At 41.6% G+C, this 144179-nt stretch overlaps 2 protein-coding genes and 1 long non-coding RNA gene across 15 annotated transcripts in view; 1 reads left to right on the top strand and 2 right to left on the bottom strand.

The window, feature by feature from the left end:
* The window catches only part of MYOC (myocilin), a 14544-nt gene extending 10970 nt beyond the window's left edge, over window positions 1-3574 (top strand). The window contains exons 2-3 of the mRNA XM_058700604.1: window positions 143-268; window positions 2243-3574. Of these exons, the coding sequence (XP_058556587.1) occupies window positions 143-268; window positions 2243-3027 (911 nt within the window). The 3' untranslated portion in view covers window positions 3028-3574. The remainder of the gene's footprint in view (window positions 1-142; window positions 269-2242) is intronic.
* A 28065-nt stretch (window positions 3575-31639) lies between these two features.
* Window positions 31640-126646, bottom strand: PRRC2C (proline rich coiled-coil 2C). Of its 13 annotated transcripts, none has more exons than XM_058701464.1 (36): window positions 126420-126645; window positions 101330-101491; window positions 99800-99977; window positions 97952-98061; window positions 96746-96871; window positions 94794-95017; window positions 91422-91504; window positions 90626-90759; window positions 90458-90545; window positions 89034-89178; window positions 87227-87280; window positions 81993-82614; window positions 76411-76580; window positions 75701-75953; window positions 74507-74717; window positions 70280-72529; window positions 68026-68234; window positions 63857-64011; window positions 62262-62539; window positions 61789-62231; window positions 61296-61381; window positions 56406-56594; window positions 56026-56277; window positions 54482-54574; window positions 50653-50754; window positions 47725-47926; window positions 44702-44905; window positions 42905-43017; window positions 42403-42539; window positions 39926-40157; window positions 39583-39705; window positions 38338-38556; window positions 37593-37696; window positions 36848-36974; window positions 35711-35947; window positions 31640-33614 (listed from the first exon to the last, which is right to left on the bottom strand). In XM_058701464.1, exons 2-36 carry the CDS (start codon window positions 101439-101441, stop codon window positions 33357-33359), a joined length of 8523 nt encoding a protein of 2840 aa, XP_058557447.1. In that variant the 5' UTR covers window positions 101442-101491; window positions 126420-126645; the 3' UTR covers window positions 31640-33356. The 13 variants fall into 13 exon arrangements, with proteins under 13 accessions (XP_058557447.1, XP_058557441.1, XP_058557444.1 ...); XM_058701465.1 differs by adding an exon at window positions 34074-34126 and having other exon boundaries at window positions 33399-33614; window positions 61789-62539; XM_058701458.1 differs by having other exon boundaries at window positions 61789-62539.
* Window positions 98066-99800, bottom strand: LOC131496168 (uncharacterized). Its single transcript, XR_009254357.1, has 2 exons — window positions 99715-99800; window positions 98066-99679 (listed from the first exon to the last, which is right to left on the bottom strand). It is a non-coding gene; the product is annotated as an uncharacterized LOC131496168 (long non-coding RNA).
* Window positions 126647-144179: the final 17533 nt, after the last annotated feature.

Raw genomic sequence — 144179 nt, 5'->3', positions numbered from 1 at the left:
CCCAGGCGCCCCTGTATCTATTATCTTAAAACAAATCTCAAACATCATCTTATCTCTGGAAGCCTATTTAAATACCATCCTCAACATAGTCATTGGGCCATTCTTCCTCATAGTACGAGTTTGTCTCTTTCTTTTAATATAGTTTCTAAATGGAACGTGGAGACCATCAACTTCCAGGAACTGAAGTCAGAGTTAACTGAGGTTCCTGCTTCCCGAATCCTGAAGGAGAGTCCATCTGGCCATCCCAGGAGTGAAGAGGGAGACCCTGGTATAAAATTAAATTTCTTCCCTTTTGTACACACGTGGTCTTGATCCGTGACTAGCTCTGTGCTCAGAGTTGGTCAGCCCACTTTGGGGGGAGGGCAGGTCATCAGTGAGCCCTGGCAGAGAGGAGGGAGGGGGGAGAGGAAGAGCCCCTCTCTGCCAGCTTTCCAGGGCATGCTGGCAGGCGTCTGCCTTTCCCTAGCAAAGCCTTACATCTCATCACCCACGTGGGGGGTGGTGGGCTCAGCTGGGCTGCAGAGGGTGGAGGCTTAGGGAGGGGTGAGGGGTGGTGGGAAGAGGAGAGATAGGTTTATTTCACCCACTTGATTGCCACATAGAATTATTTTATTTAAAAAGAATTTTTTTTAATGTTTATTTTTGAGAGAGAGACAGACAGAACATGAGCGGGGGAGGAGCAGAGAGAGATAGGGAGACACAGAATCCCAAGCAGGCTCCAGGCTCCGAGCTGTCAGCACAGAGCCCGCTGCGGGGCTCGAACTCGTGAGCCATGAGATCATGACCTGAGCTGAAGCTGGATGCTTAACCGCTTAACCGACTGGCTCTGTTACTAAAGGTATCTTTTCTGAACTTTGGGTCCTGAGGTATTGCCCCTCTCCCAAGTGTTCCCTGAAAGCCTGACTTTAAGGCGAACACTGTGGTTTTCAGAAACTGTGACTATCCGTGTCATGGACAATTATTCCAGGCAGAAGAGCATGTATGGTGGTGGGAAGTTTTGAAATACCCAGAGTAGGGTTCCCTGAGACATGAGCAGCAGAGACTTCCCATTTTCTAGAAGGACACTGAGAAAAGCACAGAGATCCGTTGCATTTATTTCCACTGAATCTAAGTTTTCAACCATTTCTTCACTACATTTAAAAAATTATGTTCAGGTTTTATTGTATTTAAATGGTGCCTAAACTATGTGGTCCATTGGTTAGGGCTTGAAGAACTTCATTTTATAGAGTTTATGATAAGGACTTGATTTTTTTTTTTTAATTAAAAAAATTTGGGGGGGGGGATGTTTGTTTATTTTTGAAGGAGAGAGAGAAAGCGTGAGCAGGGGAGGAGCAGAGAGAAAGGGAGATACAGAATCCGAAGCAGGATCCAGGATCTGAGCTGTCAGCACAGAGCCTGATGCGGGGTCGAACTCACGAACTGTGAGATCATGACCTGGACTGAAGTCAGACGCTTAACCGACTGAGCCACCCAGGAACCCCTTGTTTCATTTTTCAAAATGAAGCAAATTAGACAGGAAAGTCATAAACAGTAGTATGATGAATACCCGTGAGTTCCCACCCGGGTTTAATCAAATATTAGAAACACAGTTTGAAGCCCTCGGTACAGCCTTCATCTTTACAACTGACAGCGAGTAGAAGTTCAATCCATACGACATACTGAGCACATAATATTTACTGGGCATTTACTCTATACCAAGCACCTAACACGTATAATTGCATTTAAAGTTTACAACGTCTCTACTACCCAAAACACTATACCCCTTTACAAATGAGAAAGCCGAGGTTGAGGGGGCTGAGGGACTTGAAAGTCACACAGCCAGCGGATAGCAGAGCCTGACTTTAAAGTTTTTAATTTATTATTTATTTCTGAGAAAGAGAGAGTGCGAGCCGGAGAGAGGCAGAGAGAGAGAGAGAGAGAGAGAGAGAGAGAGGAGAGAGAGAGAGAGAGAGAGAGAGAGAGAGAGAGAGAGAGAGAGAGAGAGAGAGAGAATATCCCAAGCAGGCTCCATGATGTCAGCGCAGATCCCGACCTGGGGCTCGAACTCACAAAACCGTGAGATCATGACCTGAGGCGAAATCGAAAGTCGGATGCCTACCTGGCAGAGCCACCCAGGTGCCCTGGCAGAGCCTGAGTTCAAACCCAGATGCTCTGTCTCCGGCCTTCTGGCTTTTACCACTTCCACGTGGTGGAAAGGTGGTGGAAAGGCGTTTTACGCGTCGGTTTGCCTTTCATTCACCAGGATGCGGAGAACTGGTTTGGGTAGGGGAGCCGCTCACCCTGAGAAGAGCTGAGACAATCACGGGCAAGTACGGCGTGTGGATGAGAGACCCGAAGCCCGCCTACCCCTACACCCAGGAGACCACGTGGCGAATCGACACCGTGGGCACGGACATCCGCCAGGTGTTCGAGTACGACCTCAGCAGCCAGTTCCTGCAGGGCTACCCTTCCAAGGTTCACGTGCTGCCCAGGCCGCTGGAAAGCACGGGGGCCGTGGTGTACCGGGGGAGCCTCTACTTCCAGGAGGCCGAGTCCAGAACCGTGATCAGATATGAGCTCAACACCGAGACAGTGAAGGCTGAGAAGGAAATCCCCGGGGCGGGCTACCACGGGCAGTTCCCCTATTCTTGGGGCGGCTACACGGACATTGACCTGGCTGTGGACGAGACGGGCCTCTGGGTCATCTACAGCACCCAGGAGGCCAAAGGCGCCATCGTCCTCTCCAAACTGAACCCGGAGAGTCTGGAACTTGAACAAACCTGGGAGACTAACATCCGAAAGCAGTCAGTGGCCAATGCCTTCATCATCTGCGGCCACTTGTACACCGTCAGCAGCTACTCGTCACCCGATGCCACCATCAACTTTGCGTACGACACGGGCACAGGGCGCAGCAGGGCCCTGACCGTCCCCTTCAAGAACCGCTACAAGTACAGCAGCATGGTGGACTACAATCCCCTGGAGAAGAAGCTCTTTGCCTGGGACAACTTCAACATGGTCACCTACGACCTCAGGCTCTCCAAGATGTGAAAAGCCCCTCCTACCGGGAGGTGATGCGGAGGGCTCCTGAGGGGAGAGCCAGCCAGCCGAAGCCCACGCGGCTCTTCTCTGCTTTCTGAGCTTTCGTTACTAATCCAGAAGAATGCGCTTCGTCGCCACGACTGTGTGGAAATAGCCACCGGGGGGTTTAGACGGTTTCACGATACATATACTTTTCTTCTGCCAGGTTTCACAGGGCTGTTGACCCAAAACGGTTCAAGTTTGGTGGTGATTTGGGGCCAAAGCTCTAACGCATAGTCGTCTCATCGTGAAAACTACAAGGCTTTCTGTAAAAGGCCCTCCCTGGCTAAAAGAGGAGAGTTTGGGCAGAACAGCTCACCCCGTTGTGGCGTCCAGGGTCATTCCCCGCACGTCGCACAGTTACCATTAGCCACGACACAAAGCGGCACTTCTAGAGGAGGGACAGCTCCTGCAACCTGTGCTGAACATATGCATAGTCGGCTTCTAATGCTTCACGCGGGGTCCAGTGGGTGTCACATAACCTTTGCCCTGGGAAATAAAGTGATCTTACACACCATCCACCTTGAACTTTGTGGGATACTTTGCTTAGGAGGAGAGTACAGATTGCAACCATCAGATAATTCCTTTGGGTTGGGAGCTGTGATTGCCGGATGCTAAGGGTGTAGGTGCGCGTGCCTGTGTGACTGAGGGGCCTGCACCTGGTTTTGAGGTGCCACCCAGGATGACACCAGGCAAACAGTGGAATTCACCCCTCCCCCACCATCCCATCTCCTGGTGCTCGTGGTCTTTCCCAAACTGTCTTTTCGTCTTTCCCCAGCTCACCCTGTCTTCACCCTGGCTCTTGTTTGCTGTCATGGGCATGGATTTCATAAACCACAGCCCCAGGGGAGCAAATCTTCTGCCACTAATTTTCAGTAACCGAACTTCATTGCCCTCTCGCGGTGCCATCGTACCTAATGGTAGAATACCCTGTCTTGCCAATTCAGCTTGGACTCTGTCCCACTAGCAAGTCTTTAGTCAACTCGGGTTTTCCCTCTTCCTCCTCCGGCTGGCACCTGTGCTCGAGAGAGCCAGGGTGTGGGCACGGGGGCACGGAGGGAGAGGAATCCAGCCAGGGTTTCCTATCACAGCTGTTTTTAGTCATCAGCGCAGGGTCCAGAATTTGCTGCCCACACGCATATCTCCGTATCCAGTTCCAGTCTCCTCCACATTCTGACGGCCAGCCCCATCACATGGCCTGCTTCTAGCCTGTTCTTGTCCCATCAGGAGCTCTCCTGCACCCCCGGAAACCCAGGGTGCTCAGGCCCTTTCTCCTAGATCGACCTCAGTTTCCCTTTTGCTCTTCTGTGGGTGCAGGGCCACTTCTCTTGGACCTTTGCCACCTACACAGGATTTACCTGGACGCAAGAACAAGTCGCTCTGCCTTCTCATGCCCCAAATCGTGTGCCCCAAAGCCCTGACAGAAACGCTCTAGAATCTAAGCTCTCTTTTGCTCCCCTTTCCCCTTGCTTCCCCCAGGCTTTATGCAGCCGGCAGGGATGCGACGGTCGAGCCCTTTATTTATCTTCTCAAATACTGTTCATGAGACCAGGGCTCAGCCTTTGGATTTCCAAGAGTGCCAGCTCTTAAAAGTCAAAATCTTGACTTTATTTTTTTTTAATTAAAAAAAAAAAAATGTTTGTATAGGGGCACCTGGGTGGCTCAGTTGATTAAATGTCCAACTTTGGCTCAGATCATGGTCTCATAGTTTGTGAGTTCGAGCCCCGTGTTGGGCTCTGTGCTGACAAACCTGGAGCCTGCTTCAGATTCTGTGTCTCCCTCTCTCTCTCTCTTTCTCGCTCTTTCTCAAAAATAAATAAACATTAAAATTTTTTAATGTTCATTTTTGAGAGAGAGAGAGAGAGAGCGAGCACACACACAAACGGGGGGGGAGGGGTACAAAGAGTGTGCTTTGGAAAGTAAAATCAAGAATTTAACTTTTTTTCCCCTCTGAGAGTCGATCCTCATCGAGGCTATGCATGCCACGCCTGTGGAGGAACGGGTGTGATGTCTCTCCAAAGGTGTATTCGTCAGCTCAGTCCACCATAACTAAGGGCCACGGATGGAGGGGCTAAAACAAGATTTTTTCTCTCACGGTTTCGGAGGCCAGAAGTCTGAGATCAGCGTGTCAGTGGACCTTGTAGATGCTGCCTTCTCCCTGTATCTAAACACCGTCTTCCTTCTCCTCTGTATGTGTGTGTCCTAATCTCCCCTTTTATAAGAACAGTCAAATTGGATAGGGTGCACCCCCAATGACCCAACTTTAACGCAGTTACCTCTGTAAAGGCCCTATCTATCTCCAAAGGTGGTCACATTCTGAGGTCCCAGTGGTTAGAGCTTTGACATATGAATTTGGTGTGGGGCACACAATTCAGACCGTGACAACTAGATATCAGCCCTGCACCCCACTGACAGCAGCCTCTTAATGAAGAGAAAGCCCAGAAGTAGGAATGCATGAACTCATTCACCCCTCTGAGCACCTGCGAATGCCGGGTTTTTGAGTGAAAAGCGGAATGTGAGGAGACACCTTTGGGTGGGGAGACAGGTGAGGCAAATCCTGCTTGCACAGACCTGCCCAAGACTCCTGTTCTTTCCTTCTCTCAACTCCTGCCTCTGGGATAGAAGAAGGGGATGAACGAAGGAGGAACAGAGGGAAGAAGGAAACTCTTTCTTCGCTTAGCTTCCAGGACATTAGACCTCCCCCTACATCACTGATTGCTCCTTCTTGACCTTTTTTGCTAGTTCCTCCCTTTGCCCTGTATTAGTCAGGAAACAGAACCAGCAGGAGGTACAGACACTGGTAGGAAAAGAGATTTAGAATGAGAAATTGGCTCATGCCAATTGTAGAAGCTGAGAAGTTCCACGATCTGCCCACGAGCTGGAGATCCAGGACAGCTGGTGGTGTCGTTTGGTCCGGGTCAAAGGCCTGAGAGTTGGGGGCGGGGGGGTTGATGGCATAAATCCCAGTGCAGCAGGAGGGAAGACAGATATCCACACTCAAGCAGGCAAGCAGGAAGCAAAAGGGGTGAATTCCTCCTACCTCCAGCTTTTTGCTCTATTCAGGCCCTAAATGGATTGGATGACGCCCACACACACCGGGGAGGGCAGCCCACTTTACTGAGTCCGCTGAGCCAAAGGCTAATCTCGTCTGAAGATCCCCTCACATCACACCCATAAATAATGTTTAATCTGGGGACTCTTGGGTCCAGTCAAGTTGACACATAAAATTAACCAGATAGCCTTGATCTCTTAAGATTGAAGTGTGTCTGGGCTCAATTTATGGTCTCCTCATGACCTACTCATTCTTCTGGTCTCAGCTAGCGTCATGGCTCTAAATGCCGCATCTATGCTGATAACTGCCCCCCACCCCCGATTTATACCTTCAGCCCAAACCTTACCCCTAAACTCCAGATTCATATATTTATTTGCACACGTGATCTCTCCACTTAAATGTCTATTAGGCAGGGGCACCTGGCTGGCTCAGTTGGTGAAGCATGCAACTATTGACCTTGGGGTTATGAGTTCAAGCCTCGCCTTGGGTGTAGAGATTACTTAAAACCTCTTGGGTGTAGAGATTAAAAATAAAATCTTAAAAAAATTATCTATTAGGCATATCGAATTAGCAAAATTTGAATTTCTAAGTTCCCCTACCCCACCTCTCTCAGTCCTGCCGAATCTGTTCTTCTAGGAGCCAGTGGAAATTCCATTCCTCCAAAATTGCTCAGGCCAAAACTCTTGGAGTCATCCTTCACTCGTCGCTCCCAAAACCCCACATCAAATCCATCAGAAACTTTTGTCAGTTCCATCTTCAAATATGTAACTGTAGAATCTGACCGCATTTCTCACCACACCAACTGCTAATTGTCCAGATTCCCATTGCTTTTTTCCTGAATGGCTACACAGCCTCTGAGGTGATTCTGTTCCTTCCTCCCAGACAGCCTTCTCACAAAGCAGCCAGAATGACCCCATTAAACTATTAGGCAGATCGTGCCTCCTTCCATGGCCTCCAGACCTCCATGGCCGTCAAACCTTCCATGGCCTCCCAGCTCAAAGTCAAAGTCAGAGTCCTTACAAAGTCCCCCATGATCTCTCCCACCACTGTGACTTCACCTTTTACGAATGTCCCCACTTCACTCTACTCCAGCCAGGCTGCCCTGGCCTGATTGCCCTCCCCCAAATACTCTAGGCACACACTCTGACTTTGAGGCCCCTGCATTCCCTCTGCCTAGATGTCTGCACACCTAACTTCCTCATAGGCTTCAAGTCTCTACTCAACTGAACCTTCCTACGGAGGCCAAACCAGATCTCCTATTTAAAACTACAACTTACCAGCTGTTTCCTCTGCTATTTCCAATCCTCCTGACCCTGATTATTTACAATTTTTCCTTTCCATTACATTTATCATCTCCTGACATGATATAATCCATTGATTTTCAAGATTGTTTTAAACTTTATTTTCATTTTCTTCTAAGAGAAAGAGAGAACAAGTGAGAGAGCATTGAGAGGGAAAGAGAGCAAGAGAAAATCTTAAGAAGGCCCCAAGCTCAGTGTGGAGCCCAATGCGGGGCTCAGTCCCATGACCCTAAGATCATGATCTGAGCCGAAATCAAGAGTTGGACGCTTAAGTGACTAAGCCACCCAGGTGCCCCAACCACAGCCATTTTAAAGTCTTTTGTCATTTGCAGACAGTTGCTGTTTTACTCTGATGCTTTGGTGGGGGGAAATTATTCCTGTCAAAGTGCTTCGTCTTCAAGGAAATGCAATAAAAAAATACTCTGACAGGTTTCTGATAACTAAGATCAGTTTGCCTCATGTGGGAGGGATAATAATAAACCTTAAAAATTTTTTTTAACTTTTTATTCATTTTTGAGAGACAGAAAGAGACAGAGTACGAGCAGGGGAGGGGCAGAGAGAGAGAGAGAGAGGGAGACACAGAAGCTGAAGCAGGCTCCAGGCTCTGAGCTGTCAGCACAGAGCCCAATACGGGGCTCGAACTCATGAGCTGTGAGATCATGACCTGAGCAGAAGTCTGACACTTAACTGACTGAGCCACCCAGGCAACCCAATAATAAACCTTTTAAGTGCTCTCCCAAGGCCACCTGCACAGCCTGAGACCTGTCCCTATTCTCCTTCCCCACCAGTAAAGTGAGCCCATTACATGGATGATGTAAAGACATGTGAGGATTTGCCTCAGCTGTGGGACACCTAGCAGGCTTTGCTGGAGCATTCGTTTTGTGCTGTTGTTTCTTAGTAATCTCTACACCCGACATGGGGTTCAAGGTCACAACCCCAAGATCAAGAGTCAAATGCTCATCTGACTGAGCCAGCCAGGGGCCCCTGTTGGAGCATCTGTGAGAAAAAAAAAGATGAAGAGTGAAACCACGGAAAATTCAAGGCCCAGGCACTGCCATAACATTCTGGGAGTTGTCTGGTCAGGTGAGACTTGGGTTGTTCCACAAGCTGTGATCGGTAAGGTACAAGCGTATTCAATCCCTAAGAATGTGATAGAGGTGCATGTCTTTGTAGGGATTTTGGAATTTGGAGGACTTTTGATCCCCACTTGGCACAGCGCCTCTGATCCTTATGCTCCCTGGGAAAGAGAGGGCATGTATGGGACGGGGCATCAGAGCAACAAGCCATCTTTGAGAAAGCAAAAATACCAGCGAAGTGGATCAAAGCTCTGGGCATCTCCCAAGCAGGGCTGTCGCTGAGTTACATGGGTCTGTGACTCCAGAAGGTATGGGCTGGCCACTGGGGCAGAGAAAAACATAGAAGGAGAAAGTACCCCTAGGATATTGGTCTCAGCTCTGAAAGGGGACAGAGCCCCATGTACCCCCATAGAGGACCAGCTCCTGGCAGTGCACACAGCACTCCTCTGGGTAGAGCCTCTCCCACAGCAGCCAGTAGGCTGGGCTCAGAGCAGCCTGGCTGGTGATTATCATGAGCCCTGGCCGTCCACTCTTTGCACTGATGGCTCTGACAGTGCACAGGATGGATGACCGTGAATGAGCCTATGGGGTCAGGCTACGTAGAAAGACATCTGGGGGCATCTGCAAGAGCCTGAGGCAGTCCTCACTGTTCCCCATGTCTCAGCTCACGAGGCGTTGACATCCCCTGGCAATTAGGAAGCTGATGCCCTAACTCGGTAAGAACCCCATCTGCTGACTCTTCAGTAGATGCAGCAGACTGGGTGCACAGAAGGAGTGGCCACCACATGGCCCGGTAAGGTGGCATGTTGGCAAGGATGTCAGGTTGCCCTTGAAGTTCTGTGACGTGGTTAATGCAGTAGAAGCACGTCCTGCCTGTTTTCAATAATGCCCAAGGCAACTACCAAAATAATCTGGGGCCATCCAGTAGAGTTCCCAGCTGATGAGGGATCGACAAACTGGTTATATGGGCCCCCTCCTTCTGCGGGAGGGCTCCGAAGATGCCTTGGCTTGTGTGGACACTGCGTGTGGCCTAAGCCAAGCTTTCCCCTGGAGCCACGCCAACCAAGCTGCCACCCTTAGGGGAGCAGAAAAACTAACGACCATGGGTAGATACCCTCATCAACTAGACAGCCATTGGGGGTCACATTTCAAAAGTCGTGACTTGGAACACTGGGCAATAGAACATGACATTGAATAGCGGTTCCGTCTCCCCTATGACACACAGGTGGCAGGGTTGGTAGAGAGAAACAATGGAATATTAAAAGAAGATCACATTACTAACGATGGTCAGGTGGATTAAAGTTCTGTCCCAGTCTTAATACACTCGAATGGTCAACCAGTAGGGCCTTTTGTCCCATATGCCGGACCAGAGACCCCATGGAGGCACACAACACTGTAAAGGTATGGAAGCCACTATGCAACACTTACCATGTATGAATGTGCTATGCTGCCGAGAACACCAAGCCCCCTCACACCTGCGGAAGGAGTTATCTAGTGGAATGGGATGTCCCACCAGGATGGACGAATTACTTGGGACTGCTGGGTGATGGGGAAGTACTCAGTCTCCAATGGGATCTGCTCTCAAGATCTATTGAAACATACCCTCTCTGATGGAACATGCACCATCAAAAGAAGAGAGAAGGGAGGGGTCCTGGACTGGACTATCTCACCCCAAGTTCATCTCCTCCCCTCTGGCAGTGCTGCCTTCCCTGGCCAGCACTTATGGTAGGTACAACCAGGTTACGTTTCTAAAGTTGCCAACCTCCCTCTCCTCAAGGCCAGGTGGGAATGTTCTGTCTTTGCTTGATATGATCACTTGGCCACCATCTTTGATCCCTCCATAGTCCTGTTGGGAACACATAGAGAAGCCCTTATTATGGTGACCTATCAAGTCTTAAATAATAGCCAACAAAGCCCGTCCTTACCGAACACTGAAATGACTACATTATCCAGACAGAATGTTGTGTGTTCATACCTGATGAGTCTGCTAAGGTGTCATCTTTTTTTAAATGTTTATTTTTGAGAGAGAGAGAGAGTAGGAGCAGGGGTGGAGCAGAGAGAGAGGGAGACACAGAATCCGAATCAGGCTTCAGGCTCCGAGCTATCAGCACAGAGCCCGACACGGGGATTAAACTCACGAACTGCAAGATCATGACCCAAGCTGAACAAAGTTGGATGCTTAACTGACTGACCACGTAGGCGCCCCAAAGGTGTCATCTTTACTAAATCATATGACACAAGTGAACACCCTGAATGATCCGACTTCCAGCTTAGGGGACTTGGTAAATCAGGGATTCAGCTTATAGACTCCTGTAGAAAAATTTGTCACTGATTTGGGGGAGTCATCGTGTACATCTGTGATTTCCCTTGCATGTACCTGTATTGTTGCTGTGTCATCCACCTCCAGTGCACCAGATAACTGCCACAGGAGCCACCCCACGCTAGTGAGATCCCTTGCTGACCACTTGGCGTCCATTGCAAAAGAGTGGGGCTTGCGAGATTGTAAGAACTCGTCACAAGGAGTGGAGTGTTGGGGAAAGTCATCAACGAGATGTGACTGCTGTTGCCCGTGAGCTGGCCCCGGCACAATCAGAGGCTCCTCACCTCCTTCCCTCGTGCTTGGAATGTGGGTTCTGTTTGCCTTCCCACTCCCAGAGGCTGCTGCGAGGACACAGCCTTGAGACGGTGTTGTGGTTTTGAAAAGACCCACATGGCAGACGTGACCAAGCCCAGGTAAGGCCCCTTATAAACTTTTCTTTTTTTTTTTTTTTTTCTTTTTTTTTTTTTTTTTTTTTTTTTTTTTTTAAATTTTTTTTTCAACGTTTTTTATTTATTTTTGGGACAGAGAGAGACAGAGCATGAACAGGGGAGGGGCAGAGAGAGAGGGAGACACAGAATCGGAAACAGGCTCCAGGCTCCGAGCCATCAGCCCAGAGCCTGACGCGGGGCTCGAACTCACGGACCGCGAGATCGTGACCTGGCTGAAGTCGGACGCTTAACCGACTGCGCCACCCAGGCGCCCCCCTTATAAACTTTTCAAGACGTGGCAAGTAGTTGCAAGGATCCGTTCGTCTTGCTGCCACCCAAGACGAGCCTTGTGTGCAAGTTCCCTTTCCCCACTAAACCTGCCACCTACCAGCCCAGGGTGGCTGGCCTCTCTTCCCGTCTTTCCCTGCCTTCTGAACGCACGGGCTGGTTTCCGATTTCACCTGGGAAGCTCCCTCGGCGACTGCAAACCAACAAATACATTCCATGGAGTTAGGAATTGATGGCTTTGTTCAGTGATATGCCCTTAGAGCAGTGCTTGGCTCACAGAGTAGAGAGTCTTTTTAATTTTCATTTTTTGGTCAGTATTTAAAAAATAGGGAACCGAAGAAAAACCATCCTGGAGTTGGCTCAGGAATAACTGGAAATAAAATACCACAAGGGTTAGTCTTTCTCACTCTTTGCCCTCCTACATTCTACTCTTCCCCCCCCCCCCTTTTTTTTTTTTTTTTTTTTTTTTGAGAGAGAGCAAGAGTGAGGGAGGGGCAGAGGGAGAGAGAGAAAAGCAGGCACAGCACTGCCAGGGCAGAGCCCACCATAGGGCTCAATCTCATGAACCTCGAGATCAGGAGCTGAGCTGAAATCAAGAGTTGGATGCTTCACCAAATGAGCCACCCAGGCGCCCCTCCTGGATCCTATTCTTCATCGGCTGTTTGACCTTAAACAAGTAAGTCACTTAACCTCTGTTCCAGCACTAATAGAACTTTATATAATGATAGGCACATTCTATGTCTGCCTCATCCAACATGGTGGCCACGAGCCCCACACAGCTACTGAGTATTTGAAACGTGGCTAGTGCAACTGAGTAAGTGAATTTTATTTAATTTTAATGAATTAAAATTTAAGTAGCCACAGGACGTCTAGGTGGCTCGGTCAGTTAAGCGTCTGACTCTTGATTTTCGGCTCAGGCCACGATCTCATGGTTTGTGAGATCGAGCCCCCTGTAGGGCTCTGTGCTGACAGTGTGGAGCCTGCTTGGGATTCTCTCTCTCCCTCTCTGCCCCTCCCCTGGCCCATCCTCCCTCCCTCTCTCTCTTTCTCTCTCTCTCAAAATAAACAAACATGTACAAAATAAACTTATGTAGGCACAGGTGGCTAGTGGTTACACCATTGGACAGTGTAGGTTTGTTTTCTCATCTGAGGATGAGGTCATGTGTATGTGGAGCACCCAGCTGGCAGGGACAGGCACCCCGTGCATGCTGCCCCCAGCCCCTGCCCCACGCTGCCGTGATAGACCGCAGGTAAGGAACCTGACCGGACCAAAGGCACAGCCCACAGACTATGTGGGTAGGGGGACCAGAGCACGTGTTTAAGGGCAGGCTTGGAGAGACGACACCCACAAGGACCCTATGAAGTGGAAGAACTCAAAGATGGCCCCTCAGTACATTTCCCATACGTGGATTCGAATGATCGCATCGCTGATGCTTTCAAACTGCTCAGAAAAGCCTTGGAAGTCCTCAGCGGTGCTTTGGGGTTGGTGGAGAGCCTTGAACATGGGGTCTAAGCGATAGACTTCTTTCCTACTCTGCACTGGTCTGTGAAAAGCAGTCAGGTTAGGTTTCTTCTGTTAGAGCTTGAAATTCACTGAGATCCCCTGGAGGCACACTTTGAAAATAGTGTCCATAAATGTGAAACATAAGCATCCTGCACAGGAGACGGGACGCGGCACAGTTAAATCAGTGCAAAAGGCCATAAAACTGTAGCGTCCCAGGCCGAGTTCTGAAAACCCAAATATCTCATGGTTCTCTGGAGCTCAAATCTTTTTTTTTTTTTTAATTTTTTTTTTCAACATTTTTTTATTTATTTTTGGGACAGAGAGAGACAGAGCATGAACGGGGGAGGGGCAGAGAGAGAGGGAGACACAGAATCGGAAACAGGCTCCAGGCTCCGAGCCATCGGCCCAGAGCCTGACGCGGGGCTCGAACTCACGGACCGCGAGATCGTGACCTGGCTGAAGTCGGACGCTTAACCGACTGCGCCACCCAGGCGCCCCATGGAGCTCAAATCTTTTTAAAGTCACAGAGTCCTGGACTTTTCATTCATCCAGATTTAATAACAAATATCGAAGCCTGATTTTTAAATTTTTTTTTTTTCAACCTTTTTTATTTATTTTTGGGACAGAGAGAGACAAAGCATGAACGGGGCAGGGGCAGAGAGAGAGGGAGACACAGAATCGGAAACAGGCTCCAGGCTCCGAGCCATCAGCCCAGAGCCTGACGCGGGGCTCGAACTCACGGACCGCGAGATCGTATGTCGAAGCCTGATTTTTAAAAAAATTCTGATACACTTGACTACCATAAATGCTCTGCAGAATGGCACGAATTAAAGATCAAACGTGTACATATATCAGAGACCTGACTTGAAAAACCAGAAATTGCTCTAATTACATTAGTGAGGATAGCCAACACTCAACGGTGGTTGTGAGAAAAGAAAAACAGGAAAGAAAGAGCAGAGATGTTCCAAGACAGTCTTCAAAGACCAAACCCAAGTACTTGATGGGAACCTTCCTGGAGTGATGTAAAAGCCCCCTTAGCCCTTGTGGTCCTCCACTGGAGGAGAGGGAGGGGCTGGGGGTACCGTAGGGCCTGCCCTGCTAGAATGGACTTGTTCCAAATCCAGATTGGAAAGGATCTCCCTGGCTTCATCACTTTTCTTGGTAAATCGCTCTTCTCTGGGAGGAAAGGCACACTGAATGTTATTTAAACACATAGGATTTTTTAAGAGAAGAGAAAAGAAAAAAGAAAAGAAAAAAGAAAAAGAAAAAGAAACCTCCAGATCCCAGCACCTAAAGAGAACCACTCCACATTCTGAAGGACATCCTTCCTGACTCCTTTACCCAGGCTGATGGAACTATCTATCCTGGCAAGAGGGAGATGCACTCTACGCTTTCATTGTGAGTCAGCTCTTCTCAGAGTGCAGTGGTGCCCGCTTCTCCCCCCGCCCCCCCAGCTTTCTGTCATCACGGCCGAGGGCTCTGCATCCCAGCTATTCTCTGGCCAGCCCAGACAATTTCACTTCGCCTCTCCTAACTTTCCCCCTGCACTCCCCCAAGCCTGCCTTCTGCTAGGGTATACACCAGGGTGTTCCCATTCTTCCCCGGGCTGGGCAAACCCTGCCCTCAAGAGAGTAGGACTAGGCTTGTTGAGGGCTTAAAGATTCAGAGTCAACTGTTCCCTGAACACCTGCTCTGTTCCAGGAACTTCGGGCTAGAAACTAATGACCTGCAGATTCTCGGCCACACCACCCAGTAAGCTCGTCCACTGAAAAGCCTGAGACACAAAAGGATGGACCTGGGTCACACAGCTAGGAAAAGGCAGAACTGGAATCCGGACTCAGATCTCCCGACCACACGTCCCCTGCCGCATCCCCCAGTCAGACCTGATCCCTAATGTTGCTGATGGAGGAAGTAAACGGGAAGGGGGGCTAAGAGAGGCTTCAGAGGTGTGGAATCTCTTCCTTTCTCAGTAGGTGCGAGAGCACAGTGACCGCAGCCCCTGGGAACCAAGGCCCACGCTCGCGGATTAAACCAGTGGGGTCAAATTTGCCACATACCCTTGTCAGTATAGGTTTCTGACACCCCATATATGTGAAGAAATTATATAGACTATTTTTAATCAATATCTTACATCCCCCAAAACTCTAAGGTCAAGAGGCACTGTGAATAATATTGGACGGAGGTCCGTATTTCCAATCAGCAAGCTTTGCCAATTTTCGCTGTTTATGCACATTTGCATGATTAGAAATGACTTCAATCAGGTTTCTTGGCAGAAATGCCGTTAGGCTGCTTGTCCCTTTGGAGGGTTACATTCATTAAGAGCAGATAACACACCGTGTAAATCCACTTAACCCACACACGTTGTTTGCAACATACTGGCATTTGCTGCAAGTGAGCGAAGAAGCGCCAGGACTTCCCCCAGCGTGTGGCTCCCACCCCTCCCCCGGGAAGGTCTCGTGATGGACCCATGACCACTGCGCATTCAGCAGAGGGTGCGGTCCATCCCCCAAACATCAGTTTCAATAGAGCTTCGCTTTCATGTACATGGGAGTCCTAATAGTTCTTTATACACCTTCATAGAGCAGCTGTCTTGGGCCAGAGACCAGACCAGAGACAGGACGGGACACCCCACAGAGGCTGTCACGGGCTCATTAGAGTTTGCAAAGGAAAATGCAAGTTGCCCAGTTAAGTTTTAATTTTTGGATAAACAACGACCGCTAAACACCATCAGGGGAAGGGGTCAGACAGTGGGTCCAGAATTCCCACAGCCCCACAGGGTCTGGCTGCCCCGTGGTGTCAGCGCCTCTTCTAAGGGCTGGCCAGCACAGTCCCGGGCACCAGGCGCACGGTGGTGGAGGGGAGAAGAAGGACCTGCCTGCAGGGAGCTTATGGCCTGGATGGGAATGCGGACAAGTTTTGGAGGCCGGGGGGGGGGGGGGGGGGGGGGGGGGGCGGGGTCCGTGAAAGACCAGGTTAGTCTGTTTCCCACGGTGGGTGACAAAGCGGTGTCTCAGCCACAACACCTGCCCCGAAGCAGCGGATGAAGGCAGTTGAATGCCCCAAAAGCAATGTTTCCTGCAGTTTCAGGGGTCCCCGTGGGGATCAGCATTTATGCTCCGCCCCCCCCCCCAACCGAGCCAGAGCGCTCTCAAGTACCTGGGGGCCACGGTGACCCTGCGCCTCTCACCTCGGAGCCTAGGTCTCCTCCGTAAAGTAGGTTATTGTCGTGGTCTGTCGTGCTTTTCCGAGCCATGGCCTTGCACTCAGAGGACTCCAGGAATTTAGATTCACCGCCCCGACGAACCTAAGATACAAGCGCCAGTAAATGTACTGCACGGGTCACACGTGGGTCCAGCACGTTTGCTGCCGCCCCACCCCCACCCCCCTCCCCCAGCCCCGCCTGTCGTGAGGCAGATACCGCTTCAAAATCCAGAGCAGTCGCGCTGACCCCTAGGTGAAAGCTGAGGTGAAAGAGAGGTGGACGGTGTATCCCCAGGTAGCGCAGCTGGGCCCTGTCCCGTTCTGCCTCCCCTGTAACAGGTGCAACGCCCACGGAGCCCCTGCCCCCCCAGCGCTGTTTGGCATCACTGACCCACGCGGAGCTTCCTTCCCAGAGTGCTTACCTTCTAGAGAACAGGAAAGGGACAGGGACAAAGCGGGGGGCGGACCAGGTACTTAGATATGCACGTGGCATAGACCCTGGGGGCTTGAGAGTGAGGACAAAGGTAACAGCGGCCGCCCACTTAGTGCCGGCCCCCCCCTTAGTGCCGGCCCCCCCCCTTGGATGTCCTTTTATGTTATCTTATTTGCTAACCAAAGTAACTGTGCCAAGTGCTGTGATCCCCGCGGAATGAATGGGGAAACTGAGCAGTGGAGAAATTCGGTAGCTTCCCCAGGGGCACAGAGCCAGAATCTGAGCCTCGGCCCGGCCGGCTTCAAGGACTCCGCTGCAGAGCCAAGGAACCCCCAAATTCTGCCTCAGGAACAGGAGAGGAGTCTCCATTGCTGGAGCTCACTCTCGAGGTGACACTCTGGTTCCTCCAGGGTGAATTGCGATGACCTGAGCTCAGCGGCCCCATCTGGCTGGAGAAGTTCGTTCCTAGGAGGCGGCCAACTGAGTTACCTTCTGATCACACATCAGCTCAGCGTGTGACCCCGTCCGCACTTCAGCTCATGGTCCTTGAAGAAATGCCCTTGTTACAGACTCTGTACCCACACGTCTGCTACACCCCACTCCCTCAGAGAAGGAAAAGACCAAAACGCCACTGCCGTCGGCTCGCTTCTTCCGGTCTTTTATCCCCCGGTAGTCAGGCTCTCTCGGGAACTGGGCTTAATGGGGTTGATTTGCCCTTAGAAGGTAGCAGCTGACCCAAATTTTCCCTGCAGAAGTGTCCTTGATGAGGAATCCTCACAGATGTTGCAGGAGGAGGTGAGTCTTGAGTGCAGAGCAGGGAAGGGCAGTCTGCCGCCTGGGCCACCAGGAAGCGCTGCCCCAGACACCCCGTAAATGTGACATCTGACGTGTGATCTAATGACTCCATTTTCAAAAGCTAATTCCCGTGCACCCCCCTCCCAGCAGTCACTGCGCCCACCCTTCCTGAGGATCCTGGCACTTCCACTGACGTGGCAGGTGCTCCGGCTTTGGAACGGACGTTGATTTCACGGACTCCCACTTTTTTTTTTTTTTTTTAAATGTTTATTTTTTTTATTTTTGAGAGAGAGAGAGAGAGAAGGTGGGGGTGGGCAGCAGAGAGAGGGAGACACAGAATCGGAAACAGGCTCCAGGCTCCGAGCCATCAGCCCAGAGCCCGACGCGGGGCTCGAACTCACGGACCGGACCGCGAGATCGTGACCTGGCTGAAGTCGGACGCTTAACCGACTGCGCCACCCAGGCGCCCCCACGGACTCCCACTTTTGAGCTGAGTGATCTTGGGCAAGTGATTTCACCTCCATGAGCCCAGGTTTTCTTACCTGTAAAAGGGGAGGGACACACTCTCCTAGAGCAGGAGTGAGGGTTGAGAAAATATTTGCAAAAATGCCTCGTTTTTACCTGTTCTTTTTAATTTAAAATTATTTATAGATAGGGGTGCCTGGGTGGCTCAGTCGGTTAAGCCTCTGACTTCGTTTTGGCTCAGGCCATGATCTCACAGTTCATAAGATCGAGCCCCACCTCGGGCTCTGTGCTGAGAGTGCAGAGCCTGCTTGGGATTCTCTGTCTCCCTCTCTCTGCCCCTCCCCTGCTCGCACTCTCTAAATAAATAAACTTTAAAAAAATATTTAAATAGATGCATTTAGCCCCAGGATGAATATATGTGTATACATATATTCCCCCTCATATAATGCCATGAATGTAAGGCTTTTCCTCACAAATATGCGTTTTGAAAGTGGGAGCTCTTTTTTCCCTTCCCTCCCATCCCAGGGCTTGGCAGAGTGCTGAGATCCTCGTGGGAGCCCGACAAGGACTTAAATTGAGTCAGAATCTGTGATAGCATTGTGTTCCGGTTTTCTGGAGCCATAGGATCACCAAAGTCTCTCGAGTGTGAGGGGTGTGCAAAATGTAAACTATCTTCATCGTGTTCGAATATGTCAGAAGCAATCATTGCATGTCGACTTCAGAAGGGACACAGGGACGGTATGGATTTCTTAAAAGGGTCTGTTTTGTGTTGCTTTGCTGCTGTTTTGACACAATGGCTTTGGAGAACAACATCTGAGCTTTAGGTAGGGACCCTTGGGAAGTGTGATGTCATTCAGATACATCTAAAGCGATGAGCTGCGACACAATACCAGTCCCTACCTCCCTACGCTAGGCATCCTTTAGGATGGTCTGTACTTATCTAAGACATGTTTCTGAATCGAGACATCTGAACACGAAGTTTACAGTCCAGATAGGTAAGAAGAAGGCTAGTAATATTAAAGCAAGAGGGTTTTTTCTCTACACTGACCAAAATAGGAGGAAGCCGCGGCTCGTAAAGCTGGTGTTCAAAACACCATCAGCCTGGCATCAAAGTTTATAAACGTAACAACTATGTTTTTCCACTCACAAAACACATACATGGGTAAAATAAAATGAAAACATGTATTCTGTAGAAAAACCAGACGACTTTACAACTGCCAACATGATTCTTCTTTTAAATGTTTATTTATTTATTTAGAGAGGCATGGGAATGAGCGGGGGAGGCGCAGAGAGAGAGGGAGACAGAGAATCCCAAGCAGGCTCCAGGCTCTGAGCTGTCAGCACAGAGCCCTACGTGGGGCTCGAACCCACGAACCGTCAGATCATGACCTGAGCCGAAGTCGGACGTGTAACTGACTGAGCCACCTGGTGCCCTCGGACTAGTCTTGCTTTAAATTCATGACTGCAAACTTCAAGTGGGTGCTTATCCCAAGCCTAGAAACCTCTCATCTCTCCTCAAACCTTCAACACTTCCTCCCAACTCTCAGCGTGGAAAACTGAAGCAATGGTAAGACCTCGCGGAGCACGTCTACCCATATTCTTGTCTGCTTTCCCCCTGACCACAGGAGAACCACTGGCGCCCTGAGTCACCTTGCACTCGGCACCGGATCCCGTCCTCTCGCACCCACTCCAGCCTCTGCTCGGCAGTCCTTCCCTCCAGAACACCAGCTCATCCCTCCCTGTTGGCTCGTTCCCATCAGCGTACAGACATGTTGTTTCTGTTGAAACCCCCTCTTGCACCCACTGTTTCCCACCACAACGCAAATAGGCAAACATTTCTTGGAAGAGAGTTGTCTGTATTCATTGCCTCCAGTTCCTTTCCTTCTGTTCTCCATCAAATCCACGCCAGTGGCATTTGAAACCCTAGATGACTCCCTCCTTCCTGAGACGCTTCCTTCCTTGACTTCCAGGACATCACACTTCCCCTGCTCTGACCTCCTCGTTGCTTCCTCAGTTCCTTTTGCTTGTTTCTTGTCATCTCCCTAAACTCTTTTAACATTAGCACATCCTAGGCTCAGTCCTCAAATTCCTTCGCTTCTCTATGCCCACTTCCCTGTTGATCTCATTTAGTTGCATCATTTAAATACCATCCGATGGTATTTAAATACCATGGACGATGACATCCATCTTTCTGTCTCTCAGGTTCCGCTCTGTACCCTGGACTCGAGACTAATACATCTACTGCTTACTTGACATCTCCATTTAACTAATAAACATTTAAGCGCAACACGTCCAAGAACCGAACTCTAAATTCCTTCAAAAGTGTTCCACCACCTCCCCCATTTCTCTGAAGGGCAGCCCCATCCTTTCAGCTGCTTGAGCCTCAAATCTAGTAGTCATCTTTGCCTTCTCTCTCTCTCTCTCTCTCTCTCTAATTCACATTTAATCCATCAGCAGATGGACAGCTATGCTCTTTAAGCTGTACCCAGAATCCAGGCCCTTCTCACCACCTTCACTGTGACCCCCCTGGCCCACAGCTCATCATCATCTTTGGCAGGAGAATTGCATTCCTTCCTAACTGGTCTGCCTGTTGGATCCTTGTCCCTCCGTCAGTCTGTCCCCAACCCACAGCCAGAGCGATCCTTTTAAAATATGTCATGCTACTCCTCTGCTTCAAACTCTCCAGTGGCTTTCTATTTCACTGGGAATAAAAGCCGAAACCCCTTACAGTGGCATTCAAAGCCCAATACGGTCTGGCCCCTTCCCCCATCCCCAATTTTTCTGATCTCAACAATTATTGCTCTCCTTTTTTCTGACTCTGCTTCAATTATCTGGCCTCCTCACTGTTCCTTGAATACCCAGGGACACTGTCTAAGCCAGGCTTTGCTCTTGGCTGTTGCCTCTACCTGGAAAACTCTTGCCCCAATATCTGCAGTTTGTCTCCTTCCTTCCTCCACATCTCTGTTCAGCACAGTGATGCCTTGCCTGAGTATTCCATCTAAAACGTAGAAAAGAGGGGAGTCCCATCGGCTCAGCGACCGACTCTTGGTTTCGGCTCAGGTCATGATCTCACGGTTTCGTGAGTTCGAGCCCTGCATCGGACTCTGCACTGGCAGCACGGAGCTTCCTTGGGATTCTCTTTCTCTCTGCCCCTCCCCCACTCATCTCTCTCTGTCTCAAATAAAGACACTTTAAAAAAATAAAACGGAGTAAAGAACATGGCTTTTGTCTGCTGTATCTGAATACCTAGAACAGCACTCAGCGTGTTGTAGCAGATGCTGTGGTTGGGCCATCCGGATCCCTTTCAGACCCAGGCACTTGTTTCCCTAGTGGCTGCGAATGTCGGTGGCTGATGGCTTTCAGCTGAGTCCCTCTCCAAGCATTGCTTTCAGCTGCAGACAGGTGCCTTGGCCAAGTTCACGGCCTTCGCCTAGAGACAAAGGAGAGCACTCGTCCAATGACTGACCAATGTGGGGGTGTGAATGCCCAGCCCCCTTGCTTCACTTTGACCGTAGCTCCCGAGGCCAGTGTGTAACTGTACTGCAGCTCCACTCCTCCTACCCACTTCGCTCTCCAGCAGGTGCATATGCAGAGGGCATTCCACCAACGAACTTCCTGCACATAAATCTTACTTGTGTTTCCCAGGAAACTCAACCTAACACTGTGCATACCAGCGGTGGTTTGAGGAAGCAGACTCTAAAAGCAGATTTGGGTGGTGGCTTATCCGACAGGGGCAACCCTGTCACCGGTGGCAAGTGGAGGACAAATAGCCCAGCAGGTTGCAATGGCCACGTGGCGAAATTTTCATTGGTGGTGTCTTGGGATGGGACTCTGTTGAAAAGGAATGAACTGGCAGGTTCAATATCTCACGCTTTTGAGAGGTTCGTGGGAAAAGCACTAATTCGTAAGGATAGTGCTTCTTGCTCACGGCTACTGATGTTTTTGAGAAAGACCGTGAAAAATCGGGGTTAGAGATCTGCAGTCGAAGGTGAAGGGAGGAAGAGGCCACCTTGGCTGCACATAAAGGGACTCTCATTTCTCCCCAGCCAAAGGGCAGTGAAAGCTGAGGATACGGTGGTGTAAGACCTAATTATGAGATAAATAGCATCTCAGAGAAGGCAGACTTCTCAGTCCCAGCAAGGCTGGAAAACAGCAGGATCCTAAGATCTGGGATGAAGACTTTGGGGTGATACACTTGGAGACCTTGAAACCCCAGATGCACCCGATCCCCAGGGCCTGCAGGAATGACCCAGCCCTCCCTACTGGGGACCAGCACTCCTTTTGGTTGAAGATGTTATAGAGGGCTCTGTCTTGTAAGGCAACACGCATCCCTTCAGGACCTCCCTTCTGGCTATGAGACCAATATCGAGTCACCATCAGCAACTCACCAGAAAAGTGCTGGGTTAAGGGGGGTTTGGGAGGCCACTGTCCTGAGATACATAATTCCCCAGCAAGGACCCTAGGAGATAGTGCTCATCTACTCCCATGATGGTTCTTAGAAGTTTGGAGTAAGGGATGGCCCACATTAAATGAAGTAGAAATTCTAGAACAGATGGTGGAAAAAGGGAGCCAAAGGATCAGAGAAATGGGCATTCTCTGAAATGCCCATAAATGGCATGGATAATGCCATGGATAATGGCATGGAAATGGATATACTGTAAAAGGACACAGAACTCGCCAGTTGAGTATGCTCTGTGGGTGAGCCAGGAGAACACTCATTTTACCAAAGGGACCAGGTAAGTACTGCACAGAAGGGCCCCAGCATCATCGGGAAGCTCTGTCCTCTGTAGGAGGCTGACAGCACAAGATCCAGTTATTGGAATTGGCCTCACATAGAGCAGTGAAGAAACTAGGTGATAAGACAAGAGGTCAGCTGGTGGTACTCAGTGATCAGGAACATGTGGATAAAATTACCATAACGAGCAGCAAAATCAGAGTGGCAGCTGGGAGGTTTGACCCCCCCACAGAACCATAGAGGCGGTTAATAGAACACAGCATTCACAGGAATAGTCAATGGTCAACAAATATCGCTCAGTTTCTACGAGCAAATCCATATGGTGGATGACAAGGAGGTTGAGGGCAGCCACCTCAATAAAAAGCCACCATCTATTATTCTGGTTCTAGACCTGGAACCCACTAAGAGGGAAATCAGATGGATGAAGGAGCCTGTAATACCACAGCAAGCGTATATGGTAATGACGGCCAATAGGGACCTAGGGCCATTTATTCAAGTCACCATACACTGGGGACAGAATATCCACACACTTTGAAGATTTTTGGACACAAGATTCAACCTGATGCTGATATTCAAAGTGTCAACATGGTCCTTCTGTTAGAGTTGGGGGCGCAGAGAGGCCAGGAATAGAGAGTCCTGGTCCAGGTCTAACTCAGTGAGTCCACCGGGTCCATGACTTGCCCAGTGGTCATTTCCGTATGTTCTGAGTATACCATTGGAATGGACCAGCTTGCAGGTTGGCGGTATTCTAATAGAGGCCTTGGCCTGAGGTACCAGCTATCGCAGAGGGAACTACTTAAATCACGCCCCTGCCCCCCAGACACTAGAGGAAATACCTTGTGGCAGGTGGGAATAGTGCTGATTGATGTTATCCTTACAAACCTGAAGGGTGCAGGGGTGGTGGTTCCTAGAACATCCGCATTGACCTTGCTCCTCTGGCCTCTACAAAACCACACTGAAGATTACAGCAAACTCTACAGAGTCGCAGCCCCATCTAAGAGCAGCTGCCACGTCCAAAGCCACGTGCGTGTTAGAGCAGATCGATGCGGACCTACCCCGTCAGTGAAGTTCGCGGGGATCCAAGGGTCCAGGACACGCCGTTCCATTACCTCCAGATTAAAGGACACAGTATTGCACCTCCCGTCTCTCACCACACTTCTAAGTGGAGCACATGACTGGCGGGCCTCTCTGGATTCTGAAGCAGCATGCTCCACGCCTAGGAATCCTGCTCCAACCTCAACCTACGTCCTGGGCGACACGGAAGTACGCCAGCTCTGAGCAGGCTCTGGAGCGAGAAGGGCCCCCGCGGGTGCAGGCAGTGGGGCGGGTGGGCTCCCAGCCACTTGGTCAGCACTAACTAGACGACCTCACGGTATTAAAGGTATTGGTGATGGAAAAGCTGTTGTGTGCCAAGCCCCAGGAAGAGGATTACGATGCAAGGCCTGCAACGGTGTTGTATTCAAGGCTCCTGAGAGAAACCGAGCCCCTGACCTTGGGATACGAAGCCACTAAATGGCCAGAACCGCCCGTCTTGAACGGTTTGAGCAGGCCCTGTGGCAATCCATCCTAAGATGGTAACGACACAGCTAGAACCTGAGGGACGAACAGGGGGCCCAGAGCCCCAGATCTTTCACACCAGAACCTCTCCCTAAGCTCCCCCGTATGTGTGCGTGAAGGGTCCCTGATGGTCACCTTAGAAGGAAAAAACTGAAGTGTGGTTCTGTCGGTTCACCATGTGGGTACAAGCTCAAATTGGATAGCTGCTGCTCTATGGCAGGCGGCGGGCGGGGGCGGGGGGGTGCAAACGACAGTGATGAGGGAAAATCGTCACAACACACAGTTTAGGGCAATGCATCTGGACATTTACTGTGTGGGAAGAGAAGTGGTCCAAAGCAAGAATAAATACAATGGTATAGGGCTTGGCTGTTGGTCAGGAGCTTGGAAATAAAATGGCTGCAAAATCGCCCAGCACTTGGGTGACTAGAATCGACACATTCTGTACATGGGTTTGCTTTTTCTGCCTGCAGGACCTCGGCCAGCATCATCAGTGTTTATTCTACCCTGATGGGACCCTCCACCTCCTCGGACCAAAGAATCTGCACTAACAGCCAAAGAGATGTGCAGTGGGCACGGAGCCCGCAGTCCGCCGTTTCTATGACATACGGTATCCTCTGGAAGCTGCCAGCCTGATTGACTGGAATGGCCTTTTGAAGATGCAACGGCAGAGCAAGCTCGGAGACAATACCGCTCAAAGATGGTGTGGCAGGAAGCTTCTAAGAATCCTTGATGAGCCCTGCCTCCTGCCATTCACAACCCTGTGTGACTGTGCCCCTTGAGTGTGGACTTAATTGACTGGCTTCTGATAAACACAATATGGCAGAAGTGACAGGATGTCACTTCCAGACAAAGTTACAAAAAGACTGTGATCTGTCTTGTTTTCTCACTGCCTCTTGGACTGATTGTTTTGAAGCCAGCTGCCATAATGTGAGGCAGCCCCGGGGACAGGCCCAGTGATGAGGGGACAGAAGCCTACCAATGACCATGAGTGATCTTGGAAGAGGGCTGACTCCCTCTGAGCCTTAAAACGGGCTGCATCTTTTGTCAATGGCCCTACGCACTCATGCAAGACCCGGAGCCAGAGGGACCTAGCTAAACTGCACCTGTGTTCCTGACCCACAGAAACTGAGATCATGTTTGTCATTTGAGCCACTAAGTTCTGGGGTAATTTGTAACATAGCGTTAGGTAACTAACATGGAGGACTGCCCTTTTAGAAACCAGAGGTGGAGTTGAATAGTTTAGCGTCACTCCCAGTGACCCACTTAGAGGAGCTGGGTTTCTCATCCCCGCAACTCTGGGCCCCGTGGGTTGTTTTTAATTTTAGGGAGCGCGCGCACGCTAGCAGGGGAGAAAGGCGCGGGGAGAGAGAAAATCTCAAGCAGGCTCTGCGCTGAGTGTGGAGGCCCCATCCCAGGACCCTGGGATCATGACCTGAGCTGACACTGAACCAACTGGGCCACCCAGGTGCCCCCGGTTTAGAGGTTCTTGCTCTGAGAAGAGGAATGCATCTACTAGTGACACAGGGACATACCCATTAAGCTTTATAGCTTAGAGTTACTTCGGGGTCATTTTGCTAAAGAAAAACAGGCAAGGAAAGAAGTTACCATTTGGCAGAGGTGCAGGAGACTCTAGTCCTCAGGAATTGGGCCCAGGAAGAATATGTCTGACTCTCAAGTGATCTAAGGGGGCAGATAAACATGGCCGCCTGTGGTAGAAAGACCCGGTGAACAAGGGCTCAGACTCCCTCGGAGATTAGGAGCGGGTCAAGCCATCCTGACCAGCAGAGGTGCGAATTGATAGAGCGCTCTAGGAGGAGGAGAGGGGAGAAGGTCACTTGTGGCCGGGACACCAGCTTCGGTGGCAGGGTCTGTGTTTTGCCCACTAACCTTCTTCGAAGCAGGAAGAAATGCGGCGGACTCTGAAGCTATTCCCAGAGCTGCTTCTCTGAAGCCGGCGCATCCGAGTGGTGAAAGGATGGCCCACACTGGATGCAATAAGCAGACTACGCCGAAGGTATAAAAGTCTGACCCTCTGGCCTGATGGATACCGCAGGAATATCGTGTTTCCAGAGCATCTCACAGGATCTCTGCACAGCCTTTGTTGCAACAGCATCTCAGTTCAATTCTTCCTCCTGCTCAGTCCTCCTTTTTACTCCCTCACAAATGTTCACCCCACGGTCAGGCCCCAAGAAACTCCCCGTACGCATCTTTTGCAGTTTCCTCTGGAACCCAACACAACAGCTGAACAAATGAATACACGGTTACCTATTTGGTGCTGTGCCATCCTTAACCCATTTGCACAACCCAAGAACTAGGAGAAATGTGGTTTTAGAATGGCAGAGACCATCCAGAGTGGAGCTCAGGCCTATGCAGCGCCTTCTAATGGGAAGAATTCGAACCACTGAGTTGGAAAAGATGTCAATGGTCTTCCAACGGTTTCTTTTTCATAGAGAACCGCGTTTTTTGAGGTGCAGTCTTACGTGGGACCTTACGTGGAGAGGGAGTTCAAAGTTACCTCCACCAACATGGCTTCTCTTGCCGTGAGACACCTCTGAGGAACGAGATTCCCTCCGTATCATCTGGAATGGGCAAGAGAAACCCTGACCTGCTGCCATGTTTACAGAAGCTATTTAACTCCAGAGAATTCCTGGAGTCTGAAGAGCAGACACCAGATTAAGCGATTTAGATTTAGTAAGACAATGACCTGCTCGTTTTTTTGCAACCTACCAGACACCAGGCATTCTATTTATACGTATCTTATTTCATTTAAGCATCAGAACCCTGTGAGGAAGAATCGTTTCTGTGTTACGGCTGGAAAAACCGAGAGCTGTGATCTTTCTTAGTAACTTCAAGTCCAGCGCTGCCCATAGCTCAGCGGTCAAGAGCTTGTGCTGGGCACTCAGACTGCCGGGACCAACTCCCGCAACTACTGCGTAGCTTTGGGCAAGTGACCTGTGCCTCGTTCTTCTAACGCCTAAGGGAGACTGGAAAGTCACCTACCTCGGGAGGACGTTGGGAGGAATCAGCTGATACGTGTCAATTAGAACAGAGCCTGGCGCACAGGCAACTTCTAAATTTGGCTATTTCTCTCCAGACACGGCAGGCCTGGGAAGAAGCCAGTTTCGGACATGCGAGGCCGGAGTATTACCCTTTGTCACCACTTTTCCCCTGTGACTTCTGGTCAGAACACACTTGGGGAGAGCCTTTGTACCAGAGGTATGGATGGGCACCCGAGGGTCGGAGCGCAGTCTGTCCCATGGGTAACCTTCACCACCAGGGAAGAAGTTCCACCTGTGTCTTTTTCCCTCTGTGCTCCTTGGGAGGGTGGAATCATGCCTCTCTGGGATTCAGGACCTCGCAAGGGTGATGCCTGCCACATGTCCGGTGCTACACAAATCCTTCTGGAATAAAAAGCACTCATGCGGGAGAATGGGATGGCTTCACGTGGGAGGCCTACTCCACCATTCTGTGCTTCCTGCTTGTGTCTCAAAGTACCTTCAGGATGAAGGTTAAAAATCTCAAGTACCTGAACCATGCCCTGATCCTGGGCTGCAGGGAAGGGGCGAGTAACATTTATTATGAGTAACTCCATTTTTCCCTGTGTGGCTTTAAGCTGATAGAAAATCTGCTAACAGCCATTTAAGAGGAAAATTTGTAACATCCTTTTCAATGACCAGGTTATAGAAATCCAATACCCAATCAATCCCCCGCCACTGTGGGTATCACTAGCAGCTTCCGTGGGGGAGTATGGCTTTATATTTGGTATTTTCAGCTTCTCATACTGAAGAGTTGGAGAGCAGCTCCTCCCTGGCACCAATTACCCTTAATTTACGTTAGTACTCATATTCTGTGCAAGCCATGGAATCCCTTAGCCAAACAAATACTAAAAACCACCTCAGGTGAACACTATGCATACTTCCAGCCCTAAGTCAGTAAACCAGGGATCATTCCCCACAGAACAAGTGGGCTAGTCAACATGGGAGATCAGAAATTATGGATACCTTAATTCCTCGACCTTACGTGTGCACTGATTTTCCAAGCAATCTTTTGGTGAAGTCCTATGCCATTTCTTTGAGATGCCTGCTGGAGTCTTTTACACAGGGTAAAAGAATTGAAATCGAAATCGGGAAGGGCCGGAATACAGCTGTCCCTCCTGGTTTAGCTCCTCTGCACTATTGCCCTTCAACCTGAGGCCCACGCATCTGGCAGCACAGGCCTGCTTAAGGGAATCTCCCCGCTCCGATTCCCCATGGAGCACCAATGTGTTTGCGGGCTCCCTTTTCATTTCAGGTGAGGAAACTGTCGACTCCTGCTTTTGCTCAGAAACCAGTTAAGACCAAAATTTACAATCTCACGTATTAGCTGATGTGTCAGGAAATGGTGAGAAATGAGGCCAAGTAAGTACTGCCTAAGTACCTTTAGAAGATCTTAGTCATATTTAGGAAGTTAAGCAGTATAGATAGATAGAAAGAGAGATAGAAAGGAGAAGGCCTCGATGGGCAGCAGATGGCCTAAGGCATCCAGAAAACAGGTCAGGTTATTAGTGGTAGAAATCTGAACGACCTCAAGCCACCACCTGTAGCTCTACCTCCTCCATCAGACTACGTTGAGGTAAGAAACGCGACTTCTGCAGTCCCAGCGACTGATACAGAAGTTGATACTTGACCCCTTGCCTCATTTTACCAGTCTCACCTTTTGCTTAAACTCTCTAGTTCAGGTGAAATTTTCTTCTCCTCTGGTACCTCATTCCCCTGTTGAGGGAAATGTGTTTTTAAAAACAATTCAGGGGCACGTGGGTGGTGCAGTCGGTTGAGTGTCCAGCTCTTGATCTCAGTTTAGGTCATGATCTGTTTGTGAGATCGAGCCCCGTGTCGGGCTGTGTGCTGACACCGTGGAGCCTGCTTGGGATTCTCTTTCTCTCCCTCTCTGCCTCTCCCCCCGATCCCGATTGCCCTCTCAAAATAAACTTAAAAAAAAAAAAAAAAAAAAAAAAGCTTACATTGGAAGATGGAGTACATTAGCCAGTCTTAAGCACATTCTGACCACTCGTAGATACCAAACTGACCGATGCCCACAGCTACTAGGCTGTTAAGTCCAGATTAGTTGAATTCTACCAATTTCACTCTGAAAAATTCTTGTCAAATTAGGTGTAGGGAAAACCAGAAAACTGAGGGAAAGTGTCTGTAAAAACTCAAAGGAATTCTGTACTTACCCTGTGTAAAAGACTCCAGCAGGCATATCAAAGAAATGGCATAGGACTTCACCAAAAGATTGCTTGGAAAATCAGTGCACACGTAAGGTCGAGGAATTAAGGAGGTATCCATAATTTCTGATCTCCCATGTTGACTAGCCCATCAGTCCAGCTTTCTGGATTTTTTTTTTTTTTTTAAGTAATCTCTACACCCAACACGGGGCTTCAACTCACAACCCTGAGACTGAGTCGCATGCTCTACTGACTGAGCCAGCCAGGTACCCCAGATCTGAAGGCTTCTACTTAAGAACCCAAGTGACACCAGGTCATGCTCCCCCACCACAGAAATAAGCTTCATTTCTGTCGTAGTAGGAACATGACCTGCCAGCCCACTGTACCCCAAGAAAGGCTGAAAATCAATAGCACTCTTGCTTGGCCTGGAGCCTGTTGCCACTGTCTTCTGAATTACTTCAGGAAAACAAAAACAGAGCCGCTACTTTGAGTGCCAACAGCAGACTCGGCCCTACGCCTGAGGGTGTGAGTGAAGACCAGCACACAAAAGGAGGAAAAGGGACCAGCAAATGATCCCCTCTGGCAATGTGCGAATGCCTGGACGGCCAGTTTAACAGGAAGGCATCACTGTCCAGCTCTTTTCTAGTTCATTTCACAAGCAGATTGTTTTATGGCTGAAATTTCTTAATCACTTAAAATATAATCCAATTAAGATGCTTTCCACAAACAGGTCAACTGTGGCTCGCTGTAGCTGCAGGTTACGGGTAGAAGAGACTGGAAAGGGCATGTGGAGATACTAAAGATGCCAACAAGCTGTGGCAGCAGAGGAAGCCCTGTTACAGGATGAACCTGACGCACTCAGTCCTGACAGTCCTCTCAGCTTTGTTTAACCCAAGGTATATGTGGATTCGGATCCCATCTTCCAGCCAAGAGTAGGCTGGAACTTCACTTTCCGTAATTTGTATTGTGAAAATAAGTAGATTTAACGCCTTTTCAAACTATACCCTCCTCTTGGTCCCCAACCCGCCTCCCCCACTTACTCTTTCATCATAATGCACAATTTATGACTAAGGACAAAAACGCCCTGTTCCTCCTTACCAGAACAGTTCAAAGGGCAGAGAATGTTCAAAGGGTTACGTGACCAAAGCCACTACCGATGACTGACTGTAACATCTTCTGGGTAATCTAGTCACACGTCAGAAGAGCCAGAAACAAGAACTGTATGGCCAAACTGTGGAGATCATTTACGTAAATACCTTACTTTCACTGGACACCCTTTTGTTCCCATTTTTAACACTGTATGATCCTACCCGGCAAAGGGCCCAAGGTGTTCGTGGTTTCAAATTCGCACAACCAGCTGAGCAGAACGTACCTGGTTGCTTACAAATGCAGAGTACAAACTACATAGTTCAGTCACTCTGAAGTTCTACCATTTACGAGGACCGAACTGAAGGGTCAGAATATGAAAAACAAAGGCCATCGAGGTGACTTGGTAAGAAGGCAAACAGATGAAGTGGTGACTCCAGCTCTCTTGGTACCAGTCTGTGATCCTAGCCTGACCCGTCGCACCAATTCAGAACATACTTTGAGAAAGAAAACCTTACACAGAAAGCTTGGCTTCACAGTACTTGGGTGTTCTAAGTGATTAAGAATCACAGTAGCCACGAGTAAAGACGGCACACAGGTCATCAGTGACTGGATTACTAGTTTTCCGAAAGCTGGGTCTGGAAGCCATGTGTTCTGGATAAGGGATTGTAGACAATTAAAATCCCTCAGCACTTCACATTACAAAAGGAGTAAATGATAAAACAAATCTCTTACAGGCTGCTTGTGTGGGTGACGACGACTATCAGTGTGCTAGGAAAAATATGAAAAATGCAAACGTTTTAAGTACCGAGATCTATTTTGGGTCGTTCAATTTCTGCCCAGAAGAACAGTGAAACTATTTTGCTACGTTCAGCACTTCACACCATGCACAAAGACCTCTCTCCCCCTGGGCAGACTTGTTTTCAAAAGGAGTATGGCTACCCTGGGAACAGAGGCCACGGCTAATATCTTCCATGACAACATCTACTTTGACTGAATAAGCTTTATAGTTCTTAAGCCAAATCAAGTCTTTGGATGAGAATCTCTTCCTAGAGTGCAATGTACCCTTGATCACTATTTTTGGTACATGACAGACCTTCTTGCTCCAAATTTGGGGAATGGATCAGAAGTTCCAAGATTCATTATTTAGAGAATACTTTATTAGTTTCTGTAATCAAACCCATGTAGATAAGACCTTACACATTTAATACAGTGCGTTACCCCTGTACAAATGGAAAAAATTGTGTTTAACATTTCTAGACCAATATGGCTGTTAATTTCTGTACAATGCCAACCCAACACGGTACGACTGGGGTAGTTTTTCCAAAGTTGACAGCACAGCTAAGGTTTCCAAAAATTCAAATTATTTATATATATATATGTATATGTATGTATATATATATATATATTTATTTATTTATTTATTTATATAAAAAGACCAATAGCAGTATGTTATGCATCAATAGCAGCAACAGCCTTTCCAGGTTCTGCGGTCATCTGCACAAGATTATAGACACATCCAGCACGCTCCATTAATAAAAAAGAAAAAAAAAAACAGGTAAAAAAACAAACCCCCAGAAAACAGCAAAGTTCTGTTACTGTTGTGGTACCTGGCACCATTTTTTTTTTTTTTTATTAGCTTCTCAATCATCATCTGGAAAGAAAACATTCTAGAATAACGTCATTAAAAACAGCTCTGAGAAAGCACGGTCACTGTTACGTATCATAAAGCAGGTACAAGGTATTTTACATTCACAGAGGTATGATACAGTACTGTCCTACATCTAGAATACTAGAGGATACAATTTAAAAAGGCATTATTTGAGACTTGATTCTACTTTTCCAGCAGAGGGCCCAAAGGGTGGTACAACACAGCTCTGGTAAAGAAATGCACCTTCTCAGACAGGATTTCCTGTCATTAAGGGCACGGTTCTAGGTATTCACTGCTCTTGATGAACATGAGCTAAAAAACCGTTAAAAAAAAAAAAAACAAAAACACACCAAAACCCAACAAACCCCATTGGATTCATACAAAGATGATGGAGTGGAGGCAAGCCAGACTCAATCTAACTAGTATTTTACCCAATCTGTCGTGTTTGAACGCTAAGAACTCCGTGGGAGAAAGGAGACGCCAAGTAGCACTTCAAAGCTTCGGGCCACAACCAAAACAGCATCATTTCAAACAGAAGCGGTTAGCCAAACCCTGCCCTCTTGGGGACGTCCAAGGGTGTGGACGTCAACATTTCATCATCTACTCACTCATCCAGGAAGAAGGGGAGATCAGTTACTGTACTTTGATTGTGTTCAACTCAATCACAAGGTTACAAAAATAGCAAGCTGCCATAATAAAAAATAAGGCTCCTCTATCCAGCACCAGTTACCTTCAGTTCTCGACCACCAAGCCCACAAATGCTACAACCATACCCAAAGCACACAGGGAGCAAAGAGACCACACCTGACACATTAGCTGGAATCACTGCTGTTCGGCATCAGCTGTTCCTCTGCAGGGTTATTTTCCTCTACTTCTGGTGTTTCATCTAACCGTAAGGATTGCAGTTCTAAATTCTGTGCACTCACGGGATGCGTATGCATATCTGTACATAGATTCTGACCGAAGATGCACGGCCGTCAACCGAGTGTGCATCACATAGCAGGTGCGAGCTGGCAAAGCCTCACTTTACTGGTGCAGCAGCTGTGTGTCAGTGTAAATTGCTCCTGTGTCCCCTGTGCACCTGCAAGCTCTGGACAGGATAATGTCACAGACCATTTTACCCCTTTGGCTGCTGGCATTATCCGACTCAGTTCTCCCTCTTTCCCCGCTCCCCTCCCCAGGCCCCGGCAATAAACCACAGCCTTTAAGATTTTGTTTCTTCTGTTTTGATCGCCTGAGGCTTGATTGGTCCAGTTCTAACAGGTTTGGTGGCTATGGTGGGTGCAGGGGGTGGCTTTTCTTCTACTTTTTCCTGACAGACACCAGGTGGGTCGGCCAGTGTTTCAGGAGGTTTACTGGAATCACTGTCCACTTTCTGGGCTTTGCCTCCTATCTGTTTGCTCTGTTGTTGTTCAGAGAAGAACCGTTGCGTGGACTGAAGAACCTCTGCTCTCTGCTTTGCCTTAAAAAATAAGAAACAACAACTGAAAATGCTGCAGCGCCACCAAAGCCCATCCATCAGTCTCAGTTCACACTCTCGTACCGACCACAAATCAGTCTTCCCCTCGCTGGTCTGGCCCAAAACCAAAAGCACCTCAATGATCTTTCAGCTTTTAACTGATAGATTTCTTCCTATCTTTGCAATCATTCCATGTGATTTTTTTTTTTTTTTTTTTTTTTAAGCATTTGGAAACAGGACCACCTCCCACCACCTTTTCAAAGTTTGCCCTCTTATAAGATAAGAAGATAGAAATTGCTGTTGCTCTGTATCTTTTCCGGAACAAAACTTATTGATATCAAATTCTGTTTAGGGAAGCTGCTTGCAAATTTGAAAACATATATATGTAACACTTAAAACTTCTAGTTATCAATATGTGGTCTACAATAAAACGAAAAGGAAGCACTTATATTGTGGCATTACCAACACCTAGGACCAAATGTCTTGTGGCTGAGTCCTCTTCCCACAGCTCTCTTCTGCAGGGGAAGAGCGTCAGAAATTAGTAACTACAACTTCACTTGATCACTAAGTTCTGATAGCTCCTACCACATCCTGAGCTGGTAAAATAATCTCCTACTTTTAATGGCTACGTGCCCCGGAGAATATACTTACGTCAGTCACTCTGTAAATTATACCACTGTAATGTACACAAATAAAATTTAAGTTCCTGTATCTCTTGCATACAACAAAAAAGCCCTTCGTGTTCTATAGGAAACTTGTACTATCCAAAGATCTAAAGCAGTTCAAGAAATTTTTACCCCCCCCCTCCCCGTTATAAGCTCTACTGTCATTTCCAACATGGGCATTATATGAAAATCAAGTGCCAAGGAGACAGAAGCACAAGTGGAAACCATGGCCAAATAGTTTCCAAAGATTTCTACACTTGTATTAAATATACAAGTATATTTAATAGTTATGAACAGATGGAAATCCCTAGGCACACAGCCGTAATACAAGTAGATAATATTTAACAAGAGTTTCACTGCAGAGTAGTCTTTAAATTTGATTACTCAGGATGAGAAATGAGGGATATTAATGCAGAAAGAAACCAGCCAGTCAACCAAATTCCTAAGCGACTGATCATGAACATGTTTCTAATTCAGAGTAGAGCATTACTTTGGACACTGCCCTATTTGAAAGCAATAAACGTTTCTTTGTTCTAGTCTGACATGATAAACACACACACACACACGTAGTGACAAAATAGGCAGAATTACTAAGACCTCTAAAGTCAAGTCTAAGTAAATATAGAAATCAATGGACTCCGCTGGCTGTACAGGCAGACAGGTACAGTTTACGCTAGAAAAACTGTCCCCACACAGACTCCTAGAGGCACTCTTCTGCATCAGCAAACATCACGTTATCAGTGCCTTTTATCGTGAAGGATCCCAAAGTGCTTCTCCCAGTCCTTCATCTACAGCTGCACCATCTGCTGTGGGACGTGCCAACTCAGGTGGCGGGCAAAAAAACGGGCATGGAAACAGCTTGAGAAGAAAACTGTACATGGATGATTCGTGAAGGAAGAAAAATCAAGATAGGTAAAAATCTCTTACCCACTCCAGAGTTTTCACATAACCATGATTTATATCTTAAGTTTGGGGAGGGGGAAAGGATAAAAAAGAAAACCAAACGGGGGGGGGGGGGGGGGGGAAAGAAAACGGGGAAGCCTATAATAATCCGTATCACTTTTTTGCTCTTCCAAAAAATGGTAGCAACTAAACTCAGATCTCCCTCAAATATGTATTTTTAAAGTAATTCATTTTGCCAGAGTTTAAAATGTCAACTTGTTTGCTAACTAAAGTTGCAAAAAAAAAAAAAAAAAAAAAAAATAATAATAATAATAAAAAAATTAAAAAACAAAAAACAAAAACGAAAAAGTGGGAGGAATAGGGAGGGAAAAAAAGGAAAAAAAAAAAAAACCAGGAGTGAATAAAAGCAGTTAGCTCGGTTAAGTCTGCTAAGACAATGAATGCCTGGGTATGTGGTTATGGTCCAGAGGCATCTTAAGACATGGTTCAGAGACAGATTCTTGCTCTGTTGGCTGTTAACACTGTACTAACCTTCATGTCTTGTTCAGCCTTCAACGCAGCCTGGGCCTGATTACCTCTGACTCCAGATAGTGATCCACAAGGACCCCTGGCTACATGTGGCAAACGAGCATGGCTCATGAGGCCTGTGGTCAGCGGAGGAGGCATCTGACTGGCCAGTGCCATTGGTGGCCTCTGAACAGGCGCTGGGAAGGTGTTAGTATGTGGGGCTCTTACCAATGGAGGGACCAGGTTAGGCTGAGAGAGAATCTGAGTGAAAAAAACAAAACATACAACATTGAACTGTTAAAAAAAAAAATTCTGCCAACTAGACCAAGGTTGGCTTATCTCAGAGTAAATCTGTGCCCATTCTGCCAGTGAAAGGAAGTGTATGGATTTGTGCCATTCTATTACAGGACCAAGAACAAACAGGCCATGCTTGGAGAATCTACAGAAAAATTAGGCAAAGCATGCTATGGCACTTCAGTGGACTCTAGCATTTTATTCAGCTACAAATTCTGAAGGGGAGATAGAAAAGCTATTAATTAGGATATTTTTTTAAAAAGATATAATTGCAGAAAAGGCACACACTTATACCAAACATAATCTGAAGATAAATAAAAATGACACCAATTCAACAAATAAAGTGTTTTTTCAGGAACAAACGCTAGTTTGTGAGAGTTACTATTAATTTTAGTCTTTCCATACGATCAGCAAAGGGAAGAGAAGCCAACGTTTTTACACATATATTAGAACATCTTTTGGAAATTTTACCTCAACTACACATAGTTATCTTAAAAAACAACAACAACACAACAACAAAAAATCTTTAAACCTAGAAAACTTTAAGCACTGGGACCCTTCTCTGAAAAGTCAACTTCTTCAAAAAAAGATAAAAGAAACAGGACTAAAATAAGTGATCAGAGCTGTGTGGGGAATCTTTTGACTACTTCTCTTGTCTGCTTTAGAACTCTACGGATACTACCTGTATCTAGCTAAAAATTGCAGAGAACACAGGTCACAAATTTACTGTTAAATAAGAAGCTGTTTCTCATTAAAAACTGTTTCTAAACTAGTTACAATATGGCAAGATTATGAAATCAGAGAATTAGCCAGATTAGCACTCATTTGCAAGGAAATAATACTCATTTCTCACTCGTATCTGCCCACCTGGGGTGCAAACTGTGTAGGAAATGGTTGTGTCATTCTCACAGTGGCAGGGGCTGACTGGAACTGCTTCTGATAGACAATGCTGTTCATTTTGCCGGACTGGCTGTTCGGACTTGTGGAAGTAGCCCTTGGAAAAAAGCCATCACTGGTCAGTACAGTAGTGCCAAATAAACAATGCTGTCAGACTTTTAGAGACGTTGCTCTTGGTAGATTCTTCCTGTGTGGTAGCTGATGAAAATTTACCACGGTGAGTTACCAAATATTATGGCAGTGGAGAGACACTGGAGGGGGCAGAGGTGAGAAAGAAAACTAGCTAGATATGCCCTGTATTTAAAAAAAAAAAAACTTAAAAATACAGTATAGCAAACACATTCTTCTTTTTAATTTTTTTTTTTTAACATTTATTTTATTTTTGAGACAGAAAGAGACAGCATGAATGGGGGAGGGTCAGAGAGAGGGAGACACAGAATCCGAAACAGGCTCCAGGCCCTGGGCTGTCAGCACAGAGCCCGACGCGGGGCTCGAACTCACGGACCGCAAGATCATGACCTGAGCTGAAGTCGGCCGCTTAACCAACTGAGCCACCCAGGCGCCCCGGAAACACATTCTTAAGAATTTAATAGCTTAACATCTCAGATACAACTATCGGAATGTCTTGTGCTTACCACAGACCTGGTGACATAGTAAGTAAGATCTAACAAACAAATCGTGCTTAAGTATCTGAAAATCCAAATGCCCATTTTACCGGAAGGGACTAGATGTTGGTGTGGTGCTTCTACCGCTGATCGGAGGTGTGCCTGGTTTTATATCAATGCCACTTCCAAAGGCTTTCAGTTCCATTTCAGACATCTGAAAAAAAAAGCATACGATAAACTCAGCATTTCTGGAATCCCATAAGCTGAATGCTGTGTTTAGTGTTCTATATACGAAGACTTAATCCAGGAATGGTCAAAAACCTTTAGTACACAAATCCTATAATTAAGTTGCAAATACCATGGAATGATCCAGGCCAAATTTATGGATGGAAAGTCTTAAGAGATTGTGTAAACCCAATTCTTCCACAAAATTTGTGAATTGTTATTAGGCAAAAACCAGAGGAAGCCAAACACATTGAAAGTAAATAGATCTTTAAAAGTATATTGGGGTTTGAGGGGCACCTGGGTGGCTCAGTCGGTTAAGCATCCGACCTCAGCTCAGGTCACGATCTCAGTTTGTGGGATTGAGCCTCGTGTTGGGCTCTGCACTGACAGCAAAGAGCCTGCTTGGGATTCTTTCCTTTTTCCTCTCCCCCTGCACCTCCCCTGCTCATGCTCTCTCCTGATCTCTCAAAATAAATAAATAAACGTTAAAAAAGTATCCTGGGGTTCGAGACTTCCTGGAAGGTGGTAAAAACCGATGCATTTTATTTATTTTTATAAACTACACAGATGCATACATCTAAACACATGGCCTTAAATTCTTAAAGAAACGGTCGGTTTCTCTTCACTTACTTTTCCCGTGGTTGCGATCATGCTATGCTGTGTTCCAGCAGGGATTAGTCCTCTAAAAGGCTGGCTTACTTGTGCAGGACGACTCAGGCTCTGGGCCTGGGCTTGCGGGGTGGTATGCTGTAATGGGGGCTGAAGAGTCTGAGGCAGAGCAATTAAAGGCTGCCCCGTAGATCCAAAATTAGGCAACGAAAGCTGAGATGCTGGTAAAGGTACTGTAACCTAGAAAATAAGCAAACAGTAACTGCAGCAATTTACTTATACCTACTGTATGTACATCCCTACAACTACATATACAACCCTTCATAAACTTTTGAATAACATTTTAAACAGACTACGTCAATCTGTTAATGTGTCTCACATATAATCTTTTGCTTAGTGCTATCTCCATTCTTTTATTAAAGGAGCAACACTAAGACAGATTAGTAGTACAGACGATATAACCAAAATAATTAGGACTATCTTTGAATTAATCCATGGTACATGTCTAACAACGACATAATACAATAAAATCATGGGGTATAACCTAAGAAAGCAGCGTTATTACCACTTCCCAAATAGACATTTCTATATTGTTTTCAGGTCTGGTCAAAATGACCTTTGACAATAAGAAACATAACCTTTCAGTTTTCATATAAACGGTATTTAATTTGAATGTCAATAAGGTAATAAATATATTTATGAATTTCTACCCTCCAAAGAGCCACCAAAATTAGTAATAAGAAAATGACTAATGGTCTGCCTCTCTCCTTCAGTCCTCTGCGAACTTTTAAAGATTAGATTTGTGACACTGCTAAGAGACAGTACATGTCTGTCATTTACACTGTCATACTCTGCCACACTGTTCTAAGTATGACATTAACCAGGGTGATGTTCTTTAGAGCCTTCCTTCGCCTCTAGCATAAATGGTTAAAGCACCTCTCACGCTTTTATGTAACTGTATATCCTGAAAATGGTTTTCGAACTTTTATATTCACGGTATCCTTTGTTACAATAAATGAGTACACGGAAACTCTTTTAAAACAAACAGGCAAACAGCGGAACTGACTTTCATGTGGCCAAGGAAAGGGTGTTGTGGGACCGAGCAGGGTCTACTTCCAGTGACCCCCATGGAATTCTAGGAAACCTCAGAGAAAAGTCTGACAACTATCGTACCATCTCCCCCATTCTGGTTCTATTTAAAAACTGCCAAGCAACAACAAAAGCAGTAAAAGTAATAAAATAATGAAGAAAATTGAGGAAATTTACCATGCCATAGTTTACCTGCTGGAGAGCACTTGGTGACTGGGCAGTGTTATAAAAATTTGTCTGACCAGGCGGTTGTACTTGTCCAGAATAAAGATTTGAAGCCTGGGTAAGATTTGCTCTAGCCTAGGAGAAATTTTGTAGGAAAACAGCAGTAAGATTGAAAAATTTCCAATTCAGACATCAAGTGTGTAACTTGAAAGCGATTTCTAAGAATTTTAGTATTAGGTAAAAAGAGCTTTCCCCTGCCATTAAGTCTTTTAACCTTTTTTCTTTAAAAACAGTTTCTTTAAGTAACCTGTTGCACAGGAATACAATGACAATGTAGGATCCTAGTTCATCTTACCTGGAGAAGATGTGTATCAATCAGCTGGGAACCTCCTAGTCCTGATGCCTGACCCAGCTGATGTTCATACAAGATAGGAATAGGTTGCGTATTTGAGGTCTGTTGAAAGGCAAGACCTGATTGTGCCTTTGCAAGTTCCTGGTGTTGCACAGCTGGAAAGTTATGGATGGCAGTACCAGAAAGGACCACAGATGGTTGTGACAGACTGCTTTGCATAAAGGCTGGCTGAGACCTACATAGGTATTGAAGAGAAAAGACTTGTGTTAGCGAGTGAATTCTATTTTGGAATCTGGGGATCTTAAGAATGGGTATCCCAAATGACCAAGCACTCTCATTAGCACAATTAAGAAAAGAGAGAATGCAGATTGTGCCTAAGGCACTTGTGTCATGATTTAGAGCCCTGAACACAACAAAGTTCTAGGAAAAGGCTTGCTCTTCCTGAGAAACTAGTAAGATTTTTCTCCTCTTGAACAATGAGAATGATTCTCTTGTCACGTGTTCAATAGCAAGCTCATAACCAGATCTGGTTTTCTCTTTGGTATGGACATCCTTTTCAGATTGATAGCACTAATAGCTGACTTTTATTATTTATATTTCACTACTTCCTCTTATGTATATATTTCTTATAAAAGATCTCAACACTTCTATGGGATGAAGCAGAGTAGTTGTTCAGGATTAGCCACAAAGTTTTGGTTTATTTTTATTGCGGTATAGTGGTCATATAACATTGTATTAGTTTCAGGTGTATTACATTATGATTCAGTATCTGGATTATGAAATGATCACCACAACAAGTCTATTTAACATCTGTCACCATACATGCACATAGTTACAAAAACACTTCTTTCTTCTGACGAGAACTTTTAAGATCTACTGTCTCAGCAGCTTTAGTGTTTAATGTTTGAGAAAGCATGTGTGTGCATGAGCAGGGCAAGGGCAAGAGAGACAGGGAAGGAGAATCCCAAGCAGGCTCCGTGCTCAGCACAGAGCCCAACTCGGGGCTTGATCCCACAAACCGTGAGATCAAGACCTGAGCTGACATCAAGAGTCGGGCGCTTAACCGACTGAGCCACTCAGGCACCCCTCTCAGCAACTTTAAAATGCCCAACACAGTATTATGGCCAAAGGCTGCAAACTGCTACTTGTAAAGTAAGTCATGGCAGGAGAGGGGTGTGTCTGGGCGGCTCAGTCAGACATCCCATTTTGGTTCAGGTCATGATCTTGTGGTTTCTGAGTTCGAGTCCTGCACTGGACTCTGTGTTGATGGTTCAGGGCCTGGAGCCTGCTTCTAATTTTGTGTAACTATAGTTAATAATACTGTATTGTATATTCGAATGGTTAAAAAAAAAAAAATACAATGCTGAAATCTAACTTCAGACTACCCTCTTACCTCTGGGATAGGGGCCTTCAAGCTATATTTTTAAAAATGCTAAGATAAAAAGTAACCAGATCAAAGTAGCGGGTTAAAGACAATATTACCCGTAAATAATATTACGCTTTGTTAAAGCTGACATATGTGGCAGAAACAAAAGCCATTAAGCAGGAATGCTAGCCTGGAGTCACGACCAATCTTTAGAAGGTCTATGTTTCAAATACAAAATGGGAAAACATAAGCATACTGTTATAAACTGCCCTGTCATGGCAGAAGTTAATTCAGGGATTCTGTATTAATAAACATTATGCTGATTAGGTTGAGAGCAAGAAGTAGCAGAATGATGTAGGAATACAAACAGCTGCTTTCAAAGGCTAACCTGTGCCTTCTAATATGGCTGTCATTAGCCACAATCACATACACAGCATACATCATATTTCTATTGAACAGTCCTGGTCTTAAGAAGTACATCTTCCAAGACAGTCGTTAAGATGGGGATCAAGACACAGACCGTCAGTGCACAGCTACTCCAACTCCCACGGCTAAGGACGACATCGCTCATCACCGAACTCTTTTTTGCACAGCTGGAAAGTAGCCGCAAACTTTTCAACAATGTTTCGAGCAACTCATACCAATCAAAAGATTTCCTTGATCAAAAAAACAGTTTCTTCTATATTTGTCACCATTCTCACCACCGCTTCTGTTCTTTGACACTCTGCTCTTCTCTTTAATCACACCCCATCCTAAACCCTGACCCCTTACATACTCCTGTCACCTGCCAGGTCTCGGCTCACACCCCACAGCAGGCGTTGATTTCTAGTTGTTGCAGCAAGATGTAAGGGAGCCTTTTTAGGTCCGTTAGCAGCTATTTTCTGTGATTTCTAATTGTTCTGGGATTGTTGTTATCCTCATCTTCAAGAAGGTTTGAGGTCTCATTTTGTTAGGTAAAGTCTTGCCTGAAATTACCAGAGGCTGACTCTCATGACATATAATCATTTAACGTACTTTTATAACAGGGTCATCCTAGCTTGGGCGGGGGGAGAAGCGGGGAGGAAGGAGCAGTAGGGATATGGCAAGAAGGCCCAGCGGTCACAAAAGCAGGTACCTGTACGGCTGAAGTGAGGAAGTGAACAGCTCCTGAGTCTGGGAAACGGCAGGTCCAGCACCGAGACCCAGCTGGGCCTGATGCTGCCCTTGCAGTGGCGCGTAAATAGGGATCGGAATCTGCTGAACTGAGGCTGGCTGCAATGCAATAAAAAACAATACGTGAGCACCATATACACAAATCACAACACTTGGGAAAATAAAAATTTGAGATATGAAAAGAATAAAAGAACAATGCCATGCATATCAGCTCCCTTTTCAAAGGGAACCAAATGTAAACATCTAAATTTTCCTTTCAATACATTACTTTTTCTACACTGCTAATCACTAAGGTTTGGCAAATTTGGGAAAAGTGTGAAAATTTGGCCAGTACGTATCAAAGTAATCGTGGATTGTCCCATGTTGTCAACAGAAGATTTTAACTTCAAAGAGGCTGTTATTTGTAGCCCAAGGTAACCATTACACCATTAGCATGCCAAGAAACAAACGTCTGTGGTATTTACCTGAGAAAGACCTGGCTGGAAGCCTTGTTGCTGAGCCAAGGATGGTGGGGCCAAGCGTGCATGTTGGGTGTTGAATAAATGACTCGTGTCCATATAGAAAGCAGGGATTTGAGCTACAGACCATCAGGAAAAACAAGCAGTAGTCAGTGTCTGAACTTCAGAATTTTCCAAATAGTAACTAAAAACCAAATCTTGAAGCAGATTTCAAATTAAATGCGCCTTCTGAAAATTACTACAGCCAAGGAAAAACTAGATATGTGGAAAGATGCAAAACTTCTGGCAGACAGGTATATGCAAATTAAAACAAAACTCTAGTACGGTTGACCCTTGAAAAACATGGGTTTGAACCATGCAGATTTTTTTCGAATAATTCCATATAGTACTGTAAATGCATTTTTCCTCTCCGTACAATTTTCTTAGTAACGCTTTTTCTCTAGTTTACTTTATTGTAAGAATACAGCATATAATACATATGACATACAAAAATATGTGTTAATCAACTGTTTATCAGTAAGGCTTCTGATCAATAGTAGGCTCTTTGTAGTTACATGTGGGGCGGGGAGGGGCTAAAACTTGTATGTGGATTTCTGACTGTGTAGGGCGTCAGCATCCCAACCCTTGCATCGTTCAAGGGGTCAACTGTACCTGTGATGATACAGGAAAACAGATATTCATATACTGCCAATGGGGTATAAACTAGTAAAATTTGACCTGATCTACTAACAGTGAAAATGAACCTACCTGCTTACTGGCAAACCTACTCTAATTTTATATCTAATTAAGGAATTTAATAGTTCAAAGAAAGTGATGTTTAATAACTGAAAGAATTTGGTATAGATTCTTAACAAATTTCTATATATTATATAAACTATTTTGTGATTTGCTGTTTTTATAGAATAGTATGTTTTGGAGAAGTTCCCATATTGTTTTTAATTTGTCATCATTATAAACAATATTACAATCAATAAAAACTCTCATACATGTATCTCTTATTAATAGAGCAATTTATTTATATAAGATTCCTAAGTGTGAAAACTCTCACTACAGTTAAGTACATACACGTAGAATATTCTGAGATACTTTTCTAAAAGAATTAGGTTCAATTTATACACTCACCAGCAATGAATTAAGAAACTATTAATAATACCTGTGACCTTTAAAGAAATCAATCTTTATATCTTCCACATAGAAAATGCCTTTCTTTGAATAGAAAGAGAAGAAATAGACTGTGTTCATTTATTTTTTTCTTCTTTACTAATCTTAGTTTACTCTTCCCCAGAAATTTCATTATCAATTTGTCAAGTTTCAGATAACAAACTTTTATAACTTGACTGGAATAACATCTAATGCAGAAGTTATTTTGCCAATTATTAGACACTAATTTGTCTAATAGATTTGTAACATATGTATAAGGAACTGCTAAGAGTCCCAGAATACTTACCAAGGAGAGATAACATTAAATTCAACGAGGAAACAAATTTGCAAAGCAGATCAAAAAAAATATTTAAACTTGAGGGGTGCCTCGGTGGCTCAGCTGGCTAAGAGTTCGACTCTTGATTTCAGCTCAGGTCATGATCTCGTGTTTTGTGAGACTGAGCTCTGTGTCGGGCACTGACAGCGTGGAGCCTGCCTGGGATTCTGTCTCTCCCTCCCTTTCTGCCCCTCCCCACCGTGCTGACGTTCTCTCAAAATAAATAAAGCTCAAAAAATTTTTTTTAATTTGAAAAAGAGAAAATATAAGCATTTTAAAAAGTCTTCATTTTCTAAATTCCCTATACCCAAGCCCAAAAATCTTACCTGCTGCAGACTGAGACACATAGACTTGTGGACTCTGTTGTTGCTGGGCAATAAGGGAAGGCATACAGCTTAACTGTGAAAAATGACTTGCAGAAGGTAGGCTGCTTGTCTGTAACTGCTGGGGTTTCACTTTACAAATATTAGGAGGGTCTGATGTGGTTGTAGATTTTGTACTCAAAGAAGAGGTAGTGTATGTACCAGCTCCTATACATGGGAGAGGGGGGAAAGTAGCATATTTTCAAGTGTCACTGTTGTTCACTGTAAAATAACTCAAGCACCAGCTGGAAACTGGCAAATTCATGTTTATGTTCCCCACATACTTAAGTAACAATCACCAAATGTAAACAAGACTATAAAATTTGGGGAAATATATACAATAAAAAAATACAAAGAGAAGACAATTTCAAAATAGTACTCATAAAATAAGGTGGCCAAGGGCCTACAGGGTTGTTACAGTTTGGTCTCCAACTAATAGTGTTTAATCATCATAAAGAAAAGGAAGGTCAAGAGCTTCATTCATTTATGGCTAGGCTAAATGTAACAAGACAGAAGGATGAAATGCTGCACCTTATGAATAATTAAGGATGTAAATGCATCTCAAGAGATCACAACTGCTCCTAAAAAGTCACGTAAACAAAGGTTAGAGTTTTTCTTCTTTCCAGCAAAATACCTTAAGGGTAATCTTAAGAGCCGCATTCATTTATGAATATTTACAAACAACTACTAAGGTCAAGCATAGACATTAAGAATATAGAAGAACAAAGTGCTGCGCCTTAAAAATCATTAATGTAAAAGGAGCCTTTAGAGATCACAAGTGCTCTTAAAAGTCATATAAACTTAAGGTTATAGTCAGTCCCCTCCCTCCTGGTATATATACCAGCAAAATACAGGTATGTGATGATACCTTAAAAACAAAGACAAATTATTAGTAAATAAGTAGAGTTATAAAACTTAAGATCTTGAAGGATCAATTAGTTCTGCAGATCAGTGAGCTTTAATGACTGTAACACTGGAGGAATGACAATACTGGCATTTGATTAAAAAGTGAGATGTAATCATCATTCTTTTCAGACTTCAAAAGATGTTCTAAGAGAGGACCAAGATCAAGGTACGTTTGTTCTTCCTTCCACTTGAGTTTCTAGCAGTAGATAATTGGGCAGGAAGTATAAAAATTTATCTTAATCGAGGAGAGTGTGGGGGAACCAGACCTGGAGGAAAGAAGTACACTTGACCCTTGAACAATACAGGTTTGAACAGTGTGGGGCAGTCCCTCCACTTACACATAGACTTCCCCCCGCCCGCCCTGCAATTAAATACAGTACGGTACTGTAAATGTATTTTCTCTTATGATTTTTTTTTAGTAACATTCTCTTTTCTCTTACTTTATTGCCAAGAATACAGTATATAACACATGTAACAAAGTATGTATTAATCGGCTACTTATGGTATCAGTAAGGTTTCTGGTCAATAGTAGACTATTAGTAGTTCATTTGGGTGGGGAGGGGAGGAGTCAAAAGTTATACCTAGCGAAAAGGTTATCCTGGGGTTTTGTTGTCTGTTTTTGTTTGTTTTTTGACTACGTGGGGGAGGGGAGGGTCAATGCCCCTAGCCCCTGCGTTGTTCAAGCTGGGTCCAAAGAAAGATGTAGGAACCTTCCCAGTCCCTTTATTTCCTAATCTCCCCACCACACTCCCCTCCTGGTTGCTTTACAGTCCCAACTCCTATCCACCCAAATGACTGGGTACAATGCTAAGTATAATGAAGATGTCTTACAAATTCATGGTAGGGAATGCTTGAAAGGGTCTTAAAGAGGGAAGAGAAATAGAATACTCTATGATTTGAATCTCTATGCTTGTCTTGATACATACTTTTGATTCATACTTTTGATAACACCAAAATAACTGTAGTATATTCTAAAGACCAATTCTTTTGGTATATAGAATGCCAGAATATTGAATGGCAGTAGTGCAATCACTAAATGAGAACCAAAGAAAGTAAATTATGTGCTGGATTATTTTATATCTTTTGGAAAGCAGCTTCTGTTGCTTTGGAAAACATTACAGAATAGTGGGAAAGCTTGAAATGAAATTTGTTTTCAATATAAGAAACGTGGTTATACATATGGTAAAAGGGTGTACTTTCCTAGAGTCGAGCATTTTAGAAATGTAATTACTTAAGAAATGTAAAGTCCCCAAATGAGATATAGTTTAATGAAAGGATTACATACTAGCAAAAAATTTAAGGAAGAAAAACACTTTCTAACCTGGGGTGTTCATGGACTCTCCTTAAAAACAGATGAAACAAAAAACAAAACCCACTAGATATCATCTTGTCAAATAACAGACCGGAAATTCTTTACCCCTAATTCTTCACCAGAAAATACACGTCATCACAATAGATTTAGGCCAACAATTCCTTCAAATTAGATACAGATCACAAAAATCTACAGCTCGTGTGATTCTTTGTTATTTCTGAATTGGACTATTAGCTATATATATATAGGTTAAAAACTAAAAATCCAATTGTGTTGGGGCGCCTGGGTGGCTTGGTCGGTTGGGCGTCCGACTTCGGCTCAGGTCATGATCTCACGGTCTGTGAGTTCGAGCCCCACGTCGGGCTCTGTGCTGACAGCTCAGAGCCTGGAGCCTGCTTCCGATTCTGTGTCTCCCTCTCTCTCTGCCCCTCCCCCATTCATGCTCTGTCTCTCTCTGTCTCAAAAATAAATAAACGTTAAAAAAAAAAATTTAAAAAAAAAATCCAATTGTGAATTTTATAGAAAAATTTAGAGGAAAAAGATAAACATCTTTTCGCCAATTACTTATTAGTACCTATGGGGGGGTTGTTGCAAGCACACAGGAGGGCATGGGGGTGGGCAAGAAGAGTTTACAAAACAGCTAATGATCAGACCTTGTGCAGTCTTAAATATTTTAAAAATAGTAGGTTTTGGGGATAGTAAACAGGAAAAGATCATAGGAAATGTTAAATAATTAAGACATTTAAAGGAAAGGTATAAAACCTTCTACCTGATAGTGATGTTGTGGGAGTGACTGAAGCAACAGGAATCTGAGGCATTGATGCACTTGAGAATGAATTGTAATTAGCAGGGCTGGGCCCACTGGCACTACTGCTGACTCCACTTGCAATTGGAGGTGCTGTGGAAGTTACTGGAGACCCCTTTTCCCGTACATTTGGAGAATTCTCCCATGCCTTCCGTGCCGACTCCATCTGTAATAAAATGGACATTTTTTTTAAAGGGGGGGAAAAAAAGCGAATGCAGAATACACATACCAACATACACATGTGTGCGTATATTTAAATTCCAAATATAAAAAATAAATAAATAAATTCCAAATATAATCCTTCAAAAAAAACTGCAAAAATTTAAAAGATTAAAATCCTAAGGCTTTCAAACCTTTCACTTTCCCCTTTATCTTTGTTCCCTTGCTCTAACTGGGAGGCAGTAGGCTGTAATTGTGTATCTAAAGAGAGCTTGTTGACAGCTTTGGCAAAGAAGTCAGTGAAATATAAAGTCAAAGCTCCTGTATCATGTCCATAGGAGTCCCCACCCCTCCAGATGAATAAAGAAACAGAAATGTCCTGCCCCTTAGGACTGACCTAAGGCTCTGACTCCAGCTGGAAAGGCACTGAAGGCCCCCCATAAATACCTATTCCTCCTGTATAAGGCAGTTGTCAAATGGCAGATGACAGGCACCTTTTGTTTGGCTGTTTTATGTTCAGCGTTTTAAAAGGCAAAGTAACCAGCTAGGTTTTAGGCTTGGGTGCAGTAGAAACAGGTCTTGTTTTACACCCAGACCTCAACAAGCATTTCAGATACTGACTGCTGCCATTTGAATTTGTGACTATGGGTTTACCTATAGTCTCCTAGTTTCTTAAAATGTAAAAACAGGTTGCATTTTCATCTACCTAGACCAGTGCTACTGAACAGAAATGTAAATGCAAGCCATATATATAATCTTAAATTTTCTAACGTGTATTTATTTTTGATACAGGGAGAGACAGACCATGAACAGGGGAGGGTCAGAGAGAGGAAGACACAGAATCTGAAGCAGGCTCCAGGCTCTGAGTTGTCAGCACAGAGCCCGACACAGGGCTAGAACTCACGGACCACAAGATCATGACCTGAGCCGAAGTCAGCCGCTTAACCGACTGAGCCACCCAGGCGACCCATAATCTTAAATTTTCTAATAGCCACATTTTGAAAAACTAAAGAGGTAATAGTAATATCGATAACATCTTTTATTCAACCCAATGTATCCACAATGTAAATTAAAAACTACACATCAACACAAAAATTGACATGTTTAAATTTTTAAAAATATTAACATTTCAGATCCGGTGTCTATTTTACACTTATAGCACACACCTCAACTTGGACCAGCCCATTTAAGTGCTTACTAACTACATGTGGTGAGTGGATCCTGAACTGGATGGCACAGATGTAGATCTTCAATAGGAAGGAACAGATACACAGATTGTGGTGTTTTTAGACCTACTGGTCAAAATACTGGGCCAAGAAAAAAATGCTGAAAGTAATCTATAAAATTTGGCTGTAAAAAATCAAGTAACAATTTTTAATGCCATAGTTAAGATGTTGTAGGTCTTTGAAACACCAACTTAAAAATACTAATTTTCCCCCTTGACAAAAACTATCAACAAAATCCATGTAATAGAACTTTTCTATACTCATATATTACCCAACTAAAGAGAGATGTCAGAAGAAGTAAAAGTAAAGAAACTAGAGAAGTTTTAAGCTAATGACATTTAATTTAAATTCATTTGAATTTTAAATGTATACTTCTTCTTGGAATGTCAAAAATATTAAGTGAAAAGCAGTGTTGAATAGGTTCTCTGAAGAATTAACTGGCCTAAAGAATTTATGATGATATATTTGCCTATGTGAAATTAGACTAGCCTTGAATAGCATACAGTCAAAACCACACATTAAGACACAGTATAAAACACAGACTGAGATAGTCCTTCAAGTGGAAAAACAACGGCTGAGTAGGAACTGGTAATAAAGAGGAAGGACTGGGGAAAGATGGGGGCTAACACAAAGCAGAATGGTTACCCCATAAAATTTTAGTCTCAAACTTCCAGAAATGAACATTGGCCAACATGTCTCCCCCTCTCCTGAAGACCATCAAAGATTCGCTGTCAACCAATATAGCATTAGGAGGCCCCGCTATAGAGGTTATACTTGCCCAAATTACAAAACTGAACAAACAGCACCAATGGAATAAACATACACACTTCAAAAAACCTCCACTTTATTTCATGTCTGTGCTTTTTAAAAAAACCTGACTAATCTGGAGGTGAGTGGAAATTGATTTAAAATTCTCAACTCAACTGTAAAAAAGCGTCAGTGACACAGCTCAAAGTTATAAACACAAAAGAGTTTTAAAAACAAGCCTAAATTTCTTGATATAAAAAAAGCGTGTTGTCTATTATCTTTTTTGCCCTCTCATTCAAAATTATCCAACAAAAATCAAATCAAAATCACTTGTAATTACATCATAAAACATTCTACTTATTACAGTGCATTCATTCAATTCACATGATCTACAGGAAAGATAGAAAATTAACAGTCTTACCATTACTGGTACTTAGGATAAAACACCAAGCTAGTTGGTTTGTTTTGTACACAACTGATGTATCCAAAAACTATGGTCCCTGAGAGGGACTCAGTACAAACACGGAATATAAGTGCTCTCCTGTATTTTTAACACAAAATTCGTAACCGTAACAAGCCTCACTTTAAAGTGGATTTAGAAATTAATAAAATTTTAGGGTATAATTTGACATAACTATTTCCTCAGCTTAGTAGTGTTGCTTACCACACAAAACAAGTAAAAAAACCAAAAGAATATTTTTAGCATATGTCCCCTTGCATGCACTCATCAAGGACCTTTAGAGAAGGACGTTGTACATACCTTGAAGGTGAGGCTGAAAGTAGTGGGAGGAGCTGAAGTGAGGCTGGAGCTCTGTTGGATAGTCTCCCTCTTAGGGAGGGGGAGGGTGTTGGGCAGGGGCACCTGAAAAGGTAGGCAACACATATCATCATCAAAGTTGCTACAAAAACCCCATTACGGAGAATGCTAAAGTACTCTTTAAGGGTGTTTATTTTTCATCAGAGCCAACAGGAATATTTCATTACTTAGAGTTACATTGTGTCTGCAGTAGTTGATATTTTTGGACATCTTAGAGAAATGCAATCTGCTTTTTAAATGCATATTATTAAAGAAAAAGATCTGTTCCAAATATAAGGTATACACTCAAAGGCAGTTAAAATTTTTTTAAATTTATTTAGAGAGAGAGAATCCCAAGCAGGCTCCACACTGGCAGCACATGGCCTGATGCAGGGCTTGATCCCATGACCAAGAAATCATGGCCTGAGCCGAAATCAAGAGTTGGATGCTTAACCAACTGAGCCACCCAGGTGTCCTGCCTCGCATATTCTAATGTGTATACTAATCACCAGGGGATGTTATTAAAATGCAGATTCTAGTCAGCTGGAGTGAGGTAAGGCCTAAAATCCTGCATTTCAAACAGGTACCCAAGTGGTGATGCTTCCTAGACCATACATTACATGACCATACATTACATTACGTAGCAGAGCTCTAAGGAATATAATTTCCATTAAAATTTTCAGGGACCCATGGGTTCTATCAGAAGCATTTAACATGATAATGTAAATATTAAGAAATTAATCTCCTTCCTGCAATTTAGTCAATACTCTTATAACTAGATTCAAAAACAAAAGTCAAATTGGGAGGAAAGTACAGAATATTGCTACCACCCTGTTACACTGAGCAAGCTGGCTCGCTCTAGTTATAACATGATTATGGCAAATATTGTCAGAAACGTGAATATATTACAAACTCTCTACACATATCTTTTCCCCTCTTAAGTCTCTAGACCTTGAGATTTTATTATGTACTACAGTATGATTGATTTTGATGGTTCACTTATTCAGATAAAATGAGATGCTTAGCGAGCATTTTAAGGTAATCATTTTAAGATCATCACTTTGTGTGTGGTACTATGGAGTACTAACAAATTGAGAATACCATGGACTACTTAATGGAGATTACTTTATACATTTTTTAAATAGCTGTGCTAGGAATATTAATTAAAAAAAAAAAAACAACAAAACAAAACAGGGGCGCCTGGGTGGCTCAGTCGGTTGAGCGTCTGACTTCAGCTCAGGTCATGATCTGGCAGTCTGTGAGTTCGAGCCCCATGTCGGCCTCTGTGCTGACAGCTTGGAGCCTGGAGCCTGCTTTGGATTCTGTGTCTCCCTCTCTCTCTGCCCCTCCCCCGCTCATGCTCTGTCTCTCTCTCTCTCTCTCTGTCAAAAAAATAAAATAAAAACATTAAAAAATAATAAAATAAAAACATTAAAAAAATAAAAAAAAAACCCAACACCTGCATTTAAATCTTCAAGACATTCAAAGATTCAAGATTCAAAATGATTGTAACATTAAGTAATACTATCCAATAAACACCAGCTAAATATCTTAAATAAGTAGATTAACCCTTATCAAGAATAATTTTTTCAAAACACAAAAGCTCTATGCATAAAACCCTCAAACACACTAATGAGTGAAAAAGGAACATTTCAAAAGGTCCTAAAATTTTTCTCATGTAGGACATTTTTTTTAAAGTATTTATTTTGAGAGAGTGCGTGAGCAGGGGAGGGGCAGAGAGAGAAGGAGAGAATCCCAAACAGGCCCTGCACTGTCAGTCAGCGCAGAGCCCAACGTGGGGCTCGAACCCAGGAACAGTGAGATTATGACCCGAGCCGAAACTAAGAGCTGGACACTCAACCGACTAAGCGCCCCAGGACCCCCTAGGACATTTGTTTTTAACGCTACGTTAGTTAAGTTCAGAATCACCACTATACTTGGCACAAATAAGCACCACTGTGAGATCACTCCAAACTGATGACCACCTGTAATTCTCCCTGACCCAAGATGATCTTCCTGTTTTCACACATGCTGTGGATACACAGCTAAAAAGCAAATGTAGACTACTTGCTCAGACACAGGCTGGGTCTCTCTTTTAGTTATCCTGCATGCACAAGGAACTACACTTTGATTAGCACTGCAGATCACACGGAAACCATGAAAACACTCTCATGAATATTTTCAATGACTTTTAAGGGTTCTGAGAACCCTTTCATATTTCATGAACCATATTTTTTTAGAGGGTGGTCTGGGAGAAAGCATCATATACTTTCTTGAAAAAGTGTCATCTAAAAAATTTTTTTTAATGAGAGAAGACAAAGTATAATTCAACTTTATGTTGAGGCTTACTGATTCAGTATTTGATAATCAACATAGTGGTATCCACACTTATCTGACAGGGAGTCTTTCTGTCCTTTCCAAATTTCCCATTACTTCTTACAGGAAATTAAAGAAATTTAAGACTATCTCCAAAAAGGTAAGGGAAAAGGGATTTGGTATATCAAGAGAGGCTCTATTACACGGAAAAGCTGGAGACATTACATTAATCAGCTCCTGAGGAGCTCTCCTATCACTAACAGAAAACATGCAACATACTCCTTTCTCTCTCCCTTTTCCTCAGTCCTATGGCCTGACCACTAAAGTTGGATTAAATGGTCCCTAATGCACTTTATGTCTCTAAAATTCTATATACTTGATGCCAGATGGAAAACTAGAAAGCACAGGAAAAAACATCTGTAAGACCTAAGATTTTTATTCTCAGAATGATAGAGTTAAAGCCCTTTGTGTGAAAGGTTTAAATATATCTGTGAAGGAGATTTTTGAAAAGAATGAGCCTTATTGTATATTTTAAAAAGAGAGCAACTGACCAAATTTCCACCACACCTGCCCTCCAGAACAAGGGCCGCATGTGTAACTCTAAAATGCTCTTCCACCGCAGAGGGCTACCTAACTTGTCTGGGCTTATAATTTTTCACCTGTCAATGAACTAGCCAAAATGAGGGACTGTAATGACTTAACATAATCTTGAATTATAACACGGCTGTTCTGGAAAACTACAGCCAAATTTACGTCACTTACTATCACTTAAAAAAAATTTTGTTCAATGTTTATTTTTTCAGAGACAGAGACAGACAGACCACAAACTGGAAGGGACAGAGAGAGAGAGAGAGAGAGGGAGACACAGAATTGGAAGCAGGCTCCAGGCTCTGAGCTGTCAGCACAGAGCCTGACGTGAGACTTGAACTCACGAACTTCGAGATCATGACCTGAGCCGAAGCTGGATGCTCAACCAGCTAAGTCACCCAGGTGCCCCAACTTACTATCACTTTTTAACTGAGCATTTGAGAGTTTCTGAAGTACAATACTTACACATATGTTACAGCTCAATCTTTACAACAGGAATGTTGCTAAGATACAATGTAATTTTTTTTAAGCTCAAAAAGAAACACAAGGAATCTTTGGCAACACTCTTTTTGTTTTAATTGAGTGAGCTTTCACTGCATTATGAAAGGTTTCATTTAAGAACAAAATTATCAACCAAATAAATTATTGAATCTGTAGAATGTGAAAGGAAAGAACAAAATTCTTAACCAAAACCAGGTTAACAGGATTAGTACTTACGAAACTAAGCCTAAGCTTTGACTATTTTTGGTACTTATTGTTATGAGTGCCCCAAAACACAAATTGACTAGGACCTTTCCCAGAGAGGAATTAAGTATCGGTCACACGGTATGTATCAGGTAACAACAGCAGGTCCCTGACCAAACCTGAGCGTCCGAAGTTGATTACTCACATCATTAACCAAAGTGTCCTCCATCTTTGCATTATTAGTAGCCACAGTGTTAGGCAGAGAAGAAGAAGGTGTAGTATAGTCTGTCACAGACTCCTGTGGAGCAGTAATAGAAAAAAATACGCTGTAAACTAAATTAGTGACTCACCTTCTAATGACAGCCTAACAGGTGTAAAGTTGTTTTGGAGAAAGCAGAAGAGGAGATCTTAAGACTCAAATTACTCAAATCTTTAAAAGCAATAGTGTGATAAAACAAACGTGGACTCACCACTGAAGGGGTGACATTTCAACTACTGCTGGGGTCCTGTACAGTTTTTTTTTTTAATGCATTGCTATACTGTACGTCAATTACACTCCAATTACAACTTAAAAAATTTACATGCATTGCACAGTAGGAGGCTGCCAACAGTACCATTTATTTCTGTGGATTACTAAAAGAACTCTATGTGGTTCTCATACTTAATCTATAGCTTACTTTCAACTACTGTTTTTTTTATTCTCTTCAAAATACAACACAGATAAGTGAGTGTCAAGATCTTAGTTGTTGCACTTAGGTTTTAGGATAAACCTGTTTATCTTCATGAATCTGTTCTTTAAATATGGTAGAGCTGGATCATCAGAGTTTTTTGTTTACATGTATTGAGTTGTATAGCAGTTAAAAGGAACGAAATATTCAAATATGAAAGTTTCCACCTACCTTTCTTCTCATTGAGTATATGAACCAGAGTGAACACAAAAGGGCAGGTATAAATTTTGCCATTCCCACAAGCATTGGTCCATATAAGTCACTCAGTGTATCTTGCCATAATGAGTATTTTTAAAGATCTGCACCTTTCATTCAATGAGGTCCCTAAACACTAGTCAACGATTTCCTCTGGTGCTCAAGCAATGGAAGTGATCTACTGCAACCCTGGAAGAAAACTGACTATCCTGGAGTCACTAAAAATTTGATATGACCTACTTCCTAATTTCAGAATCTTACTAGTGGGCAAGGTAAGGCTCCACTGTAACTCCATTAACAAAAACATACAACAATCCTTTCAAAGCCTGTCAAACCCCAATGAAAAGCATTCGAATCTTGTGTGCACATTTTTCACTTCAACTACTCAGTCCAGAATTAAGAATAAATTTCCACAGAAAGAAATAATTTATTATAAGGAATTTCTTTAGATCACAAATGCATACCATGCAATAAGAGTCTCTGCAGAATAACCCATTTGTTTATAGAATTATATGCCTCAAGCCAAAGAAGAGGAGGAGGAGGAGGAAGAGGAGGAAGAGGAGGAGGAGGAGGAGGAGGAGGAGGAGGAGGGAGAGGGAGAGGGAGAGGGAGAGGGAGAGGGAGAGGGAGAGGGAGAGGGCGAGGGAGAGGGAGAGGGAGAGGGAGAGGGAGAGGGAGAGGAAGAGGAAGAGGAAGAAGAAAGAAGAAAGAAGAAGAAGCAGAAAGATGAAGGAAGAGAGAAGAGGAAGAGTATTATCGTTGTTTTCCCCACTCATTCAGACATGGTTTGCATCAACTGAGCCGGTCACCACTGCATGTTGCCTACCTTCACGTTAGTGCCATATTCTGTGGATGAGACTGAAATCATTGTTCCTATTTCAGTAGACATTTCAGAAACTGCTTTGGTTTCCTTTGTTGTTACAGGATCTGTATTTCTGACTGTAGCAGCGCTTGGTTTCTCTTGTCCTTCTGGCTCCACCTGTTGGGCATCTTTCACCTTTCTATTTTTTAACGATCGCTCTTTTCCAATAGGACCTGGTTTGTGTTCTTTGTTTTCTACTGGACTCAAATCTGGAAGCTAAAAATTCAATGTTTATGACAAAAAGGCATCACGACCAAAGACAATTCACTGAAAATTAATTCAACTTTAAAACTGTTAACCGTTCTCCTTTAAATGTTAGTGGCTTTCATACGAATTATATTTACCTTCTGGGCTTTGATAGGGCCTGCCCGAGGCTGCTTCTGCCGTTGTTCTTTCGGTTCAGGTATCTTGTCAGTGTTTTTTTCCGAAAGCACAGGCACAATTTCATTTTCATTCCCATTTGAAGCTGGAGCACCAAACTGAATTGTGTCAATGCCAATTTCAACTCCACTTTCTTGACCATTCTTTGTTCCCTAGGAATAAAATATTTTAAAACTTGATTATTATCAAAGCAAACGGAGTTCAAAGATGACTTAATGATGTATGTAGCACATATTTCATAACAGGAGGTTTGAAGCGATCTATGCATTAACTGACACTGATCATGTTTTAAGAGAACTTTCCTTTAGCCACTACTGATCTGTATTAAAAAACAACTCATAAAATGAAAACCAGGACAAGACTTACGTTTTCTAAAGTCCTGGCTTTAAGAGTTAGAAGTTTGAGTGTGGGCAAATCATAGCCTAAAGTTACTCACTCATTTATAACAAATGTAAAAGCGACAGACACACAAAGACAGCATCGGCAACAAATAAACGGATGAGGGAGAGAAGAAAGATAGGAACACGTGTCACATACTTAAGTTTCCTTTAAAAGAAAATGAAATAATGTCCATGAAAATACTCTGTGTTTGGTAATAGAGTGCACACAACTTAGGAATCAAATTAAACTGCTAACTTATGTGGCATCTTTGTGCAAGGCACTAATCCAGACACCAGGAATCTAACTTAGTCTAACTTGCAGAATTCGCATTACAGCATATGGAGAAAATGAACAACTTGAAAGGGATATGCAAAAATCAATACATGGTTAAGCCACTTCAGATTGGTGGACAAAAAAGGCCCTGAGGAGGTCACACCGAAACTTAATCTAAAAGACCAAATCAGGGGGAAGTGTTTCTAGCAGAGAAAACACCCGGTGTAAAGGTTAAGAATTAAAAAAAGGGTAGTGGAGGCTGGAACATAGCAGGTGTTAGCAGCTGTGGTAGAAGATGAACAAGTGGAAAGCTAGACAAAATAGGGTTTTCTAACCTAGAGAACATTTGTAACAATTACTTAATCTTTTCAGGAAGAACGAACAAACAAACAAAACTTGGGACAAGGTTCAACTTCAGGCCTTGGTCTTACAATCAAATCATTATGTCCTATCAGCGAAGGTATCCCTGAACTTAGCGTATCAGTCAATTTCTGTGTAAGGTTACTGTTACATTTATCACTGTAACAATATCAACGGTATGAAAAGAACATGCCATTCAGATTTTATTTTATTTTGTTTACTGGGGAGAGGGGGCTGGAGGAGAATCTTAAGCAGGCCCCAAGCTCAGCGTGGAGCCTGACACGGAGCTAGATCCCACGACCCCTGGATCATGACCTGAGCCGAAATTAAGAGTCCGGATGCTCAACTGACGGAGCTACCCAGGTGCCGTCAGATTTACTTTTAATATGTGAATATTCTCTTTCAAATACAGGCAAACATTATTGATGTAACTTAGAATAAAAATCTCTATTTGCTTTAGTCAATGATGAAATTCTATAATCCAGTGTAAATGTACAATTAACATTAGAAAAGCAAAATAGTGCAGAAACTAATCACTGAAAGCTATTGATTTTATGTACAGAAACAATTAAGAACTTATACATAGTTTAATGAAATGCAAAAACAGATTGACAGTTAATAGCACTATTACAGAATGTGAGTTTTAGGAAGAATATCATATCCTTTGAAACAAAAAATCTTTATAATGAAACTGAGATCATATTATATCACCAATCTTGATGGGTCTATTTGGTGTATCTAACATTCATAGCACTGAATGAAACTATCGTAAAGAACTGTACTTCGGGGTGCCTGGGTGGCTCAAACCGACGCCAGGCTCCGTACTGACAGCGTACAACCTGCTTGGGATTCTTCTTCTCTCTCTCAAAACAAACAAACAAACAAACAAACAAACAAACATTTAAAGGGAAAAAAAAGAACTGTATTTCACTAGAATCATTCAAGAAATCCCATCAAGGAACGCCTTCCATCCACGAAATGAATTAAAAGTGAACTGTAACTTTGCTAGCTCAAAGTTCACCATGAGGCAATATTCCAAAATCATGTGCAATGAACATCAACCAAAAAATCACATTCTATCCAGAAAACATAAAAAGGATAAAGAAAGACGTGAAAAAAATGAAATACCACCAAAGTATCTTCCTCTGCTACCTGTCTGAAGGCAGATGTGAGCATTCTTTCAAGTATGCTTTCTACTGCAGTACTGGAAACCCATAGGAGAATGTCTACAAGAAAAATCTTGCAGCTAAGAGTGCTGAAAAATCATTCCAGTACTTCAATGTCAATTTAAAAACTGGTAACAAACAGCTTAATAAACTCATTAAATCCAGTGTACCCATCCAAAACACAAGAAACACTTTCCACCCCGTCTTTCGTTATCAGTATGAAATAGCTTGAACTTCCTATATAAAAAATGCTACGATTAATCCTAATGCCTATACCAACAGGAAAAAGAAAAATGATTAACCTGAGGATCTTAAATACTGAATGCAGTGACTCCAAATTATACTCTTCTCTACAGGCATTTTTCCCCTCCCACTTTCTCTTAAATTCACTCTAACCAGGCTTTCATGCCTACTGCTCCACTGACACTACCCTTGTCAAAGTCACCAGTGACCACCACATTATTAGTTTCAATTCTCAGGCCTATCTTACTTGACCTTTCAGCAGAATCTGACACATTCAATTTATCCCTCCTCTTTTCAACTCATTGTTCACTTAGATCCTCCAGGGTACTTTTCCAATCACAGCTTTTTATGAGTTGGAAAGCCTGAGGACTTAGCTTCTGATTCTCTTCTCTTTTCTAACCACTCTTAGAATTCATTCTCCTCTGGTGGCCTCATCCAACCACATCACTTTAAGTGCCTACTAATGACTGAAATTCATGTCTCCAAACCAGATAATCTCCTGTGGACTACAGACTCTTCCATCCAACAACTTACCCAACGGCTCCACTTAGATGTGTAACAACCTAAATCTAACGTGCCCCAAACCAAATTCCCTCATCTTTTCCCCCAATGCTGATCCATTTTATAGCTTCCCAATCAAAACTGATGGAAATTCTATTCCTCTCGTTCAAGTCAAAAACTTTGGAGACAAATCTCATTCTTTTTCACATACGATATTTAATCCATCAGCATGTCAGCTTTCTTTATCTTCAAATACCTAAAAACCGTTTCTCATCATCTTGAATGCCACTCCTTGGTTTCAGTTACCATAGTTTGGTTATTATGATAGCATCTTAACTTCTACTCTTTGCCACCCCCCCCCCCCCCCACACACACACACAGACTAGTCTTAACAAACTACTCAGAATAACCTTTTAAAAGTCAGGTGCTGTCATTCTCTTGCTTAAAACTATCTATTATCTTCCTGAGTCTCCCAAAGGCCCTGTAGGGTCTGTCTTCTGTTATGCTTCTAGCTTCATCTGTTCTCTCTCCATCCCTTAAGTTCACTACAGCCACAGAGACCTCCCTGATCTTCCTCAAACACATCAGCCATATCCCTCTCCCCCGGCTTTTGTATTTGCTGTTCTCTGAATCAGGAATTCACTTTTCCTCAGAAATCTTAATAGCTTGCTCTTACCTCTTCTAAGTCTTTAACTCAAATGCTCACCTAAGGAGCATTTCTTAGCCAACCAATTTTAAATGATCTCCATATCTCTTGGGAAATTACTTACATACCTTCCCTACTTGGCTTTTCTCCTCAGCACTGATCACCATTTAACATACTATATGGTATATGTTAGTGGTTCCCTCCCAACCACAACGGAAGCCCCATGAATACAGGGCTTTTTGTCCATTTTTAATCACACTCTCTCCCTGTTTTGTAAACCCATGAGTTAGAACACAGCCTGGGATACCACAAGTGCTCAAGAAATGTTTGTTCAATGAATAAGTGAAAACCTGCTAACCTAAATAGTCATTTACCAATACTGCACATTTGAGAAATTATGGTAAAACTTCTGTAAACACTGCTTCTAAGTAATTATACTGTCTAATTAGTCGAGCAAAAACATGGTAGAAAAGTAAAAAAAACTAGTAACTGCACTTATATTCTTTGTATCACAAGCACTTTTATTAAGACTTGAATTAAAAAATGTTAACCTCAGGGCACCTGGGTGGCTCAGTGGGTCGAGCATCCACTCTTGATTTTGGCTCAGGTCATGATCTCGAGGTTTGTGGGCTGGAGCTCAAGTCGGGCTCCACACTGACTGCACAGAGCCTGCTTGGGATTCTCTCTCCCTCTCTCTCTGCCCCTCCCCACCTCACAGTCTCTGTCTTGCTCTCTCAAAACAAATATTTTTAACAAACCTAATTTAAAAAAAAAAAATGTTAACCTTATTAGGTCTAAAGATGAGAAATAGCTTATAAATGTAGAGATCCAGCAGCAATACTATCACTTAGGAACTTGTTAGAAACGTATCCAGGCCTGGGTGACTGGGTGCCTCAACTGGTTGAGGATCTGACTCTTGATTTTGGCTCAGGTCATGATCTCAGTCTCGGGATCAAGCCCATGTCGGGCTCCATGATGAGTGTGAAGCCTGCTTGAGATTCTCTCTCTCTGCCTCTCTCCCCTGCTTGAGGGGAAGGAAGGAGAGGGAGAGAGAGAGAGAGAGAGACAGACAGACAGACAGACAGACAGAAGGAGGGAGGGAGGAAGGAATGTATGTAGGTCTCAACCGACTTAATGAAGTGGAAAACTCTGGGCAGTGGTCTCAGCAATCTCTTTTAATAAGTTGTCCAGGTGACTGTGATGCACGCTCAAGTCTGAAAACTATTTTAAGGGAACTCCGGTACACTAACCCCAACTAAGGCCATTATTAAGTCTACTCCTACCTCTGATGAAGTAGCTGATCCAAACGATGTTAGGGGCTTATTCCACGCACTGACTGAAGGTGGCTGTGGTGGACTAATGGGACCTACTAAAAAGAAGAAGTCACGGGAAATGAGACCATTAAAATTTAGAGCTCGATAATCCCTAACCTATTTTACCTTTTCTTTCAACAGTAGCCTGACAATAAAACAGTGACTTTCACGATACACTTAAGAGAATTTTGTAGACCAAAATAAATAGATGTCCCCCCCAAACAGTGTACTTTTTTAATCAACACAAAATTGTGTCCATAAAATATGGCTGTTAAAAGTATAACACATTTGTTTTAGAAACAAAGCCTTCAAGAAAGGAAGCGAAGAAAAAATTACTATTACTGCTTCTTACTAAGAAAAAAATAAGGTGGCTAGGAAAATATACCAAGTGTATAAATGAAATTGAAAACAAACCTAATATTCTCATGCCATACCCCACCCGTCACTTCTCTGTTGAACTTACACTTCTTTGAGATGTCATTTAGCACAGCTGGTGGGGCCACCTTGTTATCCCATAATTCAGTTGTAAGTGTGCCATGTGACTGTGAGGTCTGGATGGATTTTCCTGTGGCTACGTAATCTGTGCCATTAGGTGTCTGAGCTGAAGGTAGTCTGATTGAAGGTGGTGGCTGTTTCGAAGACTGTGTCGTAGTTTGAAGTGGACTCTGGACTGGTTTATGAGTCTGGCCCGGAGTCTGGGCTGGTGCGGTGGGGGCTGGAGCAGAGATGGGGACGAGGGCTGGAGCTGAAGGTGGGGCGGGGACTAGGGTCGGGGCTGGGGCCGGGGTCGGGGTCGGGGTTGGAATCGGGGTTGGGCCGGCTGGGGCTGAGGCAGCTGGGGTTGAGGTTGAAGCCGGGGCTAGGGCAGAAGCAAGTATGGGAATGGAGGCTGAGGCGAGGATGGGCGCTGAGGCTGGGGCTGTGGCGAGGATGGGGACAGAGGCTGGGGCTGTGGAAGAGACGGTAGCTGCAGCTGAGGTGGAGGGTGGGACAGGAGCGGAGGCCGAGGCTGGGAGTGGAGACGAGACTGCAGTTAGGCCTGGGGCTGGGCCTGGGGTTGGGCCTGGGGCTGGGGCCGAGGCTGGAGCTGGAGCTGGAGCTGGAGCTGGAGACTGGGCCTGCTGGGGTCCTGTAGCTTGTTTTTTGGCAAATCTTGGAGGAAGCTTAGAAGTCTGACTTCTTCCCTTCTCATTTGCATTCTTTTTGTTCCAGACCTTAAAAAATTGTTAAGAAACATTTTTGTCAATAATGTAGCTGAAAGTTAATGGTCTGTGAATATCTCTAACAAGATCTACTAATTTAGTCCCTTTAGTTTTCAAAATAGGTACTTGATAGAGCAAAAATATCAAAGCTGCAATGAGATTTTAAATTATGAAAAGCCAAGATGTTACTAGGGACAAAAGACAAATATGTATTATACATTCTTGATATACAGTTTCATAATCTCTTTCACAATTCTAAAAGTCAAAAAATTAAGGAATTTTTCAGTGAATTCAACTGGCAGCAAAGTCTGCCCTGATCTGGGGCACCTGGGTGGCTCAGTCGGTTAAGCGTCCAACTTTAGCTCAGGTCATGGTCTCGAGGCCAAGAGTTTGAGCCCCGCATCGGGCTCTGTGCTGACAGCTCAGAGCCTGGAGCCTGCTTCGGATTCTGTATTTTCCCCTCTTTCTCTGCTCCTCCCGGGTTTGTGTGTTCTCTCATTCTCTCTCAAATTAAAAAAAAAAAAAAAAAAAAAAAAAAATCTGACCTGATCTGACAAAAAACTACTTACTGGCTTCGCTCAACTTACATCTGCCACAGAAATATTAATCTGTGGGTGTGGCCGAGGTCTTATGCCATATAGGATACATTTTTATCTTAAAAATTAATGAATGGATAAATAGACAAATGAATGAATGACTTCTGAAAATATCTAGTCCCAAGGGCTATATTCAACTGAACTCAATATTACCATTCACATAGAATTTTTACAGTGTTTCTTGTTTTTGGGCCTTCTCATTTGTCAGAGCTTATTATCACTAAGATCTATATGTTTTATTTATTTTTATCCTGTGTCAGCATTTAGCAAAATGGGTGTCTGGGTTGATTTAAATGGGGTAACTTACCGTGATGCATACTGTGTGTTTAAATGAACTAGTTTAGATTATAATCAAAACTTTTACAGGTCAAGAATCTGCAATTTATTGTATCATGGCAGGTGTCTTCAAGAGATTCCCAAGATAATTTAAAATTAACTAGCTCTGCCATGAAGTAAGATGGGACAAATAAGATGACCAGTACTGAAACATGAAACATTCCTGAATGAAAGATGGTCTTCTCTACGGCAAATAATGAGCTACGGTGATTACATTCTATTTAACATTTACCTCAATTCTGGTTAAAAACAATTTAAAGTTGTGACAATCAAAGCCATTTAGAACACATGAATAAATGCAGCCTTGATATTATAGGTAGATAGAAACCTTTTGATTATTTGCTAATATATTTTGGGCAACAATCTAAGTATCTAGTAACAAACTGAAACACTAAACCTGTATGATTTGTTCTTCCTTCTTTCGACGTTCCTCATCCTGTAAACGTTTTTGTTGTTTTTTGGAAACCACTTCCGTAAAACCATCATCATTCAAATTTGACTGGGGGTCTTCAACTACCGTTACTTCAGGATGGTCGTCAATTATAACAACACCTATGGGTACGGAAAAAGATTTAAAATGATATTTTGTTTTTCAAATGAAAAGATAAACACATGTTTAATCCAATAGTGAAGAAAGAAAGAAAGAGAATAAAAGAAAGGCAAAGCAAAAATCTTGTTCTGATAATCCACAGTATAACCCAATTCCCAAACCATAAAGTAGCCATTTGTTACTAAGATTTGAAGAGACTTAATAGATACATGATTTCATAAATAAGGTTAAATTTTTTTTTTGACTTTTTGAAGTCCCTGAATGATATGCATCTTTTTTTCCCCCAGCAATACAGTGGTGTTATCTTATAAAACACTCTACTATCTTAGTCAAATCACGTAACCTCTAATTCTCCCAGGATCCAATCTGTATCGCGCTATAGGCATCTACATAGCACTTTACTTGTATCTAACCATTATCTAAGAGGTGGATATTACTATTGTTTCTCCTTTTCAAAACACGAATAAACTCTCGAGAAGCTGACATGCTAAAGGTGAGCTGGTGAATAGCCAAGCTGGTCTTATGACTCTTAATGCCTGTTTTATGCAGACCGTTGTCTACAACGTGTAGTTGGTTAAAAACAAACAAAATGTATGTGAAAGTTCTACGTGAATGTAAAGTAGCACAGATGTACGCCAAGTCATAATAACCTTGCAGATTAGTAATTCAAGATGTATTTTCAACTCATTGTCCAACTAACAATTATTTGGTCTATCTTCCTAAAACTATACATCCTAGAAAGTGTAAGAAATCTAGATCTCTTAAGTTTATTTACTTATTATTTGAGAGGGAAAGAGCACGAGTGGGGGAGAGGGGCAGAGAAAGAGAGAGGAAGAGAATCTCAAGCAGGCTCCAACATGGGGCTCAAGTAACCTTGAAATCACAACCTGAGGCGAAATCAAGAGTCGGATGTTCGACTGACTGAGCCAGCCAGGCGCCCCAAGATCCCTTAAATTTAATATTTAAAAGAAAACTTAAAATAGGTCAGGCAATGCAACTTGTGGTTGCAGGTATGTTTCCAAAATAAATATGAGAAAATGGTGAGGCTGGGAAGCCTGGGTGGCTCAGTTGGTTAAGCATTCGACTTTGGCTTAGGTCATAATCTCATGATTCAGGAGTTCAAGCCCCACATCAGGCTGACTGCTGTAAGCCCTGAACCCGCTTTTGGAGCCTCTGTCCCCATCCCCATCCCCGCTCTTCCCCCACTCATGTTCTCTCTCTCACAAAAATAAACATTTAAAAAAGGGGGAGGGTAAGGCAATTCAAGTAAGTTATGTTAATTTGTAAAACATATACATCTTAATTGGGGAACACAAAACAAAAATATGAATTTGCTTGGGAATGATACATATACAACTCAGAAAGGTGATAACCTGTGAGGGATGGCAAGAGGGTATCATCCGGGAGTGGTTTGTAGGGAATCCACTTGCAAACAATTCTCTTTACATAGCTAAAATTTCCACTTATGTGAATAGTGACAGGAAAACAAAAATACTAAGACCGGCTCCTATTTAAAACCTATTACTGTTCTTGTTTTTCTGTTTTACAAAATTTTAAGTAATCTCAGGGACGCCTGGGTGGCTTAGTTAAGTGTGTGACTGACTCTTGATTTCGGCTCAGGCCATGATCTCATGGTTTGTGAGTTTGAGCCCTGTGTCGGGCTGTGTGCTGACAGTTCAGAGACTGGAGTGTGCTTTGAATTCTGTCTTTCCCTCTCTGTCTGCCCCTCCCCTGCACATGCTCACTTGCTCTCTCTCTCAAAAATAAACATTAAAAAAATAATAATACAATAATGTAAGTAATCTCTACATCCAACGAACGTGAGGTTTGAACCCACGACACCAAGGTCAAGAGTTGCACGCTCCACTGACTGAGCCAAACTGGCACCCCATGTTATTTTGCTTTTCTAATAAAACCTTGATTGGCTCTGATTTATCTATGATACTTCTACTATGTGGGGTTTTAAGTCCTTTACAAGATTAACTCTGAAATGGAACAGCACTCATTTCAATGAAAGGTCTTAGACAAGTCACTGGATGCCGTGCCGTCCATTACATCACAGTGGTAAAGAGACCTTCAATTGTAAGTTCATCTCAGTCTCCCACTTAGACTACATCGTGTGTGTGTAAAGCTTTTCTTCATAGCCATGCCACCACTCATTACTTTAATTTTCTTGCCAAAGACCTTTTTTAGAATCCTCTGAAGAGCTCGTTTGCCCAACTACAGGCAACCTCTATAGAAATCTGAATAATACTTTGTTTTCAACACCCTGTTCTTACCTGGTGCTTTGTAACATTTTGGGCTAAAGAGAAATTACTTAAATGTTATTAGGAAAACAACCTAAGGATGAGTGTATCTTAATGAGTTTTAAAGATGAACAGCCTGGGTGCCTGCGTGGCTTAATCAGTTAAGCAGCCAACTCTTAACTTCAGCTCAAGTCATGATCTCACAATCGTGAGACAGAGTCTCACACTGGGCTCTGTGTTGGGAGTGGAGGCTGCCTAAGAGTCTCTTTCTCTCCCCTCGATCGTGTGTGCACTCTCTCTCGAAAAATAAAAATGAATAGCTCAATTTCCAACCACCAATTCAGAAATGCAATGGAGTTCTCACCTTTTTAAGTCTTAAGCCAATAATATAATAGTTCTCTGGAAGACGGAAAACTGGTAAACAAGTATTTGGGAAGGTAAGTCTGCCATGTTTTGTGGACTTTTTATAATCTTCATTTGTCATTTTGCAAATACGGTGTCTAGGCTCTCCTCTCTCTTATGGACCACCACAAGGCTGGCATCCAAACTTCCTGCGGGTCTACTTTGTTCTCTCTGTATCAGTGCTTTTTAACTTGAGTGCTATCAGCATTTTGAGCTGCCCGTCCTGTGCACTCTGGGAAGTTTAGCAGCACCCTGGACCTATACCTACTAAGATGTCAGTAGCGTGCAGCCCCCCTGCTATGACAAAACGTTCTCCAGAGATTGCCAGACATCCCCCGGGGTACAAAAAACACTGCTGTTGAGAACCACTGCTTTACATAATCTAACTAAAAAAAAATTTTTTAAATATAACTTATTGTCAAATTGGTTTCCGTAATCTAACTAGAAATTCTTAAACACACGATTAAACCAAGTTTCTGTCTTTCCTACGTGAATCCTAAAATGGTACTCTAGAACAGTAATTCTCAAATATCTGCTTACATCAGAATCACCCGGAGAACTTGTTAAAACACAGACTGCTCCAAGAATTTTTATTCAGTACATCTGAGGTAGATTTTGTATTTGTCACAAATTTCTAGGTGATGCTGGGACCACATGTGGAGAGCTATTGATTTAGAAACGATAATGCCAAGGGCCTGGGCCCAAAGAGTTTCACAGTTTAAATGACCATTAAATAGAAGAAAAGTCTAGTCTTTATTTTTAATACTGGAATAATAGTACCTAACTTTCCCATTATTACTATGTGGTCTTAGCAGATCTCAATTTTACACAATACTCCCTGCTTAAGTCTCATCTGAATGAATGGCAAATATGGTAAAAATACAGGCGTATTCCTTGTTAACTTCCTCACCAAATATTTTCTTATTACTAGTGTTATTCTTCGCACTTGATATCCTTTTACTTCGTGGCTTTCTGAAAGTATTTACCCAGAGCAACACTGCCTCCCATCCTATTATTTATTCTGTATTCACCATATCTTAGAAACCAAATTTATAAAGCATACGGAACAGAATTAAGATCTTTGTTTTCTATGTTTTCCTATACCTGTTTGGCAAGGTAGAGTGGTTAATTTTCCCATTAACCTTTTTTATGAAGAATAGTGAAACCCTATGGATTATCTTTAACAAGAACTTTGTTAAGTATTCAAGGCTGTGCTAAAACCTGGTGTTACGTTAGTTCATTTTATCAATTAGTGATTCATGATCAGCCTCTGTCTCCACCTTGTAGGCCCAATTCTGGCCTCCTTTAATTACAGTGTCCACTTAAACATAGCAGATGATATATAAATAAAAGGAACCTAAGACATACTTGCATAATTGTTGAGATCAAACTGTGACAGTGCATCTGCTTTCTCTTTGGGTTTTTTGGGGCCTGATTTGGGGTCTTCTCTTTTTTTCCCTGTCGAATCTTTGGAGTTCTTCTGTCCTGTACCATTTGGTGCTCCTTCCTGGTGGTGTGCAGAGCTGCCATTGACGGGATCAACAACAGTTGTGCCCGCAGACTGGTCATCAAATGGCCTATAAAACAGTAATTTGAGTTATTACCACCTCCACATAACCGAACAAATGAAAAACGATTACTGGCCGTTTATAAGTTGAATGTAAGAAGAAACAGTGGGACAGAAGACTCTAACTCTAAAACCAGCAAGACTTAGTGACTTTTCTTGAGTACAATGTCACTAAAACTGAGCTTCCCAATAAAGGAGATGGACTAGCTCCCATGAGTTCCTTCCAGGAATTAAACTCTAGAATCCCAATTGTGCCCTGAAGGTTCTTATTGTGTCTATCATGGTATAAATAAGCTAATCAATATTGTTTCTAGCAGAAAATTTAAGATACAAACTAGTCCAAAGGATTCACTACTGGATCTTCTCCACAAGAGGGCAGCATATGAAAATTTTAAAAAGCGCTGCTTACGTGTATTTTTTTAAAAGTTCAATCAGACTTATACATTAATGTAAGTACATAAAAAAACCACTTTTAATTCGGAAATATTTCACAATCCAATGCATTTCTATAGTTTTTGTTTCCTATCAAATTTTATTCTTGGATTTGTTTGTTTAAATTTATGAAAATACACCACAGAAAATGGGTTCACTAATTCATCTTAGCCATTGGTATCACTTGAGATAAAAGCTTACCAAGTGCTTGGCACAAAGCATGACCTCAAATATTAGAAGAAAATCGTTTCTTATAAACGGGACTTGTTGAAAATATTGCCTTTAACTACAACCAACCAGTAACTGCTATATCTGCACATTCAAAGTTGTTACTATCTACATGGCACAAAAGTCTTAAGTTGTTGAGATCTGCATTACACAAAAACCAGATCAAGATTTCCCTTGAGTATTATTACTCAAAACTCTTAATAGTTTGGTTATAGTCAGTAACTTAACTGCAGCTACATATGTTATCCTAATTCTTTTGACCTTTTAAAGGGAGGTTCAAATTCTGTGTTAAGAAAGTACTCAGGAAACACAGTTGGTCATACTATTTCCCTAAAATTTTTCTAAGTTATCAGAAAGCAAAAATATTTTCATTGACGGATGCAGTAATCTGAAATGCTAAGCATATTGTAACTAACCAATGCAGATGACTATAGTAATTATCTGAATAAATTTCTTATCAGCTCAGGCTCCAAACCTAGGAATTTGGTCAAAAACCAGGACATACTATAATAATAGTTGGTTACTATATACCAGATATGTTATGCAATTCACAAATGTCATGTCTGTAATGTTTACCAATGCTTGTAAGTACTATTACTTTCTCTCCATTTTAGTGGAGAGGAAGGAGAGTTTTATACAGAAAGTATCAAAACCTACATTTAAAACTAGGCAAATAAATGAAATCAATCACTCGATCAATAAAGGTAGGCATGCTGCTACTGTAATTTTTCCTAATATTAAATAAACTGATAATTTATTATAAACATTTTAATATTTAAAAGAACAGAAAAAGCTTAACACAGTTTAGGAAAACTGTTTTAAAATAAATCCAAAGATATTTATGTTACTGGTGGCCTTGGTGATTGGGCAGGACTTTGCTTTCTGGGCCTTTATCCAGCTGGATTATTTATTGTAGGTTTGCAACTCAAGAGGAAAATATAATTTATTCTTAAGGTTCAACATTCACTTCCTAGCAACCAGTACAGAGCGATAAAACATATGGTTAAAACGTATTCATTTAAATCGCAGAGGACACCTACAAGCACCAGAGTTTTGCAAAGAAAACCCCAAAAAGAAAGGAGGGCTGCTTGTCATCTAGAAGATGACTTACCAACAGGAAGACAATGTGCAGGCCCTTCTCTAAGTGTGAAGACTCTCCTCCTAAAGCTACAAAGTCCTAAGAGGACTCTTCTGGAAAATAACAACTTAGGAGGCAAAGACTCCGGAGACCATTTAACCTCTTTTGCTCAAGCACCCTTACGCTCTGAGAACAGACCAAAAAACTGGGGGAGAACAATGTCTGGGTCCTCTGTCTAGACTGGCTCCTCTGCTCAGTTCAACTTTCAGCTTCTTTAAAGGAACACAAGTTGATTACACTGAAGCCAAAGTACTCACCCTCGCTTCCCACTTTTTGATGGCGGCCCACTTCTCCTTTCATTTCTAGGACCTGAGAAATTCCTTCCAGATTTGGGTGGACCACTGTTGCCGCGCCTATTCTGGCGATCTACGCCCGGTCTCTGGCTAGAAAAACTTCTCTTTGCTATTTCCCTTTTTGGAGGTAAAGCATTCTCTCCGCTCTTTACAACTGCTTGTGCATTCAAATCAGCATTTTTTTTTTCATCTCTTTCACGCCTCTCATTGAAATCACTGCTTTCAGAAGCTGTTTCCCATTCCTCATTTGCCTGATCTGAAGAGTTCTGATTAGATAAGTCTGGTGTCTTGTTTCCAGAAATCTCCCCAGCAGGATTAACTGGTTCTTGAACGACATTATTAACTGGGCCATTTGTGGGCACTGCCACCTCGTTGGTTTTTGAAGCAGCCTCCCTCTCTCTGAGACGTCTGAATCTAGGTGGCTTGTCTTGTCTCGGTGGCCGGGTAGGACGTTGTCTTCGGGGCCTCTCTCTAGCTGGGTCAAATTTTCGTTCAAATTTTGGAGGTCGTTTATCTGCTGGTATAGGAAGAAACTGCTCATGCCTTCTTGGTGGCTCTTCATCGTCTGGCTTAGGAGCTTCTACCTGCCTTGGGTTCCACTGATTGTCCCGATAAGCAGGTCTTCGGATGGTGGAAGGGCGTGATGGCCGACCTGCAGGATCCCTTCCACCGCGTCGGAATGTTCCCCCTCTGCCTCGCCGTGTAGGCTCTCCCTTAGGAAGGAAGCCTGGTTTCGATTTATCATCATCCCTCACATAAGGTTTTTCTAGAGGTCTATTATCTATTCGGATGTGATTTTCAGGCTTGAAAGAAGACTGAGGCTTCATGGGCTTTTTGTTTTCAGAACGCTCCTCTCTTTTGGGAAGTTTACCTTTGCTTAAACTATCCTTGTCACTTGCACTTTCATGAATTTCACTGTCTGTGTCAGTCTCTGAACCTCGCTGTCGTCTCCTTTTGGGAACGACTTCAAAATCGGAGCTCTCACTTCGTGTTTCACTTTCTTCTCGCTGTCTGAGAGGTCCTGAGGGCACATGCTCTGTCCGTGGCTTACTGTCTCTATACTGAGGATAATCTCGAGTGTGCCCTCTCCCACCACGGCCACGCCCTCCATAAGAACCTCTATAGCTCCGGCCCCTGGAATAGTATTCGCCTCGGCCTCGACCTCTGTACCCTTGATCTGGAAACCAATCTCTATCTCTCGCTTCTTTCCAATAGGTCCTAGGGGGTAAAGTGGATTCTTTTTTAACTGCTGGTCTTGAATCTGGTCGAGGCCTCTCTACAAGGTCTTTGCTACCAACTTTCTCAGGTTGTTTTTCTTCTTTGACTGTTGGCGCTGTGACAATCTGTGGGTTTACAGTTTTAGCCACAGGCTCTACCTCAACACTACTTACAGGTTCTGAGGGCTTCTCAGCATCTTGAGGTGGCTTTTGAACCAAAGTTGAAGTTTCTGTTGAAGGGAATTTCTCTGGTTCTGGTTGAGGTGGTGGTAGAGCTGACTGTGGCTGAGTTGGCGCAGCAGGCGGTGGGACTGGAGGGACAGGCTCTTTCTTTTCTGTCTTCTCAGGTTTTACAAGTTTCTCAGGGACCTTTTCTCCCTTTTCCCCTTCTTTCTCCTTCCGTTGCTCTCGTTCCTCTTTCATATCTCTAAGTATTGGTTTTTTAATGGGACCCGATCTTCTCACAGGCCTATCACTACCCTCTTCTCTTCTGTTGGAGCTTGGCCTTGGGCCCCAACGAGTTTCCGATTTGGATTTATATAGTTTTTCAGGTTTTGGTCCTTCAGAAGATCGTGTAAAGCCATCCTTCTTTGGTTTTTCCTCAGTCCTTTCTGTTGGTTCCTTTGGATCAGTGCATCTGCTGGTTACTTTAGGAATGCTTACGGATGGCTCACTTCTTTGCTCCTCTGACTTTTGAGTATGGTTAGAGCCATGGGAAACACTTCTTTTCCGGGCAGGCTGACTTTCCGCTAAAGCTGAAATCCGCTCTTCTGGAGGAGTGGATACAGGTTTTTGATCAGGAACATCAAAACAAGCAGACTGATTATTTGTGTCAGTATGGCGAGGTCTAATGTCTTCCACAGATCTGCTTAAAAACTTTTGTACTTCTGTCTCATTTGATTCTCTGACAAAGTCTGCTTTGGGATGAGCCTCTAATTGACTGTGTTCTACAGGATAAGCAGCAGTAATCGGTTCCGGATCCAGTGAGGCTTCAGGCCTAAAATAGTGAGAATTCAGAGGCATCGCTATCAACGCAAAAACTCTTTTGCATAAGTGTATAGCAAAACAACCTCTCTAATTATACATGTAAATGAGGGGCGCCTCGGTGGCTCAGTCTGTTAAGCGTCCAACTCTTGGTTTTGGTACAGGTCATGATCTCACACGGTTCATGAGATTGAGCCCAAAGCCAGGCTCCCCTCTGACAGCATAGAGCCTGGTGGAATTGTCTCTCCCTTTCTCTCTACCTCTCCCTGGCTTGCGCACACATGAGCTCTGTCTCAAAATAAATAAACCTTAAAAAAAAAAAAAAAAAAAAAAAAAAAAGTAAATGGATCCTAATCATAAAAAACATTTAAAAAGGATCCTAATCTTTGTCTCCTTTCAAAGTTTAGTGCAGCATTATTCATAATCGCCAAGAGGTGGAAACAACCTTAAATGTCCACTGACAGACAAATGCATTAAGAAAATGTGGTGTCAGCGTGCCTGGTGTCTTAGTCAGCTGAGCATCCAACTCTTGATCTCAGCTCAGGTCTTGATTTCAGAGTCGTGAGTTCAAGCCCCGTGAAAAGAAAATGTAGTATATACATATATATACATACATGGAATATATATACATACAATGGAATATTCTGTGCTACCAAATGGATAAGAATGTTATGTTAAGTGAAATAAATCAATCGCAGGGCAAACACAGCAGGATTCCACTTATATGAGAATACAATATAATCAAACTCATCCAATCATAAAACAGAATGGTGATTGCCAGGGCCTAGGAGGCAGTAAGATGCAAAAGTTCCTATAAGATGCAAAAGTTCTACAAATGTGCTGTAAAACACTGCACAATATTATTAACACTGTACTTAGAGTTAACAATGTTGTACAAACACTTAAAAATTTTGTTGAGGGGAGATACAGTATGTTTTTTCCCTCTCATTTGAAAACAAATGAACTTCATAAGAAAAAAGAAGTTTAGGCTATGCTGATATGAAGTATTTATTTATTTAAATGATTCTTCAATTTTAGAGAGAGAGAGCAAGAGAGAGAGCACGAGTGAGCAGGGGAGAGGCAGTGGGGTGGGGTGGGGGGCGGGGGAGCAGGGAGAGAGAGGATTCAGAACAGGCTCTGTACTGACAGCAGAGAGCCTAAGGCAGGGCTCGAACTCACAAACCCTGAGATCATGATTTGAGCCCAAAGTTGGATGCTTAACTGACTGAGCCATGCATGTGTCCCATGCTGACGTGAATTCCAAGACTAAGAATTTCCACCTATAATTATAATCGAAGACTATCTATCCCAGAGTAGGTCTATCTTCCCTGATTAATCAGAATGATAAAGCATCACAAAATACACTCCCTTAAAAAGGCAGAAGTTCTAACTTCATAGCTATCAATTATTATAGATCACCAACTGTCTGCTACTTCAAAGTATCTTAGTGTTTATTTTTTAGGTAGGCTCCACGCCCAGCATGGAGCACAGCACAGGGCTTGAACTCATGACCCTGAGATCAAAACCTGAGGTGAGATCATGAGTTGGCCATCTAACCAAGTGTGTTACCCAGGCGTCCCCAGGTTCCCCTAAAGGATCTTTGTAAATTAGTATTTATCCTTCTCTTGGCATTAGAAAACTTCCACAAGATACTGATAATCAAATGTCTACCATTTCTCATCAGTGGAAAAACTATATCAACACTTTAGCTAGACTACGTATCAAGTATCTAATCAACAGTAGAAACTTGCCAATTTTAACATTCAACACTGAATTTCAGTATTTAATTCAGTGTACAGAACTAGGTGACAAAATGCTCTAATACAGAAATGACAGAAAAACAATGCATGTCCAAAAATGAAATGACATACACTACATGGGAGGAAATCAGATTTGTGGCTCAGTCCTAAACCAGGATGATCTTCAGGGACACTACCTACTTTTCATTTTACCACAATATTCAGTTTAGTCTGTTAATTTCTACCATTACCTTGCATCCTCAGGTTCTTCTGTTGCCTTGGGAGCAGTGGCCTGTTGAGGCTCCGTATGAGGATAGGGATCCGACCCCCACATCACACGAGGTTCAGAGAGGGACACTGCATGATCTCTTGCAGATCGTGCTATATGGTCAAATGACTCAGAACTGTTTGGTGATCCTTCCATTTGCTCTCTTCTCATTAATGGCTTGGGAGGAATCATTCCTTTACAAAAGATCAGAAAAAGGTGGGGAAAACAATCACTATACACACAGAATCTGGGTTATTAATTACTATTGGGACTCTCTATACTTGAGCTACAGAAATACTTTTTGCCAAGTTTAAGTGATGAACTCAAGAAACGATCAGTGAAAATTACACAAGTTTTTCTGTGAATGAGATTCTTATTGTTGCTATTAAATAGATTTAAGAATTGAGGAAGTGAAACAAAACCACAATAGCAGCTTATTTTTACTTTAAAGGAAGAAAAAAAACCCTATAAAAATCAGGTAACACATGATGCCTCTATGCATGTAAATAAAAAACACAGAGGATTACACCAACAGTGACAGACTTCCAGAGCAAATATTTCCTATAGAAAATTCCATTAATACAGTTTACTCAGTTGATCAATAATGCTATCAATTATTAAATTTTAAAATTGCAGTATATATTTTAAAATTAAGACATGACTCTCGATATTTTTATATTATGATCATACCCATAATCTTCCTCGGTATCATTTTGGTAATGTACTATCTGGATTTATTCTGATAGATTCCACACAAGACTGCTAATTCACTGGTTTTCAGCTAACTTATGTGAAAAGTCCAGTGTTAGGTGGAGAAAATGGAAAAGCTGGAATACAGAATATATGACAAAATTCAAATGCTTAAGCACTCAAAAGAATGAAAACAATTTAGCAAATAACAGAAAGCATGATTTAAGACTCAAAAAATGTTTAAATATTTACAAAACTGAAAATAACTAGTGTCTTGGCCTTATCACACCGTTGATACAGCGTCTGCCTTTAACTCATCTGTGTGCAAAGTTACAGAAATTCTGATTAAAAATCTAGGCACCCGATTTTAAATTCTTACTCTATTATACCTCTTAAAGGAATTAAGGGTACAAATGGGAGGAAGATGAAAAGCTCTGGTCTCGCAGAGCTACAAGTGAGCCATGAGACAACCTCAATTTCAACTTACCAGGATGAATGGGCGGAATATCCATAGCAGGTCTACCTGATATCATTCGAGGATCCATGTATGACTGCATCATGAGCCACCTTGGGTCAAAACCCATAGAAGCCAAATGCTGAGGGTGAGGCTGCATGGGCTGGTAAAGAGGTCTGTGTGGTGGGGGAGGGACCGCACCGCTAGATGGCTGTGAAGGGACTGCCTGTGGAAGGACACCTTGCTGCTGCTGCTGCTGCTGCCACTGCTGCTGTTTCATCTGTTCCTGAAAGCGCAGGATCACAAATCAAGATTTTAGGTCCATGTGATAAATTAGTATAATCAATCCTATCAGAAAATAATGGGCTTTTTTGAATTCTTCAGGGAAAAGAATTCGAAAGACATTTAACAAAGAGAGGTGGTGACACAAAAGAACCAAAGATAAGTTAGGACATGTTACCTTAAACTTAAGAAATTAATCAGGAAGGAAGAAATCACTCATTAATTAGACTGCAGAAATTGTTACCTAGAAAGGAAGATGGGGTCTATAAATGAAGTAGAGGGGGGAAAATGACACAGAAGTTTTCGGTAATACCCATTAGCAACAAACTTTTATTAAAAAGGGAAAGAATTTCAGGGAAAATTTGTGTCCTTTTTGTATTTCAGGTTTCATGTTATACTCAGAGTATTGAACAATAAACCTTTTCAATCACACATACATGATACAATGTTTTTGTTGTTACCTGCTGTCGCTGGAATCGAGGCGGTAAAGACTTCTGAAACTGTTTAAAATAACCAGATAATACAGCAGGTCGAGGCTGAGACCCTGATTCTGGCTCTGTTTCGTGTGCCACTTGTGTGGTCTCTTTTTCACTGCGATTGCTGTCTTGTCTAATGAAAACTGGGTCATCCTCTGTCCAAAGAAAAGGTGAAAAATAACTATACTCATCTATGAGACTTAACAAACACATGATGTGTGCGCTGGAGTGAAATTACTAGATTGATATATTAAAAAGGTTAAAAAGAAAGAATCCTCAACAGTCCAGAAAACTATCCTATACTCTCATACTGGTAGCCATCAATGAGATTTACATTAAGTTAACAAAACCTTACATTTCCTCAAAGCTAGATAAGCAAGAAAGAGATTCTTAAGAAAGAAAACAGGCCCAAATGCTTTACCAAGCAAAAATTTGTATTTGATATTTTGTGATAATAAAATATTTCAAATATGACGTATTTCCCATTGTTTCCATAAATATCAATCCTGTCAGTATTTACCTGTGGCTCACTAGGACTTATGTGAAAACACAAATGGCCTAAACTTAAATAACACCACAATAATTTTTTGATCAACAGACTACTAGGAAAAAGGAAGCCAATCAAAGTCTGACAACAGAGTGATCACCAGCTCTCTTCAAACATATAAATTATTATTCTATGTACAGTATATATCATGAATGATACCAAAAAGAACTATACACATACTTACTAAATAAATAACAATTCTGCATTCTAAAGAAAACCAGAGCTATATTTGTTCCAGAGAATGCCATTTGTCACAATTACAAAGCCAAGTTCATTATGAATTCTTTTCTCACAGAACTAGGGATGAATTTTAAAACAAAGTTTATTTTGCCAGTGTAAAAATCATGCTCTAAAGAATCACAAATCACATTTTATTGTTGGCATACATTTGACATTAAGTGTTGTAAAAGGGAAAATAAAATATTGGAGAGAAAAAAAGAGCCAAGTAGATGCAATGCTTAAAACCAAAAGGGTACATCACGCTGAAAAACCTAGCAAAAATTAAATTGCCATCAGAGAATATATATGAATAAAAATAAAAACGCCATTAAATAATGATTAAAAAGAAAAGTATAAATAATTTGTGTCGGTATAGTCCTCACTGACAGTTAAATCAATCGGGTGAATACACGTATTCACTGGCGGAACAAGGACTAAAATATGAATTTCCTTATTTCAAATCTATACTCCTTTCTCATCATCTGTTAATGAGATTCTCTGAGGTTGTTCTCTTTTAGCATCCATTAATATTAAAGTATGCCAATGATGGGGTGCCTGGGTGGCTCAGTTGGTTAAGTGTCTGACTTCAGCTCAGGTCACAATCTCACAATTCTAGAGTTCATGCCCCGCACTGGGCACTCTGCTGTTAGGAAAGCCTGCTTCAGATCCTCTATCTCCCTCTCTCTCTGCCCCTCCCCTGAGCATATGTGTGCACATGTGCATGCACGCTCGCTCTCTCTCTCAAAAATAAATATTTAAAAATAAAGAAACGAAATGTTTCAATACAATATAACCAACTAAACACAAAAGACATGAAATGACAGAAAAGGAGGGGCAAAAATGGAAAGAAGGCATATAAAAAGCCAATAATACCAAAAGATCAGAAATAAGTCCCCTCTAAGCAATATTTACTTTAAATGGACTGAATTGGACTCCAATCAAAAGACTGAGATTGTCAAAAAAGGATAAACATACATGATCTAACTATATGTTATCTGTAAGAAACTCACTTAAGATCCAAGGACAAAAAGGGATTGAAAATGAAAGTATGAACAAAGATATTCCACAGAAATAGTAACCAAAAGAGCAAGGTGGCTATACTAGTATCAGACAAGACTGGCTTTGAAATAAGTTTTACAAGACAAAGGATATTACATACAAAGGTTCAATGCAGCAAGATATAGCAATTACAAATATTTACACATATTTAATACATGTGTGTGTCTCTAACAACAGGCCATGAAAATATATGAAGTAAAATACTGAAATAGTTGAAGGGATAAACAGACTGCTCCACATTTATATTTGGACACTCAATAATGAATAGAATAACCAGACAGAAGGCAAGTTAGGAAACCAAGGACTAAACACAATAAACCAACCAGATCTACCAGATCTACAGAACACTCTAACAAACAGTCAACACATTCTTTTCAAGTGCACGTAAGACATTTTCCAAGATAGACCCTATGTTAGGCCACAAATCAATCAACTGTTGAAAGATTTAAAATGATAAATCTCATATGAAGTATTTTCTCTGACTACAATGAGATGAAGTTAGAAATCAAAAAGAGAAGTGAAACAGGAAAAGTCACAAACCTGTGGAAATTAGACAACACACTTTTTTTTAAGTAGGTTCCACGCCCAATATGTGGCTCAAATTCATGACCCTGAGACCAAGAAACAGTTGCATGTTCCACTAACTGAGCCAGCCAAGTACCCCTAAATAACACACTCTTAATCAACTAAGACATCGAAGAATAAATGACAATGGAAATTAGAAAATACTTAAGATATGAATGAAAACAAAACCACAACATTCCAAAGCACACAGGACATGGCAAAAGTGGTGCAAAGGGGGGATATTGATCGGTATAAATGCTTACATTAAAAAAAAGATCTTCAATCCAAAACCTAGTATTACAACGTAAGGGAAGAGAATAAGAATAAAGTAAACCCAAGGTTACTAGAAGAAAGGAAATAAAGGATCAACACAGACATCCACAACAATGAGAATAGAAAAATTGAGAAAATTAATGCAGCTAAATAGTGGGTTCTTTGAAAAGGTCAACAAAATTGATAAACCTTTAACTAGGAAGATTCAACTTATTAAAATCAGAAATAGAAATTGGGACATTACTACCGATTCTACAGAAACAAAAAGGATTATGAGAGTATTATGGACAGCTATATACGAAAATAGGATAACCAAGATGAAATGAACAAATTCCTAAAAACATGAACTTTGTAGTCCCTAGTATACTAATAACGTATGACCTAAAAAAGAAATTACGAAAACAATTCCATTTATAATAGCATCAAAAAATATAAAATGCTTAAGAATGAAGCATGGAGGTCAAAGATTTGCACAATGAAAACTACAAAATATTGCTTAAAGAAATTAAAGAAGACATAAATGGAAACACATCCCATGTTCACAGATTGGAAGACTTAACATTGTTAACATTATCAATACCACCCAAAGCAACCTACTCTCAAAATCTTAATGGCATTCTTTACAGAAGTAGAAACATCCATCCTAAAATTCACATAGAACCTCAGGGAACCCAGAATAGCCAAAACCATCATGAAAAAAAAGGTAACAAAGATGGAAGACTCACATACCTGGATCTAAAAGTATACTAGAATAAAATAAAATAAAATAAAATAAAATAAAATAAAATAAAATAAAATAAAATAAAATAAAATAAAATAAAAAAATAAATAAATAAAGGTATACTAGAGGGGTGCCTGGGTGGCTTAGTCAGGTAAGTGTCTGACTGCTTTTTTATATGTTTGTTTGTTTATTTTAAGAGAGAAAAGAGAGAGCACTCCCATGTGAGCATGAGCAGGGGAGAGGAAGGCAGAGGGAGGGAGAGAATCCCAAGCAGGCTCTGTGCTGTCAGCATGACATGGGGCTCAACCCCACAAATCGTGAGATCATGACCTGAGCTAAAATCAAGTGTCATATGCTTAATGGACTCCATCCTGAGCATGAAGCCTGCTTAAGATTTTCTATTTCCTCCCTCTGCCCCTCTCTCCCGCTCACATGTTCTCTCTCTTTGAAATAAAATAAAAATAAAAGCATACAGTAGTAAAAACAGTATGATACTAGCATAAAGTCAGGCAGAAAGGCCAATGGGAAAGAACTGAGACCCCAAAATAAACCATCGCATACATGGTTGAACGATTTTAGAAAAGGCTGCCAAGACCATTCAATGGGGGGAAAGAACAGTCTTTTCAGCAAATGGTACTGGGAAAACTGAATATCCACATGCAAATGAGTAAAGCTGTACCCTTACCTAACAAAATGTACAAAACTGAACTCAAAATACGTCAAAGATGTAAATCTAAGACAAAGCTATAAAACCCTTAGAAGAAAACACAGCAAAAGCTTCATATTAGATTTGGCCATGACTTTTTAGACTTCACGCCAAAGGCAGAGACAACAAAAAAATAGACGGATTTCATGAAAATTTTAAAGGTTTTTGCGTGAAAAGAATATCCAGAGTGAAAAGGCAACCTATGTAAAGGGAGATGATATTGCCATATCACATATCTGATAAGGGATTAACATCTAGAATGTATAGCCAACTCCTAAAACTTAACAATCTGATTCAAAAATGGACAAATGACTTGAACATTTCTCCAAAGATCTACAACTGGCCAACACACACATGAAAAGATAATAATACGTGGCATCACTAACTGGGAAAAGGCACGGCGAAACTACAATGAGATACCACCTCATACTCATTAGAAGGCTACTATCAAAAAAATCCCAGAAAGTAACAGATGTTGGCAAGGACATGGAGAAACTGGAACCCTTGTACACTGTTGGTGGGAATATAAAATGGTGCATTTGATGTGAAAAACAGTATAGTAGTTCCTCCAAAAATTAAAAATAGAATTCCCAGATAATACAGCAATTCCACTGGAGTATATAATCAAAAGAAATGAAAGCAGGGTCTCAACAAGGTATTTGTATACTCACATTCACAGGAGTATTCAAAATAGGTAAAATATGGGATCAACCAAAGTGTCCATCAACGGATAAACAGATAAACAAAATGTGGTATACATAGGTAATAGATTATAGCCTTAAAGAGGAAGAAAATTCTGTAATAAGCTTTAATATGGAAGAACCTTGAAGACATTATGCTAAGTGAAATAAGCTCATCACAAAAAAGACAAATACTGTAGGGTTTTGTGCATCTGAGGCACTGAGAACAGTCAACATCAGAGACAGAAATCAGAATAGGGGTTGCCAGGGGCTGAAGAGAAAGGTGAATAGGGAACTGCTGTTTAATAGTACAGAGTTTCAGTTTTACAAGATGCAAAGAATTCTGGAGATGGATGGATGGTGGTGATGGCTGCACAACACTATGAATGTATTTAATACCACTAAACTGTACAGCTAAAAATTGTTAAGATGGTAAATTTTATGTTACATATATTTTACCATAATAAAACAAACTGAGGAAAAAAGGATAATAAAGTATCCAATAAAATTCAACTTCTATTTAAAAAAAAAAAACTCAATCACTCTCATCTGGATTACAGACCTGTATTAAAAATACACAGGGGTGTCTGGGTGGCTCAGGTGGTTAAACATCTGACTCTTAGTTGCGGACCATGTTTATGAGTTCAAGCCCCATGCCAGGCTCTGAGCTGACAGTGTGGAGTCTGCTTGGGATTCTGTCTCCAAAATAAATAAACTTAAAAAAAATACACAAACATCCACACCAGAGGTAATATGAAGCCTCGTAAGTTTCTATAAGAACAAACAAGACTAGCATACCTTTACTACAGGTGTTTTCACTTTCTGGTTTCTCTACCACAGGCTCTAAAGTAGGTTCTTTGTGTTCGATTTTCTCCTCCACTTTCTCCCTTTCTTTCTTCTCCGACTCACATTCTTTGTCCTGTTCCTTGATCTTTTGCAGTTCTTTTTCCTTTTCCTGCTGCCGTTCCAGTTCTTTCTCTTTTTCTTGCTTTCTTTCCTTTTCCATTTCTCTCTGTTTTTCCTGCTCTCTCTCCAGTTCTTTCTCCTTCTCCTGTTGCCTCTCCCTTTCTTTTTCCCTCTCCTTCTCTCGCTCCCGTTCCTGTTCTTTTTCAAGTTCTTTCTCGCGCTCTCTTTCTTTTTCTCGCTCCCTTTCTCTAATCTCCTCTGGAGATGGCTGTTTGTCCACTATGCCAAGCTTTTCATCCAACCGTTTCAGTTTCTCTGCACACGCTGCCTTCCTTTGCTCTTCCATTCTTCGCTCTTCCTCTTCGCGCCGTTTCCGAGCACGTTCCACTGCGGCAGAAAGTTCTGACTGCTGTCTTCTTCTTTGCTTCCATATTTCATCTTCATCCGGCACTTGCTGCTTGGGGGGGAAAGGGCCTGGTCTTCCAGGTACTGCCTGTCGGTCTGGAGGAGGATGCTGCAACATTATGATAAATTATCAGGTGAATATGACAAATCTATTTCCGACCAACACTGGACTTCTGACATGAAGGGGGCAGGAAAAACTCCACAAAATGTCACAACTATTCCTGATAAAACACGCACAGTAAAATGCAAACAAGAAGCAACATGGGAAAAATATTAAATTCAGATAATTCCCCAAACTAAGACCAGAATAATTAATCTAGCCATCTAACATTTACTGCACATGCACCTATTTCTTGTGGCAGACATTACTGCTCACTCAGAATTTGTTGAATAAAATTAGAAGCTGTCACAACATGAATTTCAAAATCTAAATTTAGACACAAAGGAAATTTAGAATGTAAGCACTTTTCAGAGCACCAACTGTCAGAGATGGAATGCCTAAGGAGGGAGAAAAGTCCATAAAGATGCAAAACTGTGTCACATGAGCCCTGAGAATATAAAGGTACCATTACAGGGAAAAAACACACCCAGAGATGCTAGGTGAAGAAGAGGAGACCCCCCTACTGCTGACATGTCAAAGGAGGGAAGATTCTTAGAAATCAGCCTGCACAGATAGAATTTTCTACCTTTAAACTGAAAGATCTAGAAACGCATACCTAGAACCCATAGTGAAATGTGGGAGATCCCGTGAGAGATTTTTATGTTTTAATGATTTACCTTTCAATCGATGTGTTCTAAAACCACTACAGTCACTGCCAGCAACTATGCAGAAATAAGCAAAATAAAAAGAACACCTGAAAGTCTGAAATATTAAGGAGCTAAAAAAAAACTGTCTTAAAAATACTGATTTTAGTACCTAGTAGGGTAAAGAAGCCTTAAAAACCATGTAACCAGTCAGAATCCTCACAAACGAGAAAATAATGGTACGACAAAAACACTGGGCTATATAAAAAAAATATGATCCGGACTCTATCATTTGCTAACAGTGCTGAGTTAGGCAAACCACTTTATCTTTCTGGTGTTTAGTTACTTCATCTCCAGCTCAGAGATGAGCTTCAAACATAAAATTATACAAAAGTACCTACTTCACGCAGTAAACTTAAAGAACAATCATTTTTTAAAAAGCAACTTCATTGAAATAGAATCCACATAAAATGTGAGGCACATATTTTAAATGCAGGTCGGAGGAGTAGGGACAAATGATACACTTGTGTAACTACTGTCCCGATCAAGACACACAGCATTTCTGGGGTGCATGGGTGGTTCAGCTGGTTAAGTGTCCGACTTCAGCTCAGGTCATGATCTCACGGTTTAAGTGTTCGAGCCTCACACTGGGCTCTCTTTGCTGTCAGCATAGAGCCCGCTTCGGATCCTCTGTCCCTCTCTCTCTGCCCCTCCCCCACTTGTACACACACACTCTAAAAAATAAACACTGAGGCGCCTCGGGGGGCTCACTGGGTTGAGCGTCCAACTTCAGCTCAGGTCATGATCTCACAGTTCGTGAGTTCGAACCCCGCGTCAGGCTCTGTGCTGACAACTCACAGCCTGGAGCCTGCTTTGGATTCTGCGTCTCCCTCTCTCTCTGCCCCTCCCCTGCTTGTGCTCTCTCAAAAATAAACAAACATTAAAAAATTAAAATAAATAAAATAAAATAAAACAAACACTTAAAAAAAAAAAGAGAGAACATTTCTTCACTCCTCTGTCAGGACAGTGCCCCTGACCCCAAATAACCACTGGTCTACTTCTTGCAGCATAGAGCAGTTTTACCTTTCCTAGAGTTTCATATATATGGATATATCAAGTTATATTTTCTTTTGTGCCTGGCTTCTTGTGCTCAGGATGATAGTTCTGAGGTGTCTATCAGTAATTTGGTCCATTCTATTGCTGGACAGTATTCCATCACAGGCACATCACTTCATGTGGGACGGACACGTGGACTGCTTCTAGCTTTTTAACTATGAATAAACAGCTATGGACATTCATGCCTAAGTCTTTGTGTAAATGTATGTGTTTTCATTTCTCTTGGATAAATACCAAGGAGTGAAACTGCCAGAGTCATGTGTTATGTATGTGTTTCACTACATAAGACACTGTCAAAATGTTTTTCAAAGTGATTACAAGGTTTTACAGCCCCGCCAGCAACATACGAGGGTGCTAGCTGCTTTATACCCTCACCGACATTTCATGTCACCAGCCTTTTAAATTTTGGATCCATAATAAAATCCCACTGGGGTTTTTTTTTATTTAAAAAAAAATTTTTTTTTAACGTTTATTTATTTTTGAGACAGAGAGAGACAGAGCATGAACAGGGGAGGATCAGAGAGAGGGAGACACAGAATCTGAAAGAGGCTCCAGGCTCTGAGCTGTCAGCACAGAGCCCGACGCGGGGCTCGAACTCACGGACCGCGAGATCATGACCTGAGCCGAAGTCAGCTGCTTAACCGACTGAGCCACCCAGGCGCCCCTCACTGGGGTTTTAATTTGCATTTCCCTGGTGGTAAAAGATACTGAACATCTTGAGGCGCCTGGGTGGCTCAGGTGGTTAGGCATCCTACTCTTGATTTCAGCTCAGGTCATGATCTCACGATTGTAAGATTGAGCCCTGCGTTGGGTGTGGAGACTTCTTACTTAAGACGGTCTCTCTTTCTGTTCCTTTGCCCCTCTCCTGCTTGCACACTCGCTCTCAAAAAGAAAAACAAAAAAACAAAAAACTGAACATCTTTTCATGTGGTTATTGGCCATCTGTAGATCTTGTTTTGTGAAGTGAACGTTCGAATCATCTTGTTGGGCTATTTGTCTTATTATTAGTTATAAAGGGTTTTGTTTTGTTTTAAATATATCCCAGTACACGTTCTTGGTCAAATGTATTATTAATATTTTGTAGGACATATTTTTTCATTGTCTTAGAGATGTTTTTCAAAGTCTAACTGACACTATTTTTTTCTTTCTAATTCATGCATCCTGCGTCTTATCTAAGACCATCTTTGTTGGCCCAAGTTTAAAGACTTTCTTCTACATTTTCCTCTAGAGGTTAGTTTTAGCTTGTGTGTATATAAAAATACTATAAAGAGCATTCAGTGGTTCAAAGGAAAATGACTGGTGAAGATGATGGTGACGGTTGTGGTAGATATACCTATCACATAGGGTGATCACGGAAGGCCTCTGAAGTGGTCACACCTGAGCAAAGATTTTGGTCAGAAGAAGAACCTCTGGAAAACATTCCTCTAGTTAGAGGGAACAGCAAATAAAATGTATGTTTTCGGTGCTTCAATAAACCATGTGCGGCAAGAACAGAGAGAAAAGTAAGTAAGATCAGGAGAGTAGACAGAGACCTTAAAGACCACTGGAAGGACCTAAGCAAGAAATCACTGATCTAACATATATAGTTTTCAAGGATTATATCTACTATAGAATTTAGGATGGGGGTGGCAGGTAAGCAGGCAACAGGAGTGGAAAATAAGACCTATTAGGAACCTACTGTGGTAGTTCAAATGAAATATAACAGACGGTAGTGAGTACTCAGTGTAGGAATATATTCCAAAGATAGGGATGCCATAATTTGCTGATACATATAGGCTGGATGTATGATAAAAAAGAAAGACGATTTGTGAGTGACTTCTAGGTTTCAACCTGAGCAAATGGGTAAATGATAATGCCATTGCCTAAGATGGGAGGCCCAGGGAAGAAGCAGGGCCGTACGTGTATATGGGGGTGGGAGGCGTTATTACAGTCGTTACAGTTTGGACATACCTATCAGAAATCCAAGTGGTGATGCTGAATTGATCACTAAATACATGATTCTTAAAGTTAGGGTAGAGCTTTAAGGGCTATAGATACATGTATCTGAGTACCACCAGCACATAGATGAGATGCCCCAGGGAAAGGATATGGCTAGAGAAAGGAATAGAGAACACAGCCCTTAACCCTCCAACACCCAAAGGTACTAAAGGCCCAGAAGAAATACAAATTGAAAAGAACAAAATAGTGTGATGGCTCAAAAGTTAAAAAAAAAAAAAAAAAAAAAAAAAGTCTTTCAAGAAGGACGGAGAGGTTAACCTTGCCAAGAGCTACGGAGATTAAGTAAAATGAAGACAAGAGAAGTGGATTCAGCAAGATGGAAATCATTACCGACCTTCATAATAATAGTTTCAAAGGTACAGCGATAGATGAAAAAGCTTGACTGTTAAGGGTTAATGAGAAAGTGAAGATATTAAGTGTAAATTACTCACTAAGACAGTTTTGCCATGAAGGAAAACAGGGAAATGGGGTAGAAACTACAAGGAGATGGAGGGCAGTGAGAGTCAAAGGATGGGTTATTTTCTTAACAGTTTTTTTAAGATGAGAGATAATATTACCAGTAAGTGACAGAAGAGGGGATCAAGGGAACAAGTAGAAGGGCTGTGCTTAGTAGTTAGGACAGGAAGGGCACTGAAAAGGGAAAATGGTTGCTTCTCATTTCTTAGTGAAATTAGGAGCATGCTTATTAGTTGAGAATGAAGAGTAGCGGAAAAAAGAGGAAGAAGATACGTGAGAGCTAACAAGGTAAAATCTGTAACTGTTTCATATAAGTTATACATAAGAAACAAACACTGAAATCTTACCATTAAAATAAGTAAAATCAAATAATTCATACAGACCATTAAGAAGAGTTTAAGATTTACCTGTTGTGCAAGCAATTTTGGAGGTGGCGGCAGGTGTGAAGACGGTCCACGTTCCTATTATAAAGATGAGGACAATTACAAACTAATCAGATAAAAGAGATCTACTGGAAATATTTCTGAACATACTCAATTTTTTCAGGACTACGAGATTGCAAAAAGTAAGCCATTTTCATCCTTTTCTCTTTTTTAATAAAAATACACTACTCACTGCAAAATAACTTTATATTCTATAAAATCACTTTGCCACTTTAATATGATTAGAACCTCAAATGAACTTTGCAGAAAGAAGAATTTTAGTGTATAAATTCTAAAATTCTACCACAAGTGATGTGGCTATGAAGTATGCCTCCAATTTTATCACTTTATTTATGTTAGCCCTTTTCTTTTTCTGAATTTTTTTCCTAATGACAAACTAAATGTATGCGATTTACCTAAAGAAAACAAACATCTAAAACATATCAGAACTAAATATGATACAGACTATTCACTTGCTAATACATGCATCAGTGTCACAAACACACAAAAAACATCAAGACATCAAGATATGGTATATGACATTCCTCTATTCTTACAACTATCACTCTCCATGTTAAGCCAGTAAGTTAAAAATCACACAAAACATGAATTTTATTAGAAACAGAAAAAAAACCTTGAAAAATCCTTTTTAAGAATTCACAAATTTACTCCCCAATGGCTAACCACTGCCTTAAGAATCAAATTCAGGAGGATGGGCTAAATGGGTAAGGGGCATTAAGAAAGACACCTGTTGGGATGAGCACTGGTTATACACAGGGGATGAATCACTGGAATCTACTCCTAAAATCACTGTTGCACTATATGCTAGGTTGGATGTACATTAAAATTGTAACTAATTAATTTAAAGCAGAATGAAACTCAAGCTTCCTTGTATAGCATACACTTATCAACTGTTACACAGCTCTCCAACTCCTCTCCTGTATCAAATTACTGGGGACTTCTAGAATGTGCCAAGCTTTCTCATGCTCCTTTACTCTGAACATGTTACCATTGCTTGAAATGTCTCTCTTCCCTTTGTTTACTGGCTAATTCTCACTTCAAGTACCAAGTCTTCTGCAAAATCTTTTCCAGAGAATTCTCTAAGAGCTCATTATGTACGCTGTCATGCCACTTATCACACTGTATTGCAACCAATGTCTGCTGTCTTTTCTCTTTGTTTTACAGAGACTGTTAACTACCTACTTCTACCTCCTTGAAGGGACCAGATTCTCCATAGGTTGCATATGAATTCAACAAATACATGCTGAGTACATTATGAGTTAAGTGACTCTCTGGATGACAGCCCTTTATTATTCCCAGCTTACAATGCATTTTTTGCTATTTCTCGAAGTAGGATCAAGTGTATCTGTTTACCCACATATTTCCTTTAACAATGTTCTTCAAAATGACTCACACTTAATAGAATTCTCTACTCCTTATGTGTTATTTCCCTATTCCGCATACTATTTCACATGAATACTGACTAGGATTTACCAAGTATTTAGTAAAGCATAAAGCACTTAGCAATGTTAGTTTGGAAAAACAGTTTATCCCTCCACTTTGATACGGCCAAGCTGTTATAAGGGAAAAAAAGTTAAACTTTAGTTTCTACTTGATAATTTTAGCTACTATATTGACAATTCCTGTTAAGATGCAAAAAAATTATGGTTTAGATCTAAACTATTCAAGACAAAATATAGTTTCCTTTTCCTAATTCTTCTTTCAACTTCATAATTACAAGATTAATTCAACCAAAGCATATGCAGTGACAAGGATCCTGAGTTCAACACACCTGATTAAATGAGGGTCCCTTCCCGTAGGGACCTTTTGATATTGACGGCTGGGCAGGTACCTGAGAAGACGATTTAGTGTTGCAAGCTTCATCTGCTTCTTTTCGGTTTTCAGTGTTTTCAGAGGCTTTTGAACCTTGATCCTCACTGAGGAATCAAAAATCCAGATGAAATAAAAAAGTTAAGTGGATAGACTATACCATAAGTAAAAGCATTTTATCTATATAAAAAAGACTGTTTCCTATGGTTTTAGTGTGAGACAGGGGGAGTATATCAAAGGAGATCATTTTGTGACCTGGTGGTGCTAATTCATTCAATCCGTAAACATACACCGTGTATCTTTAATAGATCTCTAATGTGTTAGTAACTGGGCTTGCCCAGTTTATCACCACAAGGTATAAAGTACAGTAGAGTAGTTGTCAAATACGGACATACAACTTGAAATATAACCTGGCAAATGAATTATAATCCCACCATTTTCTATCACCTCCACCCCAAAAGTCTCTCTCATCTAAATGCAACCAAACAGGGGTGACTGGGTGGCTCAGTTGGTTAAGGGTCCGACTTTGGCTCAGGTCATGATCTCTCAGTTTGTGAGTCTGGGCCTTGTGTCCAGCTCTATGCTGACAGCTCAGAGTCTGGAGCCTGCTTCAGATTCTGTGTCTCCATGTCTCTCTCTCTCAAAATAAACATTTTTTTTTTTTTTTAAATTAAAAAAATAAATAAATAAATGTAACCAAAAAATATTATAATTAATTAATACCTGTATTCTAGTTTACTCTGATTTAATGAAAGAGATAAGTCAAACTATGGCATTTTTTAAAATCGCAAGTTCCAGGCAGCTCACAACTGATCATGAAACAGGAGTGTATCATAATGCCATGGCTAAAAAACTATACCAATATGTGCATGCAAGCTCCTTATATTTTAAGAGCCTGATTTTTATGTTACATAACCCATATATTTCTGACTGTGATGCCCCTATGTTAGAGAAGAGAGTAAAAGCTCTCATTGTCTTAACTGAAATGCTGCTTGAAATTAAAAACAAAAAAATCAAAGACTTGATTAAAGCAGCTGTAGTAACCCAAGTTATTTTTCTCCAATTTTGGAAATATGAATCAGTTCGAGCAAGTAACAAGTTGGAAATGGTCCCTGATGCTGTCTTTCTAAGTACCTCCGACTAAACATCTTTTTTTCTAAATATGTATTTTATTTAGAAACATCAAAGTTTAATTCCTTCATTAGCTGTACTTTAAAAAAAATTTTTGGCTTGTTAGTCACCTTCCCAGTCAGTATATTCTTGGAGTAGAATGTAGAAAACTTATACAAAAAGAATAAATACCTATTAATGAAGCCTCTCTGCGTGAATGGATGTTGTATCAACGAATTCATACTGTTGCTTGCGGAAGGTATCACAACAGCTTACCTGCTATTTTCTTTAGGGCTACTACTTCCTTGCTCATCGTCATCGCTGAAATTCAGCTGTTCTGTATAATCTACTTCCATCTGAGCACCTATTAAATTAAAGAAAACTTAGACCGACTGTTTAAAAACATCTAAAAACCAAAAATGCTTAATTAATTTTGCCTCTTACCTGCCCAACCTTCATCAGCTTCAGCATCGAGGTTATCAAATTTATCAAGCTCCTTTAGTTCTGATGCGCTAAGGATGGAGGGGCGTTCAGGCTCAGAGGCCCATGAAGGAGGCGGGCCCCTTCCTCGAAGGCCTCTAATGAACAATAGGTGATGAGGGGAAAGGATACAAAGTTTTAATGCTTCTAAATTAGGCAAATATGAAAAGACTGGAATTTCATTTTAATTCAACATTAATGTTTTCCACACCATGATATACACAAAATATTTTGCACTGGGCATGTGTATGAGAAATTTCTAATGTATGTATGTATGTAAATTTAGGACAATATTTGATACAGTTTTTTTGTAAGTATTTAATATTAGACAGTGGGCTTTTTATCACCAAAAATATTTAAAATACAATAAATATGTTAAAGAATAATATGGCTAAGACACACTAATATCAAAATGAAGAATTTTAAGAAAAATCATCATTAAGAAAAATGCTCAAGTCTTACGCTTGGCAAAAAAAGGGGGTGGAGAAAATGGGAGGTCATTAATATCATGGAAAGAAAAAGGGATAAATGTAAGTGTCACATCTTTGTGATGATTTCCAGTTTTCAGAATCTTATGTCAATTAATGTTTTAGAAGAATAAAGCTTTTGTGTTCTGTCTTATAAAGGTCAATTATTTATTCCTGGAAATTGTACTGTGAGATCAAAATAATGAATCAATAATCATCACGACTCACTCAAACTACAGAAAATCTTAATGAGCGTATGTGCCTTGGCAACTTTAATCATTTAATAGCCTTACTTGTTCGTTTCAGATAAAGAAGGCGGAAACCTCAGAGGACCATGAAGAGGAGGATAAGCCATCCTCGGATACTGCTGAAACATCTGTATGAAGGAAACAAAATTGATAAATTTTTTAACCAAGTTATATATACATATGTGTGTACATAAAGATATGTATATATACATAAAGATCACTCTACCTAAACCAGAGATTATAATTTATAGAAAGAAAGGTTAAAATAAACTATACTGTGAAAAATCAGTTTTATCGGCTAGTATATAAATCATCATTCACCCTTAACAATAAGCCATCTGTAAGACCACTGCTTGCACCAAGGCTTTACAAATAAAGGTAATAACTAGGGACATATCCTACAAAGAGCTTCTGTTATCCCATTAACAAAATTACATAAATAATTATATACTGACACAAAAAACCTAAAAAGACAACATGCATGCACCCCAGAGAATTGCAAAGCCTTAACCAAGTTGAAATATTTGAAAGGAAACAATGTGAGACTTCACTGCAATGGAGGAGTAGACTTATTGAAGGCAGATTTCTTGGTAAAGGGAAACTCCGTTCAGATAAAAATATCATCCACAACCCAAGAGAATGAGGGAGAAGGTGGGTAGGGAGCTACTTGGGAGATTTTCTATGGGTAGGACATAGGTGAATTTTGATTCAAGTTATTATATAGATAGTCATCACAAACTGAGGCCCAAAGATGATGCTCTCTATGGGAACTTGGATTTGAAAGCCAAGTTTAGGAAAAGTTATTAGATTATGAAGACACATCATGAGGGATTTATCTTATGATATGAAAAGGAAGATAAGATGTCAAGGGGTGCTTATAACCAGGTCAAAATATTTATAAGAAAGAAAAGAAGAACAAAGAGAGATAAAGAGAGAGGCAGGCAAACAGACTGTATTACCTTAAAATATATAATCTATATTCTGAGACTTATTAGCTTTTCTTAAAAAAAAAAAAAAAGTTAGGTGCAGAAATTACTTTGTACTTGAAGAAAGGCTATGTTTATATGATCGTGTTGTCTAAAGAAGAAATTTCTAAGTAGGGTTAGAGCAAAGTTAATTAAGTTAAGCATAGCAGCTGAAGCTCAAATGGAAACCTTTTTGTCTGGGGAATACTCTGGAGAATTTTCAGTTACATCATCCTGTACTGAAGTTAGTGAAAACACTGCTGGAGGCAAATGTTCATAGGTAAAGTTTTATTAGATCTCTCTTCTGCTAATTAGTCAGGCATAGAGATTAATTTCATGTGGTATTAAATGTTTAAAATTTAGGAATTTGCCACAAAATTAATTGTATAAACAATCTTTAAATTCTCAATATATAGTAATTATTTTTAATGTTTATTTATTTTTGAGAGAGAGAGAGAGAGGGATGGAGCAAGCATGCGCACGCACAAGCAAGGAGGGGCAGAGAGAGAAAGAGAGAGAGAGAGAGAGAGAGAGAGAGAACTCAAATCAGGCTCCAGGCTCCAAGCTGTAAGCACAGAGCCTGATGTGGGGCTTGAACTCACGAACTGCGAGATGATGACCTGATTTGAAGTTGGGACACTTAAACAACTGAGCCACCCAGGCACCCCTATAGTTATGGTTTTAAAAGCTTTTTGTTTTTGTTAATTAGTGGAAGACATTATTCAAACAAAATGGTTGATGCAACTGGGCACAAAGGCCAGTTATATATAAAATAATAAATGTAAGAACCAGACTATTATTCTTTTTGAGACTAATGGTCCCCTGAAAAATGTTAGTTTATTTACTTGGGCACATGTAAACTGCCATAACATTTCATAGGAAGCTGAGAACAAACAAATGTGTAAAGGCACCGAATCTAAATTTTAATTTATAGGAATATATGGATCAGAAGTATATATTAAATAAAACTACGAAAATAGAATTGGCAGAATCCAGACTATAAAAACTCCACAGGATAACAATAGTAACAAATAAGCTCCAAAAAAAATCTTAAGAGAGGGAGGATAAGAAGTAACCAAAGATAATAAGATTCCTAAGAAAAATATCAACCAATTTCAAAGAACAGATGTTATCTAGATCGTAATTATAAGATAATCAGGGAAATTAGAACACTGACTCAATGTTTTTAGAAACTTTCTTTTTAGGTGTGATAGTGCCATTGTGGATTTTCCTCCTGGTCTTTCTGTTTTAAAATCCAACATAAAATACACATAGATGAAATGAAGTATCTGGAATTTGCTTCAGTAATCTGAGGTGGTGGGAAATAGGTGAAACAGACCACAAGTTGATAAATACTTAAGATGGACAGGAGGTATGGAATAAGGAGGAGGGTCACTGTACTATTATTTGTTTTTGCATATGTTCAAAATATTCTATAATAAAAAGTTTAAAAATATAAAGTATGTTTACCAATAAAAACTTTAGAACAAAGCACATATTAACTTTTTTGTGCCATGGACAAACCCCGTAGGCAGTCTGATAAATCCTATGAACTTCTTCTCATAGAAATGTTTGAAAAGTATTATCTAAAACACAGAGTACTATGAAAGAAAACAATTATACTAAAATGTTGTTACTACAATGTTTAAAAAACCAATCTGAGATATGGTAATGTATGTGATTCATTACATAACCAGTGAGTCTACCCATGTGGTCTAATAACTTATTATTTTTTTTTAAGTTTATTTATTTATTTTGAGTGGAGAGGGAGAGAAAGAGAATCCCAAACAGGCTCCACAGCATCAAGGCACAGCTGGATGCGGGGCTCGATCTCCCTAACCATGAGATCATGACCTGAGCTGAAGCCAGAGGCTTAACCGACTGAGCCACCCAGGTGCCTCTACTAACTACCTTTAAGTGTGGCTGAGTATAATTATTTTGCTATATCCAAAACAATATGTGATATGAAAATACCTATGATCCCTATTAACGAGAAAAACTAGGATACTCCTGATACCTCTGTGATTTATTTCCTGCATTCATAAATTAAGGAAAACGCTAAATTTTAGTTAGATGTTAATGCAAATAAAAACCAAAACTTTTCCCCATTTTATTTTTATTTATTTATTTTATATATATATATATATATATATATATATTTTTTTTTTTTTTTTAATTTATTTTTGAGACAGAGAGAGACAGAGCATGAGCAGGGGAGAGGCAGGGAAAGAGAGGGAGACACAGAATCTGAAGCCAGCTCCAGGCTCCGAGCTGTCAGCACAGAGCCCAATGCGGGGCTCGAACTCACGGAGTGTGAGATCATGACCTGAGCCGAAGTCGGACGCTCAACCGACTGAGCCACCCAGGCGCCCTTTTCCCCATTTTAATTCTCTCCTTGGAACCCAGATCAAAAGCCTCTAACTTAATGGCCTGCTTCTTCGATGATACTTACGTAAGGAGGCATCATAGCCCTGTACTGGGAAGCCAGAGCAGGCTGCTGCCCGTTCAGTTTAGCCTGTGGAGGGCCACAAGCTATTCTCTTTTCCACCACTTTGAGGATGTCACTTTGTTCTGATGTTCCAGCTGTGCTTTCATCCTGCCCAGAGGGCTTTTCATCTTGGTCAGATGTTAAAGGTGAGCCAGCAGACTTCCCACCATCTCTCCAACAAGCAACATCTGGTATGGAGAGAGATAAGAAATTCAATTAGAACAAAGAAACAAACAACACTTTGGAATTCAGCACCAAAATTAAAGGGGAAAAAAAAAAGGAATAAGAAAAAAACCTGAAAATGGAACACAGTGAAATCAAAATAGGCACACTTCTAAATTTAATAAAGTAACAAGACACACGAAAAGAGCAGTGAAAATCTAATCTAGGCCCTAATGCTTTGAAGGTGTTTAGTATTCAAAAACAGTGGCTTCCAAAGCAGAGCAGATGTACCTCAGAAGGTGCCATCAAAAGCAAATACTGCGGATGGGGAAGAAAATATTAGAACTCCTCTATTAAGCTTTACAGATATGTGAGATAGAGATTAAAATCACTGTTGGATCTGAGGTGCCCTGAGGGAAGGGGAGTTCTATAGTTACAGTAATGCTCAAATTTGTTTTTAGTCTACTATGGCTAGTTACATGTGCCCAAGGAACAAACTCAGTGACTACAGTGTTTGGTAGGTAGCCTCCAAGATGCCCAAAATGCATTTCTATCTCCTGGTATTCACACCCTGTGTAGTCCTCCCTGACAGTGTACCAGGACTGATCTGTGTCACCTACAGAATAAAGCAAAAGTGATGATGTGTCTCTTATGAGATTAAGTTATTAAAAACTGGGCTTCCATCCTGAGTGGGAACAGTCACATCTGTCTTTATCCGGGGAAGCAACACTCTTAGCAGCCCACATACACAAGAGGCATCGTGAGCGAGCTTGGGACAGTAGCCACGTCAAGTCAGCATCAGATGATAGCTTCACTGCAACTTTCCTGACAGAGGTCCTGAGCTAGAACTCCTGGCTAAGCAGCTCCCAGATTCCTAACCCTCAGATACTGTGTGAAGTTAAGTCCAGTTCAGTTTCTTGTTTCAAGCTGCCAGATTTATTATTCAGCAACAGATAACTGGTGAAAATCAACTGAACAAGAAAACAGTAAAGCTAACACATCTATTTCTAATAGAAATGCATCAATTACATAACAGCAATTAAAAATAAAAATAAGATGATTTACCCAACCAGACAAGAAATGAGCCATAAGAAATATGAAATATATCAGGTTATCAGAAATATAGATTTGTAACCATCACTGAAAAGAAAAACCTCCCCATGTATACAGAATTCTTTGATATATTTGGTAATGACAATCGGAAACTAATATAATTCATTTAAAAATCTCAAGGATTTTATATTTCTATTTTTAGTTTTTGCTTTATAATGTACACAACTATTTCTCACTATCCAAATTTATTTGGTTCTCTAGCTTGAGCTCAGAAAACAAGGGATCCTTGAATGTTAATAGAATAGTAAATAAATGGATATAATTTATAAATAAATATGTGCATATTAGGGAGGTTGGTCCAAAATTTTTACTACTGTAAAAATGACCATTATTAATGTGCAAAGAACTCATCCAGGCATCTTGTTAAAATGCAGATTTTTGATTTAGTGGGTTGGGTGTGAGGCCCAAGATGTACATCTCCAAACTTAAGTTCTCTCCCCACCCCCACCCCCAAACTTGAGGTCTGAAGTTCTACGAATGCTGTGTATGTGAAAACCACACCGGAATGACAGCAGTTACTGTCTGTCTTTCAAAATAGGCAAGTCACATATAACAATAATATTGGGCAGGAAATTAGATCATTAAATAAAACACAAATATAATCTCATTCACCATTTTTATTAAATAGAAAGTATTCTTACTTGGTGGACGTAAACTGGGTCCAGGTCCATAGTTGTCATCATTCGTTTCTTTTTCTTTTTTTTCCTGATCTCCAGCTGCCTGTAGGCTGGGAAATTCTTGCTGAAAATGACTATTCACCTGGATTCCTACAGATTTTTTTAAAACATTAAGTGTAACACTTATACTCAAGATAATGGAAACACCCTCCCAGGGTACAGTTCTCTGCTTTTCTCTGATAAATTATTCCACTTTTCAATGATGACTGTTTATATCCATAAAACGTTAAAGTTTATTTAGAATTAGAATCCCTTAGAAAGTTAAAGAACAGCCATGAGGAGATAAAAGTTTAAGAAAAGATTCTGCCAGACACTGTTCAGAACTCATTAAAGACGACGAGGCAAGTAAGCAGTGTCACTCCTGTTTCTCTTTCGTTATGACTCTTCACATTTTCAAAAAGTCAAATTCCTTTACTAGTAACTCTAAGAATCAGTTCAAATAATATTACTGAAATAGAATATATAAACAAACACTGCAACTATTCACTGTGAGCTTAAAATGCCTTCACTGAATTTACAACTGAGATACTGGTTGCAACCTTCCTAGTCACCCATTCATCCATCCATCCATCTACCTGCCTGCTTGCCTATTTATACACTTCTATAAATTAAAAGATCTGATTGTATTAGTTTAAGGGCCTGGATAGGTTTTTCCATACAATGCTTTGTAGATGTTTCCTGGTTTGCAAGTGGAAAATTTAAATTTTTCCAGGGAGTCCATCATTCCTAAGTGGGGGGAATATTACTGTTACTGTGCTTTATGGAAACTGTCTAGCTCTTCTCTACCATGGAATTGGGAGCAGCATGTTTGAAACAGAAGAGGTAAGGGGGCACACGTGGTGATGAATATGGTTTATAGCAATCTACACAGTGTCTGGGTCCTTTTATGCCTTAAAGAGCTAAAGGTACTAGGGTAATGATAAAACAATGTGGGACAGAGGGGATTTTAAAGACTCCCTTTTAAATTCCTATCATTGGCTCATACATGGGTTTTGGCACTGAAACTTAACTACCCCAAGAGCTGAAAAAAAGACCCTTTTTAGGGCCAGAGTATATCCTTCAACAATGTTCTCCACCCCTGCCAAAACATAATAATCCACCCCGTATCTCCTGCATGGCTGTTCAGTAACCATCAAACCTAGCCAGTTTCCTCAGCTAATGTCCACTTACCATCTCCTTGCCCACCTTGCTTGTTACTGGCCCATGATTTGGGAGCAGGTGCTACTTCTGGGGGAGCTGCAACCCCAGGTTTTGGCTGTGCTGGTGGAACTTCTGGTGTTCTTAAAAAAAAACATGAATCCATTATTTCAGATATTGTATATTCAAATAAAATAAATATTGTATTTATAGTAAATCTGTGTATAGATGGTTTTGGCTACATATTTACTCATAGGTGCATTTCCCACAAATGCTTTTCCTCTGCAGCATTCTTTTAAATAAAGTATAGCTATTTTCATCCCCTTTCATTTCTATCTTTTAATAACCCAAGAAGACAGCTTAATTGTTTTTAATTTTGCAAAAAAAAAAAGGAAACACTCATTATTGAGCATAGCTACCAAAAGTCTGTTTTGAAAAAGTCTACATTTATATATAATTAGAAATAACATTATAGCATACATGCTGTCTGGACTGGTGGACTTGACCAGTGCTAAGTCTAAGCAAACTCTCCATCTGGCAGTCAACAGGTTCACCACTGTACTTATTAATGTTACCGGAAGCGGTAACAGCAACCTGCCTGGTACCTCCCCTTGAGTAAAAGGTATCTTTAAAGAATCTACAGTTTTATTCAATAATTATAATGAGTTAATGCTTGAAAATAAAAAAGATAGTAGTTAAGAAACTTAACAGATGCAATATATTTCTGGTATACTGAGACCCGTAACTAACTTGCTACTACAAAATAATTCTACAACTAAGAAACAGAGAACAATGTCTTTGACAAGCTTTATCCAAGTAAAGTCAAATTTACTATATAAAGTTCCCCAAACAGGAATACAAAAATTTGATAACAGATACAGACAAAAAGCACCAAGTACCCAATTGCTTGTATTATTTTTCCAAATTACCACTACTTCACTTGGTCATTCAACAAACTTAAGAGCCCTGCATAATCCCTGAAACACAGAATGCTAAACATGCATTGAATAAGGTCATTATTAATTCTATCATAGCCTTCTTGCTAATTCTTTATTCGTTCAAATAACATTACTTGAGCACTTAAAAACGTGCATCAGGTATAGTTTCAGTGAACCAGGCAGACAGGAATTCTTAGTATCATGGAAATTATTTAACAGAATCAACTCCTAATTATATTCACAGAATGCCAGATATGGTGGGGGTTTGAGGGCACCTGACATGGTACATAAGAAGAGTTGTGATTAGCAATTCTGTCATCCGTTGTTCTACATTGACACATGGAAACACTGCCCCTAAATATTCTCACAAAAACAAATTCATCATGGGAGCCTGGGTGGTTGAGTCGGTTAAGCATCCAACTCTTGATCTTGGCTCAGGTCATGATCTCACAGTGACAGAGCCCTGCATGGGGCTCTGGGCTGACAGCTCGGAGCCCGCTGGGAATTCTCTCTCTCCCCTTTCTCTGCCCCTTCCTCACCTGTGTGCACACGCTCTCTCGCTCTCTCAAAATAAATAAACTTTAAAAAATGAATAAAACTTTTTTTAAAAAACAAATTCATCAAAAGTTGGCTATGTAAAAGATTTTAGATGGCATGAGATATCTAATACATGTAGCATAACGTCTAGCACATAGAACAAACGCAAATAGAAGCTCTCTCCAGGGCACCTGGCTGGCTTGAGTCGGTGGAGTATTCGACTCTTGATCTCAGGGCTGTGGGTCTGAGACCCACGCTGGGTGTGGAGATCACTTAGAAATAAAATCTTAGAAGACAAGACAAGACAAGACAAGACAAGACAAGACAAGACAAGACAAGACAAGACAAGACAAGAGAAGTTCTCTAAAGAAAGGGGAATAGTTTCATTCTTTTGACTCTGACTCACTTTTCTTCTTCATGCTGTTCTTGTTTGGATGCCCATCCTGTGCCATCTTTAGGTACAATGTTCACATTAGGGTCATTGCCTTTGTTTTCTGCTTTGAGACTTGGGAGGTTAGCAGGTGGAGGCATACGCCGTGAAATACCAACTTTTCCGAGACTCTGTAATCCATGTCGAGCTGCAACTAAAGATCAATAACATCAACTTTCTTAGAACATCTATTTTATCGCTCAATTTATTCTTAAAACTATATAGAAAGACAACAGGAATTAATGAAATCTTGAACTATTATTTCCTAATATTTTAAAATATGAACTTTATTTATTCATTCATTCATTCTCAAGTTAGTTAACATACCATGTACTCTTGGCTTCAGGAGTAGAATCCAGTGATTCGTCACTTACATATGACACCCAGTGCTCATCCCAAAAGTGCCTTCCTTAATGCCCATCACCCATTTTCCCCACTCTCATCAATCCTGAGTTTGTTCTCTGTATTTGAGTCCCTTATAGTTTGGAGGTGCCTGGGTGGCTCAGTTGGTTAAACATAGTATCTGCCTTCAGCTCAGGTCATGATCTCGCAGGTTTTGAGTTCGGACTGCAACGGGCTATCTGCTCTCAGCCCAGAGCCTGCTTTGAATCCTCTGCACCCGCACCCGCCCCCAACCCTCCTCCTGCTCCTCTCACACTGGTGCTCTCTCTCTCTCAAAATAAATAAACTTTAAAAACAAAACAAAACCTTTAAAAATGAGTCTCCTATGGTTTGCCTCTCTCTGTTTACATCTTATTTTTCCTTCCCTTCCTCTATGATCATCTGTTAAGTTCCTCAAATTCCACATATGAGTGAAATCATGTGATATCTGTCTTTCTCTAAGAATTTTAAAACTAAGCCACATGCCAGCAACATAACCCACGGTAGAAATATTAAACTATCGAGTTACTGAAAAGATGATTTAAACAGTTTAACAACCCTATTTACTATGAAAAGGAAAAACATGGGTGAAAACAGGTCTTGTAATCTTTTCAGGGAAGCTATTTTAAACCCCAAATTTAGTACATATTTAGAATATGCTAACTTCTCATTCATAATGAATACTGCTAACGTACCATACATATGTAACGTCCAGTTTTCACCTTTCACTGTAAACACTGGGTTCAAGTTATCAAGAAACAAACAAAACACCCCAGGACTGTCTTTATTCCGTAACTAAAAGTGGTGGTAAATACCCACTAATTCTATGCCTACCAATCTCATTGAACGAGATTCCCCTTTGGAACCACACAGTTCTACTTATTGTCTGCTGACAACAAACAAGAAAATAAAAAACATATTTTAAAACACTTATAAATGTTCAGCTGTAAGATTATTTAATTTTTCCCCTGAAAAATGAACACATACACAAAAAGTCTAATGTACAGAGAGCTGCATAAACATGGGTTTGTCCTAGCTCCTAACAGGAATAGCTCCACAATACCAATCACGGTAATAAAACAAAACCATGAAAATGATAAAAATATGCCACTTGATTTTACTCACCTGTGGTTTTCTGAGTTTCTAAAGATTTACCCTTGTAAGTATTAAATAAACTGAGTGTTGCATACTTTTTCCCATCCTTTGCTTTTGTGCTCTGGCCTGACTTCTCCGACATTTCGGTGGAAACTCATCGAGTCCAAAACCTCCTGCCACACCCCTTCAAACCTTTAAGACACACATAAAAATGAAAAGTGAGGAAAATTTTAGAATTTATTAGCTAGCTTACTTTAAGAAACTCTCAGTAAATTCAAATGTTCCCAGAAATTCTGAAAAATAAAAACACTGAGAAATGAAATCAATCTTCAATAACTCATATCAACAATAATTTCAGGACACCTGGTTGGCTCAATTGGTTAGGCACCCAGCTCAGTTGGCTCAGTTGGTTGGCTCAGTTGGTTAGGCACCCAGCTTGGTTTCGGCTCAGGTCATGATCTCACGATTCATGAGATCAAGCCCTGCACTGGGCTCTGCACTGATAGTAAGTAGCCTGCTTGGGATTCTCTCTCTTTCACTCTCTCTCCCCCTCCTGCGTGCTCATGCTCTCTCAAAATAAACAAACTTAATAATAATAATTTCATTCATACACTCCTTCAATACTGTCAAATTCCAAGAACACACAACCATATCAATCAAGTAAACTGTCCTGCCTTCAGTAACACATTAGTGGTTTATAACCACTTAACTATATCAGAATAAGAGTTTTAATCCAGAGGCTCCCGGCTAGCTCAGTTGACAGCACATGCTACTCGATCTCAGAATCATGAGTTCGAGCCCCATGTTGGGTATGGAGCCTACTTAAAAAAAAAAAAAGAAGAAAAAAAAAAAGAAGAAAAAGAAAAATTTTAATCCATACTGAAATGAATAGTTTAACTACAGTAAATCTATGGAGACTGTCTTTCTATTTAATAAACGAAAACTATTCAATTTAATAGGCTTGAGACGACAGGCATCAGTTCATACATATGGAATGTAAATATGATACGAGGATTACCATCATTCCTCTAAATTGCATGCCTCTGTTTTCAGGCAGTATGTGTCTTAAAAAACTACAATAATTTAACAATTTAGAATAAAAGAAACATTCTATTTTCTCTGCAAACATTTCCTCATAAACCTAAGGTACATAAAAACAGTATTCTATTTCATCGCTATGGATTTAATGTTCAAGAAGTGGTGTGAACTTGTCAAAACAAGTCTCTCTATATAAAAGAAGTTATTAGAAGAAAATAGTATTTTTATGAACACTCATATACAAACAAAAAGAATTTCATCTTTGGGGCTAATATATCCTAATCTTGTGTGTGCCTTAACTAAAAACCAGTCTATTAATAAACATGAAAAATACACAAATTAGCTTATACTATTTTCCTTCCATTTCATGGAGTTCACACATATCAACCTTATGGTTTTGTTTTATATTTTAATATGTCTTTAAGTGGTTAGGGTGGAAGTAGGGCATAAGATGGGGCATTCTACCCCCAAACCCTACACCCATCAATAGCTAAAAGCATTGAGAACTGAAGCACAGAGAATAGATACATACATCATGCAAAAAGTATTCCAAATCAAGGAATGCCTATGCAGACCCTAACATCATAAAAATCATTTGCCAACTGGTTTTACATTTGTCAACTGTAGAATCAGCATCACATGCAGAGGTGTGGTGTTACAGGTATATCAACCACCACATTCAATATGTGTATAGTTCTACAGAATTTACCAAAAATTTTCACATTATCTCATTTCAGGCTAACAACTAACTGTATACTATAGTTAGTATCCTGATTTTACAGATGAAGAAACTGATGTTCACAGGTAAATGGGACTGGATTTGAAATCAAGGCTTCTAGGTCAGTCCATTATATCATGCCACCTCCTCCCCATGTAACTGTAGATAACCAGTTAGCTCTCCAGGTATACGTTTAGCAAACAAGCTCTCCTTGATATAAATTGTGAAAAGGACTCACCGGCAACCAAAAGAACTACATGATATATAAATAGCTTGCTATCTGCTACCATATATGTAAGAATGCATACAATTCATTCCATTCCTAAGGTGCTAATGATGATGATGGTGTAAAGAGCTGTACTCCCAGAACCTATCGTGTTGACATATTTTCATCAATACCATGAACAAAGATGTAGGGAAAACATACATTCATCTACAATGACAAAAACAAAAAAAGGGGCAGTGCATATTTACTAGATGATGAAATTAAGATTCAAAGAGATCTCTCTTCAGGTAAGAAAAAGTAACTGATATATCAAGAAAAAAAATCAGTGGCGACTGGGTGGTTCAGTGGGTTGAGCGTCTGACTCTTGATTTCAGCTCAGTGTGTCCCTTCCTTTGCCCCTCCCCTGTGCTTGCTCTCTCTCTCTCTCTCTCTCTCTCTCTCTCAAAAAAAAAAAAATAATAATAGTAATAATAAATTTAAAAAGGAAAAAAAGAGAAACAGTCAACTTGTTCTTTCACTCTCATTTAATGGCAGTTTAACACCTTAAACCTCTCAACCACTCCCTGCCACACTCTGTTAGTGGAGACCCTCACATGCCTACATCATAGACAAAACAACGTTTTAAGGAACTCCTAAAACACAGGGGCAAACCTACAAGCCCACCTGCATCTACATCCATCTTTCTCAACAGCGTCCCTGTCTCCAACTACTGGCACAGGGGTTCTCAACCATCATGTACAACTTACCAGAAATGCAAATTCTCAGGCCCCAACCCAGACCTGCCAAATCCAACCCTGAGGATGGGGCCCAGCATTCAGTTTTACCCAGTCCTCAGGCGATGCTGAGACACACACAAGTTTAGGATTTGCTGATTTATTAAAAGCAGATATATTCTAAGCCATGGTTCTTAATCCTTGCTGCACACTGGAATCGCCTGGCATTTAAAATATGTCAGTATCTGTGGTTTCAAGGTGGGGCCTGGGCATCAATCCTTTGTTTGAAAAAATTCCTCAGCTGATTCTAATACGCAAGCAGTCTTCAAAATCACTCCAGTAAAGGGGATGTATCTTTCTTCCTATTCCTTAAAAAGAAAGAAGTGAAATAAAATATGCCCTTCAGTACATACTCTTTTCTCAAAAGAGGTTATTAAAATACACACTGGGTGTACTGTGCAGTGAGAAATATGGACAAAGAATCAACTTATTAGGCCACAAGAATACAGAGTAAACATGTGCTTTCATATGCTTATGACCTGCTCTTGTTTTTATGTTTTACAGAACCTACTACACCAGAAAAAAATATACATCAGATACACAAGATGGTATGTAAATGAACTGAATGATAATTCCATCAAAAGGACAAACTATCACTTAATGTACCTAACTGGTATAAAAGAATATGCAGCTTAACAGGGTTTTTTTTTGAAGTTTTTATGTATTTATTTTGTGAGAGAAAAAGAGGGATTGGGGGTGGGGGGATGGGAGCAGAGAGAGAATCCTAAGCAGTCTCCATACTGTCAGCACAGGGCCCGACAAAGGGCTGGATCCCACGAACCATGAGATCACGATCTGAGCCAAAATTAAGAGTTGGACACTCAACCAAGCCACCCAAGCACTCCACAATATGCATTTTTAAAACCAAAGAATTGGACAGGGTGCCTAGCAAGCTGTCGGTTAAGCATCTCACAGCTTGTGAATTTGAGCCCCATGTCAGGCTCTGTGCTGACAGCTCAGAGCCTGGAGCCTGCTTCACATTCTGTGTCTCCCTCTCTCTGCACCTTCCCCCACTCATACTCTGTCTCTCAAAAATGAGTAAACGTTAAAAAAATTTTTTAAAAACCAAAGAATTGGAGCCATAAGCAATAAAACTGTATAAATCAGAAAGGTTGATTCCACTACAGTGGTTTGCCAGTTGGTATGAGAACTTTTAGTTTAAGGCCAAAGTTTAATTTAGCCTACTTGCTTTTTGGGGTCTTTCTTCTGAAAGACTTAAGAAGATATACCCTGAAAAAGCCCCAAGTAGACTGAATCTTAGCTAACATACATCTGAAAGAAAAGCCAGTGACTTGTTCAAAATTTAAGATTACTTTTAGGACAAAGTATCAAAAGAATCCAACCAATCTAGCCTAAGCATGATCAAGATTTACCTTCACTTTGTATAATGTACTTAAAAAATATTTTTTAAGTGGAATTCCTGTTTGGGTGCCTAAAATAAATCAAAGAATCATAGCTACACAAGAATTTTCTAAGAAAGTAATAATCGGGCCTGACAGGTGTACACTTTCAGCTAAAATGAAGTAACAGGGATCAGATTTACATTCCCCTACTGAAACAATTCAACTCAAAAACTGGACAAAACACATTTTTATATATACCACCCAGTATATATGGACGTGTATCTGTATATACACATGTGCATATGTATAATTTTTATATGTAAGTAACACCAGAGCCTAAGATACTGCACATCAGGCAAGAAAGTACAGTGATCCCCAAAAGACAGAAAAAGTGAATTGAGACCTACGGTTTCCTGAATTTAGTGCCTAGAGAGTTCCCAGGTCATGGCACTCAAGTGGAGGCTGGCAGACTGCCTGAGCAGAAAACTATGAAGCTGAGCTCAGGGTGCTAGGACAGAATATTTGAAAGAGAGTTATACAGAGAAAATGCTACAGACCTGAAGAGGATCCCCCTTGAATATTCAGCACAGTACCAGTGTGCAGATGTGTGTTAGGAAGCTACCAAAGCCAGGAAAGAACCTTCTTCTTTTTTTTTTTTAATATTCATTTATTTTTGAAAGAGAGAGAACACATGGGGAAGGGGCAGAGAGAGAGAGAGAGAGAGAAGGAGACAAGAGGGTCCAAGCTGCTGGCTCTGCACTGACAGCAGAGAGCCCGAACTCAGGAACCACAAGATCATGACCTGAGCCAGTCAGAAGCTTAACCCATTGAGCCACCCAGCTGCCCCAGGAAAGAACCATTTTAATCAGAGGGACAGTACATGCTATTCACAAAGGGCGGGGAATAGTGTCTGTTCTCACCAGCTAGACTTAAAAAACAACAACAACGAAACTCTTAAATCACTGGGTATTGGAGAGAGTATTAACAAACACCTCATCTCAGCAGTGGTTAAAAAAAGTACCCAGGGGCGCCTGGGTGGCGCAGTCAGTTAAGCGTCCGACTTCAGCCAGGTCACGATCTCGCGGTCCGTGAGTTCGAGCCCCGCGTCAGGCTCTGGGCTGATGGCTCGGAGCCTGGACCCTGTTTCCGATTCTGTGTCTCCCTCTCTCTCTGCCCCTCCCCCGTTCATGCTCTGTCTCTCTCTGTCCCAAAAATAAATAAAAAACGTTGAAAAAAAAAAAAAAAAAAAAGTACCCAAAGTAAAAGTAAACACTGATCTGGAAATCTTAAAGCAACACTCAAAAGGATCAAACGGTTGTTCCCCAGTAACCAAGTCTGAAAGAAATTTAAAGAATATATATAAAAAAGAAGGAAAATCCAACACCCAAGAGAGTAAAATCTACACTGTTGCATGCAAATAAAAATTACACAAACAGACACGAAAAGATGAACCACATTAAAGAATCAATCAACTGAAACCAATCCAGGTGACCCAGTGGCCATAAACCATTGTTAAACCAGTTTTTTAAAAGTATAACTGCATTCTATATATTCAACAAGAAGGTTGACTACAAATAGAGACATGAAAGATATTTAAAAATCAAAATTTACAGAAATGAAAAACACACTGGATGGGACTAGCAGCATTTTAGGCATTTTGATAAAAAAAAAAAATAGTGAACTTGAAGTCATCAGTAGATGAAAAGACAATGCGAAAAAAAGAACTCAAGAAAAAAAAATATCAGTATGCCTTGAGACGACTTCAAGCAGCCTAATCTTTGTGTAATAGCAGTCACTTAAGTAGGGTGAGAGACAGAAAAAATAATGACCAAATGTTACAAATTTGATGAAAACTACAAACCCAGATCCAAAGGACTCAACAAATCCAAGCATAAAAAATATGAGGAACATCACACCAAAAGCACATCATAATCAAATTGTTCAAACTAAAAATAAAGAAGGGAGCCTGGCTGGCTCAAGGCAATAAAATATACAACTCTTGATTTTAGGGTTGTGAGTTTGAGCCCCATGTTGGGTGTAGAGATTACTTAAAAATAAAAAAGTCTTTTAAAAAAATCTGTAACAATAAAGAGAAAATCTTTTTTTCCCAAATTTTATTTTTGAGAGAGAGAGAGAGCACAGGTGGGGAAGGGGAGAGAGAGAGAGAGAGAGAGAGAGAGAGAGAGAGAGAGAGAAAAGAAAAGAAGAGAAGAGAAGAGAAGAGAGAAGAGAAGAGAAGAGAAGAGAAGAGAAGAGAAGAGAAGAGACGAGACGAGACGAGACGAGACGAGACGAGACGAGACGAGACGAGACAGGAATCCGAAGCAGGCTCCAGGTTCTGAGCTGTCAGCACAAAGCCTGACACAGGGATCAAACCCACGATTATGACCTGACCAGAAATCAAGAGTCAGACACTTAACTGACTGAGCCACCCAGGCGCCCCCTAAGGAGAAAATTTTAAAAGCAACAAAAGAGGGGCACCTGGGTGGCTCAGTCAGTTGAGTGTCGTCATGATCTCACAGGTTCGAGCCCTGCATCAGGCTCTCTCCTGACAGCTCAGAGCCTGGAGCCTGTTTCGGATTCCGGGTCTCCTTCTCTCTCTGCCCCTCCCCCCACTTGTCTCTGTCTCCCTCTCAAAAATAAATAAATGTAAAAAATAAAAAAAAAAAAATTTTAAAGCAACAAGAGAAACAAACATAAAAATAACAACAGCAGGGGCACCTGGGTCAGCTCAGGTTATGATCTCACGGTATGTGAGTTCGAGCGTCACACTGGGCTTTGTGCTGTCAGCGCAGAGTCCACCTCAGATCCTCTGTCTCCCTCTCTCTGCACCTCCCCTGTTGGCGATCTCCCTCTCTCAAAAATAAGTAAACATTAAAAAAATTTTGTTAAGGATACTTAAAAAAACAACAACTCTTGTTGGAAATGATGCAAGTGAGAAATGTTGCAGCCTCATGCCTATAAGTATTGAAAGAAAAAGACCCTGATGAACTTAGAATTCTCTACTCAATAAAAACATCTTTCAAAACTGAAGAACAAAAAAGGGGTCAGGGGCTTTCTCAGACACAAGAAACCTGAAAGAATTCATCACTAGCAGGACCTACACTACAAGAAATATTAAATATTAAAGTTCTTCAACTAGGAAAAAAAAATGGCAACAGATCAGAATCTAGATCTACAAAAAAGAATGAACCACACCAGAAAGAGAACTAAAGGAATAATATATGAGATTTTTTTCATTATTTAAATATCTTTATCCCAGGAATGCAAGGTTGGTTTAACAATCAAAAATCAATGCATTTCACCATAGATAAGCACACGATTATCTCAATATCAAAAGGCACATGACAAAGCCAATACCTATCCCTGATAACAATTCTAAGTAAACTAGGGCTCATCTTGATAAAGGGCATGTATGAAAACCAACAAAAAAATAAAGTCTATTAGTAAAATCCAAAAACCTATAGCAACATCATACTTAATGGTAAAAGACTGAATGCTTACTCCTGTCCTCCCAAAGATCAGGAATAAGGCAAAGATATCAATTCTCTCCTTCTGTCCAACACTGTAGTAGAAGTTCTAGCCAGTGCAATGAGAAGAAGAAGAAACAAAAGGAACTCAGAATGGGAGGGATGAAATAAAACTCTTGACTTTGCTGAACTGATCATATTTGCAGAAAATCTAACAGGTTCTAGAAAAAGCTATTAGAACTAAAAAAGAGTCTACCAAGGTTGCACACAAGACACAAGATCAATATATAAAAATCTGTTGTAGGGCCCCCTGGTTGTCTCACAGGTTCGGGTTCCTGTGATCAAGTCCTCTGTGTTGACAGTGCGTAGCCCGGTTGGGATTCCTTCTCTACCTTCTCTCTCTGCCCCCCCCCCCCCTCCTCGCACTCTGTCTCTGTCTCCCTCAAAAAAAAATCAACATTAAAAAAAAATCTTTTTAAAAAGATAAAACTACAAATCATCGAAGAAGACCTAGATACATGATGCTATGCCCTGTGCATGGATCAGAAGACCCAATATATAAGATGCGATTCCTTGCCAAATTGATCTACAGATTCAAAGAAATCCCAAACAAAATCAAAGAAGGAATTTCAGGGGGAGAGAGTGGTAGAATTTGTCAAGCTGGTTCTAAAACTCATAAAGAAATAAACAGGACCTAGAATAATCAAAAGAGCTTTAAAAAGAAAGTCGGAAGACCAAGACATTGGTCACCTGATTTCAGTACTTATCAAACAGTCATGAACACAGTGTGGTATTGGCCTAAAAAAGACTGATCAATGAAACTAGTACAGAGTGCAGAAATATAAATATACACAGGCATCTGATTTTTTACAAATGTGAAGAAAATGCAGTGGATAAAGTACAATCTTCTCAACGAGTGGTGGTGGAGCAATTAGGTATACATAATATACAAAAAATGAATTCTAATCCATACCTCCTACCATATACAAACAACTCAAAATGGACCATAGCAAAGAGTACAAACTGAAGTTAGAAGACATGAGCATTCTGGAGATCTAATGCACAGCATTATGGTTACAGTCAAAGTGATACATTATATAGACCAAAGTTGGTAAGAGAGAAGAATTTAAATGTTCTCTCTACACAAAAAAATAACTATGTGATGAAAAGACCATCAACTGATGTTACAGTAATAATCATCTGGCAGTACAGAAATGCATGAAATCAAGTCAACACACACACCTCAAACTTCTACAACGTAATATGTTAATTGTATCTCAATTTTTAAAAAAGGGGGCATAGACAAAATGTAAAAACTTAAAACAAGGGAGAAAGTCTTCGCAACCCTGGGTTAAAGAATTATTTGACAGCACACTAGAATCTGCTCTCAGGGGTCTTTGTGGTGACTGAAAGGATAGATAAATATGATCATTTCAGACAATAACAAATGCTACAAATGAAACCACACAGGATAATATGAGAAAGTAAGACAGAGTGGAACTACTAGTTGATCGCCAAAGGCCTCCCTGAGGGAAACGCTTCTGATTTGGATCTAATGGGGAAGGAGCCCGCTTCAAGGATGAAGAAAAAGCAAATACAAAGGCCCTAAGGTCCTGACATGCTTATCATGTTTGAAAACATAAAAGCTGAATAAGTAGAAACTAGTGAGAAAGAGAGTTGAAAGGGAAAGAGAAGTTTGCATGAGAAAGTCTATTAGAATTTTAAATGTTATCTTTAAAGTAATGTGAAACCATTTGATTCCGAACAGAGACGTGTCTTTGGTTTTAAAAATATCCTGGCTACAATGTGGTGAATGGATTGCGGAGAGCCAAAGGTACAAGGTGGAAACATCATAGACTGCAACAGCCTAGGCACAATATGCAGCTGTGGCTAAAAATTGGAGACTAGATACATGAGGTCACACATAATATCAACACTAAAAGGAGTTTGGAGGAAGTTGATTCCAACCCCTGTGGATGACCTGGAGGGGCTGAAGACTTGAGTGGGGGAAGTAACTGCAGATGTGGTGGAAACAGCAAGAGAACTGAATGAGAAGCGGAGCCAGAAGATGGAACTAAACTGCTGCAATCTCCGCATCAAACTTAAATGGATGAGGAGTTGCTTCTTAGGGATGAGCAAAGAAAGTGTTTCTTGAGATGGATTCTACTCCTGGTGAAGATGCTGAAACGACAATAAAGGATTCAGAATATTACATCAACTTAGTTGATAAAACAGTGGCAGGGTTTGAGAAGAATGACTCTAATTTTTTTTTTAAGTTTATTTATTTATTTGGGGAGAGAGAGAACATGATCCGGGATGGGCAGAGAGAATACCAATTCAATTGATGTGGCAAACTTCACTGCTGTCTTATTCTAAGAAACTGCAACAGCCCCCCCCCCCCCTTCAGCTACTACCACCCTCATCAGTCAGTAGCATCAAGGCAAGATCCTCCATGAGCAAAAAGATTACGACTCACTGAAAGCTAAGATGATGGTTAGCATTTGTTTTATCAATAAAGTAATTTTCCTTAAAGTATATACACTGTTTTTATAAAACATACTGCTATTGCACACTTAGACTACAATATAGTATAAACATAATTTTCACATGCACTGGGAAACCAAAACATTTTTCATTTGATTTGCTTTATTGAGGTATTTACCTTATTACACTGGTCTGGAACTGAACCCACAATATCCCCAAGGTATGCAAGTATAGCCACAGTTGAGAACCACTGGGGGGATAAAACTAATTTTGATCTGGGATAAGTGGGTTCATGTCTGAGGGTTCATGTCTCCTGCCTCTCTCAGGCAGGAGAAGAAGTCAGAGTAGGCAGCAGAAGTCAGATTTTGCAGAGCCTAGTAGACTAGGATAGGACTATTGTCCGATTTAATCTAAATGTCATGAAGAGCCATTGGAGGAAAATTAATAAAAAATCTCAAATGCTGAGTAAACGCAGGGCTGCATTCAGCAGATCCACACCTTCAGTAACAGAACAATACAATTTACACAATTAGTAATTTAAAAACTCTTGAAACAGTAAGTTCAACAGGTGCATTTCTTCTCAATCTGCCAGATTCTGACTTCAAAAACTATATTGTCACAGTTACAAAGGAACTATAGCCTCTATAAGGGAACTATATAGTCTTTTTAGTTTTAAAAAACTTTTTGTTGTTTGCATGCCATTAAGAATGTATTTTTTTTAACATTACTGTCTTGCTTACGATGTACCTATAAAAGTGAATCATTAAGGCCTGTGGGTCAGTCAACACATCATCCTTGCAAGGGGCCAGGCTAATCTCTGTTATGGGTCCAATTTTAGTATATGTGCTGCCCAAGCGATCACTCAGGGTCAGTGTACGAAAACAAAGCCTATGAGGGGCGCCTGGGTGGCTCAGTCGGTTGAGTATCCAACTTCGGCTCATGCCATGATCTCGCAGTTCCTGAGTTCGAGTTCCGCGTCGGGCTCTGTGCTGACAGCTCAGAGCCTGGAGCCTGCTTCGGATTCTGTGTCTCCCTCTCTCTTCCCCTCCACGGCTCACTTGTGCTCTTTCTCAATAATAAATATTAAAAAAAAAAAAAAAAGCCTACTGAATAATAGTACACCCCTCTTTAAGGGAAGAGAAAGTAATCTTATTTTTTTTTAAGTTTATGTTTTTAGTTTGAGAGAGAGTGAGAGGGAGAGAACATGCACGTGCGTGGGGAAGGGGCAGAGAGTGAGTGAGAGAAAGAATCCCAAGCAGGCCCTGCACCAAAGGAAAGTGCAGGGCTCAAAGTCACGAATCGTGAGATCATGACCTGAGCCAGTACCAAGAGTTGGACACTTAACCAACTGAGCCACCCAGGTGCCCCAGTGATCATATTTCTAAACTCAAGGCTCTAGGACTCTGAGCAATGATGGTCGTCAGAAACTAATATTTTTCACCAAAATTAGATACACCAAAACATGTGCATTTACATTTTCAAGATTTAAACAATGAATATACATATCACCTTGTAAACAATTTTTTTTTTTTTTTTTTTGCAAAAAAGTGTTAAGATGAGATAAGTGAAGAAGGAAAAAAAAGTTAGTATTTCAAAAGCAAATAGACTGTGGGGCACCTGGCTGTTTCAGTCAGTAGAGCATGCTGCTTTTTCAAAAAATTATTTTAATTTTATTTTTTAAAGTTTACTTATGAGAGCGAGCAAGGGTGCTCAAGTGAAGGAGGAGCAGAGAGAGGGAGACAGATTCTCAAGCAGGCTACATGGTCAGCACAGAGCCCTACACAGGACTTGAAACTTTGAGCCATGAGATCATGATCTGAGCCAAAATCAAGAGTTGGACACTTAATCAACTGAGCCATCCAGGTACCCCTTTTTTTTTTTTTTTTTAACGTTTATTTATTTTTGAGACAGAGAGAGGACAGAGTATGAACAGGGGAGGGTCAGAGAGAGGGAGACACAGAATCCGAAGCAGGCTCCAGGCTCTGAGCTGTCAGCACAGAGCCCGACGCGGGGCTCGAACTCACGGACCGTGAGATCATGACCTGAGCCAAAGTCGGCCACTTAACCGACTGAGCCACCCAGGTGCCCCAGGTACCCTTTTTTTTAATGTGAGACAGAGACAGAGACAGAGACAGAGACAGAGAGAGAGAGAGAGAGAGAGAGAATGAATTCCAAGAAGCCTCCACACACAGCATGAGCCCTATGCAGGGACTCGGGGCTGGATCCCACCACCCTGGGATCAAGACCTGAAAGCCAAGGAAAGCCACCCAGGCACCCCAGAGTGTGCAGTTCTTGATATTGGGGTCATGAGTTCAAGCCTCACGCTGAGCATGGAGCCTACAAATATACATATATAATAAAAGCAAACAGACTGTTTCCAAATGGTCTAAGGGAAATTTGGAAGGCAGTAGTTTATCACAATATAAACACCAACCTTTCAAAATGAAAGGATGACACTCAACACTGGTAACAAAAAGATGGTTTTTATGAAGGACAACCATCATAGGTTGAAAATTATTTGAAAAAAATCTGCGAAAGGTTTCCACATCAAGGCAAGATTAGCTATGATCCCTAAGATTCCTTCAGTCTCAAAAAGTGTAAGATTCTAAGGCTACTCACCATTGCATAAGGATTTACAAGTATTCAATACAAAAAAACATTATTTTTAGTGACATTTAAAATCTAGCATATTTCAGTGGCGCCTGAGTGGCTCAGCGGGTTAAGGGTCCAACAACTTTGGCCCAAGTCATGATCTCATGGTTCGTGAGTTCGAGCCCTGCATCAGGTTCTCTGTCAGCACAGAGCCTGCTTCAGATCCTGTGTCCCCTTCTCTCTCTGCCCTGACCCTCCCATCTCAAAATAAATAAATGATTTTTAAAAAATCTAGTATATTTGAAAAAACCCATACTTTCACAAATTGCCAATTTGTTAAATTCAACTAAATGCCAATCATCTTTCTGACCACCATGGGCTTCTAAGTATCCAAGCTCTGTTTACCTCTCTTTCCTCATTAATCTTATGGTGAGAATTTAGTTCCTCTGGAAAATGAAGTACAATGTCCCACTGATTTAAATAGTTAACATTAAAAAGAACCTGCAGCCACTTCCAAATAAGCATACTATATACACACAACATATGTTTTATTAAAAAAATAAAGGAAGAATCTCTACTAAGTAATAAGTAATAGTCAGGTATCACATACAAATATAAAAAGTAAACAGATTCTATATAAACCAATTTCTTTGGTCTCTATGACTGACAGTTTTGTCTCTCTTTTTCCTATTTCCCTACATAAATGGTAACATGCTTTTGCCATCTCTCTTTACCAGCTCTCTCTATATGCGCTTTCCCGCTGGCCATCTCATCTACTGTTCACTGCTTCGGTAAGGATAATTACCAAAACTCTCCTTCAAACTACAATCTTTAGCGGGAGCCTGGCTGGCTCAGTTGGTGGATGGAGTGTGGCAACTCTTGATCTTGGGCTTCTAAGTTTGATCACCACACTGGGTGTAGAGATTACTTAAAAATTACAAAACAGGGGCGCCTGGGTGGCTCAGTCGTTTGCGTGACCGACTTCGGCCCAGGTCATGATCTCACGGTTCATGAGTTCGAGCCCCGCGTCGGGCTCTGTGCGGACAGCGCAGAGCCTGGAGCCTGCTTCCGATTCTGTGTCTCCCTCTCTCTGCACCTCCCCTGCTCGTGCTCGGTCTCTCTCTGTCTCTCAAAAAATAAATAAGTGTTAAAAAAAATTATTTTTAAAAATTACAAAACAAACTACAATCTGCACGCACACATTTTTAATTGTAGAACAAATGTCTTTACTTAAGTTTCTTGACAGAACTACAACTCAAAATGCTTGATTCCCCTGTTCACTAATACAAATATTTACCCAGCGCCTATTGTACCACTATTAGGCACTACCAGGAACAAATGAAAAAGGCATGGTGTCCTCATGAACTGAGTGGAGATAACAGGAAACGTAAGAGGGTTGGAAAAGGCTTCCAAAGAACTGGGAGTGAAGACAGACAACCAGGCAAACGATGCAGTGACAATCAGTGCTGACACCCCAGGAGAAGCTGGCAACTGGGGCTACAGAATGGTCTTCCCAAGCCTGAGCAGTTTGAAGACTCTCATTATTAATGTCCAGCAGCACATCCAGGAGTGGGAAGTGGAGGGAAACACACAGCAGCTGGAATGAAAAGGAACTAGAGCTGTGCCAGACACGTGTAAAGAAAAGCAAGGGAAAGGAAGACGCTGCCAGGAAAATGGTCAGAGTAACATTTCATGGAAGTCTAAGCCAGAGAATGAAGTAGAAGGTGGAAGAGGATAAGGAGGAAAGCAGAAGGAAATGCCAATTTTAACGACTGATTAAAAGCCCCCCAAAGAGTAATTATTAAGTGCTTACTGAATCAAGCTTACAAGCATTGCTTTGTTCATTTAATAAAAACAAGAGGAGAAAATGTACTACCTGAGTGAGAAAGCATAAGAGCTTGTGATTGGAATTTAAGGTTTCAGGTGATGACAGGATTTAGAACAGCAAATAATCAGGGAATAGGAATGAAGGAATACAGAATTCTTCATGCTACTTTTACAACTTTTCTGTGAGATTAAAATTATTCCAAAAGAAAAAAGGGAAAACAAAAAAGCTCATCTGCTCTCCCAAATACGTTCTTCTCCCCAACTTCACAAAACCACTTTCCCTGACCTCTAGATTTAAAACCTTGAGTAATCGGGGCACCTGGGTGGCTCAGCTGGTTAAGCATCTGACTTCAGCTCAGATCATGATCTCGAAGTTCGTGAATTCGAGCTCCAAGTTGAGCTCTATGCTAACAGCCTGGAGCCCGGAGCCCGCTTCAATTCCTCTGTCTCTCTGCCCCTCCCTCTCACGCTCTGTCAGTCTGTCTCTCAAAAATAAATAAAGATTAAAAAAAAAACCTGAGCAATCTTTCATATTTACATCTCCCACTTCTAACATGAAGAGGGATGTTAAGTTCTAGATGTTCTAATGTAGCAATGTCTCTTGAAGCCTTTTTTTTTTTTTTAAATCTGAGCTCTAGAGATGTAAAAACACCAAATTGGGAATAAGAGCTCAGAGCTCAAGTTACCAAAATTTATCAATGAAGAAACAACTTTAAACAAGTAAAAATAACCTACCCAAAACTCCTAGATGGGGAGAGATAGGGCCAAGATTAAGTCGAAGCTTGATGCCAAAAGCCAATGCCCAAGATAACCTCACCACGTGAGAATCATAATTCAATTTTCATTATAACAGAGATAAACATCAAACCTTTAAAATGTAATGATAAATGTTATTTTAGGCTAAGAGATTCTAAAGACTCAAGTTTTTATTTTCAAATTTACTCCATTACAGTACAGAATAAAATATCAAGGACAAAAAATTATAGTAACAAAATACAGTAATAACTATCAACACATTCCATCTGTTGTAAAAATGTCATTTTGAAGTATAATAACATAACGTAAAATGTCTAAGAATCAGTGTACAAAAGATCGTAAATAAGGGGGGGGGGCACTCTGTACAGAATTGTTTCCCCTCTCAGAATTCTTACATTGAAGCCCTAACTCCCAACTTGACAGATGGTATGTGGAGATACAGGGCCTGTGGGAGATAATCAGGGTTAGCTGAGGTGATGAGGGTGGGGCCTCATAACGGAATTAAGCTCTTCCAGGAGGAGACACCAAGGCACTCGCCCAGCCACATGGAGACACAGCTAGAAGGCGGCTGTGTGCGGGGCAGGAAGGGAGACCTCGTCAGAGCCTGATTATGCTTGGTCTTCAGCCTCCAGAACTGTGATAAATTCCTGTTAAGCCATCTAGTCTATGGTATTTTCTCATGGCAGCTGGAGCTGACAAAGATGGGATGTATTAACTCCAGAAGACAGCATTCTGTCTATAAAACTTTAAACTAAATTTTCCACTTAAAATAAAAGGGTCTTGCTCTGGGTAAGAGGTTGAACTAGTCAACCTCTAAGTTCACTTCCATCTCCAATGGTTATAACCACTTAGTGATCCTAAAGTTACAGTGACATCAAATATTTTTAAGATCACATTTGCAGCTATCATAGAAAAGCTAAGAATACTACCATATGTTGAGTGCCTCTACTACAAATAGCACTACAGCATTAAAAATTGTCATTTTTAAAACAAAGTGTAATATAAATAAATCTGTTGGGAGTTCTAATCAGAATGGTAGAAGGGCTGAGGCTGTTCTTAGAAACTGAAACACGTGAATTAAGTTTCTAGGGCAGAATACCCTAAGAATTAGAAAAGATACGCAGCTATTGAATCTTCTGTACCACAAATTACTGTTCTAGCAAAGTTATATATATCTGCACATCTACCATTTACTCAATGAAGTGATTCCCAGATCACTCTTTCTGACAACTTATAATATTTTTAAAGTGCTCATATCACACAACTACTTCTCTTAAAACTGATTTGGTTAAAAAACAAAACTGATTTGGTTTAACTCCCAACTCCAACATTTGGTAGCTAGGTGTTTTCATAGCATAACTGTGGCATACGCATATTATTGGATAAGCATTTCCCTAGTCATTAAATATAATTCTGAACTTTATTTCCTCATCTGTGGGCTATATCCTCTATAGTCTACTGTGAGATTTAATTACCAAAGTGTGTATAAAGCTCTGAAAATGGTGTCTGGCACTTAATAAATGGGTAACAGTGTTTTCAAAACTTACACATTACAAATAAAAACCAAAGCATAAAAGCTTCTTAATTAACTTTTTTGCAAGCAAGTCTGTTGGATGTTATAGGAGAAAAAGAGAAGCATTCTCTTAAAGATGTTCATTTGACATCATGAACTATCCTAAACTTCAACGAAATGGCACCATAAGGGTTGAAATTTCAAGTTTAAATTTGTAAGTGTAGAGAACCAGTTAGCATCCCTCCCTGCCAAGCACTGGCTCCACTCCTCCACCATTAAAACGTGTATCTTGAGACATGGAAGCCTACGCATCTCTCTTTCTCCAACTAACTTTATTCTTCCCATGTTTCCAATCTGTCATAAATATAACTACACAATAAAAAAATTTTCTGGTCAGGAAACCAAGCAATCAGCACTTGTAGGCCATTACTGACTTTTCTGTTCCTCTTCTTCTCTTTCTCCCTTCCTTCCTCCTTCTCTTCCTTTCTTTAAAATCTCTACACCTATCATGGGGCTCCAATTCACAACCCCATGTATTAAGAGTCACATGTTCTTCCAACTAAGGCAGCTGGAGGTGCGTAATTTTTAATCCTTATTCAACAGCTCTTTCTTCAGCAGGAGAGATACTTTCTCTCCCCCCAATATCCAAAGAGTCCAAAGACTCTGGATCTAGGGTTGGGAGATATTTCATCTTTCTACATTCTGTATCCTAATTCTTGATGCAAGCTACATGGCTCCACACATATTTAAACTCACAGAGTGGTACACCAAAAGATCCAATTTTTATCTGAATTTCAAAAACTCATACAACAATATAACCAACCTCTACTCTGCCAAAAGCCTCATTTCAATAACACCTCTTTCCTTTAAAAACAAAATTTCTCAGGGCACTTGGGTGGCTCAGTCGGTTAAGCGTCTGACTTCTGCTCAGGTCATGATCTCAAGGTTCATGAGTTCAAGCCCCGTGTCGGGCTCTGTGCTGACAGCTCAGAGCCTGGAGCCTGTTTCTGATTCTGTGTCTCCCTCTCTCTCTGTCCTTCTCCTACTCGTGCTCATGCTTGGTCTAAATAAATAAATAAATAAATAGATAGATAGATAGATAGATAGATAAATAAATAAATAGATAAATAAGCAAACATTAATAAAACTTTAAAATTTTAAAGTAAATGGACTCTTTCATCTTCCTAACCTTCAGAAGTTAATTTTATACCTCCTACATTGTGGCTTCTTCAGTTAAAATATACATATATAGTCTGTTTCCCAGTTAATGGAAACATTTAGTAAGCTACAATACTCACCTTTAAAATACACTGGATAAAGTGGATGAGTACTTGCCCAACTACTTAACCCATCTTAAAAAAGTTCTAAGTTTTTTGTTCCTTGGTGACCATTTCTCCAGTCTCCCGATTGTTTTTTATTCTGTTCTAAATGTATCCTGAATAGATCTCCCTAGGAACTCTTCAGAGCATCCACTGGCCTCCACAGGGCCTTTGTGCAAATAGAAAAACATATGCTTCTGGGGAGAAACAGGTACTCCTCTGGGTGAGGTGGTGATGCACGGGGAGAGAGGGGAGAAGTGAAAGCACGATTACGACTGGGAGGCCTAGCCAGAGCACAGGACTCTGAAAGCAGAGCCTGGAGCAGATTTCAGTCCTTGTTGTCTCCTTCAGCCCAGCACATTTGTGCAGTGCACAAACGGCACAACCACATAAAGCAGCCCTACACTTTCAGATCATTCACTAGGAAAGAGGGAAGGAAAATCAATTATTAACTTCTCTAGCCACCCATTCTCCAGCTACATATGCATCCATCCCTTACCTTGCACACTCAAATATTTGGAGGGGATCTCTCAACATCAGAAAACCTATCCTCCCTTTACCTTTTTTAACTTTCTATTTTTCGTGGTTCTCTTTTCTGTTTAAGTATGGTGAATGCTCATGTAATATCAAAGAATATTAAATTCAAAAGACACGTGGAAACACATTTAATGTGATCTTTGCAACAATCCTCTGAGATAGGTGAAATGGAGATTTTCTTTATTTCACAGATGAATAGACAGGTTTCCCCTGCTATCAGAGAGCAAAGCTTTCCTCTGAAACCTTGCGTAAGCTGAAATGGCTACAGCAAAGAAACAATTACCATTAACTCATATGGAAAAATTTTTGTAGCATTCCCAGACCCAACAAATAACCTCTCTTAGGCTTTTCTGATCCCTTAGGAGCCATCTGGCTAACAAATTCACACACACACACAAAAATAAAGTACAGATGTTCACAAACACAGTTCAAAGCCATGTCCCGATGCTATGTAGTTCCCGAAGGACATTGGTGGCATCACTCTCACTGCCTCTATAATGGCTCACCACTGAATGCTATTGTCACTTTTTGCTTTCTGTAAAAGTGAAAATCTTCTTCAGAATTCTTTCAGGGTGCCTGGGTGGCCCAGTCGGTTAAGCGTCCAACCTCGGCTCAGGTCATGATCTCACAGCTCATAGTGAGTTTGAGCCCCGCGACGGGCTCTGTGCTGACAGCTCAGAGCCTGGAGCATGCTTTAGATTCTGTGTCCCCCTCTCTCTCTGACCCCACCCCCCCACCCCCCCGCTTCTGCTCTGTCTCTCTCAAAAATAAAAAAAATTTAAAAAAAGTTCTTCCGGTTAGCAAAAGCGGGTACTAATGTATGTCTTTCATAAAAGCAAAGTGGGATAGTACAAACTTCCAAAAAGCGGGGAATACCTGTACCTAAAATTTGAAGAAGCCACGTTACTTGCCTCTCAAGTTAACAGCAGGCACAAAGGACAAAACGCAGGTGACAAAAGGACTAAAACTAGGTGTTTTAACTCACAGTACAGAGCTCATATTGAGCATTCAAGTCACCTAAAAATCAAGAAGTCTCACTACTTATTCCTCCCTGCTTAACCTTTCACCCTCATTACTCGATCTAAATTCTTTTAGGGCCACCAAAGATCTCTCAGCCAAATCCAAAGGCCACTTATATTTTTCTGAACTCTGCTCCATTTGGCTGTAATAATCCCCTTTTTTAGATTATTCTAAATCCACCCTGATTTCTGTGGTGACTTCCTCACTTATTCATTCTTGCCTTCCTTCTTTTCCCACAGATTGTCTTCCGTATCTTGCTAACATTTCAGTCTTAAGCAGATACCTCCACTTTGCAGTTTATAATGGAAATGGTTGCCCCAAGTACATAGTCAAGGCTCTAATTTAGATCTCTTCTCCTGTAATGCTGCCATTCCCTGTGATGAATCCATTCCATCCTAGACTTTCATCACTTCTCGCCTTCATTAATTCTAACTGTTGCCTAATCCTATCCAGCATTCATTTCTTGTTTTTTTTTTTTTTTTTTTTAAGATTTTTTAAAGATTTTTAAGTATTCTCTACACCCAACATGGGGCTCAAACTCACAACCCCGATCAAGAACTGCAAGCTCTACCAACTGAGCCAGCCAGGCTCAGTTTTGTGTTATGTCCTAAACAGTGGAATACAAGACTACTAATGGTGTATTAGATGATTTTAAATGGTCCGTAGAGGAATATTTAAAATTATGTTTATTTGGGGGCACCCGGGTGGCTCAGTCAGTTAGGCATCTGCCTCTTGATTTCAGCTCATGTCATGATCTCACAGTTCATGAAGTCAACCCCTGAGTTGGGCTCTGTGCTCAATGTGGGGCCTGCTTGGGGTTCTTTCTCTCCACCCCTCCCCTGCTCCCCACTTGTTCTCGTTCTCAAAATAAATAAATAAACATTAAAAATAAATAAAAATAAACTTTAAAAAATGTTTATTTTGAAACATGTTGAAGGGGGGAAAAACTAACACCAAGTAATCATGTATATTCTTTTAAATTCACTTATTTAGGGGTGCCTGGGTGGCTCAGCTGGATGAGCGTCCCAACTTCGGCTCAGGTCATGGTCTCAGTTTGTGAGTCTGAGCCCCGCATTGGGCTCTCTGCTGTCAGTACAGAGCCTGCTTGGGATCCTGTCCCCTTCTCTTTCAGCCCCTCCCCTGCTCACTCTCTGTTTCTCTCAAAATAAGTGCACTTAAAAAAATAAATTCACTTATTTAAAAGACAGTAACTTGAATTAAAGAAAATATTAAAATAGAAGGTTTGAAGATCTTAAAAGACATGAATGTCTTAAGGTTGGGAAATACTGGCCACTGGGGAATCCATGTTGTATGGAAGTTACACGTTGTATGGAAGCTCTGGGTCAATGATTCGAATCCCATATACTAAGTAACTTTGAAAGAATTACTTAAACCTCTTTAAATCCCAGTTTACTAGTTGTGTAACAAGGACAAAATAATCTACCTCCTAGGCTTACTGTATAGATCGAAAAAGATAATCTACAAAATTACCTTAGCTCAGTGCTTGGCATGGAAAGTGCTCAACAAATATCAATAATTGCAATTATTCTTTTTTTTTAATTTCTTTTTTAGTATTTGGTTTTTTGTTTTTTGTTTTTTTTAGAGAGACAGAGTGCAAGTGGAGGAGGAGCAAAGAGAGAGGTAGACACAGAATCTGAAGCAGGCTCCATCCAGGCTCTGAGCTGTCTGCACAGGGCCCAACACGGGGCTCAAACTCACGAACAGTGAGACCATGACCTGAGCTGAAGTTGGACGCTCAACCGACTGAGCCACCCAGGCGCCCCAGTAATTGCAATTATTCTTCATCTCTCTTGGCCATCATGCCTTCACTTGTAATCAACTAGGCACCTGATCTATATTATAGACAATGTTCATATATGGATTTTCTGCCCCAAATTTCCCTTTTCTGCTTGTATGTCTTTATTTTTATCTTCTGGTATAAATCCAAAGATCACATGTCAACTTTTAACATTAATCCTTAAAACTGTGAGCATCTTGGCAGTAGGAACCAAAAGCCATATTCCTCTGACTCACTACGCCTTACAAAATTAAAAGAATCTTTAACGTTTGTTGAATCAATCTAAATTTTAGAAAGGAAAATCGGATGCAAACAAATCTCACAACGCACAGTACATAAACATAAGCTATGTGAAAGCATCTTATGCTATTCTCATGGAGAGGTGGGCAGGGTGGGGGGAGGGAATGACAGGGTATTATTTTGCTCTACTAAGATATCTGTCAGGTGAATCTTAGTTGGTGGGTCTAGTCTTCTATTTTCTAATCTCATTCACTCAATAATAAAACCTAGGTATATGCCAACCACCATACAAGGTGTGGAAGATATGGAAACAGTCTAGTAAAGGAAAACACACTAATATTGGAACACAGGTAAAAAGAAAATTACTACATAATATGCTATGTAAATAATACCCAAGTGGTTTTTTTTATACTAGATGTGCTCCACAAATGTTAACTACATCCCATCCTCCCTTAAGGCAGAGCACCTAGGGGTGAGAACATTACATCACATTGACAGTAATAATTTTATTGCTATCTTGTGTTGACTCTACGTATACTAACCATATAAAAGTTTTTGTCTGCCAACTAGACAACTGTTGAAATTCAGTAATTGTTTGATCTGATTTGCCGGCAAACATGTACACACACAGGCCCTAAAACATGACTGGCATTCTGTTAATCTAGAGCAAAATGACGACTAATGTAACTGGTGAAAAGATCAGTTTATATTTAACCTTTCTGGGACTGGGAAAAAACACTATAGAAAATACACTGAAGTTACCCTCTCGAGAATATTTTCACCCACAAAGATGTCCTGACTGACGCAGCAAAGGCTTGAGAAATTTAAAATGTTATGACTCAGAAAACTAACATTAATTCTCAAGCTTCTAAACAACAGTTAACAGTTAACATAGACGGAGATAAGCTATCATTGCGTTACCCTATTCATAAACTGATTCTCACTTTGCTGAAAGTGTATCAGTCATAACTCAGTGAGACACAACTTCTGGATCTCCTTCACTGTTAAGAATAGGCTTTTGTACCAATTTGTGTAACATTTTATCAATCATCAATCCTTGTCTTACACAAATTTGGCATAAACAGCATCTGAAACAGAAGTTACTCAACTGGCTTACAAATTGAAGTGGGGGGGGGGCAAAAGGAAACCACTTGGAGGGAGAGGGGGATATAATATAATCTTCAAAGACATTTTACCAATACGGGTGGTGGGGTGGCATTAAGGGTAAGGGAGGGAATGAGTCAGAACTTCTGTATTTTCAGCTGTGCTCAACATACTGAACCCAGGGTTACTGACTGTAGAGCATGAAGAAATCTTTAAGAACAAAATCTAGCACGGAAGTGTAAAAAGAAAGAAAAACTATTTAAATACGCAAAGAATACATACTCCATTCTAAGACTATACAGATTACTTACTGTTTATGGCAATATTCTGCCAGTCTACTATTAGTTGGCCTTTTACTGTATCCTGAGCACAGTAACAAGCCCTTTACACACATGATCTTTGTTAATCCTGCAGCAAACCTTAGAGGGAAGTACTATTATCATCACCTCCATTTTACAGATGAGGAAATATTCTACCAACAGTATAGGCCAGATCTCAAAATTTAAAGATTATGTCATACTACCTAGTCAAGGGTTTTAACCAACTGGCCTTTACTAGAAAAGGGGAGAAAAATTAGCTTCTATCCCATCCCCAAAGTAGTTACAACCATTTTTTTTTTAACCTTGCAACACTTTCACCATTGTGTGCAACAATGTTTCTATACTGAAATCGAGCAAAAGAAAAAACTAGGTTAACAATGCTACATCTTCAGTTACCACAGTTGCTAAAATTACAAGAAACAGGGAGGCAGTTTGATGGCCTTACAGCATCCCCTTTCGATTTAGACAGTCTGGGTTTGAATCTCTACCGCAACACGGTAACTGTCTGTGACCTTGGTCACATTAATATCTCTGATTTTATCTCATCTGTAAAATGGGGATGATAATAAGAGCACCTCCCTCAAGTACCAGCTGTAAGATGAGAAAAGATAATGTACATAAAGAGCTCGTTACTGTGCTCAGTACACAGTAAAAGGTCAACTAATGGTGGAGGGAAAACAGCCACATATGTAAGCTCACCAAACCAAAATATACAAGTAAAAAGCCTGCATTCTGACAAGCCCACTATAAAAAATCAAATTACTATTTGACCACACGCCAAAGACAAAATTCAAAGTCAATCCATTCCTAATTTTCTTAGAGGATCAATGCATTTGAGGTGGGCCAGAAACGATGCTGCAGTGCATCTGACACACACCTAAAAATGGCTCCAGTCGGAGTAGCATCTTAATCACCACCAGAGGAGGTTAAATCTACTTTTTAACAAATGCTGGAGTTCGGCTCGGTGGGCGCTTAAGTATCACGCCATCGTGTTTATTTGCAGGAGGAAGCTATCGAGCACTGGAGCAAGAATCCTGATTTTTCTGGTGCATTCCAAAGGAAAACCTTCCAGCACAGCCGCCTACTGTACAATTCCAAGGACCCTAGCGAGGTATGAATCTACGAGCCTAGGCTGAAGAGCAGCCAATGCAGAAATCCGGGCGGCTTCGGGAGCCAGCAAACATCAGGCATGTTGGAAATCTCAAACAAATCTCAAATCAAGTCAAAACAAATATGCATCCCTTTAAAGGAACTAGACGCATTCCTCTCGGGCAAAGGAACAATTTATCAGTGTTCCCATTGGTCCCCATGCCCTTTTCTGCAAGTCCTGAAGTGGGGCCTTTACCGTAACACCAATAACAGTAACGCTATCTCAAAGAGAGAGAGCTGCAGAGTGGGATTCACTACGCAGGTCAGGGGATGGCGAGGCCTGGGGAACGAAATGACTACCAAACCGTCGTCTGGAGTTGGGGCTGCACGTCCCTAGCGGAAGTAGGGTTGGTCCAGATTCCCCCAAGCGCCTCTCGCCGAGTCAGGTCTTTAGCCCGGTCTCTCTCACACAGTGCTCGCTGCAAATTCCACCCTAACTACACACGGAAAAGAAGTAGGCAGTAAAGGCCCCAGATGAGCCCTTGAGCTGTCTGGGGGACGCTTCCCACACATTAGGAAAAAAGCCATTATCCCAAGGACGGGGAACCCCCTTCGTTTAGCCGGCTATGCGACTAATCCCCCCGCGGGGCCTGAGCGGGGACCGGGTGGGAGAGAGACCGACGGCTCCGGAACTCCCGCTGCAGACCACATGGGGCGGGTCTGACTCCGGTTTCCCGCTCCCCGACCAGGAGGCCGAGACTTCCCCCAGACACAGACATGATGAGAACCAAAGAGAAAGCGGGGGATGGCTCGACCCAAGGCCGTCTCCCAGCGGTTCCCCAGTCTCTGCCCGCCAGGGCCGGGGTGCGCTCCCACGCCCCAGGCGGCCCCCCGCCAGCCCACCCCGATGGGGCCCGCTTTGATCACAGCTCCTACGCCCTCGCTTTCCTTACCGGCCAGGGCGAGTGTCAAGCGGAGTGTGTCTGCGCACTTCGAGTCTCTGCCGCGCTCTGATCGAGGGAAGGGGAAGGGGAGGCGAGGGGTGGGGGGGATGGAAGGACCACCCGACCGGGGAAGCCGAAGCTGCGGATGGACAAACCGCCAAAGCACTTTCGCTGCTTCCCGAGAGGGAGAGAGCGAGCGAGAAAAAGAAGCAAGATGGCGGCTAGCCAGCCCCTACGTACTACGTCATGCCGCGGCGTACGTAAGGCAAATCTCCGCAAGGCCGCCCTCCGGCGCAGAGACGGCCCGATCACGTGAGGCCTCCGTGGCGGCCCAACCCCGGCGGAAGGCGACGGCGCCTCCTGCTGGAAGGAGGGAGTTCCTGCAATCGGGGTTCCCGCCGCGGGGTAAGGATTTGCAGGAGCTCTCTCCAGGAATTCTGGAAGAGGCCACGATTGTACACTGATAGGCCTCAGGGAAGGCAGCACTCTTGTAAGTGGTGGATGGGTGTGTGAATTGGTTCAACCGACAGTCTGGCGCTACGTATCAACAGTACATTATGCATAATCTTTAACCTTGGTGTTTGACAGTATCTTGATATTTTCCAGAAATATGAGTACACAGTATTCATAATACCAAAAGCTGTCCGTTGACAAGAGATAAATAAATGCATTATGATACATCCATATAATGGACTATTCTGAAGCCATTAAATTCAGATTAATACTTAATGATCAGGGAAATGCTTATGCCCTAATATATTTATGCCGTAACTATGCTAGAAACACACACACATACACATATTCATTGAAAAGAATAAAAAATGTACTCTGGATGTTAATAATGGTAATGTGAACAATAGTTTTCTTAGGGCATTCAGATTTTTAAAAAAGATTTTATGTATGCCTTTCTATAATTTCCATATTTTATCATCACAAATCAGTTTTAATGTGTAATGAAAACTTTGTGAGTCATAATATTGTTATGAGACACAAATGATAAACATGTGCACACATATAGTGTATATAGCGTGTGTGTAACTGTATATGGTATTGTGTTAATTTAAGTTTCATGAAGCATTACATATTTTTTTAGGTTTTAGAATAAAACAAAAACATGTTTTGCTAAGTGCTATGTCATATGGGTAAGTTACTTAATATCTCTTTGATTCAGTTTTCTCATGTGTAAAATGGAGGTAATACCTACTTCTATCTATGTCAACTATACTTCAATTAAAAAACACAATAAAATGTTTTAAAAATTAAAAAAAAATTTCTTCCACAAAAAATAAAAATACCTGCTTCTCAAGTTTGTGTTATTTACTCACCAAATATGTATTGAGCACCTACTGTCTATGCTAGGTACTGGGATATAAAGGTATAGAACAATTAAGACATTGGCCCTGGGGCACCTGGGTGGCTCAGTGGGTTAAGCGACCGATTCTTGATCTCAGCTCAGGTCTTGATCTCAGTGTGGTGAGTTCAAGCCCTGTGTGGGCTCCTTGCTGGACATGAAGCCTACTTAAAAAAAAAAAAAAAAAAAAGACCTTGGTCCTAGGCAACAGTCTAGTGATACGGATCAAATAATAGGTTTGGATATGTACAACAAAAGAAACAAACAAGATATGAAGATAAAGAATAACCAGGAAGAAGGGCAGGGGGAATTTATTTTAGAAAGTGTGGTCCCTGAGTACTTTTCTGAAAAGGGGCCACTGAAACTGGGACCTGAATGACAAGAAGAAGCAGTAATGCAAAGAGTAGATGGAAAAGTGCTCTGGACCAAGTGAACTGCAATTGCAAAAGCCCTGATCTGGGAAAGAGTTTGGAATGTTCTAGAAACTAGGAGAGGCGTGTGTCTGGAACTTAGTTAAGAGAGTGACACAAACAAGATGAGACTGGAAGGAGAGTCGAAAGCCAGATTCAGAGGAAGCTAGGTTAGGGAGTTCAGAAAGAATGTCACCTAGGAGCAGTGAAAAGCCATTTGAAGGTTTTAAGAAAAGGAGCCACAGGATCTGATTTTACATTTTAAGGAGATCACCAGTAACTGCTGAATGAAGAGTGTGAAAAACAGATTGTGGGGAGGCAAGAAGGGAAGCAAGGAGCTCTACTAGGCAGTAATGAAGTAATTACAGTGGCGAAGAATGACCGTGGTCTGGACTAAGATGGAGGCTGTGAACTTGGAGAGAAGTAGACAGATTTGGCACATATTTTGGAGCAAAAATATACTCGCTTGTGGGAAACGATCACTTCTCCATGTAGGGAAAGAAGAAAAGAATCAATGACAACAGATTGACGGCTTGAGCAACTGGGTGAATGACAGCAGCGTTTATAGAGATTATGGTGTTGGAAGAGGGGAGGAAAACCATTTGGCTGGTAGAGCAATATTAAAAAGAAAAACTGGGGCTGAGCCCAGGTAGCTCAGTCAGTTAAGTGTTCGACTCTTAATTTCAGTTCAGGTCAGGATCTCACGGTTTGTGGGTTGGAGCCCCAAATCAGGCTCCAGGTGGAGCTTGATCCCAGAGATTGTCTCCCTCTCTCTCTGCCCCTCCCCTGCTCGCATGTATGAGTGCATGCACATGTACACATGCACACACATGCTCTCTCTCTCTTTCTCTCGTTCAAAATAAATAAATAAACAAACAAATAAATAAATTTTTTAAAATTTAAAAAGAAAAATTGGAAAGGGGCACCTGGGTGGCTCAATCGGTTAAGCGTCCAACTTCAGCTCAGGTCATGATCTCGCAGTTCATGAGTTCAGGCCCCGCATTGGGATCTGTGCTGACAGCTTGGAGCTCGGAGCCTGCTTTGGATTCTTTGTATCCCTCTCTCTCTGCTCCTCTGTCACTCTCACTCTCTCACACTCGAACATGAATAAACATGAAAGAAAGAAAGAAAGAAAGAAAGAAAGAAAGAAAGAAAGAAAGAAAGAAAGAAAGAAAGAGAAAGAAAGAAAGATTGGGAAAGATTAAATTTTGGACATATTAAATTTGAGGTGTCCATGTAATGTCCAACTGTGGATCAAATATGCAGTTGACACACATATCTAGAGAGCTCAGGGGGGAAGTCAGCATCAGAGAGAGAGAGTTGAGTCTCACAGACGTGGGTTTCATACGTGTACACATGTATTTCATAGACATGTGTTTAAAGTGGTGGAAGCAAGCCAGATCCCCTAGGGAGAGAGTAGGGAAAGAAGGAAAAATGACCAGCTCTAAGGAACAGCAATATGTAAAGGTCAGGTGGAGGCGGAGAACTTAGAAAAGAAAACTGGGGAGAAGCCAGAGAACTGGAAAACCTGAAGATGATGATGTCACAGAAGCCAAGAGAGGAGAGGATTACAAGATGGCGTGAGCACTCATATATGTTAAAAGCTGCTGAGAAGTCAACTCATATGAAGAAGGAGCCAGAAGTATCCACTGGGTCTGGCAACATGGAGGTTACTGGTATCTTTTACAAGAAGTTTTGGTGGAGTTAATGAGGCCAGAAAGTCCTAAGATAGTGAGCTGGAAAGGACACAGATGCTGAGAGAGTGGAGACTACGGATAAACAATTATTTCCAGAACTTGAACTTCGCCATAACAGGAAAACAACTACTACTGGAGGGAATGTGGAGTAAAAAGAGACATTAAGAAAAAAAGTTTTTAAGTTTATTTACCCATTCTGAGACAGAGAGAGCGAGCGGGGGAGGGGCAGAGAGACAGGAAGAGAGAGAATCAGAATTCTCTGTTCCGCTCTTTGGTATAGCTACTGAGAAAATAGATTCGCCAATGCTGGGTTTGACTAGGCAAGTATGATGTAGAGAAGTGATCATATTGAATATGAACATATAGTGGGTGTGTGGCAAATGGAAACTTGTGTCCACTTTATGAATTACATATGGCATATTTTAAATTCAAAAATTCCCTGCCACTTCTCCTGGTCTGAGCTGTCTTCCCCACCAATATGGTCAAGGAATTGTCACTGTAGCAATGTTAGAATAAAATAATAAACAGAGGTAAATCACAAGCACACCCACCTGTCCATTGATATCAACGGTCCTTTGAAATGGAAAAGTTTGGCTGATAATATGCTCATTGCTGGGGGAAGGCCTACTGACTGTCCCCAAGAGGACAGGGAAGCCTTACCTCGGTGAATTTTTCCTAGAGTACTTTAGTCTCAGAAATACGTTTCTTCAGCAACATAAAACAGCTTCAGCCATCAGATGAATTTACATTAACCAAGGTCATGAGAATGATACCTAGATCCAGAATATTAATTTACTAATTTTCAATGTATACACCTGAAGACTCAAGACTGCAAAGCCAGTGAATTTTCTATGTAGACAAACCTACTCAGGAAACCTAAGGCGTTATCAATCAGAAGGCTGCTTGATGGGCACAGATTCAGAACAAGTAGGCTTATGCGTATAGATTATTCTTGATTCACCTATCTGCATGACAGGATGATTTTGTCCCAAAGATGGAAATACTTAATTTCCAATGGTTGCAACTTTCTACATTGATCTCCAATACAGTAGGGACATCCTGGCATGCTATTGATTTGAGCTGCTTCTCTCCTTGACAGCACTTGGATGGGCACTGGCCCTGAAGTGCCTTGGATGCTTCTTTCTCTGTTTCAATGGCTACTCAAACCTCTTAGCAATATTCTTTCAATAAAAATCAAGTTACAGTCAGGTCAGGCCAGTTTGTGTTTTAAAGGTGACTTTGCTTACTTCTGGTCTTATCCATTGTGTGTCATCTTAAAGTTTAGCTCTCAGTCTCTTCTGTCTCTCCCGTCTTCTGTTTCTTACTTCCAATATCTTGGGGAAGAGTCTTCTGTCTTCTGTCTCTTACTTCCAATATCTTGGGGAAAATCTGACTGAAATCTCTAGGTATTGGTACAATGTCCAAAATCAAATAATATTCTTTTAAAATGTGTTTTGTTTTGGGAGTGCCTGGGTGGCTCAGTTGGTTAAGTGTCCGACTTTGGTTCAGGTCACGATCTCACAGTTCATGAGTTCGAGCCCCACATTGGTCTCTGTGCTGAAGGCTCAGAGCCTGGAGCCTTCTTCAGATTCTGGGTCACCCTCTCTCTGCCCCTTCCCCTGCTCACGTTCTGTCTCTCTCTCTCTCAAAAATAAACATTAAAAAATTTTTTTAATGTACTTTGTTTTGAATTATTCGCATCTCTCCTAATGCCCCTTCAGCATAGGTAAATTTGTCATAATGGAAATGTTCTCATGACAGACTGAATGAAAACTTGTCATTTAATTTCCAGTTTTGATTTGTAAAAATTAATTTGGGGGCTACATGATCAAATTGCCAATTGATGGTATGCAACCAAGCAAACTGCTTCTTACTGAAAACAAATTGTCCAAACAATGTGACCTATTTCCTTTGTGATTGCCCAAGTCTTATTTGCTAATGTTTTTATTGAGTTTCTACCCTTGTCATTGAGATTGATTCTATAAACCTAGAGGCACTGAAGATTTATGAGATGTTTGGTAAAAAATAAAAGAATCAATGACCATATCATGCTTTATTAGTAGTAGTGTTTCCTAAAGTTTTGCGTGCACATGACAATTTTGGTTTCTTTTCACCAATGGTCCAGCATATCATCTAGTAAAACTGTGAAACATTATAATCCTGATGTAATGAAAGCTATAGTAATGTAATCTCATTTTTTTAACTTCAATAGATATTGAACTTTGTTAGTAAAGAAAAATATTGCCAGTGCCTCAAAAAATTACCTTTTGTCAACTTGTAAAAGGTTATATGCTAAATATAGTATATATGTTATATATAAAATATTGCATTAAATGTAAAGTGGAATAAATATTTTTGTTTTGTTATCAGTCTATTTTTTGAGGGGAGTGGGGCAAAGGGAGAGGGAAAAAAGAGAGAAACCATGCTCATTGTGGAGCCTGACACGAGGCTCGATCTCATAACACTCAGACCACAACCTGAGCCTAAATCAAGTCAGATGCTCAACCAACTGAACTAACCAAGCACCCCAGTCTATTTTTTTTACTTTACTTTTTTTTTTTTTTTTAGTAATCTCTACACCCAACATGGGGCTCAAACCCATGATCCCAAGATCAAGAGTTGCATGCTCTAAAGACTGAGCCAGACGGGCGCCCCTATCAGTCTTTTATTATTATTAATTGGCTCAACCAACCCTTCTTATAATGGAATAAAAGTACAATCTGGTTAAAAGTGTTATTCATTTATCACAAGTCCTTTGTTAATGAAATTTGAATTAACTGGAACATGCTGTCCACCTGAAATTTCCCCAGATTTTTCTTAGCTAAGAGAAGAAACTAAATTCTTGGAGCAGTGGACCCGTCAGGAAGGTATAGTGTTGTTAACGAACACAGAACAATATTTGGGAGCACAGGGAAGAAGGGAGGGAAAATGAAAGGAGATGGAGAGAACAGACCTGCCTGGCTCACAGTTTTGCCTGAGGCTGGAATTTCACCCAAGTCAGGAAGTGAGTAATGATAAGGGACAAGAATCTAGAGACAAACGGGAAAGAGGGTGGGTCTAGGGAATGTAGAGCAGAAAAGGTTAAAAAGGAAAGTAGCCAGGGGGCAACTGAAGATAGAGAATAGGGGATGTCTTGACTTGTTAGCCCAGAAAATAGAAACTTGACATCTTGCTGATGGATATACAGTGCTCAATAATTACCTCTAAAATTGTAACACTGGCAGCTGCTTGTAGCATTTCTCAAAGTATAAGTCACTTTTTTCCCCTGCCCAACCAATTGTATACACAGTGTATAAATGAGGGGCTCCCAGGGGCGCCTGGGTGGCTCGGTTGGTTAAGCGTCCGACTTCGGCTCAGGTCATGATCTTGCAGTCCTTGAGTTCGAGCCCTGCCTCAGGCTCTGTGCTGACCACTCAGAGCCTGGAGCCTGTTTCAGATTCTGTGTCTCCCTCTCTCTCTGCCCCTCCCCTGTTCATGTTCTGTCTCTCTCTGTCTCAAAAATAAATAAATGTTAAAAAAAAAAATTAAAAAAAAAAAATGAGGGGCTCCTGGGTGGCTCAACCGACTTGGTTCAGACCATGATCTTGTGGTTTGTGAGTTAAAGCCCCGCACCGGGTTCTGTGCTGACAGCTCAGAGCCTGGAGCCTGCTTGGAATTGTGTGTCCCTCTCTGCCCCTCCTCTGCTCACACTCTGTGTCTCTCTCTCTCTCTCTCAAAAATAAATAGACATTAAACAAAGTTTATAATGTATAAATGAAACCACACAGTTTCAAATGTTTTATTGCTCCATAGTAATTAAGAGAAGTGATATGGATAGCACATTTCTTTGTTAGCACTGGGACGAAGTATTTGTTTGCTTTCTTTTTAATCGACGCATAGTTTCACACACACAATATTATATTAGTTTCAGGTGTATTCAACATTCGTATATATTATGAAATGTTCACCTTGATAAGTGGAGTTGCTACCTGTCACCATACACAAGTATTACAATATTATTTATTCTATTCCTAATGCTGTACTTTTCATCACAGTGATTTACTTATTTTATTTGTATTTATTTAAAAAAATTTTTTTTTTAACGTTTATTTATTTTTGAGACAGAGAGAGACAGAGCATGAACAGGGGAGGGGCAGAGAGAGAGGGAGACACAGAATCCGAAACAGGCTCCAGGCTCTGAGCTGTCAGCACAGAGCCCAACGCGGGGCTCGAACTCATGGACCATGAGATCATGACCTGAGCTGAAGTCGGACGCCTAACCGACCAAGCCACCCAGGTGCCCCTGATTTACTTATTTTATAACTGGAAGTTTATACCTCTTAATCCCCTTCATCTATTTTGCCCATCCCCTACCCCGCCTCCCCTCTGGCAACCACCAGTTTGTTCTCTCTATTTATGAGTCTGTTTCTGGTTGTTTGTTAGTTTTGTGGATTCCATGCGTAAGTTATATCACATGGTATTTGTCTTTCTGTACCTGACTCATTTCATTCAACATTAATGCCCTCTAGGTCCATCCGTGTCATGGATGGCAAGATTTCATTCTTTTTATATGGCTGAGTAGTATTCCATTATATGTATGTATGTATGTATGTATGTATGTGTGTATGTATGTATACACACACGCAGACCCCTCCCCCCCTACATCTTTTCCATTCATCTATCGATGGACACTTAGATTGCTTCCATATCTTGACTATTGTAATTCTTCACTTTTAGGCTTCTTACAGAAAAGAGACTTCCGTGTGTTACAAAATGTCTGCCACCCATGCCTTGGTCAGGGTTTGTTTCTTTGTATTCTCCGTTCTTATTTCTGCTGGGTTTAATTAAATGGTGATTTCAGAATTATTTGAGTTGCTGAGTCTCAGTGAGATGATTGCTTCAAGTGGGAATTCATAGTACAATACTCCAGGGATTGGAGTTAACCTTAAGGGAACAGTCATAATAGGAAGAAGAAAGAAGAGGAACAGTGATTGAAAGAATTGAGAAAAAGCTTCCCAAAGTACTTAACAGGCTGGGTATATTGCAGTGAAATGAACCTCTCTTCATTTCAGTCAGTATTGCCCATGTGAAACGTTTAATTCAAAAGTCTTAATCATTGTAAATGATTAATAAAATTGTGCTACCTTAAAAGGTACCTTAAAAGGCTACGTGTAACCAGGACACTTGTCCAACTTAGAGAAGGTGCTGACAGGGTAGGCGATCGATCATTCCGGTTTACATGAAACTGTCATGGTTTTATTTATTTATTTCTAAATTTTTTATTTATTTTGAGAGAGACAGAGAACACAAGCTAGGGAGAGGCAGAGAGAAAGGGAGAAAGAGAATCCCAAGCAGGCTCCACACTGTCAGCATAGAATTTGACGTGGGGCTTGATCTCCCGCGAACAGTGAGATCATGACCTGAGCCGAAAATCAAGAGTCGGATGCTCAACCAACTGACCACCCATGTGCCCCAAGACTGTCATGGTTTTAGTCCTGAAGATCCCATGACCCAGTACACTTCTCAGCCTGGGGCAAACAGGACAGTTGGTCACCTTCTGCTAGCTACAAGGAAGTGGACGCAAGGATCTTAATTCCAAGCTTCTTCCACATTGAAATCTCCGTTGGGTCCCTCTTATCTGCCTGAGAAGATATCCTTACTGGAGACCACTAACAGGAATGGAGCCTTGTCTGAGACCAGAGAAGATTCTTTTAATCCTGGGGGTTCGTGAAGCGGCAGAAAACTCGGAAGTTAGTCCTGAAGAGCCCCCTGGCAACAAGTGGACACATCATCGTTGTGGCGCTCACCTGGTTGTCATGGGTACATTAACCCTTTCTATCCTGTTCCAGCTGCCAGTTATCTAATGCTTATGGGGGCCAGCCGCATGCTAAGTCCTTTCCATTGCACACATCATGTAACCTGGCAAACTGCAATACAGATTATAAACCTGAAGTTCCAAGAGGTGAAATGGCTTGCTTTGAGCTCACGGTGTCCATCAGCACAGAGCTGGTGTTTGTACTGAGGTCTAACTTCGAACAAAGCTGATGCCCTCATCCACTCTGCCGTCTCCCACGTTGCCTGAAAACTGCATGTTCTCTCTGACCTTTCATTTGAGGTCTCTATCTCTTCATCACTTGCTCTATGACCCGGAGGTTTGGTGACTGATGCTGTTGACTAGACCAGGCTCTTTCACATGGGGCATCGTACTCCGTGACCGGTGCTGGTGGAATCTCCCTCTACTCAGGGGCAGAGGGTGATTTCAAGTGATTCTTTAAAAACCACAAAAAGAACAAGCATGAACCAATACTACGCGTTGGTACAAGATCAATAACAATGGCAAGACACCCTGTTGCTAGAGTACTGATTTAGAAAGTGAGCTAAGTCACTGTTCTTTAAATTCCAGTTGAATTGACAATTCAGCAAGGCATTAATTATTTATCTAATTTTATCAGTGCTATGAAATGAGGACATAATGGGAAAGCACTGAAGCTTACATAGTACCATGCAAACATAAATTCTAGTTATTAGCTTGGCATTTTGAGCTTTATCCAAGGTCAAAGGATAAGAGAAAATTTGGTCTCAGCATCATGATTTTTTTCAGCACCCCAAGTTGCAAAAGGTAAGCTTTTCCCAGAAGCAGGGGAAAAAGATATCTTTAGTGAGCTGCAGCCTGCTACGTCTTCTCTAGCAGTGTGACCTCTGAGCCAATCAGCCAGACCCCGGTACTAGTTGAGGTTTTCAGAGCTTAGTAGGAAGAAAGGCATTGTTAACAAATCATAACTATTATCATCTTATACTAGAAAAAAATTTTCTCAAGTCACCCTAGAAGGAATTTGGCTTTAAAGGATTGGCATCAATGGGGCACCTGGGTGCCAACTTCAGCTGGGGTCATGATCTCAAGGTCGGTGGGTTCCAGCCCCACGTCGGGTTCTGTGCTGAGAACTCAGAGCCTGGAGCCTGCTTTGGGTGCTGTGTCTCATTCTCTCTCTGCCCCTACCCCACTTGTGCTCTGTCTCTCTCTGTCTCTCAAAAATAAATGTAAAAAATTTTTTAAAGAATTGGCATCAAGGGCACCTGGGTGGCTCAGTCGGTTGAGTTCAGCTCAGGTCGTGATCTCACAGTCTGTGAGTTCAAGCCCTGCCTCAGGCTCTGTGCTGACAGCTCAGAGCCTGGAGCCTGCTTTCAGATTCTGTGTCTCCCTCTCTCTCTGCCCCTCCCACCACTGCCCCCCTCCCCCACGCTCTGTCTCTCTCTGTCTCTGAAAAATGAATAAACCTTAAAAAAAAGAAAAAAAAAAGAACTGGCATCAATCTTAGAAGTAAGCATTGCATAGACGTTTATTAGGTCACAGAAGTGACCTAGTGACAGGGAAGAGTTCACCTTTTTCTAAGTGGATCACAGAAAATAAATGGAATAGGAATTTTTTTCTTTTTTGGAATAAGAATTCTTTTTCAAAGCTTTTTTTAGTTTTTTTTTTTAATTTTTTTTTCCAACGTTTTTTATTTATTTTTGGGACAGAGAGAGACAGAGCATGAACGGGGGAGGGGCAGAGAGAGAGGGAGACACAGAATCGGAAACAGGCTCCAGGCTCCGAGCCATCAGCCCAGAGCCTGACGCGGGGCTCGAACTCACGGACCGTGAGATCGTGACCTGGCTGAAGTCGGACGCTTAACCGACTGCGCCACCCAGGCGCCCCAGCTTTTTTTAGTTTTTGAGAGAGAGAGAGGGAGCGTGAGTGGGGAAGGGGCAGAGGGAGAGGAAGAGAGAGAATCCTAAACAGACTCCACACCCAGCAAGGAGTCCCACGTGGGGCTCAGATCTCACAACTGTGAGATCATGACCTGAGCTGAAGTCAAGAGTCTGACACTTAACCTACTGAGCTGCTCAGGCACCCCTGGAATAGCAATTCTTTTTAAATATTTTTTTAATGTTTATTTATTTTTGAGAGAGAGAGAGAGAGAGCTCAAGCAGGGTAGGGGAAGAGAGAGAGGGAGACACAGAATCCAAAGCAGGCTCCAGGCTCTGAGCTCTCAGCACAGAGTCTTACATGGGGCTTGAACCCACAAACTGCGAGATCATGACCTGAGCCAAATTTGGAGCCTCAACTGACTGAGTCACCCAGGCACCCCTGGAATAGCAATTCTTTTTTTATAATTTTTTTTTTAACGTTTATTTATTTTTGAGACAGAGAGAGACAGAGCATGAATGGGGGAGGGGCAGAGAGAGAGGGAGACACAGAATCGGAAGCAGGCTCCAGGCTCTGAGCCATCAGCCCAGAGCCCGACGCGGGGCTCGAACTCACAGACCGCGAGATCGTGACCTGAGGCGAAGTCGGACGCTCAACCGACTGAGCCACCCAGGCGCCCCTGGAATAGCAATTCTTAATGCATTACTCAAATTGTGTATTTGCTATTTGTAAACATCATGTCATATATCATAAGTCTGCATTATTTTATTTTATTTTATTTTATTTTATGTTTTTTGATTGTTTATTTGTTTTTGAGAGAGAGAGAGAGAGAGAGAGAGGAGGAGGAGGAGGGGCAGAGAGAGAGGGAGGCAGAGAATCTAAAGCAGGTTCCTTGCTGGCAGCACGGAGCCCGACCCGAAGCTCCATCTCAAGAACCAAGAGATCATGACCTGGGCTAAAATCAAGAGTAGGACGCTTAACCGACTGAGCCATCCAGGTGCCCCAACTGCCTTTGAATAAAGACAAAAATCTTTCTCTGAAGGCTTGGTTTGATCCCCCACTCACCTTTCCAGCTTCCTCTGGCTGGCCTCTATTTCTAGCCAGGGAGGATTGGATTTTCACCAAGTTTTGTGTTGCCTTGCCCCTCTTCTTCAGGGCCTTTGCCCATGCTTTGTCCTTTCTTTCTACTACTCTTTTCTCTGTTTTTACCCCTGCTTTTACATATTCTTCACTGTGAATGAATATTTTATTTATGTGTTAATTAAAAAATTTTTTAAATGCATATTTATTTTTGAGAGAGAGAGAGACAGAGACAGAGACACAGGGCACGAGCAGGGCAGGGACAGAGAGACGGAGATGCAGAATTTGAAGCAGGCTCCAGGCTCTTAGCTGTCAGCACAGAGCCCAACACGGGCGGGGCTCAAACTCACGAACTGCGAGATCATGATCTGAGCTGAACTCAGATGTTCAACCGACTGAGCCACCAAGGCGCCCCTGTGAATGAATATTTTAAATAATTACTAATAAATGGTTATTCTTACTTTTTGTCAGGTTCTATGCCTTGTATACATTGTATCTCTTCACCCTTACAAAACCTATAATTGGTATTATTGTCCTCATTTTGCAGGTAAGGAACTATGACTCACCCAAAATCAAGCAGGTATGAAGTGGAGTTGTTCAGTTTAGGATTCATTTGCTGCTGAATCCTTAGACCAAGATAAATTCCCGGTTCCAGCCTCCTGTGAAACAGCCTCCAGTTTTCCTATAGAATATACATTGCATTCACTATTAAAGTCTGTTTTCCCAATTAAACCGGAAGCTGTGTGAAGACAGAGACCATGTGTGGCACGCATCTATGCTGGTGCATAGTAGATCTTTATTACATACTTTTTTTTTTTCTTATTACATACCTCTTGAGTGGGTATTGAACGGCTAGAAATCTCCACTTGCACTTTGTGTAGTAGTTTAGCAGCGAAAGATTGGATTCCGGAGTCAAAAGGGAAGTTCAAGTCTAAACACAGCCAATATACGACCACGAGCTGGTATTTAACCTCTGTGAACCTCAATTTCTTCACCCGTGAAACAAAGATAATACTTTCCCCTCTTACAGAATTGTTCTCAGGAATGAATAAGATGATGTCGAGAAGTTCCCACCGGAGGGTGTGACACGTTCTTTTGTCTTTCCAACTTTGAATGCGAAGTATTCAAGTGCAGGTATCAAACCTTGTCATCATTTTGTGTGTGTGGCATAAGTAAAGTATATAGTAGATAGCCGATAAGTAGTTACATTGAATGCCAGGAGGTATTTCTGGGAGCTAGCTGGGGTTTAAGATTTTAGTTTCCTTACTTCACAAGTCAAGGGGTAAATAAAGCAAAGTTTTCTCATCACTGTCACTGTTTCAAAGTTGAGTGAGATTGTTGCTGTGTTCACAGGGTGGAATTGGATTGAGATCAGAGTGACTCTCCATCTATCTAGGCCAGACAATGCAAGATACTTACAAGGTACATGGAAGATACAGAGACCTGTAGACGTGGAAGGGGTCAGAATTCATGGAGTTGCCAGTTTCCACAGTTTGGACCTTAGAAGGTACATGAAAGATACAGAGATCTACAGCCAGTGGGTGGGGTCAGAATTCACAGAGTTGTCAATTTCCAGTTTGGTCTCATTTACTCATTCATTCATTCATCAAACAATTATATGAAACCACTGTATGTGGAGTGCCCCTCTAGGTACTCTGGGCAATGATTCTTACACACTTGCTGGCCACAGAATAAACTCCTGAGGGATTGTTAAGATTATAGGTTCTTGGGACACCTGGCTGGCTCAGTTAATAGAGCATGTGATTCTTGATCTCAGGGTCATGAGTTCAAGCTCCATGTTGGGCACGCAGCCTACTTAAAAAAAAAAAAAAAAGATACACACACACACACACACACACACACACAGATTCTTGGGTCTCACTTGGGGTTTCTTTCTTTTTTATTTTTTTTTATTTTGAGAGAGACAGAGACAGTGTGAGTGGGGGAAGGGCAGGGAGAGAGAGAATCTCAAGCAGGCTTTGCACCATCAGTGTAGAGCCTGACAAAGGGTTTGAGCCCATGAAGCCTTGAGATCATGACCTGAGCTCAAACAAGAGTCAGATGCTTAACCGACTGAGTCATGCCCCTCATTTGGAGTTCTTTTTTTTTTTTTTTTTTTTTTTTTTCACTTGGAGTTTCTGAGAAAGGTCTGGGATTGTCCTGGGGACCTGTGTTTAAAAAAAAAAAACAACTCTTGGGGGTGCCTGGGTGGCTCAGTCAGTTGAGCATCTGACTTTGGCTCAGGTCATGATCTCATGGTTCGTGGTTTCAAGCCCTGCATCAGGATCTGTGCACAGAGCCTGCTTCAGATCCTCAATCTCTCTCTCTCTCTCTCTCTCTCTCTGCCCTTCCCCCCTTAAACAAACAAACAAAACACTCTTGATGTGATACCCACGCACTGTTCTGGGAAAGCAAACATAGTGAGGGCACTGTTTCTTCTTCTTCTTCTTCTTCTTCTTCTTCTTCTTCTTCTTCTTCTTCTTCTTCTTCTTCTTTTTTTTTAACTTAACTTATTTAAGAGAGAGCATGAGCACCAGTGGGGAGGGGCAGGGAGAGAGAAGGAGTGAGAGAGAATCCCAAGCAGGCTCCACGCTGTCAGCACACAGCCGGTCGCGGGGCTCGAACTCATCACGGACCCTCGAGATCGTGACCTCAGCCCAAGTGGAACTTAACGACTGAGCCACCCAAGCGCCCCCTAAAGGCACTGTTTCTATTCGCAAAGAAGACTGGGGGAGGGACATAGTTAATGAGGAAAACTTAATCCGGTCACATTGTTACCAAACAATCCATCTTGGCAGCTGACTCAGGAAACGGGTGAACCCCGCGGGCGCTTCGGGGGGCCAAAGGCTCCGTCCCGGAGAATCCCGACGGGGCTGGACGAATCGAAAGCACAGCCCCTGGCTGGGTTCGCCAACACTTGCTGAACAAACTTGTCACAAAGAGAAGCCAGTAACTCAAGAGATGAGGGTTTGGGAAAGAGAATGGGAGAAATTTATTTCGGGGGCCAGCAGCAGGGGGAGGCTGCAGGCTCAAGGCTTAACGGGCAAGATGGACATCTGAGGGTTTGACAGAGAAGTTCAGGGGGGTACGTGCGAGAGAGCAGGCAGAGAGCATGAGCTCACCGGTGGGGGTTGGGATGCGTTCAGGGAATGGGAGGGAATGGTGGGGTGTGGTCTTCTAGGCCTCCTGTGGCTATCAGGGCTTTTCTGGTCTGGCAGCTGGAATGTTCTGTGCCTTGCAAAACATCTCCGTCAATGCCTCAAGAAAAGTGCGATAAGAAATAAGCACAAAGGGTTTTAGTTAGTTAAGCATGAGTTAAGCAGTCTAGTCTATTTCTGGTTTTAACTGTTGGGGTCTATGGTGGAACAAGAGGGTGCACTGACAACATCCGGGTTTTTTTTTTTGTTTTGTTGTTGTTGGTGGTGGTGGTTTGATTCTGGTTCTGGGTAATATGAATTTATTTGCCCATATCATCCCTCTTGCAATCTAGCCTAAGGCTTCACAGAAAGGGTCCAGCGACATTGTTTTCTTCATGTTACCACTGTTGGGGTTGAAGATGTACTGGAACGTGTGGGCTGATAGAATGAGCCAGCATACAAGTTGGTAGGAATTTAGAAGCATACATGATAAAATAAACTGTACTTAGGTCTAGTAAATTCCAGGCCAGGAAAAGATGAAATAGAATTATCTGAAGAGGGAGGACCTCCTTACCAAGCAGGCTAACTATCTAGAAGAGTCAGCACTTTGCTGTGTAAACATATTGATCAGTGTCTTTCTATCAATATCTAGAAAATGCCCCCATTACCAGAAATGTGCCCATTCTCACCCACCCTGTAGCCTGTCCTCCGGCTCCCCAAAAGTTGGTAATGGGAGCGAAGGAGGGGTGCTGGATGTCTTCACCCACACAAACACAAATTCAGCATGAACCCTGAATAGGAGCGTATAGATTTGGTACAGCAGAAAATGCACTGAGTGCAGAAGGAAGGTACGTGTAAGAAAAAGCATTTCTCCTACTCAGTTCCAGGATGTGGAAGAATACGTATCCCTTGCATTTTCCATAATCAGGAATTTCATGGTTGCTATGTTGGGAAAGTTTGGTTCCAACATTAAAACCAATCAAATATTACTGAGTACCTGCTGTGTATGGCAAGGTCTTCATGCCAATAGAAGAAAAACACTGTTGCTTTGACTGTGTTTACTTAGAGCCCAACATTTTACAAGCTATGTCAAAATCCCTGTGATTAGTGTCTGCTTTGACATGGAGGTATTAAGAAGAGAACTGCGGCCCAAGGTGAAGTCACTTGCCCTCAGGACAGCAAACCAAGACTTAATTGCAGTTTCAAGCTCTCCAGGGGTGGAGTTTTAAGACCATCAGTCTGGAATTTTTCTGGTCAGCACCAATGAGGTAATCTATCACGTGTGCTCTCTCCCCACCCCACCCCTACCAAAGGAAGATGAAGTAATCTGCATGATAAGACAAGACCCCTGCCCTTCTCCTTGAGGGAAGTTGCACCGGCCTGAACTCTCAGAACTCTGCCCCACCTTCCTTCCTATAAAAACCTTCTTGAGATACAACTCTCTGCTACTTGCTAGGTGAGAAGCTCCCCACACTGGAGCTGCTTAGCAAAACCCATTAAGTCTTGGAATTTAGTTGGTTGAATTTTATTTTTTTTTAAAAGGGAGTAATTGTGGCCTGCCACCCAATTGCTGTTTCTTTGTGTGTGTGTGTGTGTGTGTGTGTGTGTGTGTGTGTGTGTGATATTTGAATTTCTAGCCATGAGTCTTTGGGGGCTGTTTTGTACTACCTCTGTGTGGCAGATAGTTGAGTCATAGGATACACTTTTTATTAGAGAGGGACAGAGTGTGCGCTCAAGCTGAGGAGAGGGACCGAGGGAGAGAGAATTCTAAACAGGTTCCACACTCAATGTGGAGCCCGATGTGGGGCCCCATCCCATGACTCTAAGATAGTGACCTGAGCTGAATCAAGAGTTGGAGGCTCAACCCGCTGAGCCACCCAGGCACCCCCATAGGATACACTATTAACATAGGGCTTTTGAAGTAACTAAGTAAGCCTCTCATGGCTTGTCGTGGATGCAGGGTCTGACAATCACCCTACTTTAGTTTAAATTTATCTTTTGTAAAATTTTCCATAATTGCCCTAAAAATGCTTTTTTTTCCCTGAAAAAAATATGATTAAATATATTAAGCTCATGTTGAATTAAAATATCAGGAAGAAATGGATAACTAAAAATAACAGGATATGATTAATGGTTTTGATTCATAGCCTATTTTTATACTTTTCTGGAATCTGAGTGTCCAGATTTGTATTTGCAGAGCAGTACAGGAAACACTGAGATTGGAACATTTGGTTTTGAAATTCTCTTCTTTTGCATTCTCAACTTTGGGGAAGGGCTATCACTTGAGAATTTGATCCATTAGTGAATACTAATAGAGTGGTTTTTCCTGGACTAGATGTTAGCCTATATAAGAATTCATTGTTAATTTTACAGGGTGTGATAATGTTGTTGTGGTTATGTTGTTTAAAAACCCTCATCTCTTAGAGAT

The sequence above is a fragment of the Neofelis nebulosa genome, chromosome 15 (assembly GCF_028018385.1).
Source record: "Neofelis nebulosa isolate mNeoNeb1 chromosome 15, mNeoNeb1.pri, whole genome shotgun sequence".
In the NCBI taxonomy this organism is placed as follows: Eukaryota; Metazoa; Chordata; class Mammalia; order Carnivora; family Felidae; genus Neofelis; species Neofelis nebulosa.
The sequence above is the reverse complement of the archived record's forward strand: the minus strand, read 5'-3'. Positions and strand labels throughout refer to the sequence as shown.

Bases quoted from the DNA above. Each gene is read 5' to 3' on its own strand.
- PRRC2C (XM_058701458.1), bottom strand. From the start codon at position 101,441: ATGTCGGAGAAGTCAGGCCAGAGCACAAAAGCAAAGGATGGGAAAAAG. The intron at 39,706-39,925 runs GTAAGATGAACT...AATTTCTCCTAG, and splicing joins TTGATACACATCTTCTCCAG to GCTAGAGCAAATCTTACCCA. The intron at 35,948-36,847 runs GTGGGCAGATAC...TTTTTCACTCAG, and splicing joins CTACACAGTTTGCACCCCAG to ATTCTCTCTCAGCCTAACCT.